The sequence below is a fragment of the Heptranchias perlo genome, chromosome 9 (genome assembly GCF_035084215.1).
Source record: "Heptranchias perlo isolate sHepPer1 chromosome 9, sHepPer1.hap1, whole genome shotgun sequence".
Classification (NCBI taxonomy): Eukaryota; Metazoa; Chordata; class Chondrichthyes; order Hexanchiformes; family Hexanchidae; genus Heptranchias; species Heptranchias perlo.
Window position 1 is genome coordinate 57765054 of NC_090333.1, and position 144179 is coordinate 57909232.

General features: G+C 43.9%; 1 protein-coding gene across 3 annotated transcripts; it reads right to left on the minus strand.

Annotated features, from left to right (window-relative positions):
* Positions 1–4194: 4194 nt before the first annotated feature.
* On the minus strand, positions 4195–86564 carry lrp8 (low density lipoprotein receptor-related protein 8, apolipoprotein e receptor). 3 transcript variants are annotated; one of them, XM_067990539.1, is made up of 19 exons: positions 86459–86564; positions 85839–85958; positions 43675–43797; positions 34981–35103; positions 33321–33698; positions 21703–21825; positions 21480–21602; positions 20128–20247; positions 19851–19976; positions 17922–18093; positions 15162–15389; positions 14955–15073; positions 13877–14016; positions 12518–12659; positions 12251–12403; positions 11818–12039; positions 11065–11133; positions 8927–9096; positions 4195–5779 (listed from the first exon to the last, which is right to left on the minus strand). In XM_067990539.1, exons 1-19 carry the CDS (start codon positions 86508–86510, stop codon positions 5741–5743), a joined length of 2742 nt encoding a protein of 913 aa, XP_067846640.1. In that variant the 5' UTR covers positions 86511–86564; the 3' UTR covers positions 4195–5740. The 3 variants fall into 3 exon arrangements, with proteins under 3 accessions (XP_067846640.1, XP_067846639.1, XP_067846641.1); XM_067990538.1 differs by having other exon boundaries at positions 11065–11136; XM_067990540.1 differs by lacking the exon at positions 34981–35103 and having other exon boundaries at positions 11065–11136.
* Positions 86565–144179: the final 57615 nt, after the last annotated feature.

A 144179-nucleotide genomic window follows, 5' to 3' on the forward strand; every position in this document is an offset into this window, starting at 1 on the left:
AGGGGAAGAAGGATCAGGAGGGGCGTTGGTATCTAAGAGTTGTTGAAGCTTCCGGTCCTTGACACCTGAAAGGAAGAAAAAATGTTTTATGTTAATGCGCCGGATGAGGCGAAGGATGAAATGGACCTGCGGAGCAGGGCAACTCTGAAATAGAGTGAGTCGGTGCTGCTGAAGAGAGGAGGTCGAGAGTGTGCGTGCAGCGGCGCGTGGACCTCTGGAAGCGGCGAGAGCAGTGCTTCGAGAAGCGCAGAATATCATGGAGATATCTGTAATCACAGATGGATCCGAAACACGAAGGGTGGAATTTAAGTTGGAATCCACGTGGAATAAGTCGGAGCCGGAGACAGTTGCTGAGGAAAGAGTTGTGGCTGTGAAAGCGAGTTTTAGTGGATACCTGATCAAACACGAGAAGGGAAACAGAAAGCAATGAAGGTGAACAAGGTCGGAGAAAAGAGCAGAACTTCTTCAAGGGAGAGAAGTGGCTGTGAATTAAACACTAAATCAAAAGCAAAATACTGCGGTTGCTGGAAATCTGAAATAAAAACAGAAAATGCTGGAAATACTCAGCAAGTGAGGCAGCATCTGTGGTGAAAGAAACAGAGTTAACGTTTCAGGTCAAAGACCTTTCGTCAGAACTGGAAAATGTTAAAGAGTTAACAGTTTTTAAGCAAGTACAGAGCCAGGCAACGGGGGGAAGGGAGCCAATCTAAACATAGTCAACTAATCACTACTTGGTTCATCTTATGTTCTCCCCTGTTTACAATTATTATAATGTCCTTTACTATGGATTTTGGACCCAAGTTTCTCAGAAAAATAGAAATTTTGCACGTCCGAGCCGACAGGTACATGGCGAGGGGGCTCCAAAAATCGGGGATTCCCGGGGCGGGTCCGGAGCCCGGCTCCAACCCGCCCACTTCCAGGTTCCCCAGTGATGCGCTTAGATGCGCGTGCAGCCCCCGCATGCAGGACTCCCGCCAGCAATTAAAGCCAGCAGGATCCCACTTAAACCAATGAATGTGATAGTTCAGGTCGTTTGGAGACCTGATTGACATGATATTTTAGGAGGGGTGGGATTTTCAACTAAACTGAGCCTGTTTCCCGTACTGGGGGAAACGCTCCCAGTTGAAATGGACGTGTTGCAGCCACCAGCCTGTGGCAGCTGCAAAGATCCATTTGACTGGTGGGGTGGGAGGAGACCCTCACTCATTGCAGGAGGCCAATCTATCAATTTGGACAAAGTTTGGCCTCCACCACCCTCCTCCTAACAATAAAATTCACAACCTTGCAACCTCAACCCCGGTGTGCAGACACACTTACCTACTTTGCTGACCCCCTCAGCTGTACATCTTCCTGATGGGGGCCGCCATAGCTGCAGTCATGACCTCCTCGGAGGACGAACAGCATCACCAGCCTCGCCGGCCACCTCTGACACGTGGAGCTCCACAACACAGTGCTGTGACACATCCACCTACACAGCAGGAGGGAGGGCAACCGCAGAGAGAGATGCATTGCAGAAGGCACTACCCTCATGACAAGGTCCACAGACCGAGGCTCAGCTTCCTGGACCTCTCTGAGCAGCAGTGCACACGGAGACTCAGAGTCACTCGACATGCAGTCGTGGATATCAGCAGCCTCCTTCATGCCAAGCTGCTCCCGGCTGGCCCGAGCACCATCTTCTTACCTGTCGCTATCAAAGTCACCACTGCCCTCAACGACTTCTCCGCATCCTTTCAGGGTGCCACCGGGGACATGGCCGACGTCTCTCAGTCGTCTGCACTAAAGAGCCCTGCAAATACACCTACACCCACTCTGCAGTGACACAATCGGTGGCATCAGGTATGGGTCTTAATGGTGATCCTCAGGAAAGGGCATTATTGCACAAACCAGACAAGATTTTCAAAGACATGGCAGTAGTGGTGATAACAATTTTTGTGATTTTTTGCCAAAGGAAAATAAATGAAAAACATGACATTTCATCTTTCACCCCTGTGCATCCCCTTTATGCTCACAAATCCTTCACCTTACGTTTACGGGAACCCCTACATGATGCTACCCCTGTGGCTTCAGCAGAGGTAGTGGCAGGTTGCTCTTGTCCATGCTCTGACCGATGAGATGCTTTGCACGGACGTCCTCTGGGTTTCGGTGCCCGTGAGGGCCCCTCCAAAGACTGTTCCACCTGCACCTGTGCAGGGGCAGACTCAGCCACCTGGAGAGGGGGGCAGCATTGTGGGTACTGGTTGAGAGGGGGGCAACGGGTGAGACGTGGGGGCACTTTGAGTGGCGTCCCCACTTCCATGCCCCCTTTCACCATCATCCCTCTCCTGGCCCAGGCCCACATCACTCCTTCCACCCTGCTGGACGACAGTTTGGAGGACTTGTGTAAAGCCTTGGAAGGCCACTTATAATGTATCTGTCAGCTTGTTTAAGGCGGCAGAATGTTGCTCAACCTGAATCCGAACGGCCGTTGTCAGGGCCTGAATGGACTCAATGTTGAGCCTTGCTTGATGCTGGAGGGAGGCTAGCCTTTCCTCCATCACAGACATTCCCGCACCTACCCACAACACTATCTCAGAGATGCCTTCACGTCCCTGTGACAGTATTCCACGCATGCAGGAGTTGGACTCCTCCATCACCTGCACGATTGTGGAGAGTGCGCGTGGCACCTGTTCCAGTACCTCGGCAATGTGCTGCAGCCCCTCGATGACTCTCCTTTTCACGGCTGGCCCCCAGGGTTCAGCATCTGGGTCCAGCTGAGCAGAGCCTGGAGAAGAGTGCTCCCACCGACGCGGACTCTCCACGGCTGCCCCTGCCACCAGGGTCTGCTCGTGCTCACGTGCGTGGTGACTCACCATGTGCAAGCCCAACTAAGTGAGGACAGGGACTCACCGAGGTGTGTGTATCTGCGCTGGTGGATGGATGGCTCAGATGGTGGACCCTCAGAGACCGGCAGGTCCTCTGAGGAATCGCCCTCCACGGTCACGGCGCTCGCAGACAGTCCTGCAAGAGAACAGAAAGCAATGTTAGGCATGTAGACAGATGTTGAGGTGCTGCAGATGCCAAGTGATGTTAAGATCATTCGCTATCATAAGTGCTGAGTGTTAGATTTCTGTCACCAGCCACTTGTGCATTCCCAGTCTCGGCATCCGCCACGGACAGGCACTCCGGCGTCCGGCTGATCTCGAGTGCCTGCTGCTCTGCGTCTATTAGTGCCACCTGGTGTGGCGGGCCCCCTCCAGTCCGTGCCCTCTCCCGGGCATTCTGGCATCTCTTCTCCTATCAAGACAAAACACAGAGGCGTGATTGAGTGATTGTTGCATGGTGAGCTGCTGCATGCATTGGTGTGGGTGGAGTTGAGCGTGAGGGAGATGCATGGGAGGGTGCGTGTGAGACATAGCCATGAGATTGTATGAGGATTGGGTTGCGTGGTAGTGTTCGAATGGGAATTGGGGCGGTGAGTAAGTGCAGGCAAGGTGAGGATGATAGTTGAGTGGATGTGAGGAGTGATGCAAGAGCGTTGTGGTGGCAGTGCAGAAGGGGTTGTGTGGTGGTGCAGATGATGTGGCAGACGGAGTGTGCGAGAATGCGTAAGTATACTCACTTTGGCTGACCTGGTTAGGTCATTAAATCTCTTCCTGCACTGCACCCAGGTTCTGGACACTGCCGCTGCTGGTGACCTCCTCGGCCATCTCCAGCCAAGCCTTCTTGGTGGTGGAGGGAGGACTCTTCTTCCCATCCGATGGGAAAAAAATTTCCCTCCTACTCTTCACCCCATCGAGCAGCACCTGGAGTGAGGAGTCAGAAAACCTTGGAGCAGCCTTGCCTCTGGCCTGCTCCATGCTCCTAAATTGGTTTGCTGCAGGAGGAGCTTTGGAGGAATGCCCCTTTAAATAGGACTCCTCCTGCTGACAACCTATGATGCAGCTGTGCAGTCCGCCCGCTGCGCAGGTCTAGAACAGGAAATCCGGAAGCCAAGGTAAGTGCCTTCAATTAGGCTGCGATCACGTGCGGAGCACCCCGGATTCACTGGGCGCGTTACCCACGCGCCCAGTCGACCCCCCGCTGCCAACCCACCTCCCTCCTAATATCGAGGCCAATGAATCACCAATTTCAGTCAGTGGTAAGGAGAGAAGTAACAGACAAATTCTTGTACTATTTTTTTTAATGAACTATTGCCACAAAAAGTTAAACAGCCTTTTTCCAGGTTACTGCTTTAATTTTTTGAAACGTACAGTTTACCAATTGCAAATTTTATACAAATACGAACCGTAGAAATCTGGTTTACAATATACCCCGAGCAAAATTTTAAAAAACAAACACAACCAAATCCCCCAATAACTGACACACATCAAATAAGTTACAAATATGCAAATATGCAGGGTAACTAGGTAACAAGTTTGATAAATTCCTAGCTCATTTCACAGAAAAATATTTAATCAGGTTCAAAATTGAAAAAAGAAGTAAACACATTTTAATGCATCTTATTGTTATAAAACCTTTGGCTATTTTTAAGGAAATCAGTCTTTTAGTTTCTCAAAAGGCAGAGATTTTTTCATTTGACCTGTACTGTAGATCCAATATGTACATTTTACACTGCACTAAATCTCAGCAGTTTCCTTTTTACATTCCCCCATTTCCCTTCCACCCCCAACAATGTCTCCTGAAGATATTGAGGTATGGTACCTCTGGCACCAAGAACCTTCTAGCATCCCACCATTCTTCACATGTGAGCCTAACCGTGTAGGCCATTACAGCCGGCACCGTTTCTACCCTCACATGACGTCCTCACATGTAGTTTCCAACAGCCGTGACTGGAGAGCAATCAGCACACGGGCACTGAGGCCAATTATAGCATGCCCAGATCAAGTGTGGGACCTTCCTATCTCTGTGGGCTCAATACTATATCAGGTTGTTCCTTTCCTCAATCAGCCATCAGGAGCGTTACATTTTTAAAAAATTGTAAAATGCAATATTTAGACCCAAGCAACATACCTACAAGAAAAAAAAACAATGTAGAACTTTGAAAAGGACCAAGTTACATAGAGGTCAGACACTGTACAGCAAACACAGGAGGGAGGGAGAATCCACTTAAAAGGAACAGGCTCTGCTGAAGTCAGACACTGTATGGCAAACACAGGAGGGAGCAAGCATCCACTTGAACATGTTCCCCAATTTTATAAATACATTCTCGTCTCATATATGCAAATAAGGCTTCACTGTACAGAAAAGGCAAAATGCATCAGCATGAAAATATTTCCTACCTCCATCTCATATGTACATAACCCAAGTTTATCCAGGAAATAAATCCGTAAATAAATACCTATTTTTTATCCCCCTGTAGCTTTGGAGAGCTTTTGACAAATCGAGCTCTCTGTAAAATGTTAAACTGTGATGCGCAAATCAGTTTATTTACAAAACTTTATAAATATAGCTTTGAAGGGGCTATGCTTACAAGTGCGGCATCGCAATTATATACAAATGTAAAGAATTTAAATTTAACTCTTACGGTCAATGTCTTTTTTTCTAAGAACGAGTACAGAGTATCATCAGTGCAAAAGAAAAGTCCAATTTTTTTTGTTTTCTATAAAGTATAAAACATTTTGCCAATATAAAAATACACATCTTTCGGATGTTAGAAATTCATCATCTGGTGACTGCTCGTCCAGTCCTGATCGTCACAGCTGCTGCACCATTAGCAGTGGGGCGCCTGCAGGTCAAGTAGATGTGAACAGCACAGCATGTCTCAGGGTAATCCATCGTCCTCCATACTGAGTGCAACACGCTGTCAATGAAAGAAAAGAGTAATTTCTTTTAAAATGCAATTAAGGAGGAAATTCAAATCATACTTAAAAAGGAGGGGGTGACTTTTTGTCCACCTGTTCAGAGAATGGAGTAACATTGGTGGACACACCTGATTTTGTTCCAGCGCAAAAGAAACTCTGGAGCAAAGTTATATTTTATTTTTATATTTGTTAAGCCCATGACTCACCCCCATGATTTGATAATCCTCGGTTATAAGTATGACCAAAAGAAAGCTTTGATTCTAATTGACTGTCATGTTTAAATTCCAAAAAAAAACACAAATCAAATCAGTGAAACAAATGAATGTTTCTCACTTTACTAGTAGGTTAAATTAAATTGCCTCCGACCTAAAGCATCTAGCATGTCTGATATATGATGAACAATGCTAAAAATGGAATTGAATTTATTTTAAAAACTTTGCTCAAATTCCCACAAAAGAGGAAAATCTGCCTCTTATTGTTTTATCCTTTACCGGTGAATCGCCACTGCAAGTATTAAAAAAACTAATTAAAAACAAACTGAAAATTCCTCCCAGATTTGTAAAACAGACAGTTACTTCTGTGGAAGTGAGGGGAGTCAGGAAACCAGAAAAAAAAACAGGCGGACTCTGCACGACACTTAGTTGGTAGCACTGTCGTCTCAGTCACAGGGTCATGGGTTCAAGTCCCACTTCAGGATTTGAGCACATAATCTAGGCTGACGATTCAGTGCTGCATTTCTGGAGGTAAAATAAAAATGAAAATTTCTGATAAATGGAAGTGTCTAATATGGACACTGTACAAAAAGGTACTGTAAATATTGCAGAAAAGCACATGAAGATAATTTAAGAACTACTTCACGCATGGAGCTTCTTGTGCTCCCAATCCAAATGGATGGACAAGGATAAAAGCGCAAACCCGACCCAAATAGAATTGTGCTAGGTGATTTTTTAAAACATTTTTGCATCAGATCTGGGGCCTTGAGGCTAGCACACAAAGTGAGTGCAAGCACTTTGCTCACTGAAACCAGAATAATGCTGAACTGCAGGCCCAAAGGATATTGGGGCAGGGCCTGCTCACCTCATTTAAAGCTCCCTCTGCACCAACTGTGCACCTGCTCTCTACTGAATCGGCTCTCTTGTTCTGAATAATGTGGAAGACATGGTGCAGCCTTCCATTATGGGCGAGTATCATAAGCACGAGACCAACTTGGCAATTTGCTTTAGAGGATAAGTATTGGATACACTTACAAATGTCAGCAATCGTAAACAGAGGACTGTATGCTGCACAGTAATTATAGCTTTTGGCAGATGTTGGCGCAGATATACTGACCCAATCATGGAAGCCCACAGTTTGTCTTAATGTAGACATGGGTCACGACCATGGCCCAGCTAGGACACGCTCTGTGCAGAGTGCAGACTCCAATCTGTGGTTTTGCTCTGTATATGTTAAAGTTCTTCTTGTTTTTGCCTACCTGCTTTATTTGCTAAATGGCTGTCTAGGCAGCACAGCATTGGTCTCTGGTGTTACCATACGACTGAAAGAGCATAGCTTCCTTTTGTGTGTTTGTCCTGAAAAGAACGTTTTTTTTGTGGACGTTAGCAACTAGCTTAATGGCCAGATGGAAAATCTGCCTAGCAGCTCAAATTTAAAGGAATCTGCCCACTTAAAAGTGGCTGTATAAGGGGGGCAAATACCATTTTAGCCTTTATAAAAGTTCAAAATGGATCTTAAATATTTGTTGGCCTTTGCTAAGGTTGTTACAAGCTGAGGGAAAGGAAGGAAACTCCAGGCAAAAATGATTCAAAAGGAAACCCAATGTGGAGACATGAAAGAGTCTGTGGGGCAGAACCCAACCTCTTGTTTGATGGCTAGAAAAGGGGACTTGTTGTTCCATGAGGTGGGTGTGAGGCCGTCTCCCTTATTTGGCACTCCAGTGAACCCTCCCAACAGACGGCAGTGCACTAAGTTCAATGTTCTGCACTGTACAATGATCTGTATTCTTGTGAATCCTGCCACAAGGGAAAGGTTAGGTCAAGTTGATGCCTCCTTTCCACAGGGAAAACAGTGAACATGCTGCTCGCTGCAAATAAGGCTGTTGTTTGCTTGATATATCTGTAGGCAGCCTGTGGTGCCTTTGAGGATCCTGTGGCATAAAAGTTTAATGCAGTCGTAACCTTCACGTCCACAGGAAGGGCAGTCCTTGTGGGACAAGCTGCTTGCAGCTCCCTTTGTGAAGTGAAAGTATCAATGATGGATCCCCTCTGATAGGTCTAGGAAAGAAAGTCTGGGCCAGTAAGTGCAAATCCAGGGGTAAAGATGGGCTAATACGCAACACCTGAGGTACAGTCACACCTGCCTTCTCCCCTCAAGAACTGTTCTTCCTCCTCCAAATCGAGAAGCCACACTGGAATCCCCAAAGGAATTCCCACCCTGCTCACAATGGTTGTTGCGAGCAAAATAGCAACTGGGAGCAAGATGGTTGTAAGAAACTGCAATGGAAATAAAAGTCTTGCAATGCAAAAATGACTCAGAGAAGGCAAATCCAGATCGTTACTTCAAAAATAAGAAAAGAACATGAATGAAAATTAGTGAAAAGTAACGAGGCCAGGAAAGAAGGAAAACTTCTTCGCTGGAATGTTAAATATTTGGAAAAATCAAACAAGGTTGGAAGCACAAAAACAGTGAAGTTATTCAAAGTAACGACGACGAGGGTGTCAGTTCTAATGATTGATTTGAGTAGCTCTTTGTTTGATTGTTCTGTCCCAGTGATGAATGCATCCAAATTCAAACACGAGTATTTCAAGCCGGACATACATCGTAACTGTCGGTGAATACAACGTCAGCTGGTTACAGTGAATTCAGTCACACACTCTCCGGTCAGCGGCACTTCAACCACATTTCGATTTGATATCAGAATTCCAGAAGTTTAAGGTGCCCGTGAGCACATGCTCTACTCAGTTTAGTGTGTGTTTTTAAAAAAAACACATTTGTAACTTGCATTGGCAGCCCTCTCATTGGGACAAAAAGATTAACAGCAAAATACTGCTGGTTTGCAGAAGGGCCCACTGTCTAATGGCAGGGCACAGTGAAGTGACAAAACTGTTTAGTGCAGTGCTTGACAGTCCAACAAGAAAGGAAACACTTACTGCAGGGTACACGTGGCCAATTTGCCCATTTCTCCCGATGTGAGTCTCCTCCCCTTCCACTTCTGTAGTTTTCCTATAGACAGGATTATCAAAGTTCATACTCTTTGTGTTCTTCTTTCTCCAGTTCCTCCAGATCAGGAAGCCTCCCAGGCAGACCAAACCAATGATCACTGGAAAAAGTAACAAAAAAGACCAGATCTTAGTGAATTAAGATAAACAAACACAGTAACAATCATTTATCAACCAAAAGACAGCAAAAAGAGACTGACACTTCCTTCTATACATTGCGCACACTTGTCTTGATAATTTCAGTTGTTTTAATTTGCATTTAATATGGGATCGACCAGCCAATGATAATGTATCATGTGAAGAAAAGAAACTTCAAAGCTAGGGTGCATCACTGTGATCAATTCAAATGACTGGTTCAGTCTTACAACTTTGACTAATTGAAAGTAAAATTAAGTTTACACAAGATAGTTATACTGTCTGGGGTAGACGCTATCCTTTCACCTCCGTGACCTTGGTTTGATCAGTGATTGGGGGAGGGGGGGCTGTCCAGCCGCGATCGGAAGGAGGGGGGTGCCACGGACAAGGGAGGCCCAAGGCTTCCTTGTGAGGCCTGGGGGGAGCACTCCTGCTCCTCCTGGCCCACCAGGAGTTCTCACCAAAGTAATTTTAAAACAATTACCTTGGCCTCTTCTGGCCAGTCGGTGCCTCCCATAGTGGTTTGACTATCGGGTCCCACACATTGCGGGACACCCCTTGACTCCACGTTACGGTCACATTGCAGCACCAATGACTTCTGAATTTAAAGTAGGCCCTGCCTGCTTGTAGCAGGAGCCTCGGCCAACTTGAAAGACGGCGAAGATGAAATGCAGCTAGGTGGGGACTATTTTCCCCATGTATGGATACCTGATATCACACTATCCATTTTAAATTTTGGTATTTCTAATTTTCTGATCAACTACACATGGTAAAAAGATGTTACTACTTAACAAATGCCATGACAAACACAGGACTCTCTACTGCCATGGCATCATAAGAATATGTATATCCAAAAATATATTATCACTGCACATCCTCCACCTCGAGAGTGACAACACTCTAGCAGAGTGCTCCCAACTTTGTCAAGGGCCACTCTCAGGTAACCTGCTACAGTGCACTACGGAGTTATGGGACACGGGTCTGTGCCCACGATTCCCCACATAACCTTACTTCCCATTAACAGTCCCTTGCACGTTTTTGTTAATCAGAAAAAAAACAGAAGAAAGGCTTTCTTGATTAACATCCTACAGCCAGTCATGCCGTAAAGGGAGGCCAAAGGGATATGGAGCAGCAAATCTGCCCTGGTGAGGGAAGGCAGGCTGGTGATGATCCTTGGGCAATATTATGAGTATTACTAAGGTGGTAGATGACACAAGCAGAATAATCTTTGTTCCACTGTCCCCAGCCTCCTCAAGGCACTTGTATCCAGACAAGTTATATATCTACACTAACAATCGCTGTTTGGGCACCATGAATGGAAGGCGAAGATGTACAGATAGCTCACCATTTCTAGCACTCATTTGGTCTCGAGAATTCACTCAAATCCCTGCGCTCAGGTGACATCAAATGGCGAGTATGGCCGTACCTCTGATGACGTTTGGTTCAAATGCCATGTGATAGCATTCCACTAGAGGTGGAGGAAGTACCAAAAAAAAGTGGCTGCCTTATCCTGCCCCATAAAGACTGCTGCCCATCAACTATCATGAATTTGCACTTCGTGCTGCAGAATAACCTGGGTTTAGACCATCCTCTCTTCTCAGGAAAAGGGTATTCCCCCTCCCCCTCCCTCTCCCCCCAAGGGGGCTGGGTGATGCAGCGAGTTAGTCACTAGCCTTTTGCCTCTGGGACCTGGGTTCAAAGGCAGCCCAGGCTTATGGGATGATAAAGTCTCTTCTTAGTATTGGCTGTAAGAAACCAATCTTTAATGTGGAGCAGTGTAAAGGGCTTCGCTCCGGGATCTACTTGTATAATATCTGACCAGCAGCAGTTGATGTGGACAAAATTGAAAGTGTCCCATTCTTCAGCACTAACACAAAAAACATGCACAGGATACATGTTTAAAATGGGATGCAAATATCACCACAGTCACCTACCTATTGGGATGACAATTCCCACAATGGCATTAGTCGAACTCGACTTCTTGCTGTTTTCCTGGTTGTCTGCTGCTGGAAGAAGAAAGCCGTGTTTATATTACTAGCTGGTGCTTGAAGGTTAGAACATTCTGTTATGAACAAACAGTACAGCATAAGGAGCAACAGAGCCCAGGTCCAAGGTGCAGGGGAGCCTCAGGCTTCATTTCCCCAGTACTGCTGAATGCCTCATTTCAGCTTTATTTTTGAAAAACTTAGGCCCATTCTGTAGATCATCACCAAGGTTGAAGAGTAGGAAAGGAGATAAATGAGGAAATAGTGGCTAGGCAAGTAAACAGTTCTTGAGTTTTGAGGTATGGCGGGGGGGTAAGGAAATAGAAGAAGAGCTGAGGAATCAAAAGTCAAGTAGTGAGGGAAGGAGAGATGGGTAGATAAGATAAATTTCAAGACAATAATTAATAGAATGGGACAGTGGAGTAGAGAGGGGAAAGGGAGAACGCAAAAATGAGGTCTAACTACCATCCCATGACACTGGAGCATCCTTGAGAAGCAGTGATAATACTACTCCAAGTGATGTTGGAATATGATTAGGCCATCAAAGAGGGAATGGGCAGCAGTCACTCCCAGCCTACCCTCGGCCACCTCGCCTGCTCAGAGTCGCATGGTGGAGGCTGCGATAAAATCATCTGCCTCTCTTGGCAGTGGAGCTCATGCTGCAAAAAAACTTTTGAAAGTGCTTTGTATTGTAAGACTTACATAGCTGTGAGGAACTGTTACTGTGGATCGAATTGTTTGCATCAGTGGTGCCGGCATCAATGGGGGATAGTCGTCGTGGGCCTCCAGTGGTGGTACCAATCAGAACTGTTGCACCAGCTGTGGTGGTTTTATCGGCAGGGACCCACGTACTGGAAGAAGCTGTGCCAGGCATTGGAGTCGGGTTGGCGCTGGTCACCGAGGGCGCAGTCGGAGGCCCTCCAGCTGTTTTGAAAAGAAAACAAACAGAACTAGAGCTGGAACTGCAGCTTGAACATTCAAGAGTTTAAACTGCACAAGGCAGCATTTCCCCGGGGACCAGATACAAGGGTTGGATATGCAAGAGACGTGAAGAAATTCTGTCCTTGCAGAACTGGAAAAAAGAACTTTAAAAGCTGAATCCATTACAATTCATAAGCAGAAAGGACACACATACCTCTGTAACACTTTCTCATGTCTTGAGCAAGTTCCATGTTGTCAGGGCAAGCGCATGTGTATCTTGGCGAGCGGGCGCTGATTTGGGGAGCAGGTAAGCACAGGTACTGGCATCCTCCGTTTGGTGTAAGACCATGTGCACAAAAGTTTACAACTATTTAAAGAAAGAAAATACTTTCAGGTTTAAAATCTGGACAAACGCAAAAAAGACTCACAATTAAGTACACGTTTCAGAATTAGATTGTAAGCAGATCCTGACAGGAGTTACCTTTGGGCTGTTTTAGTTCATGGAGAATGACAATATCATGTAGATTGTTCAGATTATTTGCGAGTGACATTACGTCTCCGCCAGTCAATCTATTTGCATAGTAAATAGTGTCGTGCTCAATGTCAGTCCAGTAAATCTTGTCCTGTAACAGCAACATAAAATAATTATATACACTGTAAGCAACTAAAACAAATGGCTGTGAAGGGGGAACATCAAATGTGTTTGAATAGTGGGGTTTTGTTAGGCTGAACGACTGCCTGTTCATGTATTGCTGTACTTGCAATCAGTGACTCTGTGTTGGCTCCCCCTCACTTGTAAAACTGAACACACTGGCATTATGGTGCTGGATTGTTTTGGTTGTTACTTTTCTTTAATATTAAAAGCCTGCACCTCGTGGATCTGACAGGTACAGGCCAAGTTCTAATTTTAAACCTTGTACTGTACTTGTGATGCTGCTGCTGTGAATCACACCATGTCCAGCTCACACTCACTATGTTTCGAGTGCAGCTCAAGTACTGCGCTTACCCACAGTATCGGATGTTTAAATTATAACCTGGTCTGTGCCCATCATATTTATGAAGTGCTGGTCTTTCATATTCAGGCAAAAGCAACAGAAAAAATCCATCGCTGTTATGTCAAAAACCTGCAGTGTGACACCAAATTTTATTTAAATTTCACAAATAAACAGTGCGAGTGAGGTGATCACAGAACCACACCACTACAAGCTGGCGATTTGAAATCAATACACCCAATTCTACTCTATAATGGCGTTCTGAGAGGCTACAGTGTACAAAGGAAAAAGGAATACATTGGGGCACGAGAAAATGTCCTTGGGTTGGGGATAGGGAGTGAGGAAGGAAATAGGGAAAGCCAGGGTTCCTGCTTCTCATTGCTGTTCAAGTGGCACTTACTGGAAAGTGCATCCATGTAGATGTTGGGTGAGGACAGGATTGGGCTAGACTGTGATGCTCTCCACAGTCAAATATCCTGCAGGTACCCATTGTCCAGGCTCACACACTAATATTGATCACTGAGAGTGGTCAACAATTACCTCAGCATGAGTCAGTGCTTCAGGGGAGAGGTAAGGGACAGAGAAAAACAAAGTCTGACCCCAGGTAAGCTCCATGCCTTATCTCCAGTGGGATAAAGACTTGCCTACCCCAGTTGCATAAGAACTGCTTAGACTGTGAATAAACTTTATCCCACTGTGTCCTCACAGAACATGGCAACATACAAAGAAGCTCCCCCCACCGACCACACGCATTTTTGATACTGATTGAAAGTAAATACATTGTGGGTTTTGCAATCACTTTGGCACCAACTACGACACTCCCGTAACATTGCAGATTCTTGCCTCACCTCAAACACCGTGAGTGCAAAAGGGTGTCCCAGGTACTCCTCTGAGAACAGTAAAGTTTTCCTGTTGCCACCATTCAGGTCAATGCTGGACAGTTCGTGCAGTTTGGAGTCAACCCAGTACAGGCGCTGGTTCAGTAAATCTACAATCAGATACAACCATTGGGTCACCGCAGGCTCCTCAACTCCTTCCATCAGAGACAACATGCACTCAGTCCTGTCAAAACCAGTCTAAATCCAAAACTAACACACATTGGGGAGAATTTTAACTTCTGGTGATAGTGTAAAACAGCCACCCGTTATCGAATCAGCCACCCGTTATACACCTCTCCTGATTTTCCTTTCCATTGAGTTTATCAATAGGTGCCAAGGGTAGTCAGACCAACTCCAGTTTAACCTAACTCAGTTTGCTTTCTACAAGTCTAGGAATCATTGCAAAGCATTCAAATATCAGGGAACCAAGTTAAAAATTAGGAAGTTAGGAGTAAGAAGGGGAAGTTAGCTGGATTTTTTTTCTAAACGATTGTTTACTTGTGAAACAGAGCCTCAACACTGCCATGCTGTGCTCCGTGGCTCATTAAAGTGAACGGTGGCAAAACCACAGGCTGGAGTGCAGGTGGAAAACCCCAACCTAGGTTTCTTGGGAAGGCCTTTGAAGTGGACAGTACATCTGGGCTCAAGAAACAATTTTATACATTCCTGCAAATAGAAGGGATTAAGGGATATGGTTAGAGGACAGATTGTTGGGGCTGTCCTGTGAAAAAGTGATTGGTTTGTTCAACCAAATGACCTTTTCCAGCTCTTTAAAATACTTATATTCTTACGAACAGCCCCTTATCCTGTATCGTATATACATAGGTCACCTTAACTAATGGGGGTCTGTACCTGTGCATTAGTTCTTTGTGAAGGATGTATTACTTTTATCTTCTTGTTTTGGATATCTACACTACAATTTTTGTGTTCACATTAAGAACATTCTTTCAATAAAAGGTAGGAACATATGCCCTGTTCTGCTTTACTTCCCCACCCTAATCTATATCAATTTCACTAAAGTTTAATACAATGCTGTAACATCACCTACCTAAAGTGATTCCATTTGGCCATTCAATGTTGTCCATGACTAAAGACTGACGATCAACCCCATTCAGCCCAGCTTTCTCGATCTTTGCAGGGTTACCCCAGTCAGACCAATACATGAACCTAATTAAACAGGGCCAAAAGTATGTGAGAGGTCGGTAGCAAGACGCAGCCCAAATCAACAGCACTACATTGACCGGTTGTTACTTACCCTCGTATTGGGTCAACCGAAATGGCTCTGGGCTCCTCGAGCTCAGTATTGATGAGGGTTTTCCTTCTGGCTCCATCTGCAGTCGCCATGGAGATAGACCTGGTGCCAGAGTCCGTCCAGTATATGTTTTTGTGAACCCAATCTATTGCCAGGCACTCGGGAGTGTGGAGGTCATGCTCGATCAGATGGATATGCACGGTTGGATCACTGGCTTTATCCAATGGGGCACTGCAACACAGATCATGGAACAAGTATTTAGTTCAATGTTCCAATGCTGTCCAAGTTAACCCAAAAGCAGTATTTGTGGCCTATTTGTAAACCATTTCCAAATATATAACCAACCAGGGAGAGCAATTAAGATAATTTCAGATGTTGGAAATCTAAGTTATGAGAAAAGGTTAAAATGGGCTCATTTTCCGTGTGAAAGGAGAGATTGAAGTTCCTGCTCCTGATTGTTATCTAGTGACTCTTATGGGAAATTCAGCCGTGTGGACATTGGGTGAGGAAAGGATTAGCCTCAGCTGTGTGTTACAATTTGGATTTTTTTTCCCCAACACCTTTACTTGTGCACATAGCTACAGAGCAGTTTCCGTAAGCAGACGCGTGCCTTGCAAATGGAACCCTGCATCTTTATTCTGTACCATGTATGGGTTAGTGTGGCCAAGTTTAACAATTAACCTCAAATCACAGTGAATCACATAGTGGAGAATACATGCGAAGATCACTATATTCTCCTGCTGCCTCAGAAAGAGGAAATTGGTATGATTTCAGATCAATAAATAAAGGCTAAAATTTATTTGCAGAATAATATACAGAAGCAAAACGATACAGCATGATACGCAAAAGTCCAATGCCCAACATACAACATTGCTTTTGTAAAAAAAAAAGTTTGTCTGAAATTCTTGCAGATCTTTTAGTAAGCTCTTGAGAAATGGTTGCTCTCGGTCTTTCTATTTGCACTTCACATGACAGGTAAGCAACAAAAGGCACTTTTATGTCGTCACTGTTCTATTAGGCCATCCGGCAGCCTCACTTCATGCCTTGCCCACCTATATCCTTGAGCTGGCTCCTAGTGTTTATACTACTAAATCCATCTCTTTTAACCCTACAACAGTTTCATTGACCTATTGTTTTTTTTGAGGGTCTACCATTCTGCCGCTGGGGTAAGGAAGCCAGATTTAGTAATGTAAAGATGAGGAATTGATTCATAAATGCTGGTCTCCATTTTGTGAAGTCACTGTACAGTTTGGTTACACGGTATGTATAGAATACTGAGGTTGTTGGTATGGTTAACAATAAGCTGGGAATCATGTGCTTTGGGATCAGGATAATTTGGTGATCATTTAGGTGGACAAGACATGAACTGAGTCTTCCGGATGGCCTAATAGTTTGTTCTTGACATGTGGTAGCCTTTGAAAATCACAACCATGTGGCTGAAATGGATTCATCATGTGAAGTACCCGTCATCTTCAAAAGAAGCTGCAATTTGATCAACTTGTCAACTTACAGGGGTTTTGAACCAGAAACACCAATCACAACAGTTATTATTCTGTGGGGATCCAGGTAGTGGGAGGTGCTTGTAAATTCCTTAGCCCAATTTGAAATTACTAAGTTGTATGTAAATTTCGGGTTCCAGGATGAAATGCCTAGCTTTCTTTTTAAAAACAAAACATACATTTTGCAATTGTAACAAAGTATGACTGACACACACACTTGCACAGGCACACACATACACATATTACATGGGGTAAATTTTACGAGGTCTTGCTTCACTGGAGGAGAGAGGCACACACACAGCCAGCACACAACCAGCCCTATTCTCATGCCAACCTGATGTTTATCTGTGGATTTTACACCTCCACTCTTCAGAAAAGTGTCTGACACCTGTGGAAATGCATCATCGTGCTAGAGTCTCCCAACCAAGCTATTGAGAAATCCAAACAGGTTCTGTTTGTTCATATGGAGTACATACTTAAGGATACAACATACCTATCCAGGTCAATAAACTGTTCTCCTTTCCCAAATACCACTTGATTACATACGGCACAAGCTGAAGTGCCTTCCCCAGGTGCACTACATCTCAGAAGGAACAAGAGTTCAAAGCAGCAATAACAATCAAAGTATCAACGGAAGAAGAGGCTGGCAGCTTCAGGCTGGTTGAGAGGGATTGTCTATCCAATGACAAGCTTTTCTTGTATCCTATCCAGAAGTGCAAGGGGCGTCAGAAGTGCAAGGGGCGTCAGAAGTGCAAGGGGCGTCAGAAGTGCAAGGGGCGTCAGAAGTGCAAGGGGCGTCAGAAGTGCAAGGGGCGTCAGAAGTGCAAGGGGCGTCAGAAGTGCAAGGGGCGTCAGAAGTGCAAGGGGCGTCAGAAGTGCAAGGGGCGTCAGAAGTGCAAGGGGCGTCAGAAGTGCAAGGGGCGTCAGAAGTGCAAGGGGCGTCAGAAGTGCAAGGGGCGTCAGAAGTGCAAGGGGCGTCAGAAGTGCAAGGGGCGTCAGAAGTGCAAGGGGCGTCAGAAGTGCAAGGGGCGTCAGAAGTGCAAGGGGCGTCAGAAGTGCAAGGGGCGTCAGAAGTGCAAGGGGCGTCAGAAGTGCAAGGGGCGTCAGATATTGAACCAGTATTCAGGTCTTTGACAGGCAGGCCTTAAAGCAAGGTAAAATTTGACTTTTGACTGTGTTGCTGCCTTAAAATACTTCAGAATATGTGTTATTCTGCATAATATATCTCAATGCTTTGATGAGCATTGTATAGAGGGTCACTTACTTATAGATCTTTTTGTAGTACAGGTCAATCCAATATATCCTATTGGCTTCAACGTCTACGTCCAGGGCCACCACGTTCTTCAATGTAGACACAATACGTGTGTACTCTTTCTTCATCAAATTAATCATTCTGATATCATGGCTATTGGTAAAGAGCACAGAAGGACTTTTGCCTGTCAAGAAAACGAGAAGTTTGCCAGGAAAAATGCAACATGGAACTGACTAAAAGAAAACACAAGAGATGGCACCCATCCACGGTCTGTGTAGCTCCATTTCCTGCTGTTGTGTAGGAGCATTGGTGTGGTGAATACCTGCAAGAAAACCCACCGGTTCTGCTCACTTACCCCCATGCAGAGGACACCTGCATGATGTAGAGGTATTTGCATACCAAGGTTACATTCTAGCGGAAATGGGGCCCACAATTCCTAATTCCATCCAATCAAAGAGTGATCCATTGCCATTGGGACAGCGGCAACAATAAAATAGGACGAATCTTCAAAAAATAAACAGAAAATCTTTGGTCGCAACAGCCGATCACTACCCCCACCTCCCCCCCCCCCCAAAAAACAGCAAAGTGCGACTCTGAAATTTCCTGTCCAGCCACAAGAGGTGGGCTTTCAGGAAAAGCTGGAAATGGCATGGATGCTTGTCCTTTTACACAAATAACCCCAGACCCAGGACTTCGGACGGGTTTAGGACCAGGACAGATTGACACGCAGAAAGCAGACGGCTGATGGCATAAACATTTCCTCTGCTGGCTGAAAGTAGCTACATGAGGGAAGTTTAGGCAAGCTCAATCCAGTTGCTAGTCAGTGTCGACGGGTGACACTAAACTGCCCTTTTTTGGTGCAAATTGGCAATCTCACTTTTGGAGGCCATAAGGATGACTGGCCTCCCAAGTTCCACTCTGCATAAACTCCAACTCGCCTTAAACTCCACCACCCACATCTTAACCTGTACTAAGTCTATCATGCTTGGACTTGCCAACCTCTACTGGCTCTCCATTCCCAATGCACTGAACTCAAAATCCTTGTCTTCATGTACAAGGCCTTCCACAGCCTTGCCCCCATTGGCAACCTTCTTCAGCCCTAAATGCCATGCTCTTCCCTCTCTGGCCTCCTCTCCATCCTCCCTTCTCCATGCTAGATCTTGGGTCGCAAAGACTTTAGCCAACTTGGTCTGAAACTCTGGAATTTTCCCTCCACCTTGATGACTCTCCTCTCCTTCAAAAGGCTCAGCAAAGCTACCTCTGATCATACCCCTGACTCAGCTCCCTTCACGAAATGCTACAGGGCATTTTATTAAGTTAAAAGCACCATTAAGAATGCAAATTGTTGTGGGAAATTGAAAAGTCACACTGGGGTGGTAGGGAACACTCAAGACAGGGATTAGGGTTAAGGAACATTTTTAGCACAACATGGAGGGAGCCCTGCTTCTGGTGCAAAAAAATTAATTGTCTTTGATCATCTGATGTTCTGAACCTTCATTCCCGGTGGACATTCCAAATATAAAATCAGTGAAAAGGGAAAGGAAGCCTGTCATTTCACGGCACTCAATTCTGGAAATTCAAGTGGATATGATACAGGACATTGGGTGATCATCAGAGCACTTCGAATTCCAACTCTCAATTCCCATTGTGGTGTCTGATTCTTGGAAAGTAAATGCCACCATCTGGTGTGGAACTGAACTGCACAGACCAGAAAAGTCCCTGCTTCCACCCCTGGTCTGTGCTGAGTTAGTTAATCTCATCCAGGGCAGGAGGTGGGGAGCTGCTATTGGCCTTAATGGCTCCCGGGCCAGGGAGGTAAAAAAAAATAAAATCACCAAAAGGCTCCTGCTCCAGAAGTACATTGCTGCCAATGCTAGTAGAATTGTACCCAACTGCAGTCACCTCCTTTCAAACAGGGCAGAAAAAAGCAAACTGCCTTACCCACTGCTTTGCAAGTCTCAGTCATGGGATCCATCTCATAGCCCTGGAAGCACTTGCACTTGTAGCCTCCTTTAATGTTGGTGCAGATCTGGCTGCAGCGGTCTAGATCCTCACATTCATTTATATCTGTAAGAAGCATTTGGAACTAGTCAATAAATTCAATGAAATCTCTGTCACTTGTGCGACAGTGCTGATTACTGAAACCAGTGTTACAAGACAGTCAGCCCTTTGTTTAAAAGAATGACTGAAGCAAAGAGCTGCCTTGCATTTTAATTACCTCCGCAAGACTTCGTGTCCAACAGTTTGTACCCGACTGGGCATTCGCATTCGTATCCAACCTTCAAGTCTCTGCACGTGTGGGAGCAGCCACCATTGTTGGTCAGGCACTCATTTAAACCTGGAGTAGACACCGTGACAAGAAACAAAAGATTTACATTTCTACTCAGATCAATGACACTTGTGACTCTGGTCAAAGTGCAATGCATCAATGAGAAACGGCTCTAATGTTTTCAGATCTAGCAATGCTTGCAGTCTGAGTAAATCCACGTACACTCCAGTCACACTACAATGTGGCTGATAGGAGATAAACATTGCATTTTAAAAGGGTGTACAGCACAGGTTTTCAAACTACAATCCTCAGACACTAGGATGAACCCAAAGGGGATCACAGGGAGCCCCCAAGGTCATTGGATTTCTGAATTTTTCTGTATTTATTGAATTACTAATATGCTAATTCTGCTGCTGTGTACTAATAAAAAATTATTTCCACAATGCCAGCATTATTTTACTTTGGGTAGCCAACACTGGTAGGGTTCCCTGGAGTGCTTCAATGTTTGCAGCGGGTCCCCAACGTGTACGGCATACGGATGTTGGGCAAGGATAGGATTGGGCTTGGCTGTGATGCCCACCAAATTGACCTCTCTGCCGGTATTCACTGTCCAGGCTCACTCAAAGATAGTGGAGGATTGCTGATCCCTGGAGAGGCGGCACAAGTGAGTGCCTTGAGGGGTGGCGGGGAAGCAGACGGACAGACAGACCGGCCGGCCGACATAGATATATAGATATGTTCTTATGTAGACGGGGACTGTCAGCAGACTGCTTGACTGATGGAAGGAAAGATTCCTCTGGTGGCTGCACGGGTCCCATGTAAAATGCGATTGGTCAGTTTTGGTACAGTTCAGAGTAGCAATAGGCCCACAAGACAACTGTCTCCAATTGGTAAGATCGCTGCGAAGCTACTGAAGGCTGGTGTGGAATGTTGCAGAAGATGCTCTTCCGAGGTTGGGGCTGAGGCAGGCTGTTGGAGCAGTGTAGCAGGAGCTTCATTTTATCTAGCCTGTGCTATACCTGACCAGATATTGCGCATTGCTGACACTGGGTGCCCGATGGATAGCACTGCTTCCAACACTGACATCCCTCACTTTGATGAGCACAAAATTCACAAAAAAGGATAAAGGTGGAGTGAAAATTGCATTACCTATAACTATTAAAGGAAGCCTTATTTCTGCAGGCATTACAGCCTTAATTCAGTCCCCTGGAATCCTGTGTTTTATTTTAAACTAGATTAAGGAGGATATGTAGAAAACACAATGATCATAGAGAGCACTCGCCACCCCTGATCCATCTTACCACATTCTTTGAGCGGCTCATCCGACCAGTCCTTGCAGTCCTTGTGAGAGTCACACACTTTATTCAAATCGATACACTCTCCACTCCTGCACAGGAATTTCAGCAGCCCGTCACACTGGGTCGCTGTTAAGCATCAAGAACAGTAATGTTAGATCGGTCACACTTCTCAATGGGCATTGAAGACTTACTCTCTGACTCACGTCACAAAATGATCAGCACAAACCATTAAAGCAGTCTAGCTCGTCGCTGTGGTCTGGACAGTCAAAGACTTGGTTACACTGTTTGGATCCGTGGATGCAGCTCCCATCACTACACTGGAACTCATCGGGTTGGCAAGTTACCAGCGCTTTAAGAGAAGGAAATAGAAATGTACATTTATTTTTAAATTTCTTAACCTTTATTATTATCCAGGAGAAAAATTAAAAATATCAAAGAGACTTTTGATGTTTAAAAATGACTGCTTGCAGGACATGAGCCGTAATACAAAGGAACAGGCCAGGGCTCCAAGGGTTAGTCTATGAGAAGAGATTACATAAACCGGGCTTGTAAGCCCTGGAACATAGAAGGTAAGATGTGATTTGATTGAGGTTTTTAGGATTTTGAAAGGAATTGATAGGGTAGATAGAGAGAGACTTTTCCCGCTGGTGGGGGAGTCTAGGACAAGGGGACATAAGCATAAAATCAGAGCTAGGCCATTCAGGAGAGAAGTTAGGAAACACTTTTTCATGGAAAGGGTGGTAGAAGTGTGGAACTCTCTCACAAAAAGCAGTAGATGCTAGCTCAATCAATAATTTTAATTCTGAGATCAATAGATTTTTGCTAGCCAAGGCGGGTAAATAGAATTAGGGTACAGATCAGCCATGTTGGAACAGGCTCGAAGGGCTGAATGGTCTGCTCCTGTAGTTATGTTCCTAGATCCAAACTAGAGGAAGGCCCAGCAATTACAAATTCTTGACTCCCCGAGAGAATTCCACTCTGGACACCTTGCCTTTAAGAGTATCAAAGTTGGGGACAATGAAGTCAGAGGCCGTTTCCAAGCTCAGGGAGAGTACCATCCTGCTCTTCTGTCTCATTTCCCTTTTCAACCACTAATGCAATTACAAAACATTGCATGTATCATGAAATGCCAGCCTGTTTCAAAAAGTCACAGAGCCAGAATTCAAACATATGTTCCTCTTCTGTCATTGTAGGCCTGAAAGAATATCCCACCACTACCAATGCCCAGAACAAGACAATACCCCACACCACTGTGCATACCTCTCACCAGTGTTTGCAAGCACCAATGTAACTACATTCCCCTCTTCCCCGAAGGACACAGTCAATGAGCTTGAGGAGGAAGCACCAGGTGGGTCACAGGGTATAGGTGGGGAGAAGCAATTGGTGGTGCCAGAGGAGGAGCAGGAACCTAGTGCCTGGGTGGCGATGTGGCTGCTACCAATGACGCCCTGTACTTTGGGAAATGAAGCAGCGGGCTGTCTATGAGCAGCTATGCCATGCTCCTGTTGCAAGGGTAAGGGGATGAAATGTTGGCCATGTGCAACAATGCATCGGTGGGCAGCAATTTGGTTGATACTGCAGATGATCCCTATGCTGGGCTGAAAAGAGGAGATTTTGACTGCCTCTGACAGAGCTGTCCCCATGTTGAGATTGGCTGTAGGTCTCCTTGCAGCAGGTAGTCCTTACTGTCCCAGAGCCTGCAAAGGAAGTTACCCTTGCTCATTACCAGGCCGTGCGCCAGGGCCTGCAGATGTGGCTGGAGGCATAATAGTAAGTATGGTTTGGGTGCCAGCTGATCATCCTGGCATGACTCCTTTCAACTTGCATCATTTCAAACATTAAATACTGCAATTGCAGCATTTTGAAAAGTAGGCCTCGCCATTAATTTAATGACTTGCCATGCAGTACAGGATTTATTGAAGTCAATTTCAGAACTTGCCATTTGAACTGGGATGCTGGTCCAGTTCCATAATCCCAACACTATCACATCCCTTCACCAGTCCCCCTCTTCTTTTTTTAAAAAGGATCTTCCTGTTCTGTTGAAGTCTTCTAGTTGTTTTGAGAGACAATAATTCAGCTGTTTTTCTATTAAAACCATTTTATATGTGTTCAGATTGAAAAGAAACAAACCAAAACACTCCGACAACAAAAAAAGCCAAGTAAAAAAGAAAATAGAACACAATCCTGTGTGCCTTTAAGAACTCCTCTCCGCATACAGTTAAACCTCCAACGCCCATTGAGAATGGGTAGAACTAATGCTGGGAGGGATTCTGCCTGAAGCTCAGGAAACAAAGGCCCTTATTCGTATGCAGGACGCATACTTAATTAAACTCTTAGACGTTCCGCACGTCAGCATTACACACGGGTGTTGGGCCCGATTGGAAAAACATGTCTGGTAGATTTCCAGCAGGAACCAGGCAGTCACAATGGACATCACATTCTCCAGTCCATACATGCCCAATTCCTGCAAGTGGAAACATTCCTGCTGGGCGGAAGTTCTGGCCAATTGTGTTGTTCTTTAAAATTTTTCTTATCATTTTCTTCCTCTCCTGAAGTGGAGATGCCGGTGATGGACTGGGGTTGACAATTGTAAACAATTTTACAACACCAAGTTATAGTCCAGCAATTTTATTTTAAATTCACAAGCTTTCGGAGATTTTCTCCTTCCTCAGGCAAATGTTTCAAGATCTCCTTGAAGCCTACGCATTTATACATATTGAACAATAATACATGGTGTTTACAGACTGCCCCTGCAACTGCCCGTTGCCAAGGCAATCACCGTGTTCAGACAGAGAGGTGTTACCTGCAGAACCTCCGAATACACATTCAACAAAAAAACAAACAGGGAAAAAAAACAGAGAAAAAAAAAACACAGAGAGAGGCAGAAACATCCGGAAGGCAGAGAGAGCCAGCAAATGACCCATTATATTAAAAACAGATAACATTTGTTCGCTGGTGGGGTAACGTGTAGCGTGACATGAACCCAAGATCCCGGTTGAGGCCGTCCTCATGGGTGCGGAACTTGGCTATCAATTTCTGCTCGACAATTTTGCGTTGTCGTGTGTCTCGAAGGCCGCCTTGGAGTACGCTTACCCGAAGGTCGGTGGATGAATGTCCATGACTGCTGAAGTGTTCCCCGACTGGGAGGGAACCCTCCTGTTTGGCGATTGTTGCGCGGTGTCCGTTCATCCGTTGTCGCAGCGTCTGCATGGTCTCGCCAATGTACCATGCTCTGGGGCATCCTTTCCTGCAACGTATGAGGTAGACAACGTTGGCTGAGTCACAGGAGTATGAACCATGCACCTGGTGGGTGGTGTCATCTCGTGTGATGGTGGTATCTGTGTCGATGATCTGGCATGTCTTGCAGAGGTTACCGTGGCAGGGTTGTGTGGCGTCGTGGACGCTGTTCTCTTGAAAGCTAGGTAGTTTGCTGCGAACGATGGTCTGTTTGAGGTTGGGTGGCTGTTTAAAGGCGAGTAGTGGAGGTGTGGGGATGGCCATAGCGAGGTGTTTGTCCTCATTGATGACATGTTGAAGGCTGCGGAGAACATGGCGTAGTTTCTCCGCTCCGGGGAAGTACTGGACGACAAAGGGTACTCTGTTGGTTGCGTCCCGTGTTAGTCTCCTGAGGAGGTCTATGCGATTTTTTGCTGTGGCCCGTCGGAACTGTCGATCGATGAGTCGAGCGTCATATCCCGTTCTTACTAGGGCGTCTTTCAGCGTCTGTAGGTGTCCATCGCGTTCCTCCTCGTCTGAGCAGACCCTGTGTATTCGCAGGGCCTGTCCATAGGGGATGGCCTCTTTGACGTGGTTAGGGTGGAAGCTGGAAAAGTGGAGCATCGTGAGGTTGTCCGTGGGCTTGCGGTAGAGTGAGGTGCTGAGGTGCCCGTCTTTGATGGAGATTCGTGTGTCCAAGAAAGAAACTGATTCTGAGGAGTAGTCCATGGTGAGCTTGATGGTGGGATGGAACTTGTTGATGTTATCGTGTAGTCTCTTTAGTGATTCCTTGCCGTGGGTCCATAGAAAGAAAATGTCGTCGATGTATCTGGTGTATAGTGTTGGTTGGAGGTCTTGTGCAGTGAAGAAGTCCTGCTCGAACTTGTGCATGAAAATGTTGGCGTATTGGGGTGCGAATTTGGTCCCCATGGCTGTTCCGTGTGTTTGGGTAAAGAACTGGTTATCGAAGGTGAAGACATTGTGATCCAGGATGAAGCGGATGAGTTGTAGGATGGCTTCCGGAGATTGGCTGTTGTTGGTGTTGAGTATTGATGCTGTCGCAGCGATGCCGTCATCGTGGGGGATACTGGTGTATAGTGCCGAGACGTCCATCGTGGTGAGAAGTGTTCCTGGTTCAACTGGTCCGTGGGTACTGAGTTTTTGTAGGAAGTCTGTAGTGTCACGACAGAAGCTGGGGGTTCCCTGTACGATGGGTTTCAGGATGCCCTCGATGTATCCAGAGAGGTTCTCACACAGGGTTCCGTTGCCTGATACGATGGGACGTCCGGGTGTGTTGGCTTTGTGTATCTTTGGGAGGCAGTAGAAGTCTCCCACGCGGGGATTACGTGGGATGAGAATGCGTAGGATGCTTTGAAGGTCTGGATCGAAGGTCTTGATCAGTTTGTTGAGCTGGTGGGTGTGTTCTTTGGTCGGATCTGCGGGTAACCGTCTGTAGTGTTCCTGGTTGTCCAGTTGTCGGTATGCTTCTTTGCAATAGTCTGTTCTGTTCTGTATGACTATGGCTCCTCCTTTGTCCGCTGGTTTGATGACGATGTTGCGGTTGGTCTTGAGAGCGTTGATGGCGTTGCGTTGTGCTCGGGTGACATTCTGGACTGTCTTCTGAGTGCGGCTGATGAATCTGGCATTGACGCATTTCCTGACAGCTTGAGCATACATGTCCAGCTGAGGGCAGCGACCCTCCGGAGGAGTCCAGTTTGACTCTTTCCTCTTCGGTTGCTGTACCGCGGATCCCTCTGTCTGCTGTTCCGGATCGTCGATTGTCTCATTGGGTTCGCTGCTGAAATCTTGGGGTTTGTGGTAGAATTCCCGGAGCCTCATTCTCCTGATGAATTCCTCTGTGTCCGCCGCGAGACTAGTGGGGTCCATTTTGGTAGTGGGGCAGAAATTGAGCCCTCGGCTGAGAACTTCGATTTCGTCTGGTTGAAGGGTGTGGTCGGATAAATTGACAATAGACTTCCCTGTGGTTGCAACCGTGGTACCAGGGGAAGCTTGGTCGTTGCTGGTGGTGATGCCGAGTTTCTCAAGCTTCCTGCTCTTGGTTTTCATGTAGGCAGCGTAGTTCCGTTGCCTCGTCTGTTTGGCGGTATAACGTAGCTGGTCTGCTGTGTCCTGAGTACAGGTTGAGAGTATGGACTCTATCTTGGTTTCGAGGTTGTGGCGTCTGCTGTAGAGTTGGTGTATGAGATGGTTGCGGAGTGTGCGAGAGGTACGGCGGCAGAGTCTCTCAGCGTAATCCGAGTTGTATGTGGACTTGAGTGGGTTCGTGATCTGGAGTCCTTTCGGGATCTTGTCTGCTTTCTTGCAGCTCTGTAAAAACTTGATGTCTGTGTCTAAATGCGCGATCTTCTTGGATATCCTTTCCACTGTGAGCCGGCAGTTTGTGGTGTCGATGGTAGTCATGATGTGGAGATGCCGGTGATGGACTGGGGTTGACAATTGTAAACAATTTTACAACACCAAGTTATAGTCCAGCAATTTTATTTTAAATTCACAAGCTTTCGGAGATTTTCTCCTTCCTCAGGCAAATGTTTCAAGATCTCCTTGAAGCCTACGCATTTATACATATTGAACAATAATACATGGTGTTTACAGACTGCCCCTGCAACTGCCCGTTGCCAAGGCAATCACCGTGTTCAGACAGAGAGGTGTTACCTGCAGAACCTCCGAATACACATTCAACAAAAAAACAAACAGGGAAAAAAAACAGAGAAAAAAAAAACACAGAGAGAGGCAGAAACATCCGGAAGGCAGAGAGAGCCAGCAAATGACCCATTATATTAAAAACAGATAACATTTGTTCGCTGGTGGGGTAACGTGTAGCGTGACATGAACCCAAGATCCCGGTTGAGGCCGTCCTCATGGGTGCGGAACTTGGCTATCAATTTCTGCTCGACAATTTTGCGTTGTCGTGTGTCTCGAAGGCCGCCTTGGAGTACGCTTACCCGAAGGTCGGTGGATGAATGTCCATGACTGCTGAAGTGTTCCCCGACTGGGAGGGAACCCTCCTGTTTGGCGATTGTTGCGCGGTGTCCGTTCATCCGTTGTCGCAGCGTCTGCATGGTCTCGCCAATGTACCATGCTCTGGGGCATCCTTTCCTGCAACGTATGAGGTAGACAACGTTGGCTGAGTCACAGGAGTATGAACCATGCACCTGGTGGGTGGTGTCATCTCGTGTGATGGTGGTATCTGTGTCGATGATCTGGCATGTCTTGCAGAGGTTACCGTGGCAGGGTTGTGTGGCGTCGTGGACGCTGTTCTCTTGAAAGCTAGGTAGTTTGCTGCGAACGATGGTCTGTTTGAGGTTGGGTGGCTGTTTAAAGGCGAGTAGTGGAGGTGTGGGGATGGCCATAGCGAGGTGTTTGTCCTCATTGATGACATGTTGAAGGCTGCGGAGAACATGGCGTAGTTTCTCCGCTCCGGGGAAGTACTGGACGACAAAGGGTACTCTGTTGGTTGCGTCCCGTGTTAGTCTCCTGAGGAGGTCTATGCGATTTTTTGCTGTGGCCCGTCGGAACTGTCGATCGATGAGTCGAGCGTCATATCCCGTTCTTACTAGGGCGTCTTTCAGCGTCTGTAGGTGTCCATCGCGTTCCTCCTCGTCTGAGCAGACCCTGTGTATTCGCAGGGCCTGTCCATAGGGGATGGCCTCTTTGACGTGGTTAGGGTGGAAGCTGGAAAAGTGGAGCATCGTGAGGTTGTCCGTGGGCTTGCGGTAGAGTGAGGTGCTGAGGTGCCCGTCTTTGATGGAGATTCGTGTGTCCAAGAAAGAAACTGATTCTGAGGAGTAGTCCATGGTGAGCTTGATGGTGGGATGGAACTTGTTGATGTTATCGTGTAGTCTCTTTAGTGATTCCTTGCCGTGGGTCCATAGAAAGAAAATGTCGTCGATGTATCTGGTGTATAGTGTTGGTTGGAGGTCTTGTGCAGTGAAGAAGTCCTGCTCGAACTTGTGCATGAAAATGTTGGCGTATTGGGGTGCGAATTTGGTCCCCATGGCTGTTCCGTGTGTTTGGGTAAAGAACTGGTTATCGAAGGTGAAGACATTGTGATCCAGGATGAAGCGGATGAGTTGTAGGATGGCTTCCGGAGATTGGCTGTTGTTGGTGTTGAGTATTGATGCTGTCGCAGCGATGCCGTCATCGTGGGGGATACTGGTGTATAGTGCCGAGACGTCCATCGTGGTGAGAAGTGTTCCTGGTTCAACTGGTCCGTGGGTACTGAGTTTTTGTAGGAAGTCTGTAGTGTCACGACAGAAGCTGGGGGTTCCCTGTACGATGGGTTTCAGGATGCCCTCGATGTATCCAGAGAGGTTCTCACACAGGGTTCCGTTGCCTGATACGATGGGACGTCCGGGTGTGTTGGCTTTGTGTATCTTTGGGAGGCAGTAGAAGTCTCCCACGCGGGGATTACGTGGGATGAGAATGCGTAGGATGCTTTGAAGGTCTGGATCGAAGGTCTTGATCAGTTTGTTGAGCTGGTGGGTGTGTTCTTTGGTCGGATCTGCGGGTAACCGTCTGTAGTGTTCCTGGTTGTCCAGTTGTCGGTATGCTTCTTTGCAATAGTCTGTTCTGTTCTGTATGACTATGGCTCCTCCTTTGTCCGCTGGTTTGATGACGATGTTGCGGTTGGTCTTGAGAGCGTTGATGGCGTTGCGTTGTGCTCGGGTGACATTCTGGACTGTCTTCTGAGTGCGGCTGATGAATCTGGCATTGACGCATTTCCTGACAGCTTGAGCATACATGTCCAGCTGAGGGCAGCGACCCTCCGGAGGAGTCCAGTTTGACTCTTTCCTCTTCGGTTGCTGTACCGCGGATCCCTCTGTCTGCTGTTCCGGATCGTCGATTGTCTCATTGGGTTCGCTGCTGAAATCTTGGGGTTTGTGGTAGAATTCCCGGAGCCTCATTCTCCTGATGAATTCCTCTGTGTCCGCCGCGAGACTAGTGGGGTCCATTTTGGTAGTGGGGCAGAAATTGAGCCCTCGGCTGAGAACTTCGATTTCGTCTGGTTGAAGGGTGTGGTCGGATAAATTGACAATAGACTTCCCTGTGGTTGCAACCGTGGTACCAGGGGAAGCTTGGTCGTTGCTGGTGGTGATGCCGAGTTTCTCAAGCTTCCTGCTCTTGGTTTTCATGTAGGCAGCGTAGTTCCGTTGCCTCGTCTGTTTGGCGGTATAACGTAGCTGGTCTGCTGTGTCCTGAGTACAGGTTGAGAGTATGGACTCTATCTTGGTTTCGAGGTTGTGGCGTCTGCTGTAGAGTTGGTGTATGAGATGGTTGCGGAGTGTGCGAGAGGTACGGCGGCAGAGTCTCTCAGCGTAATCCGAGTTGTATGTGGACTTGAGTGGGTTCGTGATCTGGAGTCCTTTCGGGATCTTGTCTGCTTTCTTGCAGCTCTGTAAAAACTTGATGTCTGTGTCTAAATGCGCGATCTTCTTGGATATCCTTTCCACTGTGAGCCGGCAGTTTGTGGTGTCGATGGTAGTCATGATGTGGAGATGCCGGTGATGGACTGGGGTTGACAATTGTAAACAATTTTACAACACCAAGTTATAGTCCAGCAATTTTATTTTAAATTCACAAGCTTTCGGAGATTTTCTCCTTCCTCAGGCAAATGTTTCAAGATCTCCTTGAAGCCTACGCATTTATACATATTGAACAATAATACATGGTGTTTACAGACTGCCCCTGCAACTGCCCGTTGCCAAGGCAATCACCGTGTTCAGACAGAGAGGTGTTACCTGCAGAACCTCCGAATACACATTCAACAAAAAAACTGTCAGGCTGTCAGGAAATGCGTCAATGCCAGATTCATCAGCCGCACTCAGAAGACAGTCCAGAATGTCACCCGAGCACAACGCAACGCCATCAACGCTCTCAAGACCAACCGCAACATCGTCATCAAACCAGCGGACAAAGGAGGAGCCATAGTCATACAGAACAGAACAGACTATTGCAAAGAAGCATACCGACAACTGGACAACCAGGAACACTACAGACGGTTACCCGCAGATCCGACCAAAGAACACACCCACCAGCTCAACAAACTGATCAAGACCTTCGATCCAGACCTTCAAAGCATCCTACGCATTCTCATCCCACGTAATCCCCGCGTGGGAGACTTCTACTGCCTCCCAAAGATACACAAAGCCAACACACCCGGACGTCCCATCGTATCAGGCAACGGAACCCTGTGTGAGAACCTCTCTGGATACATCGAGGGCATCCTGAAACCCATCGTACAGGGAACCCCCAGCTTCTGTCGTGACACTACAGACTTCCTACAAAAACTCAGTACCCACGGACCAGTTGAACCAGGAACACTTCTCACCACGATGGACGTCTCGGCACTATACACCAGTATCCCCCACGATGACGGCATCGCTGCGACAGCATCAATACTCAACACCAACAACAGCCAATCTCCGGAAGCCATCCTACAACTCATCCGCTTCATCCTGGATCACAATGTCTTCACCTTCGATAACCAGTTCTTTACCCAAACACACGGAACAGCCATGGGGACCAAATTCGCACCCCAATACGCCAACATTTTCATGCACAAGTTCGAGCAGGACTTCTTCACTGCACAAGACCTCCAACCAACACTATACACCAGATACATCGACGACATTTTCTTTCTATGGACCCACGGCAAGGAATCACTAAAGAGACTACACGATAACATCAACAAGTTCCATCCCACCATCAAGCTCACCATGGACTACTCCTCAGAATCAGTTTCTTTCTTGGACACACGAATCTCCATCAAAGACGGGCACCTCAGCACCTCACTCTACCGCAAGCCCACGGACAACCTCACGATGCTCCACTTTTCCAGCTTCCACCCTAACCACGTCAAAGAGGCCATCCCCTATGGACAGGCCCTGCGAATACACAGGGTCTGCTCAGACGAGGAGGAACGCGATGGACACCTACAGACGCTGAAAGACGCCCTAGTAAGAACGGGATATGACGCTCGACTCATCGATCGACAGTTCCGACGGGCCACAGCAAAAAATCGCATAGACCTCCTCAGGAGACTAACACGGGACGCAACCAACAGAGTACCCTTTGTCGTCCAGTACTTCCCCGGAGCGGAGAAACTACGCCATGTTCTCCGCAGCCTTCAACATGTCATCAATGAGGACAAACACCTCGCTATGGCCATCCCCACACCTCCACTACTCGCCTTTAAACAGCCACCCAACCTCAAACAGACCATCGTTCGCAGCAAACTACCTAGCTTTCAAGAGAACAGCGTCCACGACGCCACACAACCCTGCCACGGTAACCTCTGCAAGACATGCCAGATCATCGACACAGATACCACCATCACACGAGATGACACCACCCACCAGGTGCATGGTTCATACTCCTGTGACTCAGCCAACGTTGTCTACCTCATACGTTGCAGGAAAGGATGCCCCAGAGCATGGTACATTGGCGAGACCATGCAGACGCTGCGACAACGGATGAACGGACACCGCGCAACAATCGCCAAACAGGAGGGTTCCCTCCCAGTCGGGGAACACTTCAGCAGTCATGGACATTCATCCACCGACCTTCGGGTAAGCGTACTCCAAGGCGGCCTTCGAGACACACGACAACGCAAAATTGTCGAGCAGAAATTGATAGCCAAGTTCCGCACCCATGAGGACGGCCTCAACCGGGATCTTGGGTTCATGTCACGCTACACGTTACCCCACCAGCGAACAAATGTTATCTGTTTTTAATATAATGGGTCATTTGCTGGCTCTCTCTGCCTTCCGGATGTTTCTGCCTCTCTCTGTGTTTTTTTTTTCTCTGTTTTTTTTCCCTGTTTGTTTTTTTGTTGAATGTGTATTCGGAGGTTCTGCAGGTAACACCTCTCTGTCTGAACACGGTGATTGCCTTGGCAACGGGCAGTTGCAGGGGCAGTCTGTAAACACCATGTATTATTGTTCAATATGTATAAATGCGTAGGCTTCAAGGAGATCTTGAAACATTTGCCTGAGGAAGGAGAAAATCTCCGAAAGCTTGTGAATTTAAAATAAAATTGCTGGACTATAACTTGGTGTTGTAAAATTGTTTACAATTCCTCTCCTGAAGGCATGGAGTCCTTGCTGAGATTAAGTCTACAGGTGTCAGACACCTTCCACTGCCTCATACAAACAGCTGCTAATCATGTGAGTGAGTGTCAGCAGGCTTTACAATCACAGGGGACAATGCAGTCCAGCCTAATCCAGACCCACACACATGTACTTCCACTAGTTGCCAACGGACAGTGATCAGGTGCACCAATCCTGGGAGATTTTCCCCTCCCTAAGACAGAGCTACCAAGCCCAATCTTAGTTCCCCATGTCAACCCCAGTCCATCACCGGCATCTCCACATCACTTTAATGGAGAGCAGCTAACTCAGTACAGACCAGGAGATTAAACTTGGGACTTTCATGGTCTGTATGGCTCTGTTGCACATTGAACCATTGGGAGGGCTCCCATTCAACAAAATAAAATAATTCACAGCCCACCCATCTCATCAGATGCAAGCTACATAAAGAGCTTTAGGATGCTTTGAGCTGATGCAGGCACATTTTGATAAGCTCTGCACCCTAAGAAAAACAACTTACGACAGCCAGTTTCGTCCGATTTGTCTTTGCAGTCTGGGTCTCCATCACATTTCCAGTTCAGGTGGATGCACTCGCCGTTGTTGCACTGAAACTCATTTGCTGAGCAGGAGTCTGATGGTGAGAGTACTGCCACGTGGCCGCATCTCTCCACACTCTCATCCGAGCCGTCGGTGCAGTCTGGGTCATTGTCACAGGCCCACAGGTCGGGGATGCACATCGAGTTGTTGCACTGGAACTCATGGGGTCCACAGGTGGGCGGAGTGCAGTGCTGCTCCTCAGTGCCATCTCCACAGTCGTCATCACCATCGCACACAAACAGCATGGCAATGCATTTATCATTGCCACATTGGTATTCATTGGTTAGGCAGGTCTTCTGATCTGGGGGGGGGGAGGGGAGGGGAGAAAAGAGAGCGATTATAAGCAAGCACGTTGGTGAAGTCTTGCATGCAACACAAAGGAAATCTTTCCAGAATTAATCCCCTCCCATCCCCTTCCAAATTTCTCCTCTCCTCTTCTGAATGCGCTGACTGATGCTGGAGAATGAGCCCAGCGGTCCCAGGCTCTGTCAGGTATCTCCCTCAGGTCAGCATTCATGTAAAAGCCTGGACAGTGAGTGTTGGCAGGCTATTCGACTGTTGGGTCATCACAGCTGAGCCTAATCCTCTCCTCACTTGGGGTCCGCATGTGCACTTTCCAGCGGGGGACCCGGATGGTGATCAGTGGAGATCTATGGCTGATTTCTTCACCTCCCTAACCCAGGATGGTTGAGTCCAATGGCAGTGCCCAACTGCCATCAGCCGTACATGAGCAGTCACATCTCAATTCTGACAGTTTACAGGTTTCTGATCGACTCAGGACATGCCTGTGAGGAAGGAAGTTTGGAAAAATATAAGAGAGCGCGAGATTATGTGGAACATATAAAATGGCACAACAATCCCATGGGAAAGTCAATTAGCCATAAATAATTAATTTTACAAATTGCTTCCTTTCAGTGAATCATTCAAATGGGAATTCTAATATCCTCCTGCTGCTTGGGGTGTGGAGAGCGTGGGGGATTTGGGGGAAAATTAGCTTTTCCCTGTGATTACTGCCATCCTGCTTTTACTCAAGAAACACCATCTCCGAGGTAAAACAGCGACAGTAAAAAAGCCAAGTCGGTAAATGCTTAGCTGTAAAAATGCACAGTTACCAGAGACTCAATGGGTTATTTTTTTTTTAAATTATTTTTTTCCCCTCCTGTTCTCCAGAAAAGTACCGACTCTTGCTGGGACAATACTTACACAGGTGCCAGCTGCCCTCCTGTATCTTGTTCGTCAAGTGCATCCCAGTCAAAACTGATCATGTCCTCACCAGACATCGACACATGCTCACTGTCCAACTGGAGTCATTGGTTAATGATCGGGAGCAGGAACCCAGGGTTATTAACCCACTCCCTAGCACAAGAGTTAGCTGAACTGCAGGTCTCCTCTGTTTAGATGGATTAACTCAGCACTGACTGGGACGGAACATAGAATCTTCTGGTCTGTATGGCTCAGTGCCACACATGGTTGTTTATTTCTCTGCTGAACACTGGGGGAAACCGGAGGGTTTTCTTTAATTAAGCAAGGGTTAGGGTTAGAGCCATAACCAAAATTCACAAGAACAAAGTTCACACACTCACCAGCTGCACAATTCAACTCGTCGGTTCCATTTTCACAGTCCTTCTCACCATCGCACTGCCACGACATTGGGATGCATCTGTTACTGGGACAGCCAAACATGTCAGGTGGGCACGTAAATTTATCTGTACCACACGGGAAAGAAAAGAATCTGAGTGCATTTGCTCCAAAAGTGAGCAATTCTGCAGTTTAGCTTTTTCAGTCTGGCTTCTTTTGGGTCTAAAGGACTTACAAACCCTCTAAGGTAAGGTTTTGTATCAGCCTAAATCGCCTTGTTCAGTCACTACACTGCATATTATGCTGCAATGTATATTTTTTTTAAATGAGAGATTTTAAATGAAGGGTTAAGGCCTATGGTGCAGGACACAACCAAGGCTGAAGAGTAGAACAGAAAACAAGATAAATCAGGAAGCCAGTGATTAGGGGGTGCCAAGCTTAGGATTTAAAAACTAAGATTGTAGGGGGAAAGAGAAGAGTGAGGGAGGTAAGAAGCTCCTCAGTTTTGAAGTCTCAAAAAAAGAGTGAGTTTAAGTAGGAGCAATGAGCCTTGATTTCCACACTTTGAAGAGCAGAGTGTGTAAGACAGTACGAGGGAGCAGTGTTTCTTCCCTGTTTTCACTGCAGATAGTTAGAGAGTCACAGGTGGGTGGTAACCTCTAGTGGAGATTATTCCACAGGTTTGGAGGAACCTGTTGTGCAGTCTTCCATAAATTTTGCCATTGAACTGTTTATTAAAAATGTTTCCGGATGGTCACTGACACTCAGCTGGACCACAGATAATGCCACTGAAGTAACAACTTACATTTATCAAGAATGTGTGATGCAATACAAAGTTTTCAAGCCGATTTGCCAATTTGTATCTAAAGGTGGTTTAAACAACAGATAAATGGTGACAAGCACTTCATGCTGCGGGCCACCTTCTTTGGTAGATTCCCATAGTTTACTTTGGCTTAGTTTGTATGGCTCCAGGTAAATCCTCTGAGGCTGCCTCTCGCCCACGGTTTTAAACTATAAAATGCATGAAAGAGGTATAAGGGACACCAGTCAGTAGCCAGATCGCTCCCTGGGGAGGGATGCAGTACAGTGTACAGATACGTTGAGCGAGAAGGACCAAGAGAAAGCAGTCAATGTTCTGACAGCTCCCTTTGAGAGGAACTGAGAGGCATCAGTCAGTGTAAAGAAAGCTCCCTGAGGGAGGAAAGTGAGACACAACATAGCTCCTCCAAGGAAAGGAGAGAGACAGAAGTTAAGGATAGCTCTCCAAAGGAGGAGAGCAAGAGACACCAGTGCACAGGACAGCAGTGCACTTGGTAGCAATTTACAGTGCATATCTTTATAGCGTAATTTCAAGTCATTTAATTTTTACTATTGTATAATCTTTTTGGATGTGATGCTTCCCTGCACTCCTCTAAGGATGATCCCACTTAGTGATTTTATTTTGCAGACAGCAGACAAGGGGGGGAAAAAAATCAATCAGGAAGCTCAGCATTGGAATCACCTTGCTCTCACCACTGAGCTTTATCAGATTATTTTATTCATGAACCTTTTCAATGGAAAAAGTAAACAAACTACCTGATTTCTGGCAAGCTGGCATTGTGATAAGTGAGTCTAGCTCATTTATTATTGCTTCGCATTATCAAAGAAAAGTAAATTGCTATCAAGTCTACAAATCAGTTTAATACTTCTTTGCCTAGCTCTTAGACACACAGGTTGAATGTAAGGAGTCTTACAACACCAGGTTATAGTCCAACAGCTTTATTTAAAATCACAAGCTTTCGGAGGCTTCCTCCTTCGTCAGGTGAGAGGGAGAAAGCCTCCGAAAGCTTGTGATTTTTAATAAAACTGTTGGACTATAACCTGGTGTTGTAAGATTCCTTACATTTGTCCACCCCAGTCCATCACCGGCATCTCCACATCACAGCTCTTAGACACACAGGTCGAAGGAAGCTCAGCAGTAAAGCACTGCAACCCCCCCCCCCCCCCCCCCCAACACCGACCTTCAACTTTCCTGGGGGGGGCCAGCGGGGGTGGGAAGAGAAGAGAGCAGGATCACAAGATTGAGTGGAGATCATGATTGTTATTTGAGTCGACTGCACTCACTGGGTGGGTTTACTAGCACACAGCAGGGGCTGTGGATGAACAATTTAGGTGTAGAGACATTCAGAAAAAGGCAACTCCCCATAGTGCTCCAAAATCAACCGAAGGACCATCTGTTTCCAGAGCGGATTCCAAGTTGCTGGTCGGCACGCATGCAACAGTGACTTCCTTCTCATCCTGCTTCGTGCTAATGCAGTGCATTGCCATTGGACAGGCCAGCTCAGATTGAAAACTCACCCACATAAAGAACTGCAACGGTGAAGACTGACCATTTATTTAATCGCTTTGCAAGCAGAAGAAGAAAAAAAAAATCAAACATAGCTTAAGCACGCAGGTGTCTAAACAGTGAGTCTGCGATCTCACATCATAACTGAGGCCAATCTGTCAGGTTACATTATGTTCACATGATTTTGATCAAAATCTTACATATGTGCATTAAATATACGAGTTGAAAGGCTGGATATCCTTGGGCAGCATTGTGAAAGGGGCTGGAGTAAGTTGTTGGCTACGGGGTGGGGGGCCTGGGCAGGGCTTGCCCCCACTCCCCTGCCCTGCCACCTCAAATTGCAGGAGTTTGTGTAATGAATGCTCCAGTGAGGGAGCTCAAACTATTCCTGGAAGTAATTGTGCGACCAAGTGATTTAAATTGAAGGCCTCAAAAAGTTTGTTAAAAATAAAAAATTGCCTCTTAAACAGCTCATCGGATAATCTGGGCTACAAGTCAATTACTTGCAACAAAACAGTGCCTTTCCATTGGCTAACCAAAACGGGCTGGCGATGGGAATGGGGAAGAAGAATCTGGTACCGCTCCGACCTTGACTGGCAACAGAAGTCAGAGCATTTCATCTCCAAGTAAAGCAGATTCAAATGTTAAAAGTACATTCACATCGGAACAGCCTCAGCACTTTACATCTTAGACTTGTTTAGTTAAAGCTCCTACCACTGCTTTCACCTAATAGCACAGTTGCTAAATGCATTATTCAGTACAGTACGGAGCAGTAGAGACCAGGAATATCTCAGGTTTGATCCCCAGTTTGTGCTGAGTTAGCTGATCTCAAGCAGGACAGCAGTAGGCACTATAGTTAATCTGAGCGTCCCTGTCCTTGGTAATTGTAAACAATTTTACAACACCAAGTTATAGTCCAGCAATTTTATTTTAAATTCACAAGCTTTCGGAGATTTCCTCCTTCCTCAGGCAAATGTTTCAAGAGCTCCTTGAAGCCTACGCATTTATACATATAGAACAATACATGGTGTTTACAGACTGCCCCTGCAACTGCCCGTTGCCAAGGCAATCACCGTGTTCAGACAGAGAGGTGTCACCTGCAGAACCCCCGAATACACATTCAACAAAAAAACAAACAGGGAAAAAAAACAGAGAAAAAAAAAGAGAGAGGCAGAAACATCCGGAAGGCAGAGAGAGCCAGCAAATGACCCATTATATTAAAAACAGATAACATTTGTTCGCTGGTGGGGTAACGTGTAGCGTGACATGAACCCAAGATCCCGGTTGAGGCCGTCCTCATGGGTGCGGAACTTGGCTATCAATTTCTGCTCGACGATTTTGCGTTGTCGTGTGTCTCGAAGGCCGCCTTGGAGTACGCTTACCCGAAGGTCGGTGGATGAATGTCCATGACTGCTGAAGTGTTCCCCGACTGGGAGGGAACCCTCCTGTTTGGCGATTGTTGCGCAGTGTCCGTTCATCCGTTGTCGCAGCGTCTGCATGGTCTCGCCAATGTACCATGCTCTGGGGCATCCTTTCCTGCAACGTATGAGGTAGACAACGTTGGCCGAGTCACAGGAGTATGAACCATGCACCTGGTGGGTGGTGTCCTCTCGTGTGATGGTGGTATCTGTGTCGATGATCTGGCATGTCTTGCAGAGGTTACCGTGGCAGGGTTGTGTGGCGTCGTGGACGCTGTTCTCTTGAAAGCTAGGTAGTTTGCTGCGAACGATGGTCTGTTTGAGGTTGGGTGGCTGTTTAAAGGCGAGTAGTGGAGGTGTGGGGATGGCCATAGCGAGGTGTTTGTCCTCATTGATGACATGTTGAAGGCTGCGGAGAACATGGCGTAGTTTCTCCGCTCCGGGGAAGTACTGGACGACAAAGGGTACTCTGTTGGTTGCGTCCCGTGTTAGTCTCCTGAGGAGGTCTATGCGATTTTTTGCTGTGGCCCGTCGGAACTGTCGATCGATGAGTCGAGCGTCATATCCCGTTCTTACTAGGGCGTCTTTCAGCGTCTGTAGGTGTCCATCGCGTTCCTCCTCGTCTGAGCAGACCCTGTGTATTCGCAGGGCCTGTCCATAGGGGATGGCCTCTTTGACGTGGTTAGGGTGGAAGCTGGAAAAGTGGAGCATCGTGAGGTTGTCCGTGGGCTTGCGGTAGAGTGAGGTGCTGAGGTGCCCGTCTTTGATGGAGATTCGTGTGTCCAAGAAAGAAACTGATTCTGAGGAGTAGTCCATGGTGAGCTTGATGGTGGGATGGAACTTGTTGATGTTATCGTGTAGTCTCTTTAGTGATTCCTTGCCGTGGGTCCATAGAAAGAAAATGTCGTCGATGTATCTGGTGTATAGTGTTGGTTGGAGGTCTTGTGCAGTGAAGAAGTCCTGCTCGAACTTGTGCATGAAAATGTTGGCGTATTGGGGTGCGAATTTGGTCCCCATGGCTGTTCCGTGTGTTTGGGTAAAGAACTGGTTATCGAAGGTGAAGACATTGTGATCCAGGATGAAGCGGATGAGTTGTAGGATGGCTTCCGGAGATTGGCTGTTGTTGGTGTTGAGTATTGATGCTGTCGCAGCGATGCCGTCATCGTGGGGGATACTCCTCAGAATCAGTTTCTTTCTTGGACACACGAATCTCCATCAAAGACGGGCACCTCAGCACCTCACTCTACCGCAAGCCCACGGACAACCTCACGATGCTCCACTTTTCCAGCTTCCACCCTAACCACGTCAAAGAGGCCATCCCCTATGGACAGGCCCTGCGAATACACAGGGTCTGCTCAGACGAGGAGGAACGCGATGGACACCTACAGACGCTGAAAGACGCCCTAGTAAGAACGGGATATGACGCTCGACTCATCGATCGACAGTTCCGACGGGCCACAGCAAAAAATCGCATAGACCTCCTCAGGAGACTAACACGGGACGCAACCAACAGAGTACCCTTTGTCGTCCAGTACTTCCCCGGAGCGGAGAAACTACGCCATGTTCTCCGCAGCCTTCAACATGTCATCAATGAGGACAAACACCTCGCTATGGCCATCCCCACACCTCCACTACTCGCCTTTAAACAGCCACCCAACCTCAAACAGACCATCGTTCGCAGCAAACTACCTAGCTTTCAAGAGAACAGCGTCCACGACGCCACACAACCCTGCCACGGTAACCTCTGCAAGACATGCCAGATCATCGACACAGATACCACCATCACACGAGAGGACACCACCCACCAGGTGCATGGTTCATACTCCTGTGACTCGGCCAACGTTGTCTACCTCATACGTTGCAGGAAAGGATGCCCCAGAGCATGGTACATTGGCGAGACCATGCAGACGCTGCGACAACGGATGAACGGACACCGCGCAACAATTGCCAAACAGGAGGGTTCCCTCCCAGTCGGGGAACACTTCAGCAGTCATGGACATTCATCCACCGACCTTCGGGTAAGCGTACTCCAAGGCGGCCTTCGAGACACACGACAACGCAAAATCGTCGAGCAGAAATTGATAGCCAAGTTCCGCACCCATGAGGACGGCCTCAACCGGGATCTTGGGTTCATGTCACGCTACACGTTACCCCACCAGCGAACAAATGTTATCTGTTTTTAATATAATGGGTCATTTGCTGGCTCTCTCTGCCTTCCGGATGTTTCTGCCTCTCTCTGTTTTTTTTTCTCTGTTTTTTTTCCCCTGTTTGTTTTTTTGTTGAATGTGTATTCGGGGGTTCTGCAGGTGACACCTCTCTGTCTGAACACGGTGATTGCCTTGGCAACGGGCAGTTGCAGGGGCAGTCTGTAAACACCATGTATTGTTCTATATGTATAAATGCGTAGGCTTCAAGGAGCTCTTGAAACATTTGCCTGAGGAAGGAGGAAATCTCCGAAAGCTTGTGAATTTAAAATAAAATTGCTGGACTATAACTTGGTGTTGTAAAATTGTTTACAATTGTCAACCCCAGTCCATCACCGGCATCTCCACATCATGTCCTTGGTAGAGAGGGTAGGGAGAAGGAAGATAATCAGCCAGGTTACACCCCCCACCAAGATTCAATTGCCCCTCCTGGAAAGTGTATAGATAGTCAAGAACGGGATTAGACTCAGCTTTTATACTGAATAGCTGTCTAGGCTCAAACATGAAAAATGGCCACTTGGGTGAGGATACAGGAGAGCAGCTGGTGTCCATGGAAATGTGAGTCAGTGTCTTCAGGAGAGGAGAAAACTGGAAAAAGACTTTAAAAGCTCCAATAACCGAACTGAAGTTACAGAACATTTAACTGCAATGTACCCAGACAATGTTGAAAAAAAGCACATCAATCAATTCTTTTGCAAGCCTTCTGTGGGAAGTAATGTGCACACAAATCAAAAGTACATTTGCTTTATTATTTAAATCACAGAGGGTACAATACCATATCACAGTAGTTTTAATTACTTAGCAAAGAAAGGCTTACCATCCACCCAAGTATTCAATATATAAGCTTCTACAAATTTGTCACGTTTTTTTCTCCTGCAAATATTTCAGCATATCGTCTGCGAAAGATTGCACGCCATCAGTTCAAACGTTTGCTGGGGTAAATTGCTGAATGTTTTATTTTGCAGAAACAGCAGGCGATTGCTGAGATTGTCACAGGGTGCCAACATTCCACACTGTGATGGAGGCTCTGCCCTTCCCCGGCCCCGTCATGCGTTACAAATACTGCTGATTTGTTCACAGACAGGACTGCATCCACAGCTTGCAAATTGTGACAAAAAGCACATGTTACAGGAAAGCACATTACAGAGCATGAGCCTACGAGTTTAAAATTAACAAGCCTCAAGCAAGACTGGAGATCCAAACAAATTTGTTCCCCCTCCCCACGCACAGTAATGGCGACGTGGGGCAAATTCGTAGCCAAAGTAGTTATGGCTGAGGTAATTTACTGGACAAATAACTGGCTGGAAATGGGATTGAGATCAAATATTCCAAATCTTCCTGTACTGGGGGAGGGAGGTGAAATGACTGTGGAGGACAGCAGGTCAGGTTGAGAATGGATGAGTATTCTAGGGTTTTATTAGATAACCTTTTGGGACCGTGGAGTGTTTATGGAGAACTATCCGCCATGGAATTAAATAAAGGGACAGAGTATCTTGGTGGGATCAATGGCTTTTCCTCACTCAATGCTTTGGGTCCAGCTGATACCATGCTGTGAAAAGCATGGTCATTACACTGCAGTATTAGAGACATACTTGTATAAAGCTCTCTCCTCTTTAGTGGGAATAGGAAAGGAAGTCACCAAATTCCAGAACTGTGTAAGAGATTTTTGGCCCAAACTGTATTTTCTATTATTCCTGTTATGGGTCACTGAAAGGAAAATTGGTTATTTAAAATTAACAAGCTTGGGCTCCCCTTGATAGTTCAGTTAGGAAATGCACAGCCAGGCGTAGAATTGAATCATACGGACCAGGAAGGTCCCAGTTTCGATCCCTGGTCTGTACGGAGTTAGCTGATCCCATCCAAGGCAGCACTGTATAGCCAAACGTGGAGCCAGAGAGTAAAAGAAAAAAATGCAGCCAGAGTTTCCGCTCCTGATCACTGTCCACAAACCCCTGCTAGGAAATGCATGAGTGTGGACACTGGGTAAGGGCAGGAAAGGATTCAACTGTGATGCCCTCTGCAGTCAACATTCGCTGTCCCAGCTCACGTGAAGAATAGCCACTTGGATGCGGTATGTTGAACAGTGATGGTAGCATCCTAACATGAATCAGTACCTTCAGGAGATAAGCGGGAAATTGGGAATGGTGGAGGGAAGGAATTTTCAAATGGACCAGTAATTGTTTTGGGTATTTGGTTAATCTGTATAAACTCCTGATCTAATTGTTAAAAGGCAATATTTATATCAATGTAAATGGCTGTCCCTCTATAGACACTATTGCTGTAAATTATTCTTTGTTATTCTCCTGAATTTTACTCACTTTTATGCACGATGGATCAGAACTCTGAAATAAACACAAGGTCTGCCTTATTCAGGATTCCCCTCCAGTGACAACACCAATCGGGAGCACTACTCATGGGCCACTGCCCCCATTCGTAATATCATTGTATGGAATTTCAGGATGTCATGAGAGGGCGTTCTACACAAAATATCTCCTCACAGGCTACCTCTAATCAGCAGTTCTAAGGTGTAAAAGCAGGGGGTTACTGAGATTAATTGCTAAGTGAACAGATAACTAAAACATTTAGAATTATGCAGCAATTCAATAAAGTAAATGCCCCTTTAAACAGGTGCTCAGCCTCCACTAAACAGTGGTTCTAAGCTGGTCGTTTACTCCAGTGCTTTGATACAGGACCTTCCCAGTTTACCTCAGTGGCCATTCAGGATACTCTCTTTCAAACTAGGCGACTTACTGCACATTGCAGCTGATTCATCCGATCCATCCATACACTCCTCTTCTCCGTCACAGCGCCAGTTCTCCAAGATGCAGTAACCGTTGTCACAGGTAAATTCTGTTGCTGCACAGGTTTTCTTGGCTGTTTAATAAACAGAATTCACAACACTTAGCTCAAGGAAAAAAAATAAGAATTAGGCAGAAATCAAACTAAAGTTCAGACAGAGCAGCCTACCAGAGTTTAGCATGCACCTCAATCAGGTGGGGAGTTCAGTTAAATATTCACTTGAGGGAAAGGACACCATTTCCCACTGTTTGAGTATGCAGGTCATAGCTTCTAAAGGACTCCCGCATGAAATGGATGCTCTGGAAATCAGCTGCGGCACTAACTGATTTAAAGGGCACAAGCAGGAACATTGAATTTGTAATTATTGACCGTGTCTGCTATCTTTCTCATACTAGCACTTAGGCTCTGGACTTTGTGCCAATCATTCAGTTTTTTTTGCCCCAAGTACTATTACTACAGCAATGTTTCCCCGTTGGTATCCCCCTATCTGAGATGTTTGAAGAGGAGAACCTACAGAAGACCGCCAGGCAGGTCAGGCTGCACAAGAGGTGCTCTTTGCCCAGACCAACACACCTGTAAATGCAAACAGAATTGGCTAGACTTCACCTTGGTAGACAATTAGTGAATGTGGAGGTTTCTCTTTCCAAAATAGAAACAGCAGAACTGATGGCACCAATAAGATATGTGAATGTCTGACTAACCATAGTGTAGGTGCTTCCTACCTCAAACACAGTAAGTCATGCTTCCTGTGGCACTACATGGAAGGTGTGCCAGGGTGACCAACAGGCACTGTACACTGACTAGCTGCACCCACACTCACCAAGATGCCACCATATCTACAAGCCTTGACATACCTGCCTGGCAACAACCACTGGGGAACAGTGGTCACTGGGCTTGGATCATCAGAGAGCCAGATGCAGAGCTGTATCAAGGATCCCTACAGCTACCATGCAGTACAGGGCTGGCACATTCAGTGACAGTAATGGTCAGCTACAGCGTTGATGCTTGGCGCTACCTCCTGCAGGCGTGCTGCAATGCTGATGTATGGGGGTGGTGTCAGGAGTGGCGCAAGGGACCAACCTCTTCACAAATTTCTTATGGAGAAACCAGCACACTGCCATTTGAGTCTGCTTAAAACCCACCACTTGCCATATGAATCTAAACTGCCCCTATACTGGAAAAATCTAGGCTAGTGTGTTACAATAACCCAGAAATAATGATTTATATAAATTAACTGACATCATTATCTAGAATGGTAGAAGCAGGGAAGTGGAGTAGAGACTATAGGGATAACAATAGACAAAAATCACCAAATACTCCACAGAACATTGCTCTTATGTTGTTGGCCATTGTTTAGCACCAGTGTTAAAAACATTTGATCCACAATCATTCTCGTACCTCTAGCTGCCAACTACTACCGGTTACAATGGAAAGCAATATTAGCACAAAAATGAGTCAGTGGGAAGAAATCATCAGATTCCAACTGGTGTAAGTAAACAAGGTTTATAGCTACAGTTTTACAAACCAAATAGAGAGGTCTTAAAGATAAAAGCCGTAAAACTTCTATATGCATTTTAGTGCCATAAAATAATACCTACTGCACTAATCGTGACGTTATTACTGAGTTTTATAGTATTGACTTTGTGAGAGAGCATGTTCCACTGGATGCTTTTTCTACAAAGCATTTACTGTCAATAAGTAATGCATTGTTAATGTTCTCCCCTATACTTGGCTGGTTTATTTTGTGCTTCTATTCAATAGTTTTTTTTTAATTAATGTCTCTGTGCTGATTTGGATGATCTTAGCCAGGTCAGCAGTAAGGACAATTCACATCATCATCCTGGGCTAGGGAAGCAAATACATATCAAAGATATCAGCCATAGTTCCCAGTCCTCACTGGCATCCATTGTTGGGAAAGGTAGTTGTGAACGTCAAGTGAGGATTGGCTTCCCTGTAACCCCACCAAGAGTCAAAGTAGGTTGCAGACACGCAATTCATTAAGAATGGCCACTTGGTTCAATTATCAGAGTTTAGACAACGTCTATGGGACCTTAGCCAAGCATGAGTCAGCACCTGCAGTAGAATAGGGGTAAAATTGGGGCCAGTGGGAATATTATGAGAAAGGAGATAAGGAGCATTCTGTGGAAAGGCGCTTTATCCAGACAATTCAACATTCGTATCATCACAAGTGCACCATATCGTAAAGATACATATGTAGCCTTTGGGAAACCTGGTGAGGTCCTGGATTTAGGAGTATATGGTTAAGTACAGAAAGATATAATTGAATACTGTGATGGTCCCTGAACTGCTTAGTCATAGAATTCTCATGCAAAGGATGACAACTGGTCTAAGATATATAATGCAGCAACAGCAACAACATGCATCCTTATAGTACTTTTAACATATTAGAACAGCCAAAATGAGTCACAGGGACGACAAACGGACTTCAAGCTCCAACAACTTGCATTTATATACAGCCTTTAATGTAGAGATAAAAAAAATCCTAGGCACTTCAGAGGTGTAAGGAAAAAATGGACTCGAAGCCAAGAAGTAGATATTAAGGACGGGTGATATGGTTTTAAGAAGAGCCTTAAAAGGAAAAGAGAGAGGTGAGAGGTTTAGGCAGGGAAACAGTGAAGGAAGATGGGTCTGGGGAGGTGACCAAAGAGGTAGGTTTTGAGGAGGCTTCAGAAGGAAGGGAGAGAATATCAAGGCAGAGGAGTTTATTGAGAAAGTTCCAGAATGTGGGGCTGAGGCTGCTGATGGCTCTGCATCCAAAGCTGCAGCGGAACGAGCGGAGGATGAAAAGGAGGCCCGAGTCAAAAGAGTGGAGGATGCATACTGTGAGGTGGAGCTGGAGGAAGTTGCAGAGGCGAGGAGGGGCAAGGCCTTGGAGAGATTTGTACATAAAGACAAACATTTTTGATTTGCTGCATTGGGGGATGGTGAGCCTATAGAGATTGGTAAAGGGGGATAGAAAAGCAGGACGTAGTGTGGGACAGGATGCAGGCTGTAGGGTTAGACAGAGATTCCGATGTTACTTTCAATTTACTTTTAGGAAGGGAAGAGAAATTCTCTGCAGTCCTTTGTTCAGGAGATTAAATGGGTCGGGTAGTATCCATGGTACAGTATCCAACCCTATCTCTGTTGTTACTGACTACATTGATAACTCAGGCCTTAGGTGCACAAGTTTCTATTCCGATCAGTAATTATCTGCCTCTTTGTGTAAGACTGATAGAAGTGGGATCTCCTACTGCTATTATCTGCCTGATAGCTCTCTTTCAACAAGTAGGTCAGTAATTTATTTTTACCACGACGTACTGGGAATTATTCAGTTTCACTAGATTTAAACAGTGGGGTTAAGTAGCTACATGCATTGTGATTTTATTTTGGGGCTGATAAGTGGCAAGTAACATTCGTGCCAGACAAGTGCCAGGCAATGACCATCTCCAACATGACAGAGTCTAACCACCTCCCCTTGCATTCAACGGCATTACCATCGCCGAATCCCCCACCATCAACATCCTGGGGGTCACCGTTGACCAGAAACTTAACTGGACCAGTCATATAAATACTGGGGCTACAAGAGCAGGTCAGAGGCTGGGTATTCTGCAGCAAGTGACTCACCTCCTGACTCCCCAAAGCCTTTCCACCATCTACAAGGCACATATCAGGAGTGTGATGGAATACTCTCCACTTGCTTGGATGAGTGCAGCTCCAACAGCACTCAAGAAGCTCGACACCATCCAGGACAAAGCAGCCCGCTTGATTGGCACCCCATCCACCATCCTAAATAGTCACTCCCTTCACCACTAGCGCACTGTGGCTGCAATGTGTACCATCCACAGGATGCACTGCAACAACTCGCCAAGGCTTCTTCGACAGCACCTCCCAAACCCACGACCTCTACCACCTAGAAGGACAAGAGCAGCGGGCACATGGGAACACCACCACCTGCACATTCCCCTCCAAGCCACACACCATCCCAACTTGGAAATATATTGCTGTTCCTTCATCGTCACTGGGTCAAAATCCTGGAACTCCTTTCCTAACAGCACTGTGGGAGAACCGTCACCACACGGACTGCAGCGGTTCAAGAAGACAGCTCACTACCACCTTCTCAAGGGCAATTAGAGATGGGCAATAAATGCTGGCCTTGCCAGCGACGCCCACATCCCATGAATGAATAAAAAAAAACCTTCCCCACAATGCTGCGGTCAAGTAGAACTGCAGTTTCCTGTTGTCAATACAGGACAGAGTTGGAAACAGCACACTGACCTGTCCCCTGTAAGATCCATGTTGAAATCCAACCCAGACTGATGGGAGGGAAGTCCCCTCTGCCTGCAAGAAATCTATATCATATGAGTTTGGGGCAGTCTCAATTCAGTCCCTACTGGGCACAGGGCTATGCATTAAGCTACGTGCGATTTAACCCAAATTGGCAACCTCTGTCACAAAGGACAAAAGGTCAGCTTCTATCGAAAGTGTCATACTGGTGCAGCAGGAAGTTGAGGCTCAGATACACACTAGAGGGAGCTCTATTCTCCCAGGTTAAGTAAAGCTCTGGCTAGCGGCAGAGTGTAGAAACAGCTTTTCTCTGCAACTAATCCATGTGGTACCTATCCTGGGAGAATATTCTTCTGAAACTAGGTGCAAAAATTGAGAAATCTCCCATTCTCCAGTCTTGGTTTACACATTAGTGAAAATGTAGTACATTTTGTTCACACAGTATTTGTAGGCGTGTTCATCGATACACTGAGTCGAATTAATTAAGTTGCAAATTCTGTATTATAAAATAAGCATTCGCTCAAAAGTAAGGAACCTGATCTTTCCTATAGGCAGGTTGTTCAAGTGCCATTTGTGCTAGTAGGTTCTTGGCCTGCATTTTGTGCCAATTATCAGAAGCACTCAGCCACAAAACTATTCCTCCTCATTTCTTTCTCTTCTAATTTTCTTGTCTCCTCTCCTGATGGTATCAACTCAACCTGGGGTACAGTTCCATGGAGACCTCACCCTAGTGGCTGTTCTTCATGAGTGAGTGTCGGCAGGCTATTTGAATGTGGAAGGCATCACAGCTGAGCCTGATTTTGTGGTCAACTAACTTTCACACACAAGACACTTCCAGTAGGTGTCAATGAATAGGGATCGAGAGCAGGGGCCATAGCTGATTTTCATCCACCTCCTTCAAAGCTCATGGACACTGAAGCCAACTGTAGCACCCTCGCTAGGATCAGTGAGCTCAAGCAAAAGCCATGAATCGAGCTTGGGAACTTTCCTGCTCTGTACCACACCTCCCTGTGTATTTATTATGCACTGAGCCACCAGGGGGAATTCTACCTCCTCAGTTTCATTCACAGTCCAATAGTGCAGTCAGTCCCAATAACACACTCACCTCTGTCCTGTAAAAGAGTCAGGCAGATGCATTTTTTACATTTCAACGCTTAGGTTTTTTTCTGAGTAAATCCTTTCAAAATAAGGCATTAATGGCACGAGGAACAAACCACAATCCTTGGGCCATATCCTGCATTCGTCCTGTGCCTGTGTGGCTAACTGAGTGATGAAGTGATCCCAGTGTGTCACTCCTTTCATTCCATCATTTTTTCCTGCCCTAGAAAACAGTATCAGAATCTGTGCCCAAACTTATCCTTGCAAAGCAAGAAGGAAAATAAATGAAATATAAATCTGGGACAAATAGACTTTTTCTAGAGTTTGCAGCAATTGTCAGCAACAAAAAGTGTCCCTTGTCCAATTGCAGCTTGTTCTTTTGGTACACCAATTCTCACATCACAGCATCCAACTGTATTTTGAAAGTTTTTGGGGTAGATTTCCCTGAACCTGTCCCATCCCTGCCATAACCCCAGCCCAGTATCCTGGATCAGGGGTGATTACGTGCTCATGATGGGTTCCTGGAGGGATCACTGCCAGGAGGCGGGGGCTCACCTGGGACCCCAAGGAAGTTCCAGGTAGTGCATCAAAAGAGGCCCAAACACACCCAAAAGGGGTCACAGGGCCCCAAAGACTTGGCTGAGTCATCCACTAAAGGCCTTCGGCAGGTGAGGCATCGTGGAGAACGGGAGGGAGGTGAAGCCACCATGAGGCCCTCCCTCGCAATTTGGAGCATTTGACACCATTTCCAGCATTACCCCGAGCCTGCCGCCATGGTTCACCTGCGAGTCCTAGGGAGCGGTGGGAAGAAGGGCAGATGGGAGGGGAATGGACCAGGGCCTGAGCTCCACCCCCTTTGCTCTACCAGCATTTGAATGCAGCAGGCAGGGAAGGAGCAGACAGTGGTGGTTCCGGCAGGAATTGGGGGGGGGGGGTGGTGGGGAAGAGGGCAATTCAGGTTGGGACGGTGAGGCGGCAGTCGACCAATTTCACCCACATCCTTCGGGCAGGATAGTGAAGGAAAATTCACACCTTAGCCTCCACTACATTACACTACACTACACTAGCAGAGTATTCCAAACATTTACCACTGAGAAATAAACTCCTTCCTGATATCAGTTTTAAGTTTACCTTTCACTAATTTCCATTTAAGGTTCTCCGATTGGATCTGACTGTCCACACGCCAGAGGGCACTCAGACCTATAGGTATGTCAGAATCTATTTTTAACAAAAAAGGTGGCCAATATAACAACAGTTCACTGTTCTCCGACTGAAACACAAGCAGTTTGCACTTCAGCTGTTTTTAAATGAAGTGCTCCCATATTTGAATAAATTCAACACATTTGACTAATGGGCCTAGTGTTAATGTTACATAAAATATTAGAGACAACAAATGAATATAACATTGAAACTCTGATGTGTCATGCATCCTCTAAGGATTAAGACGTGCTGCTGAGTATAAGCAATAACATTAACTGCTAAATGTGCTACCATTTTGGGGGCTAAACACAGGAATTCTGTTTCCCCTTCCCCAGTTTTCTCCCCTTCTCTACTGAATGCCCCCAGTTCACACTTGGGTACAGTTCACAGATATCTGCTGTACCTCACCAAGGTGGACATTCTTCATGTTTGAGTCAAGAGAGTAGGAGCGTTGACAGGCTATTTCACCGTGTGGTGCAGAACAGCTGACATTCAGACATTTGCATTTTCTAACAGAGGAGTCACTGGTCAGGAGCGATAAACCTTGACTGCTCTCCACTGCTCCACAGTACAGAGATGTTAAATGTAGCCCTATCAACTGACTCAGCACAAACCAAGGACTGAACCTGTGACCCCCTCCTCGATCTGTTTGGCTCAGTATCACACCATGAGGCACATTTACCCACTGAACCATCAAGGAAATTCTTTAAGAGCAGAAATTGAGAATGATGCTAATACACAGTAATATGCTCAACACCAATTAATCTTACGAATTTAAAGCTACACCTGTTTCCATGCACTGTAACCAACAGGAGAAATACACGGATCTTGGAGCTAAACCACCAAAACAGTATCTTGAATACCACTGCAAAAGAAATTGTTCTCAGGAAGATGAATGGTCTTTACTAGTTATTATGGTGCAAAAAAGAATTATAACCTCATCCAAGAAAGTCACAAATTTGATCCCCGTTCTGTGCTCAGTTCGCTGATAGTGAGCTGGGACAGTGCAAACAGTGCTGTAGTTGGCCCTTGGGTGGGGGAGGAGAGGGGAAAGAGAGAGAAAGTGTCCACTAGGATTCCTGCTATACAAATTAAACTATGCATGATAAAAATGGCCATTTGGGCAAGGTACCTGAAGAGTCACCATATCAAATAGGAGTCAGTGCCTTCAGAAAATAAACAGGATTTTTATAAAGCTCGTCATGAATTCAGCACTACCTGCCAAAGAGAAACAGCAGCCATTTCCCTTGAAGTAAAACACAAGCTAGTCTTTGACATGCTTTCCCTCATTTTAAACTTTCAACAACTGTGGACTAATTGTGTCAAATAACAGTTAAGTCGAAGGCTGGCAAGCTTGGATTACAGCTGCACAAATCCCACTCTGGAAGCCAGGCAAGGTCGTGTCAGACCACGCTGAAATGATCTGTTGTAAGGTCAGATTCAAAAGATGTTTCTTAGATACCTGCTATTGTATAACTCTGTTTGGAGAGCTAGTACAGAACCCAGCTACATAGAGGCTTTCCAATCACTTCCATGTTACCAGGGCAACTGGGACATCATCAGAATCCACACCAACTAATGCCAAACCTAATACAGCAAGTATGGGGCAGAATAAAAATCATCTGGATCCCAGGCTGGAAATCAGTTAGAAATTAACACACTTTTTTTTAGGAAAAGGGGTAACGGCAATAATCCTATTTGAGTGATCACAATTCCACTTACCCACCATATCCCTCAATCCATTCTCAGAAATACATCCAATTGTCTCTCAAGCCCATTTATATTGTCTGTTTCAACAACCTTCTCTGGTAACTGATTCCACAATTCTAATATCCTTTGTGTAAAAATATTCTGTCTGACTTTCCTTCTTACTACTAACTACTTCATTTTTAAAAATTGCATTCCCTGCTATATGCTCCATCAATAATTTCCCTGGATCAGTTTTATCAATTCCCTTCATAATCCTGAAAACTTCACATCACCTTGAAGTCTCTTTTCCAAAATAAAATGAAACAAAGCTTCCTTAAGTTTTCTCCATAATATAAAATTCCTGATACTTGGAATCACTTTCATTGCTTTGTATCCTCTCAAGGGTAAAAATATCGTTCAAATCAATTGCTTCTTTTGGAATTCAACAAAATAGCCATTTTCAAACTACGAGAAAAATTATTTCAGACATTTCTCACCCCGAAGCCATCCATTATAGTTTAATGCATTTAAGACTCCCTCCAATAATCACATCCCATCAGATCAGCCATTCTAAAAGTTCCTTATCTCTTATTTTAATGCAATGCTCTTAAACCAATTAATAGATATACCAAGCAATTATCCCTCAGATTAATATTCTACTGATTTAAAAGATTAAATCTTTTGATAACTCATAGGCCAGTTACACAGCACAGTGCATTTATAGGGAGAGAGGATTAGGTTGGAGAAGGTTGCAGAGGTAGGACGGTAAGAAGTAATGGAGGGGATGAGGATTGTAGATTTAATGCATTGGGGGAACAGGGTGTAGGTGTGAGAGGACAGGAGTGATATACAAGTGGGACAGGATACATGCAGCTGCATTTTGGACAAACTGAAATTTATGAAGGGTGGATGACAGAAGGCCAGTACCAAGAGCAGTGGAATAATCAAGTCTAGAGATGACAAAAGCATGGCTAAGGGTTTCAGTAGCAGAGGGGCTGAGGAAGGAAATGTTAGAGGTGGAGAAATGTAGCCTTGGTGATGGAGAGAAAATGCAGTTTGAAACACAGCTCATAATCATAATCAATCAGGACAAGTTGCAGTAACTTTTGTTGAATCTGAATAAGAGGCTGCAGAGGGGGATAGAGGGAGCAGAGTTTGTGGCGAGTACCAAAAACCATGGCTTTATTCTTCCCATTGTTAAGCTGAAGGAAGTTGTATCCCTTCCAAGATTTGATGAACAGGCAGACTGATACGTTTTTACTATGTTAAAGGGGCTATATAAATTCAAGTTGTTGATAATAGAACCAAAGTCAACTGGTGGAGAGGCAAAGCTGGGTATCATCAGTACACGTGTGAAAGCTGCCCTAGTGTCCGCAGATGATGCCATTAAGGGGCAGCATGTAGATGAGGGGAAGAAGGGTGCCGAGGATAGATCCTTGGGATTGGGGGGAGCGGGGCAAGTGATAGTGCAGGGGAGGGAAGCAAAGCTAGCGATGAACTGGCTGCTTTTGGGTGGAACCACAAAAGAACAGTCCCATGAAGCTGTGCAATGAGGAGCGGCGGTGGAGGAGGACAGTATAATGAACTTTGTCAGGTGCTGTGGAAAGATCGAGGATAAGGAGAGATTGCGCACCACGGTCATGGTCAAGAGGATGCCATTCATGATTTTGTTCAGGGTGCTCTGATCTGCGAGAAGGATGAAAGGCTGATGGGAGAGATTTGAACAGGGAATTTCTAGAGAGATGGGCATGGAGTTGGAAGGTGACAGCATGCTCTTTGACCTCAGAAAGGAAAGGGAGATTAAAGATGGGGGACAATTAGAGAGGACAGATGGGTTGAGAATGGAGTAATGACAGCAATTTTGATGGGGACAGGGATGCTTCCTATAGAAAGACACCACTAACAATGTCATGATAATGGGAGCCAGGAGTGGAGGTTGAGTGGTCAGGAGTTGGGTGGGGAAAGGATCTAGGGAGCAGGAGATGGAACTCATAGAAAATCTTAGTTTGGAGAGGGTGAGGGGAGAAAGGGGAGAAACGTTTGAGACGGGGGTGGACCATCAGGATGGAGGGGAAGATAAAGCGAGGTAGCAACAAAGGTGGTTGCATGAATAGTTTCGATCTTAAACATTTTGTATTGGAGGCAAGGCTGGAAAGGGCAAGAGAAGGGGATTTGTGGAAGCAGTTAGCTGTGGAGAAGAGGAGCCTATGGTTGTCCTTGTCCTCCAGAATAGAAGCTTTGGCAGAGGAAAGTGAGACATGCCAAAATTTGACATGTCAAGCTAGCTTTGGTGATTGATGATTAACCCGGTAGTGCACCAGCTACATTCAAGTTTGTGCCCTTCTGATTTAATAAAACATAACTGGGATGTGTTTTGGGGAAAGCAACAGGAGTGGGAGAGTGATTGCATTTCTGAGAGCAAGGTCAAAGACGCAGACTAGAAAACCGTTTAGTAGGCGCACACCAGCAGAAGTTACGTAGAATTACGTGGAATCTACAGCATATTATCAGGCCAATCAGCCTAAGTGGTCTATGCCGGTGTTTGTACATCCCGCAAGCCTCCTCCCACTCTAATTACCTCTGCCCATCTAGCCCCCATATCCCACTATTCCCTTCTCCCTCATGTATGCATCAAGCCTCCCCTTAAATGCATCAATGCTATCTGCTTCACCCACTCCAAATGGCAGCGAGTTCCACCTTCTGTGTTCTGCCAGGTGAAGAGCCAAAGGAGAGGGAGTTGGAAAAGTTGTGAGGGAGGTAGTGGGAAGTTTCTTCCATGGGTGAATGGTGGGATAATGGGATGGGGGAGTGGAGGGAAATATTAGTGGTAAGGGAGATGAGGAAGTGATCCGAGATGACCTTATCGTTATCAGAATGTCACAGGTCTCAAGAGACGGCAAGTCAAAAGGGTGGGTCATGGATAGGACAATTTATGTGAAGGGTGAGATTAAGTGAAGATGAGAGCAGAGAAGTTAAAGAAGGGGGCTAAGGGAGCTTAGATGCAGGTTGAAGCCACCGAGGATAAAGAATTGTTCAATACAAAAACTAAGGGAGCATATTTCAATGAAAAAGTCAGCATGGACTTTGGAGTGTGGTAAACAAGAAGGATTATGAATGAGAGGTGGGAGGGACAGAACGGGAGGTGCCAGTGGAGCAGGGGATAAAAGGCCAAGGTGTGACTTGGTGATTAGGGTTACGTGGCCATATTGGTGACTTGGGTGGGGTAAATTATGTAAATTTTAATTGGGGTGGGGGGGGGGGGGGGGGGGGGGAGTGGAGGGGTGGAGGGGAAGAGGGGAAGAATCAACATTATGAGCCATGTCTCAGATAATGCCGGGTATCCATAGATACATCCACCATGAGGTCATGGATAGCAGCAGCCTTATTCTCAAGAGAACGAACATTCTGAAGGGGATGCGGAGAGGGGCAATGATAAAAGTAGCTAAGGTAGTGTCACGGGAGGAGATACATGAAGGGGTGATTGAGATGGGAAAGATGTTAGAGAAATTAACCCTGGGGAGCAGGAATGGTGAGGTGGTCATCAGGAGTGAAGGAAAAGGCAGTTCAGGTGCTAGGATGGGCATGGCAGAAGATGCCAAGGAAGGCCGTAGGCTCGTTTAGCAGGGACTTCAGTTTAGAAAGGCTAGCAAGAGAATGTAGGCTAAAGAATAGTGACAACTGAGTGGAGCAGTCAAGGAAGCATGGTGTTGTGGGTAAGGGAGGATAAAGAGGGCAAATGGAAAGTAGAGAAGGAACAAGACTAGGGAGATAGGGGATTCTGCTGCAAAGTAGCAGCCAAAATGCACATGCAAGAGGACATGGAAGAAATCTACACAAACACTGAAGACAGGTTTACTAGTTGATTTAGAAGACTTTTTTTTCCCCTTTGTACTTTTCTCCTCTCCTGCAGATGCTGACTCATGAGGAAGTACAGTTGCTGCTAAAAATCTGCTCCCCTCTGGTACCTCACCTGATGAATTAAGACAGGGAGTGCTCTGTAGGTTTGACTGGGAGGAGTCCCAACATGGGCGAGTTCAATCCTGTACATAATCCATAACAATCGCTAATAACCACACATTCACATATTACAGCAGGGATGACTGTATAGTGGTCAAGTGTAGTAACCATGGCGGCTTTACAGGTTCCCTACCAACCCACTCATACTCCTGATCTATAGCCACCACCCAATCCAGCCACCTGATTACTGTTCCGCTCCTGACTCACTGCAATTTCAGTTCCCATTCTTTCATTTTTTACCCTTCCTCTGCTGCACTTTTTGTCCTCGATGACATATTGGCCAGCACCACGGCTGTCACTATGTCAAAGATGGCATTGGTTCTGTCGCAAATGGCAATGGTTCCAATTGAGAAGCGAGTAAGGCCTCTTAACAAAACAACTTTAATTTTCATGATCAGTCAGAGTTGCAGTTTTCGATCTTAAAGATGTTTGCACAATTTTATTTTTCATGCTGGGATCTGCTTTACAATTGGAGTGACGGAAAACGGTCACCTCCACAGGAACAGATTAAATATAACTATACTTTTCTTAGCCAAATGCTTTATTACAATTCCACCTGAAAAGCCAAGTTTCAATAGTGCGTCTTATTGCCACTTCTATTATATAATAACACATTGCAGTCTACATTATTATGCTCCTGTTGAGATTAAATAGCAGATATCCAACTCGCTCATTACTTTAGATGAGATCTGCTAGTTTGACTTTAAAAATATACTGCCATTTACCACATAATTATCTTTTTTCAGGAGGAAAACTACCAAAAGTCAACACATAATTGAATTTGAACATAGTCTATAGAGGGAAAGAGAAGGCATTCTGCTGTAAGCAAAAAGTTGGCACAGACACGAGGTCAGTGATCAATTTGTGACCCTAACAAAAAATGTAAATAATTTATCTAAAGGAGATAATAATAAATTGAGCTCTTTATCAATGTTACATGGGGTGGACAGAGCAGATGCACCAATGACGTATTGTACTCAAGTACATTCTGTCCAGTTGCTGAAATGCATTTGAGTGATTCCAGGGTCAGCTAGTGCCAGCAACACTCTAGCTCCCCTCTTCTGCCTTAACTTTAAATATGTTCAAACAGGAATTGTTCAAAAGGAGGCGTGGTTTAAAAATCACACCACTTTCTTGTGGGATGGGTGCTTACCAATCTTAGTTCCAGCCAACCAACACAAAACAGAAGTGGAAGAATAAAAAAAGGAAGATTTTCAATTCATAAAGCTTCTCTGAGCACCAGCCGGAACACTGAGAAAGAAATCTACAACATTCAAACATATTTTGCCACTGGGCAGTACTTTGCAACCTGGGATTTCTGGTTACTATAGAAACATAAGAGGCCAGAAATCGCTCCAGAAATAACAGAGGAGCTCAACTGCGCTCTCAGTTTTTAGTGGTGAATTGATGGAGCAAGTTCACGCATTTGCACACGAGCAGCAAAACGCGGAAATCGTAAACTTGCTCCTAGTGGTTCACCGGTGATATGACAGCTTCGAATTAAAGGGACATCGCACACTGGAATCAGAAATCATTGCAAAAGCGGCAACTTGCTTATCTGTCCAGCTGGAAAGTAACTAATTATGCCACCAAACAGGTATGCTTAAAAATACAGGTCTAAACTAAGTTTTAAAAGCGCGGTTAGTCTTAATGACTGCCAAACAACTAAAAATTAACTTTTAAAAATTTGGAGTCTCATATTATTCCTTATTTTAATAGTTTTTGATCATTAAAAAAATGTTAAATTACAATTTTTTTTTCCTTTTCCCTTCTGGCTCTAATTTAATTCAATTATTTCTTTGGCTTTTTACATTAAAAAATTATTTTTTTTAAATTTACATTGACATTCAGAATACTAACTTTAAATGAATGAAGTCTGCTTGCCTATTTGAGCAATGCAGCTTGAATCTGTGGGCGTGACTTCTCTTCCTGACAGATTTTGTGGGTGTGTCTTCTCCTCACAGACGTTTCCAGCTGCACGGCAAATCGCTGCTCAGAGGCTGGTCGTGCACATTTTGTTTAAAGTTCAAATTCAAGTAATTGGACGCCACAGAGCCCACAATAAGTATTTTCATTAATTAAATTTGCAGGATCTGCGGTGAGCGTTGCCGCTCTGCGTGATTTCTGGCCCCATAGTCTGATGTGCATCTGACTGTCTTGTAATCTCCTGTAAACTGCATTTTACAAGTGTATCCATATTGCCAGCAATGTATCATACCAACAGTTAAACAAATTCACTGCATAAACAACCCCTCAAGGCTGACATAGGTTTACTTCTTTCATAGAACATACTGCACACTTGTCCTTCACAGTAAAACCTTTGTAATTCACCAACCAGCATCATGTCACACAAGGTCTCACCTTGAGATAAAGCACAACTTTCAACTTGTTGTAGTGGTGCGGGAGAGGAATATAATCTAGGATCTGTCGATTTCCTACTGAGAAATGCTTATTTTGTGGTTTTCCCCCCCACCCTCCCGAACAAATGTCTCCTTCTTCTCTTGAAGAGATTGACTCTCTGCAATACCTTGCTATAGTGACCATCATTTGTGTGATGTGGAGATGCCAGTGATGGACTGGGGTGGACAAATGTAAAGAATCTTCGACTGTTGGATACACAGCCGACCTGATTCTGTCCTTACCCAACATACACCATACACATACCCGCACGCACTTCCAGCACACGCAAACTTCCAACACACACACACACACACACACACAGCCCAGTCTGCTGAATAGCAACCAGGAACTGCAATTCTGCTGATTTTGCCTCCCTAACCCAGGGCAACAATGCCAATTGTAGCACCGTTCCACAACATTCACCTGAGGAAGGAGGAAGCCTCCGAAAGCTTGTGAATTTCAAATAAAATTGCTGGACTATAACTTGGTGTTGTAAAATTGTTTACAATTGTAGCACCCACACCACCGTCAGCTTTAAACAGCTGAGCTAACAGGGGAATAATTCTTCGTCTTTATTAACAGACAACACATTAGACATTGATGTTCAACCAAGGAAGCACTTCAGATTTTAGTCCTACCTGGGTATAATAAACTGAATCAAGATAACTTTATATATGATATTTAAAGTATTTAAAATAGACAGAAATTCAGACAGCTTTCATTAATTATCCATAATGCAACCTTTCTCAGCCCATTCACTTTTAACCTCTAGACTGCCAGTAGGTTCAGGGAAATTTCTGTCCCCTGGACCAGTCAGTTTTCAGGCCATGCAATGGAAAAAATATACTAATACTCCAGTCATAAAAAAAAACTCAAAATATCGTGAGTAGCTTCATTAATGAACACATCAAAAACCAGAGGTTTATGCAAAATAAACTGCCAAAGGTCATTACATAGCTCACAAGTGGCAGTTACTGGTGATGGCACAAGTAAACAAAGATATCCCAAGTAAACTCAAGGACTTCAATATAAATGAGATGGAAGTTCTGGAAAGGCTACAAAGGGCTCAAAACAAATATATCCTCAGGAATAGATACTATTTATCCCAGATTGCTGAAAGAGACTGGGAGGAGACTTATGTAGCACCGATGCTCATTATGAGGGAGTCAATGAACACTGGAGAGGTACGAGTAGATTGAAAACAGGCTAATGTGGTACTGATATTCAAAAAGGGGGACAAAATAGACAAAGACCCATTAGTCTTACTTCAAATTGGTGTAAAATAACGGAATCAATTACCCTGAGTAAACGTAAGGATCGTCTGTACAATAACAATCCAGAAAATAACAGTCAAAATGGTTTGAGGGGAAGATCCTGCCTGAACAATCTCCTCGACTTCCTTGAAGAGGTGACAACCCAAGTGCTCAGGAGGAAACCCTATGATACGTGTATCTCGACTTTCAAAAGGCTTTCAATAAAATTCCACATGAAAGGCTGTTAATTAAACTCAAAGTAGTAGGGATTCAGGGCAAATCTTGGGGTTGGACAAGAAACTGATTGAAAGATAGAAAACAACGAGCACTCTTTAGGGGAGTTATGAGAGGGTGGGGGGAGGGAGAGAATAAATGAGGTGCCTCAGGGCTCAGTGCTGGGACCATTATTATTTATAATTTATATTAATGAACTGGATTAACAAACCTAACGCAAAATGGTCAAATTTTCAGATAACATCAAACTGGACGTGGTAGTGGAATTGGAGAAGACAGCTCAGAAATTACAACATGAGTTGGACAAGATGTGTAAGTAGGCAGAACAATGGCAGATGAAATGCAATGCAGACAAATGTAAAGTGCTACATATAGAAAAGAAAAATAGATGAGATATACTCCATGAAATGTGTTTAAGCATGTCCAGCCAATGCAGCAATCAACAAAACCAAAAGAATGTTGAACTACAGAGATAAAATATTAGAATACTAGTTAGAAAAGGAAGCAATAAAACTTTATAGTGCTATAGTCAGACTGCACCTTAAATACTGCATCCAGTTCTTGTCACAAGAAACAGAGGAGGCATTCATGTACTGGAAGTAGTGCAGAGAAAAGCCATGAGACAGATCTCTTTAGGCCCCTGATGTTTACTGGGGGGGGTCGGGAGTGCACAGGGAGGCTGCGAGGGGAGGCCGAAAACAGCTGAAGAACCCACAGAGGTCCTGCTGAACTTAACGGCAGGACCTCATTATAATTTTTTGGACCAAATTGTTAGCCTGTGGCCGTGTGCGCGGCGAGTTAGGGTCGCGATTCACCCGCGCCCTCGCCTGTCATGCTGGGGGGAGGGTTTAATATCGAGGCCCTAGTGTCAGCGGAAAAACTGCAAGGAAAACTAGAGAAACTTGGATTTTTCAGCATAGAAAAGAGGCATCTGCGAGGTGATTTTTTGGAGATATATCAGATTGATAAGGAGATAGGAAAAGTTAACCTGGAATATTAATTTAAAGTAAATAGCAGGTGTAAATAAACGGGTTAAGCCAGTAAAAAGGTAACTTTAGGATCAAAATGTGGAATAAACTCCAAGTTAGAGTAGTTGAGGCGAAAACCCTTGAATCATTTAATAAACAACTGAATGCTGTAATGGACTGCTGTTTGGAAGAGGAAGATGAAGAGAAACGGGGGTAGAAATTCATCCGGGCCCATTTTTGCCCCAACTGAGAGGCCCGAGGCCCAATTAACATTTTCTGCATGAGCTGCTGGTGTTTGTTGCGGCTCCACAAGCTGCATGAATATCAAGCCACTTGCCTCGCCAGCAGCAGCCCGAAGATAAGTCCCGATTCTGATGATGGTGGAATTGGGGGAACACACCTGCTCCTCCTGGCTCCGCAGGAATTTTTAAAAAAATTGTTGAAACCCTAACCTTTAGTTAGGTTTAACTTAAGCTTAACAGAGCTGTGCGGGGCAGGCAACGCTATTGAATATGTGAGGCAACATAAAACAGGATTTAGGCCCCTTATTTACAGGTGTCAGCTGTGGCTCAGTGGTTAGCACTCTTGCCTCTGAGTCAGAAGGTTGTGGGTTCAAGTTCCAGTCCAGGTACTTGAGCACAAAATCCAGGCTGATACTTCAGTGCAGTATTGAGGGATTAAAACTGAGGCCCCGTCTGCCCTCTCAAATGGACGTAAAAGATCCCATGGCACTATTTTGAAGAAGAGCTGGGGAATTCTTCTGGCCAACATTTATCCCTCAATCAACACCGCTAAAACAAATTATCTGGTCATTATCACATTGTTGTTTGTGGAACCTTTGTTTGTGCAAATTGGCTGCCACATTTCTTACATTACAACAGTGACTACACTGCAAAAAAGTACTTAATTGGCTGTAAAGTGCTTTGGGACATCCTGAGGTTGTGAAAGGTGCTAGTCTTTCTTTTACATATTTAAAGATACACAAAGCCAACACACCCAGACGTCCTATCGTATCAGGCAACGGAACCCTGTGTGAGAACCTCTCTGGATACATCGAGGGCATCCTGAAACCCATCGTACAGGGAACCCCCAGCTTCTGTCGCGACACTACAGACTTCCTACAAAAACTCAGTACCCACGGACCAGTTGAACCAGGAACACTTCTCACCACGATGGACGTCTCGGCACTCTACACCAGTATCCCCCACGATGACGGCATCGCTGCGACAGTATCAATACTCAACACCAACAACAGCCAATCTCCAGACGCCATCCTACAACTCATCCGCTTCATCCTGGATCACAATGTCTTCACCTTCGATAACCAGTTCTTTACCCAAACACACGGAACAGCCATGGGGGACCAAATTCGCACCCCAATACGCCAACATTTTCATGCACAAGTTCGAGCACGACTTCTTCACTGCACAGGACCTCCAACCAACGCTATACACCAGATACATCGACGACATTTTCTTTCTATGGACCCACGGCGAAGAATCACTAAAGAGACTACACGATAACATCAACAAGTTCCATCCCACCATCAAGCTCACCATGGACTACTCCTCAGAATCAGTTTCTTTCTTGGACACACGAATCTCCATCAAAGACGGGCACCTCAGCACCTCACTCTACCGCAAGCCCACGGACAACCTCACGATGCTCCACTTTTCCAGCTTCCACCCTAACCACGTCAAAGAGGCCATCCCCTATGGACAGGCCCTGCGAATACACAGGGTCTGCTCAGACGAGGAGGAACGCGATGGACACCTACAGACGCTGAAAGATGCCCTAGTAAGAACGGGATATGACGCTCGACTCATCGATCGACAGTTCCGACGGGCCACAGCGAAAAATCGCATAGACCTCCTCAGAAGACCAACACGGGAAGCAACCAACAGAGTACCTTTCGTCGTCCAGTACTTCCCCGGAGCGGAGAAACTACGCCATGTTCTCCGCAGCCTTCAACATGTCATCAATGACGACGAACACCTCGCTATGGCCATCCCCACACCTCCACTACTCGCCTTCAAACAGCCACCTAACCTCAAACAGACCATCGTTCGCAGCAAATTACCCAGCTTTCAGGAGAACAGTGTCCACGACACCACACAACCCTGCCACGGTAACCTCTGCAAGACATGCCAGATCATCGACACAGATACCACCATCACACGAGAGGACACCACCCACCAGGTGCATGGTTCATACTCCTGTGACTTGGCCAACGTTGTCTACCTCATACGTTGCAGGAAAGGATGCCCCAGAGCATGGTACATTGGCGAGACCATGCAGACACTGTGACAACGGATGAACGGACACCGCGCAACAATCGCCAGACAGGAGGGTTCCCTCCCAGTCGGGGAACACTTCAGCAGTCAGGGACATTCAGCCACCGATCTTCGGGTAAGCATACTCCAAGGCGGCCTTCGAGACACACGACAACGCAAAATCGTCGAGCAGAAATTGATAGCCAAGTTCCGCACCCATGAGGACGGCCTCAACCGGGATCTTGGGTTCATGTCACGCTACACGTAACCCCACCAGCGAACAAAAGCTATCTGTTTTTAATATAACAGGTCATTTGCTGGCTTTCTCTGCCTTCCGGATGTTTCTGCCTCTCTCTTTTTTTTTCTGTTTGTTTTTTTTTGTTGACTGTATATTCGGGGGCTCTGTAGGTAACACCTCTCTCTCTGAACACTGTGATTGCCTTGGCAACAGGCAGTTGCAAAGACTGTCTGTAATCACCATGTATTGTTCTGTGATATATAAATGTGTAGGCTTCAAGGAGTTCCTGACATTTACCTGAGGAAGGAGGAAGCCTCCGAAAGCTTGTAAATTTCAAATAAAATCGTTGGACTATAACTTGGTGTTGTAAAATTGTTTACAATATTTATGGAACTTAACGCCTCATTTCAGGCAGCCTCTAGGCTACCGAGGGAAAATCCTAGCTTGCAGCCAGGGATTAAAATAAGCACACTTCACAGCCCCGTGCCATCGGTTCTGTTCATTCAGTGGCCAGAACTAAAAAAAAACTAAGTGGGCAGTGAATTCCCTAACAGGACGACAATGTCACTGACCATCAATGTTACCTCCACACCTACTGCATGTGACCAACTGTCTTCTAGCACGGATTGTAATGTAAATAAAAGCTAATAAAGGATGGGGAAATCAGTGTAGATTGCAGTCCGATGTAAGCAACGACACACTTTGCCCAACTGGCTGCTGCAAGACATGGGACCGCACGCCAAATGCTCTTTATTATTCCTACATCCTCATGGTGTTGAAATCAAATTCACTCATCATCTCCTACTCAAGCTCATTCTTTCCCAGAACCCCAAAACTGCGGAACTTCTTACTGGAGTCAATTTTCTCAGTAAAATAACAGGGACAAGGATGAAAAGTTAAATCATTACTAGATGACAGTATTAAATGATTTCTCCTCCCCCATTCCTTGAAGAAAATTCATGGCTGTGTTCAAATTCCTGCTATTTGCCTGTCACTGCGAGCCATATGGCCCATTCCAGCAGCATTTCACAAAATAAGCACTTCAACAGAAGTGTAGATTTTTTTTAGATGTGGAGTACAAGTAGGCCACTGGTAAGTGAATTGGCCCATTTTCAAAATTACCTTCAGGTAACAAGTGTAGATAAATTGGGACCTTCTAAATCGAAAAACTGAACAGCTCAGCACATCCCAACTTCCTGTTCTCAGACATATCAAAAGCACATCATTCCCGTGGAACTGTTTCTTGGAAGCAACGACAAAAGGGTTTTAAAAAAAAAGTTCTTTCCTGCCTTTTCTGTACAGCACTATCCAGTTTGTTTCGCCTCTCCCAATGAGAGCAAAATTGCACCATTTACCCCAGCAGCTGTGTTATGGAACCAACAAACCCACAATCCTATAATGTCAACACACTATAAGCTGTTCGGCATCTTGGTCAACACATCAGTGCTTTTATGCAATCATGTTTCTCTCACACAGTGAATACACACAACATTCTGTTCTCCATTCTGTGGATGTTTACATAATACACTTTGCTGCACACTTCTAGTTAGGAAAAAATTAAAATCAGTTTAAGAAAAATGATCTCTCCCATTCTTGGGTCTATATTTCACCACGAAACATGAACTCCTTTTCTAACATTAATTTTAGTAAAAATTTGTCCCAACAGGCCCTTCCCTTTTTGTCTAATCCCAATCACATCTACTTGCCTTCTCAGCATATCCATTCTGTCCCAAGCAATGTATCCAATCGTCTCTTGAACCTATTCATATTGTCCATAGCAATGGCCTTCCCTGATTCCACAATTCTATTATCCTTTGTGTAAAAATGTTCTGCCTGACTTTCTTTCTTACTGCTAATGACCTCATTTTTAAATCTTGCATCCCCTGCTATTTGCCCTTTCATCAGTCAATAATTTATTTGTCTGGATCAATGTTATCAATTCCCTTTATAATCCTGAAAACTTCAATATCGTCACCTTGAAGTCTCCTCTTTTCCAAAGAAAATGAGCCTAACTTCTCTAACTTTTTTGGATAATATAAAATTCCTGATGCTCAGAATTACTTTCATTGCTCTGTATCCTCTCAAGGATAAAAATATCCTTCAAATCAGTGGCTTCTTTTGGAGTTCAACAAAATAGCCATTTACAAACGACGAAAAGAATTCTCACCCCAAGCCACACATTACAGTTTAATGCCGTTAAGACTCCATCCAATAAAATCATGTCCCAGGAGATCATCCATTTAAAAAGGTCCTTATCTCTTATTTTAATGCATTGTTCTCAAACTAATTAAGAGATATACCAAGCAATTATTCCTCAGATTAATATTCTTTTGATTTAGAAGATTAAATCTATGATACCTCAAAGGCCAGTTATGCTGCCCAATTTACATTTATAGGGAGCAGTTTCCACATTCAACACAATGGGGGAATTTTAATCCCCCAGGACGGGCGGGGTTAAAATTTCAAAAATCGGAAACCCGACCTCAACCTGCTTCCCACGTCCAGTTTTAACAGAGGCGGGTTTGGGGGGCGGCCGACTAACCTGCTCTCCAGAGGCAGGTCCATAATTTAAATATTTTTAATGAGGCTGAGTACCTCAAGTTTTAAATTTAGTGGCTGTGGGCCGGGTTTCCCAGTGCTCAGGAAACCTGGCAGCTGAAGGGCGGCGAGAACGGCCGGATCCAGCAGGTCAGTGCTTTTCCAGCACTACTTGTGGGCCAGGAGGAGCAGCAGTGCTCCCCCCCGGTCCCTCAAGCAAACCTGCTTCCCCCACAATCGGACCCCACCCCACCCCCGACCCTCCACGATCTCACCCCCACCCACAATCGCTCCCTCCTCTCCTCGGCTACAGCCTACCAGTTCAGGCCTTCCCGCCCGACAGCCAGCCAGTCTCTCAATCTGGCTGGCTGCCGGCCGGGTAATGGAAGAAAATAATATAAATGAGGTCCTGCTGACCTCCACGTTACATTTCCGGGCTTCCCGGCCGCTACCTCCCATTCCCACCACGCTTCCCCGGAAATATCAGGGCCAATGTGTGTGAAGTCACCAGAGTTTAGGCAGGTAGTGAGGCATTGTTGATCACCTTTCTTAATGGTGGCAGGGAGCTGACCATCTTCTCTGGGCTCTTTCTGAAAATTAAGGTTCAATGGAATTTGGATGGTGGTGAGTGGAACTCCATATATGCACACAAAAGCCCTAACTTTCCCTTGTCAGAGAGTGACATGCGACGCAGCTCTGCTCTAGTGGCCCCACATCTCTAAATCGACAGAGGTCTCAAGTCCCTCCTCTCCTGAGGCACAGATTATTGTTAGGGTACTGTAGTATAGTGTTGCTCCCACACCATCTTGCCAGGTTGTAACATGCTGTATAAATGGATGCTTGTAGCCTTGTGCAGTTTTGTGCTGATGCAATGTTAATCAAACGCCAGTTCGCTCATAACATTTTTCGGGCATTCCTGGCAGCTGCCTAAAACAGGCACTTGGTCCCTTTAATATGTAAATGAGGAGACCAACTCCTGTTTTAGAAATAAAAACAGAAAATGTTGGAAACATTTAGCAGGGTAGGCAACATCTGTTAAATATTCAACATATTACTGACATCCAGCCTAGTACCACTTCGATCCTGTGTATGAATATTCATTAGTTCCACGAGATGTGACTTGTAGTCAGGGATTAAAATAAGGACCCTTCATAGCCCTGTGCCATCGGTCTTCTTTATTCAGTCCCAGAACTAACAAAAAATCCAATGAGCAATGAGTACCCCAACAGGATGACAATATCACTGAACATCGATGTTACTTCCTCACTTACTGCACGTGACTCATTGCCTTCTGGCCCAGACTGTAATGCAAATAAAATGCCAAGTTAACATAAGTTAAATGGGCTGTTCCATGCACTGACACACAGTGCCCAGCTGTCTGCAGCAAAGACATGGGACCTGAAAGAGAAAACCACACTGAATACTCTTCATTCTTCCTACAACTTCACATGTTGAAATTAAGATTCGTTCTTCATACTATCTCCCATTCTCAAACTCATCCTTTCTCGGGACCTCAAAAGTGTGGAGCTCTTACCCGCCTCAGTTTTCTCAATTAAATAATAGAACAAAAGACAAAGTTGAAAAGTAAAATCATTATTGGAGAACAGTATCAAACAGGATTTGAACACCTCCAGTCCTACTCAGTTTGTTTCTAACAGTTCCAGTACTGCTTTGGTGATTACATACAACACTCCTTCATCCTTCTGGAAATGTTTACATTATATCATTCGCAGCACATCTGTAGTGTGGAAAAAACAGAAAATATTTTTCTAAAAAAACATATTTTGTGTTTTGCATTTTCACCATGAAACCCGTTCCTTCTGAACTCCTTTTAAAATATTCTGCTTACAAAGAGGAAAAGACCAATTGGACCAACAAGTCTGTTCTTTTTTAGCTGAACTCAGCTCCACCTACCTGCTTTTTCAATCCCTTTTTTCCTTCAGAAATGCATTTAATTGTGTGTTCTAACTAAACACGAGCAATTTATTAGTGAACAAAGTGGCTACATTGAAACACTCTTGGAACCATTTCATAGTCCCAACAAACTCACATTTCTGAGATATATTTTCCCCCTCCTCCCCTGAAGTTGTTGACTCTTTGCCCTGAAACAGTCAATGGGTGAAGGATGTCTTCCAATACCTTCCTCAGGTGTCCCCCATTCTTTGTTTTATGTAGCCTAGACAATGAATGTTGGCACGGTATTTGACTTCTGGGCGGGCATCAAAGCTGACTCAATTCCAGTCCTCTCCTGACAGACACACATACATACACTTACAGTAGGGGTCGCTGGAAAGCAATCAGGAAGGAGGAATTCTGGCTGGCTTCCCTCTGCTCCCTAGATGCATTTACCCACTGGCTAAGAATTAACAAATCTCACGGGACATATCAGCTTTGAGCTGAGTGGCGATCAGTACTTGGAAATTTTCTGATATATACTGTTCCACATCACCAAATCATTCATTATCTCTGTGCTTTTCAGTTCACTGAATGTTTCCCTATTCGTGCACCCCAAGGTGGAACCATCACCTCCTACAGCACGGCAACCCTGGGCTGGGGCAACATCGAACTCACTAGATAATGCCCAAATAACCAAAAGCAACCAATCCCATAATGTGCCTTTGCCAGACTGGCCACCTTGCCCATTAGTACATCAAGCAGCATTAGTCAGAAACTATTGGAGGAATAACCTCAGGATGGCCAAACACTAGCCACGTACCCTGGCAGCATGCAAGAAAGCTAGTCGGCAGATGGATGATCCATCTCCCACTTTTGTTCTTCACTCTCTTTCTCTGTTACAACTTCTTTTATATCTATTTTGTGGATACTACTATAGTCCGTACTCCTTCCATCGCTTCCTCCAAAGCCCCAAATACACTAAAGATTAAAACCCAAGTTCTGTAATCACTACTTCCTGATTTACCTCATTTCTATTGTTCCTGGTGGTGTGCTGAGCCATGGGCCTTGGCTCTTCACCAAAACAAAAATGCATCAAAAATGCTTCACCTAGAAAATATTTACATACTCATGTGATCATTTTCTCTATCAAGAAACCGCAGTTTGGAAGTCTGACAATAAAATGAGTTAAAGTAGGAAACAGTGCAATCAGTTTTGATTTCACCACAGTGAGGGGAACAAGAAGGGACAGTCAAACAGTGATGAGCATTGCAGGATTGAGAAAATGCAGGAAGACAAGGAAGGCTCCAAATAGAAGAAGGGGCGAGAACGAGAGCGCGAAAGAGAGCGACAGAGACACAGGCAAAGAGAGAGAGCAAAAGAGAAGTAATTGAGATATGGCATTAAGTCAGGAGTAAAGGGCCACTTATAGATTCTTCATGACATTCATAATCACATCTCAAAATGTTCAATGGCATACAGGAAGAACAATAACCACACAGCTAATCTTAACCTTAAACCGCAATGCAGTTACAGAGACTAAGTGATTTTACCTCCTTCCCCCATGCCAGAACATATACAAAGTGTTGTCAAACATCGAGACGGTCACATCTTAGAAACATAAGTGAAAATAATGAGTTATCCTTCAAATTTAATGGGAGGGGAGGAACATAACTCCTTCAGAGCCCAATTGCTGGTTGACTGTACAAGTAAACACTGGAAGAATTCTGCCTTTTGTGCTCGGCTTCCTGAGTTTGTGACAAGCAAATAATAACGGGGGAAAAAAGATGTTCACTGTTCCTAGTGAACAGCCACAGCTGCAGTACACCAACTGAGGGATCGTGACATCATTTCTTACCAATCACAAGTGATCTTTATACAAAAGTCTCTTGTCAAAATGTTTGTATAATTTATGAATCACTTCCATCACAGAGAGACTCCATCAAATTAAATGCATTGGGGACCCTAACACACAAATCTCACTGACCACTTTTTCACACTTCCAATTTTCCTCCCTGTTCTCCCGAAGGTGCTGACTCTTATTGTTCTACACTACTTTCCCCACTGGTTGTTCTTCAAGTGTAAGCTAATACAGTGAGTGCCAGCGGTCTATTCAACTGTGGGGAGGGCATCCTATCCAAGCCTGTTCATGTCCTCACTTCACATCCACACAAGTGTACTTTCCAGCAGAGTTTCCTGAACACTGATCAGTTGCAGGAATCCTGGCTGATTTCCCCCATCTCCTAGCCCAGCAGTTCACCGACTGAGATTATCCCAGCATGGACCGGGGTTTGAAGTTGGGAGAGAGAGATCATTGGGCTTGGGAAAAATCGGAGGAGGGGTGGGGGGAGGTCCGGGGACGTGGACGACATCGGGTTAGCTGGTGACGACATCGGGGGGGTCAGTCATCATCAGGGGTCGGGGGGGGGGGGGGGGGGGTGGCGGGCGGTCGATCGCGGAGGTCCAGGTGAGCTTGTTGGGCCTGGCTGAAGCACTTCCGTGGTTTCAGCAACACAATAACTATCATCATCTTCACCTATACTTCGAACCTTCAGCCCAGTTCCTAATCAGATATTTATCCAGCTACAGTTGTTAACACAGCATTAAATGCTTTGGCTGGGACTCACAATGTAGATGACCATTGCTATGTCAGGGGGAAAAAAAAAGTGTTCTAATTTCTAGTCTTGAAGCTGTTTAACTTTGCACTCCTGTTCGCTAACTCTGTGCTCACAGCTCAAATTAAACAACCTCTTTACATCTACGACTCCCAACATTTTAAAGATCTGGATCATATTCATTCTCAATCTTCTCTTACTCCAGTAAAAACAAGCTGCACACTTTAAAAGAGGACCCTTTTCATTAGGAGGTGACCCATTATTGCTTGGATATCAGCCTTTTCACAACTTTCGGCACTGCTTGTGCAAAATTGCTATGCTTAGGCACCAAACTGTACCACAAACGGTAAATGTAGAACTCTGCAGGATTTCACATGACATGTCATGCCAGGCCAGGCCCGATAACTTGACTTCTTCATTATATGACTAACTGAAGCACTCACAAGCCTCCATTGCAGCCCACTGCAAGGCACAATCCAGTCTCTGTTGTCTCATTGCATTTCTGTTCTCAGCACTTGTGGGAAGACTTGTAATTTTTGGGCATTATTTTTGTTGAGGCTAAAATGAAGTAAAAATCTTCAGAGAAAAGAAAATCTACTCATACACAAGCAGAAACAGCTAAATGAGTAATCCACTGCTGGATGCCTGCTAGTAGGCGGTTAGCTTGACTGCTGTGAATTAAAAGCTACTACATCCTTCGGTATTTTATGCACTGCTACAGCCATGTGCAAGATTCCACACATACCTGTGCTTCATAGTGTACCAATTATACACGGCTTTGTGCTCTCGCTGGGAATTGAATTGATTGCCCCAAATTTATTTCTTGTAGAGTCCGCACAGCCAGCAGAGGGCAATTTTCCTTCCAGCAATCTGACCAGATTCAAACTAACTGAAAGGCCAGTGCACTGATCCAATTCACTGCCTATCCCCTCCCTCCCCATTTTTTCCCCTCTTGTCAGTCATTTCAGCATCACCATTATTTTTAATAGCACAGGCCACACTTTAGGCATTTGGCTACAAAATGTACTGAACTAATTCTACAAACACTCATGTACATGAAGTAGGGAGGGAGGAGGCTTGTGTGTAGCATAAACACCGGCACGGACCTGTTGGGCCGAATGGCCTGTTTCTGTGCTGTACATTCAATGTCATTCTATGCAATTCTATGTACAGTTATAGCTATTTCCACCATCAACAACAGCTTGTATTTATACAGCGCCATTAATGTAGAAAAACATCTCACAGCATAATCATACAATGGGCGCCGAGCCAGAGGAGAATCAAATACATTTACAATAGATAACATTGTTACCATCTCTCAGCCACACCACGGTCAGATAGTCTTTAGTTAAACTCCAACACAGGACAGTTATTCTTTTTGACACCACTCTAAACTGAATCAGAAAACAATGTAAGAAATACTGGAAAGTCCGCAGAATTTGAACGCGCACTCAGACAGGTTGAAGTGGAGAGCTAGGATGTGTGTTAAAATGAAACAATACAAGTGTACATTACTGAATTCTGAAGTTTTGCTACTAATTTCTCTTGTACTAAACCTTCAAATGATTCCTTTTCCATGATGTTATTAAAACTTAGGACTACTAAATTAAGGGGAAAGTGTCCTCTACTGAATTAAAGGGAAAGTGTACTCCACGGAATGAAGCTTCAAACCAACTGGTGGGCAAGTGTACTACCTGGGGTTATAGTGAGCCATACAAACCAGCTTCAGTCCACATGGTGTGTGAAGTAGTTGCTCTCAGCTAAAGCACGAGCTAGGGCACTACAATGGACCTCAGTATCTCTCGGTTTCAAATAGGAAAAATCTGCCAGGGTTTCTGTTCCAGTGCCACTTCTTAGAAAGCACGACATGTGAAAACCAGACACATATCTGGTTAGACAGTAATGCTCTGCTGGGTCGAACAGCCTGCCAACTATCAGTGTCGAATCCCGTACTTTAAGAAAGGCCATTTGTGCAAGGTACCAAGCAACTGCGAGCATCCAGGGACCCGCACCCCACCATGGAGCTAAATTCCACCATGAGTGAATGCCTTCAGGAGAGAAGGGAATCATATCCCACCATGAGTCATTGCAATGAGCAGGTGAAAACCATACCCCATTATAAGTCAGTGCCTTCAGGAGAGGTGGATGGAACCCTTTACGACAACTCACACATCTTGCAAAAGAGTAATCTATTTTTTTTCTTTCAGATGCTGACTGACTGGCTGTACATTTGCAGCATTTTCTGTTTTCAATTAAGATTTCCAATACTAATTTAACAGGTATAATATATATGCTTCTTGCACATTTCTACTGGCGTATTTTTTAATGTAAAATACCAGGTGCCTATTAAGGTCACTTAACATCTTAATTCTTGCTTCCTCCTCGCTAAGGCTTGAGGCACACATTTGTCAAATCCTCCCAGTTAACTAGCAGCCAGAAGTCTACAGCACATTGATGCTACCTTACCCAGCAGGTTTAACCTGCACTCTAAGATAAGAAAATATTTAAGGAACTTAGAGACTTGGAAGTATACATGCACAAATATTTGAAGGTGGCAGGGCAGGTTGAGAAAATGGTTAAAAAAGCATATGGGATCCTAGGCTTTATAAATAGAGGAATAGAGTACAAAAACAAGGAAGTTATGATGAACCTTTATAAAACACTGGTTCGGCCGCAACTGGAATATTGTGTCCAGTTCTGGGCACCGCACTTTAGGAAGGATGTGAAGGCCTTAGAGAGGGTACAGAAAAGATTTACTAGAATGGTTCCAGGGATGAGGGTCTTTAGTTACGTGGATAGACTGGAGAAGCTTGGGTTGTTCTCCTTAGAGCAAAGAAGGTTGAGAGGAGATTTGATAGGGGTATTCAAAATCATGAAGGGTCTAGACAGAGTAGATAAAGAGAAGTTGTTCCCATTGGCAGAAGGGTTGAGAACTAGAAGACATAGATTTAAGGTAATTGGCGACATGAGGAAAAACTTTTTTTTAATGCAGCGAGTGGTTATGATCTGAAATGCACTGCCTGAAAGGGCGGTGGAGGCAGATTCAATTGTGGCTTTCAAAAGTACTTGAAGGAAAAAAATTTGCAGGGCCATGAGGAAAGGGCAGGGGAGTGGGACTAGCTGCATTGCTCTTGCAGAGAGTCGGCCTCCTTCTATGCTGTAACCATTCTATGATTCTATTTAGATATTGTCTTTAATGTAGAAAATGTCCCACAGCATTTTACGAAGGGAAAATAAATAAAAGGAAAGCATGCTATGCCATGGTGGAAGAGTTAGGAGAGCTGACTGAAAGCTTGAGTATTAGGAAGGTTTTTAAAGATTGAGAGAGAAGTAAAGAGTCCTGATGGGTTTAGGGAAGGAATTCTAGGGAGTGGGATCGATGTGACTGAAAACTCTGACACCAACAGTGTGATGCACAGAGAGGGGAAGCACAGAAACCAGGAGTCAGAGGACCAAAGGGTATAGGAGGGGACATACGGCTGGAAGAAGTTGCAGAGGTGAATGGAGGTGGGGGGAGCGATTTGAAGATTATGATAAGAATTTTGCGTTGGTAGACAGGGAATCATGGTAGGACAGGGTGATGGGCAAGCCGTACTTAAGTGCAGAACAGAATATGGGCAGATATGGCAGAGTTTTGGACAAGTTGGATTTTATGGAGGGTTTAAGAATGGGATGCTGGCAAGGAGGATGTTGAAGAAATCAAGTCTGGAGCAGACATTGATAAGGGTTTCAGCTGTAGTGGGGGTGAGGTAGAGACAAAGGCAGGTGATGTTGCAGAGGTGGAAATTTGAGTGGTATTACTGATGGATAGGATTGGGGTTTGAGATATAGCTTTGGGCCGAATAGGATGTCAAGATTTTGCATGGCCTGACTCAGCCTGACAGTATGCCCAGGGAGAAGGATAGAGGATACGGGAGCTTATTGGTGGAAGAGGTGGGTGGGGGTGGGGGATAGGCAAAAACAACGACTTGAATCTTTCCAAAATGCAGCTGGACAAACTTTTGGCTCATTCTTGTCTTAATATCAGACATGCAGTCCCCGACAGAATTTTTTTTAATTAAAAGGGTTGATAGACTTGATACTAACTACAATTACATCCACAAATGGAAGACTGAACTAGTTATTATATACAGTACTATTCTGGGCTTTGAAAATCTAAAAGCAGTCGGCTGCTATAATTGTCTGATTTCAGGGTCACTGGTTTCTTGTTAATGTACAAATGCAGGAATTAAATTACTCTGCTCCAGATGAAAGCTAAATTTTTTCCTCATACTTTAGTAAGATTAATTTTCCTTGCCCATATTATTTAGCTTTACATCAATAGATTTGAGCCAATATATGGAGCAATAACAGGTTGCTTGTTTCGTCATTAGTGTAGCTCATCACATTAGACTAGATGTTCAAAACACAAGAAAGGAAGAACTTGCACTTATAGCAGCTGACATGGTCAATTGTTGCCATTTACAATTCTAGAAACAACTCTACTGTCTGGCAGTACGAGGAAGAATAGTAAATGATCTCAGGGCCAAATCACTTAGAGCATTGACACCAAAATCAGGACTGCTGTCCGTGACACAATGCAGCATTAGGGGCTGAATTTGACCACCATGTGGCATTCTATTGGATAACCAAAAGAGCTCAGAATAGGAGAATCAGAGCATCAGCCTGGGTTCCCTGGTACAGCTGGCTAGAACTTCTGCTCCTTGAACTATGACTTTTGAGCACTTTGCACCATTAAAAGAAGAAAATATTAACTATAGCGATGACTATCAAAATCTGATACAGGTAGTTGCCAAAGACTGAAAATAACAAAAAGAATTTGTATTTTCTATTTTTGAAAGTTTCAAGTGTGTCATGCAATGTGGCATTAAGCTATACAGACCAGAATTGTCTTTGGCAATTTAGTGATTTCAACCAGGTTAGCAGTAAAAAGCACTACAACTGGCTCTCAGGACCCCTTTGGTTAATAAAATCGAAAAAACAAAGGCCCTGAATTTCCTGACTTTCTGCAGCTGCACTGAAATTATGGGGCACAACTGCAGCAAGTCTGAAGAAATTCAGGGCCAATATCAAACAAGCAGCCAGCATTCTGGCTCTTGATCAATGAGCAACAACGCCTACTAAAAAACTGTTTGTCTGTGAATGTGATCAGGCCTCGCTGTGATGTTTCAGTTATGGTTTTGGTTTTATTCAAATATGTCTCTCTTGTACAGTGCCAAAGACCATTACTATAAGTTAGCCCTTGCTCCTTGGTAGGTAACGTAGCATTGCCCAGAGATCAAACAGAAACCCCATTATTGTAATTGGCTCACTGAATTGACACTAGCCCCGTCATGTTCTCCTAGTCTTCAGACAGTGGCAGGATAAACACTATCAGACAGTGTCATTTGGGCTATAAACTACAAATCAGATTGAAAAGTAAAAAGGACTCAAGCAAAAAATGAGATTTTGCTCAATTACAAATCATCTAACTACTACCACCTTAGAAGTGTACAAGGAATGCTTCACTAAATCTCTTAGTAACAATAAACCTGGGCCAGCGTCCATTATTAAACCTATACACGATGGGCTCATAAGAAATAAAGAACTAGCAGCTTGCTGCCTGGGGTATACCTCTCAAACCCTTTGAAGTTCGGAGCTAGGATACAGGAAATCAAAAGGTATTTTCCATTGATGAACAAAGCTCATCAAATTAAAGGGATGGTCTCCACCCAAAAGCTAGACTGAAGCCCCCATACCTTCCCTGAACTGTTCTCCAGACAAAGGAGGCAGTCCATGGTAAGTGGCTTCTACTTGCTTTGCAATCAACTTGTATTGGTATAGGAATAATGCCTTAGAAACAACATTTTGTACACCACACAGTGATGCGTATCCACTCAAACATGTGAAAAAGAAGTTAAGAGATAAATACAAGCAACTGTGATTCTCCCCACTGTGTTATTCAAATCTCAAATGACCCAGCCACATCTCATAAATAGAACATAAAAATATCTAGAATCTTATAACTTGAATTTTGACTGAACCCCTATTCGTCACAGTCACACAGTGACTAGGCTCAAACATGATTGATGGTTGCTCATACAAAGTACTGGAGGATCGCATGCACCTGTGTAAATATACCCCAGCACGGGGTCGTCGTCTTCAGAAGAGAGGAAAAAATTGTGGGAGGGGGTGGGGAAGAAAGATATTCTTAACAGAAAAAGAATGAAACCAGCACAAGAACAATTCAAAATCTATTACATTCAAGGTCATGTGATTAAGATGGTGAAATGTTGAGTGTATTCCAGTTAGTGCTGATATCCTGAAGTTATCAATGATCTTAAAAGCGTTAAGGAACTGCGCCACAAAGAACAGTAATATCAAGATAATCATTCATTATGGCAGTACATGCAAACTCAATCACACTGCTGCTTAGAATTTAAAATGGTTGATTTCATAGTCTAAAACAGAATTGGCTCTTGCTGTGCTGCAGATATCTTTCCTTTAAAACATCCATCAAATACAAATAGAAACAGCAAATTGTGCTGAAACTGAAAATCTGGCTTAGGTTTATCATTTGAAGAAGTGAATGTTCCATAGTATCAAATTCCTGTGTCCAATCTCCCTGCAAAACAAAAATAAAATCACAGTAGGGATACCAAATACACCCCCAACTCTAAGCTTGACAATAATTTACGCTTATAGCACATTTAATGTAATAAACATCCCACATGGCTTTACAGGGGATTAGAGAACATCAAGCAGGGAGTTGGCGATAACTTACAAGTGGTGACCTAAATCTCAGAGGCATGTTTTAAGGAGGTTTTTTAAGGTAGGGATGCGGATAGCAAAGCAGAGGGGCTGAAAAAGAGATTTCAGAGTGTTGGGGAATGGTGACTGAAGGTTTACCCACCCATGCAGGAATGGGGATGTGGGTGGAGAATAGGGAATCCACATGGTAGACCAGAGTCAGAAGAGCAGAGGTTGTGAACTAAGATGCAAGCCTGGAGATTGCAGAGGTAGAGTGGAATAAGGCAATGGAGGGATTTGAAAATAAGAATAAAGATTTAAATGCTGATGGAATGGGGATGGAAAGTCAATTGAGGTTTGAGAGGACATGGGTTATAGGCGACCAGGACTTTGTACAGGATAGCGTCCAAGCAGCAGGTGCCTGGGTGAGTTGGAGTTTCGATAGGGTGTAACTCAGGAGACTAACGGGGAAAGCACTGGCAAAAATGAAAGCTTGGAGATAGCAAAGGCATGGATGAAAATTTCAACGATGGTGGAGCTAGAACATAGGTGGTCTTGGTGAAGGGCCAGATTTAGGTTTAAAGCTTAGCTCATGGTTGAGTCAGACAGCTCTGGTGCAAGCTGTCAGCTTTTTTGGGACACCCCTTCATTTGGGTGCCCCATCAACAGACATAGTGGAAAGTGAGGCAGGAGGGCCGGGAATATTACCTACCACCTCATTTATGTAGAAATGCTGGGTTTGTGTCTATTGTTGGCACAGGCCTAGTTATGCCCATTTGAAAAATCTCTGATCATACTGGGGCAGTGTAGTTGGAGCTGAGATCTGACATAACAGGTCTCCAGTCCTTTTCCTTTTTGCTGCACGTGAGCTTTCTCTAGGTGCAGTAATGAGGAAAACTGGCCTTGTTTTTAAAAAGGAATCAAGTCCAACTGCCTCATACCAAGAATCATAGGGTTAAAAGTTGATACTGTCAAGACTCGTCTCACAGTAACAAGGAGTGATGTACATTCCCATTATTTGTACAAAATAAATCAGTCACTCAACTGTCAGAATGCATCAGAACACATGCACACCGTGTAGCAGTTAATCAGTGAATGATAGCAATGCCCAATGTATTATTTGCTGCCAGCAATGAGTGTTAGTCATCAGCAACTCCTCCTTCATTTAATAAAACAATCTGTTCCAATAGTGGCTCAGTGCAGGATTATTAGAAAGTTGTATGTGAGCATTCAGGCTGAAACTGCACTGCTGGCCCAAGTGAAAATGAATGAGAGGTGCACAGGGTTAGCATGCTGCCTGCCTCCTTTAGGGCCTGGGTTTAAATCCAGCCCAGACTAATGCTAGCTGTTAAGATTCTAGGAGAAATAAATTTGTAAAAAGCCCAGTCCTAGTTCCTACTGGATGTGGGTCCAAACCATAAAACTGCACCAAATTACCATAAATTGGCAATCTCATTCAAGAGAGGCCAGAAGGTCGGCTGGTTTAGGAACTGGATAAACGCACACCCAGTGCCATGGATTGGGGGGGGGGGGGGGGGGTGTGGTTGTGAATGAGGTTACTGGTGAGGCTCATTGTAAATCTCCCTGGTTGCCACAACATTGCACCTGGCTGTATTATACCTGACGTAGAAATACCTAAAAATACCTGAGTGATCAAAATAGAAAATAAAAGTGTGCTCACTATCAATATTCTTTCACCCTGAGCAACACAATAAAAATCAACAACATACTTTTTTTTACACCTGGAGAAATTTTCATAGGCTCCTGAACTTTTAAAGCTTCTGCTCACAAAACATACCTTCTGATAAAATGCAGGGCGTGTTTGCTCGCGACAGGTTTTAAGATTACTCCGGATTGAGAAATGTTCTTATTAGCTGTGGATCATAGGACTCAATTTATCAGAGGGTTTAATACACATTAACAACATTTCAGGGCCAAGACATTTAAAAGTTTGGAATTGCAGGACTCTGAATCCCATGCTTGAACAGAATTATCCTGCTCTCCCTCTCTCCACCCCCAAACCCATTAAAACAACAGCTTTCATAGTTCCAAATTGGCAAACTTTGAGAAGCTTTACACCCTGCTTCCCTCCAATAATGTTCAGCCAACCCCACGAAATGATTCATTTGCTGCAGTCCATTCTTTCTGCTCATGGCATAGTTTAGTCAAATAACCGCCTACAGAACACACCATAGCCGCATGTTTTAGGTAAAAACCTGTTCTCCCAGTAATCAAATCTGCACTTTTTATTCTGTGAAAAGCAAGAGCAGTGGAACTGAAAAAAAAATTGATGAGCTTACACTAAAAGTCAAACCTTCATGTTCAATTTATGGCTACTCTTAGAGCAGAACTTAATATTTAGGAAAAGAAGATTACAATATTCAATAACAGGAAACTGCTATTAGGCTGAACATCACTTTTCTTTGAATGGATCAATCCTACACATCTCATCATCATATCCCTCAATTAATTCTTCAGTGCTGAACTCTAGTACCAACAAAATACCGACACACAGCAGGATAGCTGTTTCCTGTAATAGTTTACATAAGGAAGTTCTGATGCTTGTAACATAAATACACCCTAACCGATTGAGATACTATTGGGTAGTGGCCAAACACTCACTTTTATTCATTCCCACCTTTAATTTATCTCTTCCTTTCCTGAAGGTGACAATACACAACTGGGTGATATGCTGGAGAACTGCCAGTGCATAGGCTCCACCTGCCCTCCAGCACCTCACTGGTGGCCATTCCTTATATATGAGCCTAGACAGTGAGTGTGAGGAGGCTATTTTACATTGTGGGATATCACAACCAAGTGAAATCTTCTCTTCACCCAATGCTATGGCAATGGTCACGGCGAGTTAGAGGATATGCAGTTTTATAACAGGGGCGCTATCAACAAAGCAAGATGGGGGAGCAAAGCGTGACTGAGAAAGTGTTGCAGGAAGTTAAGTGTGACACTTACAGGGATGCATGCTACATGCAAGACTTTTAATACATTATAGATCGATATTCCATTTAAAATCCCTCGGCCGCCTTTCACAATTTTAAATATTTTTCAAAAGGTATGCAACAGGAAACAAAGCTAATGTAAGACAGCAACTAAATTAGATGCATCCATAAAAATGTTTAAAAAAACCTTATCTGAGCCACCTGGTCCAATGTTTACTGCTGCCATCTTTTGTTGGTGAGTTCGATGCCGTGTGCGCCTCCCAAAGCTTGGAATTAAAATCAGATTGTGGCGCCGATGACGTCATAAGGCCAAGACTTTCTCATTTCGATTAGGCCCTCACCTGCCTGGGGCCGGCGGCCTCAACACTGCTGGAATCCCAGTAGGAAAAAATGGTGTGGGGCGAGAAACGCATAAAGAACACAGCACAAATCCCCTCCGCCATTTTAACTACCCACCCCATTCACGCCAGGCAGGCTGAGTTAAAATCGGGCTAGTGTCTCAGGGTATGTGCTAGTGTCTCAGGGTATGTGCTAGTGTCTCAGGGTATGTGCTAGTTGTTTGCTCAGAAGTGGAGGAGCCAACACCCACACCAAACAGTTCCGGCTTAAATGTAATGCCAATGCTTCAAACAATTAAAATCAAACAGTATACACATTTAATTGCACTCATTCAAAAAACCTGAACAAACTACGTAATTTATTAAAATGGCAAACAGTACCTTCAGATACAGTACATAGGACATTTATATCTGATAAGCATTGAGGCAGTAGTAGCTCGTCAGTGTTGTCTCTAGCTCATTAATATGCTACAGAACAAAATCACACTTGTCGATATATTTTATTGTGGTGCAATACACTTCTTGTGTGATGCTGTTAACTCATTCTCAACTGCTCCCACCATCATCAAAACCCCCTTGTCACCACCATTATTTCACCCAAGCACTGAATACAGCTCAAAATGCTCCCTCTCCTCCAGACACAACCCACATTTTTAGGGACAAAATCTAGAATTGTGCTGCATGCTACCTTCACTTGAACTGTGGAAAGTAACGTGAAAATTTCACACACCCACTATAACACGTCACTGAAATCCTAATGCTGCTACTGAATTTCCTCATTGATCAATATTTGTAGAGTAGGAAGGTCACAGTACCGATTCTTGGTCTTTATGGTTTAGCTAATTTCAGCCAGGTTGAATTTTTGTAAACTCCCCCTCCAAAGAAATAAAGCTCCACTTCCTCTCAGTACATTGGTACATCAGCATTGTACTTATTAAATTTGTGGATAAGACAGGTTTTTTTCTATTAATGCCCTAGTCTCTCTATGCCTGTCTTTCCTATACAGAGCAATTTCCTTTTTCATATCAACATCTATTTGGATATTATGGGGGGCAGGGGTTGGAGAAAGAATTACTCCACCCCCCCGCTGTGTAGCAACGTCTTAAACGGAATGAAGAATGATACAATTTCACACCACCACGCAGAGACCAGAGCAACTCTTCCTGCATTGTTTTAAATATTGCCCCTCATTCACAAAAAACAGTAACCAATACAACCCAGATCAATCGGCATACACTTTTATCATGGCAGTAATCCATTACTGTACCAAATTCACCCCACCTCAATTTTCTTTTGTTGGTGAATTTACATCTGAACACACCCAGTTAGACAGAATTCTGCAATATGGGAATGCAAATACAATTGCTTATATTTAGGGTATTGGAAAACAGAATCGCTCAGTCCTGATTAAGTTTGATGTGGAGATGCCAGTGATGGACTGGGGTGGACAAATGTAAGGAATCTTACAACACCAGGTTATAGTCCAACAGTTTTATTTGAAAATCACAAGCTTTCGGAGGCTTTCTCCTTTGTCAGAAGTGACCAGAGTAATTCTTTCTCCACCCCCCCCGCCCCCCATAATATCCAAATAATTTCACCTGACGAAGGGGAAAGCCTCTGAAAGCTTGTGATTTTCAAATAAAACTGCTGGACTATAACCTGGTGTTGTAAGATTCCTTACATCTGATTAAGTTTGACAGGATATTCATTTATCTGACATTTCCACAGATACCGTTGATATTACTCTATGGATGGCCTACTAAGAACAGTGCTTGTCCAGAATGGGAAGCGAATCTCAGATTTCCACTCAGTCTCAGGCAACCCTGCCTAGATTGATAAAATTTACCATCAAAGTATACCTACGTGCATATGGGGACCAAGAAAAGCCTTGAAATTCGGTGCTCCCTTTTGAGAATGAAGCACACAACCCCCACCCAATCAAAATGTTTACTGTATGCAATCAAACAGTTCCAGAGTAATTATAAACAGATACCTCAAGGAGAAATGAGAGAAGGATTTATGGGCCAACTCACTTTCTCACAAGAGACCAAGTCACATGGGACATGGTCAGGCCAAGCACGGTACAGGTCCTACCCAGCAGGTCTTCACGCTATGCACTTTGTACCATATGTTAAAAGTTTACCCAGCAATAAATTAGGCAAAAGTAAGAGAAATGGCTTTAATGGAGCACTTTATTCCTTTGTGGTTTAGGACTAGCACAAATAGATATTGCTTTTCTTCACAGAGGTGAACAAAGATTATTCCAGGTATCAAAATTTTAAGTGGTCAGGAAAGTTAAAGATTTTGGGCCTGTTTTGCTTGAAAAACAGAAGACCTGGAGGTGACCCAATTTAAGTTCTCAAGATTACAAATGGGACTGTCAAAAGCCTACCCAAATAAATTGTGCACTATGGTGAGGAGTTCAAATAACAAGGATGCTCAAATTAAGAACTTGTGAGTTAGGAGTAAAGAAAAAAAAGTCAAGGTGACCCTTTTCTACCCAGAGAGTAAGTTACCAGGGAAGGCCACTGAAACAGACAAGAGACATTTACAAAAGGCATTTAGATGCATTTCTGGACACAAAGAATTGAGGGATATGGCAAGAAAGTAGGTAGATGGGGTTGATCAATCAAAAAGCAATGGTCTTTTTAGACCAAATGCTTTTTCCTGATCCAAAAAATTCTTATATTTTTAAGCGCTGGTTTTGTCGGTTTACAATGCTTGGAACATCTTCAAAATGGGAAAAATGATTCTTGTAATTAGTATGAGATTTGGTCTCATTTCCATGGGATATAAGTAGTATTTAATGAAAATATAATCATGGTGTGCTAAATAGTAGACATAAGATGAGAAGCCATGGGTACAACTTGTCCCCTCATATCCGAGCTCAACAAGCGAGTTGCAGAATATATTGAAAGCCGTTCATACCATACGGAAAGTAATTACATTAGAAGAAAGCATTTGTTTCAAAGTTACAGAGGCCATATCACAAGTGATTTAAATATTATAAATTCAGGTCACCTTCAATTCAGCCACAAGAGGCTTGACACCATCCAAGACAGAGCAGTCTATTTAATCAACACCCCTGCAACTAAACTCAACATCCTCTCCACTGCACCACCAGCAAACAGTGGCTGCAATATGCACTATCTACAGGATGCACTGCATCATCTCACCAAACTTACTTCAACAACATCTCCCAGCCCCGTGACCTCTATTACCAAAAAGGACAGGCAGCAATATCATGGGAACACCATCACCTCCAAGTTCTCCTCTAAGTCACACACCATCCTGATTTGCACATATACAGCCATTCTTTCATCATTGCTGGTTCAAAATCCTAGACTTTCCTACCTAACGTCACTATGGAGAGCACCATCACAACAAGGACTGTAGTGGGTCAAGAAGACCCACCAACGCCTTCTCAGGGCAACAGGAGATGGGGAATAAACCAACAACTTTGCCAGCGACACTCACATCTAAGACTACAACAAATATAAGGACACACTCCAGTGCAGTGATGAACCATCCCTCTCATTCTCCTGAAATATTCTCAGAGTGGACACTGAATAAGACAATCGCATCAATTTTTTCTGCACATCACAAACTGGTAACAGTACTTCTTTCAGATGTTACTCTACATTAATTTTATTCTTTGAACAAAGGTAATTTGCAAACATTATACAGATACAAAGAAATCTCTGCATAATTGTTGCTTTAATTTTTTCTCTCTCCTCCTGTCCTAAAAGCATTGACCATGCTAAAATCCAGTTCCAGAGAAGCCCTTTTGGCATCTCGCTCCAGCGATCATTCTTCATGCATCAGCCTAGATAGTTAATGCTAGTAGACTATTCAATAGAGGGCACTGTAGCCAAGCCCAATTCTATCCTCAAACATTTGCACGTGTACACTTTCCTGGATAATGATCAGGAGTGAGACATCCCCCAATCATTGGGGGCCAATTGTGACACCTCAACTAACTGGGGATTACTGCCATACCATTTACTGGATTGACCCAGTAGGGGAAACTCCACTGTGCAGTTGAACCTGTTCAGTCTGACAGATACCAGTACCTATCAGTCAACCTGGTAAACAACACTTTCCATTGATGCAGCTTTTTATTTCTTTATTCTATGAATCTATTAACATGGTGGGTGTCTGAGCAAGAATTAAATTTGATCTTATCGAGAAAGTCAGAAATATGGCTCTTTTTACTCAGCTCTCGCAAATTGGCCAAGCAAGCAACTCGGTTATATCAAACTGCTCCAAAGTACGGACTGCAGTGATTCATCAGGCAGAACAATTAGATGGAAAATGTGTTCATTGTTATTTCACTCATACCAATCGTGATACTGATCACAGCATGCGGTTTCCCTCCAATCATGCTTAGGGTCCTGACAACTTCTAAGCAGTCAGTCAGAAATTAATTCCTGCCACGACTGAACATATGCCAGTGGTTTTAGTATCTGATCATGCAGCACTATCATTTCATTTTGTTTCAATTTCCTCCTTAATTTTAATTTTACTTCTCCCTCCACCCCATCTTATCTTTAGTTACGTAAAACCACTCTGCTCCTAAAGGTATGTGGACCCATTCTGGACAGCCCTTGTTTTATTTATATTTCAGTTTACATTACTCTGGAGCTTCCCTCATGGCTAAGCAAATTTAACCTGTGAGTAATTGAGTCAACCAGAGCAGTATCCAACATTTCAATTGCCTGCCAACACTCACCATCAATGCTCACACATGAATAACAGGCACTTGGTACCCCAACAAGGTGCCAGTGTCTTCAGGAGAGGAGCAGAAGGAAATGCTGGAGAAAAATTGACAAAAAGAAAAAAATGGTATTGCGCCAGATTATGTAACACTGTTGTAATTTTTGCAAAATACGAAGTTGTTCTCGGGTTGCTTATTTTATATAAAAAAATACTGCACACACATGTAGATAATTTGCAATCCACTTCCTGCTCCTCCCTGGTTACTTGGTTGACCCAGCCCTCAATGAATGAAATACACCTTATGGGCGTGACTTAAAGGTAGGGAGGTGTGTCTAAACTGAAGTCGTTCATTGGTGATTTACGGGCACGTGGCAAATCTGCTGTTTTGCAGCGAGCCAACGAGTGCGTCGCCTCATTTCTAAATCGAAGACCGAAACGTTCCCATTCATTAAAGAGTCCAGCCCGGACAAAGCTGTCAATCATTCGGAAGCGGAGCACGAGTCGAGCCGTCAGTCAAGGGGGAAAGGGAAGTCCAGTGCTGCACATTCTCCTGACACAGAACGGCCTGATGGGTCCCAGCACAACCTGTAGCAACCCACAAACGCTCTCAGCTGCAGATCACAAGTTAATTTGTTGCACTTCTTTTGGCATTTAATAATTCGCTGCTACTCACGGCAGTTTTCCTCATCGCTGTTGTCGGCACAATCGTCGTCTCCATCGCAGCGCCAGAGTAATGAGACACATCGATCGTTTCTGCACTGAAACTGACCCACGTCACAGTGTAGCCGAATACCTTAATGGGAGGGAAAGTCTCATTGGCTTTTTACAAGACACAGCATTGCAAAAAAACAAAAGAAAAATGCAACCGCAGTAATGCAGGATATACGGCATATCCCCAGCACCTTCTGAAAGCATCCACCGCCAGAAGTGGCTCCTCGACCACAGATTCCCATATTAAAGCCCATTTTAACCATTATAATATATTTAAATTAGAAATATTTCTGTAATAGGAAATAGCGGGCTCTGTTAAGCAGTTACAATTCGGAAATTGCAACGGATGTTTCGAAAGCATTGAAATCCTTGCAGTATTAAATCCGACACGCATTCATTGATAGCGCGTTGGCAGGAGCGAGTACTGAATATTCCGAAGAAAATCAATAACCTTCCGCCTGCTGTTTCAGTTCAGCCCTCCAAACACAATCACATCAATGAACTGCAATGAAAAAAATTGGACCTCCGTCGTTAATTACAAAAGAACTATAAAGATTGTTTTTAAATAATGCGTGTACTGACCTTCAGTAATGTGCAAATTCAATAATAACAACGGGATTGAATATGCCCACATTGTCTCTCTCTCTCATCCCCTGATGCTGCAACCTCTCCCCCTAACAATTACTGTTCTCTGTAGGAGCCGAGCTGGTTTGAATATTTCAAACAGCGGCTACTGACGTAAGTGAATTGGAAGGAGGAACGTAGACTTATGGCGCAGTCACATCACACCCCGTATTATTCATCAAGGGCATGCTTGGGTAAGAAGCAAAATCTAGATATTGCACGGAATACGTATCCTCCACAGCATTAAGATTGAGCGAGGAACTCCGCTGACGGCTCCATGGGGTGCTACCCCCAGGAGTGGCACTGATCCTTTCGGAGCCCAGGAAAATCTCTGGTTCAACCTGTGATCTGTCCTCAGTGAGGGTAGTGGTCGGAGTGCTACAATTGTCCGCTGAACTCCTGAGCAAGGGAGAGGGAAAAATAAGTCTGGGTCCTCACTCGCTGAGCACTCCTGCTGGAAAGTGTATGTGAGGATGTTGAGTGAGCACTGAATTAAGCTGTGTTATGATGCCTGCCATCCTCCTTAACATGTGTGCCTCTGAGCTTACCTCTGCTCATTACCCTTCAATCTTTTGGACTCCCAGCCCACCTTTCCTTCTCCTTGGAAATTTGCTTGTGTTCATCCTGTTTCTAAGAAAGGATGATCCCTCTTACCTTTCTATGTCCCCTATTGCCCTTATGTTGGTGCTTTCTAAAGTTCTGGATATTAACTGTAAATTATCCCTTACCTGGTAAGTTCTGGCCTAATCTATGATCCCAAGCATAGTTTTTGGTTTATGTTGCCTCTGTTACACACCTCTGGAACCTTGTTCTTGAATACTTTGGTGAGTCATTGTTATTGCCATGGACATCTCCAAAGCCTGACTGTGCATTTCTAAATATTGTTTACAAATGTCAAATTATTTTCGTATTGAGTAGTAGTATTTAAAAGGACTTGCCTTTTTGACCTCCCACCAAAGCTGTGTTTGTGATTATATAGTTTCTTCTCCATTTGCTCCATCTATGCTCTAATCATAGAAATTTACAACACAGAAAGAGGCTATTCGGCCCATCGTGTCTGTGCCAGCTGAAAAAGAGCCATCTAGCCTAATCCCACTTTCCAGTTCTTGGTCCGTAGCTTTCTAGGTTGCGGTACTTTAAGTGCATATCTGAGTACTTTTTTAATGTGATGAGGGTTTCTGATTTACCACCCTTTCAGGCAGTGAGCTCCAGACTCCCACCACCCTCTGAGCGAAAAAAATTCTCCTCTAATCATTCTACCAATTACTTTAAATCTATGCCCCCTGGTTTTTGACCTTTCTGCTAAGGGAAACAGGTCCTTCCTCTCCACTCTATCTAGGCCCCTCATAATTTTATACACCTCAATTTAATCTCCCCTCAGCCTCCTCTGTTCCAAAGTAAACAACCCCAGCCAATCCAATCTTTCCTCATAGCTAAAATTCTCCAGTGCTGGCAACATCCTCGTAAATCTCCTCTGTACCCTCTCTAGTGCAATCACATCTTTCCTGTAATGTGGTGACCAGAACTGTACGCAGTAGTCTAGCTGTGGCCTAACTAGTGTTTTATACAGTTCTAGCATAACCTTCCTGCTCTTATATTCTATGCATCGGCTAATAAAGGAAAGTATCCCATATGCCTTCTTAACCACCTTATCTACCTGTCCTGCTACCTTCAGGGACCTGTGGACATGCACTCCAATGTCCCTCTGTTCCTCTACACTTCTCAGTATCCTCCCATTTATTGTATATTCCCTTGCCTTATTTGCCCTCCCCAAATGCATCACCTCGTGCTTCTCCAGATTGAATTCCATTTGCCACTTTTCTGCCCACTTGACCAGTCCATTGATATCCTTCTGCAGTCTACAGCTTTCCTCCTCACTATCAACCACACGGCCAACTTTTGTATCATCTGCAAACTTCTTAATCATGCCCCCTACATTTAAGTCTAAATCTTTGATATATACTACAAAAAGCAAGGGACCGAGTACTGAGCCCTGCGGAACCCCGCTGGAAACAGTCTTCCAGTCACAAAAACACCCGTCGACCATTACCCTTTGCTTCCTACCATTGAGCCAATTCTGAATCCAACTTGTCACTTTCCCTTCGGTCCCAAGGGCTTTTATTTTTCTAACCAGTCTGCCATGTGGGACCTTGTCAAAAGCCTTGCTAAAATCCATGTAGACTACACCAAAGGCGCTACCCTCATCGACCCTCCTTGTTACCTCTTCAAAAAATTCAATCAGGTTAGTCAGAAATCACCTTCCCTTAACAAATCCATGCTGACTGTCCTTGATTAATCCGTGTCTTTCTAAATGACGATTGATACTGTCCCTCAGAATTTTTTCCAATAATTTGCCCACCACCAAGGATAGGCTGACTGGCCTGTAATTACTCGGGCTATCCTTTTCTCCCATTTTATACAGCGGTACAACGTTAGCAGTCCTCCAGTTTTCCGGCTCCATGCCTGTAGCCAGGGAGGATTGGAAAATGATGGTCAGAGCCTCCACTATTTCCTCCCTTCTCTTAACACCTGGGATACATTTTATCCAGGCTTGGTGATTTATCTACTTTCAAAGATACTAAGCCCATCAATACTTCCTCTCTCACTATGTTTATCCCATCCAATATTTCACAGTGTTCAGTTCCATTTGCAACCCCTCAAATAATGAAGCAGTCCGAGCCCGGATGCAGCAAGACCTGGACAACATCCAGGCTTGGGCTCATAAGTGGCAAGTAACATTCATGCCAGACAAGCACCAGGCAATGACCATCTCCAACAAGAGAGTGTCTAACCATCTCCCCTTGACATTCAATGGCATTACCATTGCCGAATCCCCCACCATCAACATCCTGGGGGTCACCATTGACCAGAAACTTAACTGGACCAGCCACATAAATACTGTGGCTACAAGAGCAGGTCAGAGGCTGGGTATTCTGCGGCGAGTGACTCACCTCCTGACTCCCCAAAGCCTTTCCACCATCTACAAGGCACAAGTCAGGAGTGTGATGGAATACTCTCCACTTGCCTGGATGACTGCAGCTCCAACAACACTCCAGAAGCTCGATACCATCCAGGACAAAGCAGCCCGCTTGATTGGCACCCCATCCACCACCCTAAACATTCACTCCCTTCACCACCGGCACACAGTGGCTGCAGTGTCTACCATCCACAGGATGCACTGCAGCAACTCGCCAAGGCTTCTTCAACAGCACCTCCCAAACCCGCGACCTCTACCACCTAGAAGGACAAGGGCAGCTGGCACATGGGAACAACACCACCTGCACATTCCCCTCCAAGTCACACACTATCCCGACTTGGAAATATATCACCGTTCCTTCATCGTCGCTGGGTCAAAATCCTGGAACTCCCTTCCTAACAGCACTGTGGGAGAACCTTCACCACACGGACTGCAGCGGTTCAAGAAGGCGGCTCACCACCACGAAGGGCAATTAAGGATGGGCAATAAATGCCGGCCTCGCCAGCGACGCCCACACCCCATGAACGAATGAAAAAAAAACTCCTGCTCCTCAACTATAATATCTGCATCAACCCCCTCTTTTGTGATCCCCTTCTCTAGTTGATTGCTCATCCTCTTATTCTTTCCCCATTAACTCAGGAGTTTCACAGACAATTCTCTCTCCAACTCCTTCTTCACAGCGTTGATCTCCTTCACTCCTCATCCAGCCCTATCCATATTATTGTTGATGATTCCACTATACTTATCACCAAATCACACTTTGGTCTGTCCCCCTACATCCTCTGACATCTTCTCTTCCTTTGAGCATCTCACCTTGTTCCACCCCTCTCACCTCTCCGTTAGAATCCTCATTCTCTATTGCCTACCCAAGTACCACGCCAAGTTTCTCACTGAGATATCTTCACTGCTTTCCTCCCTCAGCCTCTGCACCGAGCGAGCGATTTCTCATCCTCGGTGATTTCAACCTCCATCTCAACTCATCATGCTCTCTCTCCTCTGAGTTCACTGCCCTCCTATCCTCCCTTAATCTCTCCCTCCAAATAAACTCTCCTACCCATATTTACAGCCACCCCCTCGACCATGCCATCTCACATGTCCTCTCTACTCCCAACTTGTCAATCACGGATAAGGCCATCTCTGATCACTTCCTTGTTTCCCTCTCCACCCACATCCCCCTTCCCCCTCCCAACCCCACTTCCTTCTGTCTCTGCCCCTGGAAAAAACTCTATCCCAAGTCACTTACAATGGCACTTTCAAATTCCCAACTGTCTAGCCTTTGGCCCTCCATTCACCACAACATTTCTGCAGCAACCGATCTGCTCAATCACACCCTCACCTCAACCTTTGATGCCCTTCTTCCCATTAAAAGCATTACTCTCCTGGTCGTTCCCCCTGGTATGGCCCTCATCTCTGCTCCCTTAAGTCCAAGGGAGGCAGACTTGAATGTTTATGGTGGACAACTGGTTTAGCTATTCATCGCCAGATCTGGCTGGACCACATAAAATACTATCAGGTCATGGTCTCCTCTGCCAAAGCTGCTCACTATTCCAGGATCATCCTGGAATGCAAAGATAATCCCCAGCTTCTCTTCCCTACTACTTCTTAATCCCCTCTCCCCGCCCCCTCCACACTTACCTCCAACAAAAAGTGCGAGGAGCTCATGGACTTCTTTGTCACTAAGATTGAGACCATCTGTTCAGCTGCTTCTGCCACTTCCCTCCCTTCCCCAAGCCCACCAAACCAAATTTCCCCTATGGTTCCCCCCCTCCCTAGCCCTGAACTTGCATCTTTCTCTTGTTTCTCTCCTATCTCCCCTCATGCCCTCTCCGAGCTCACCTTGACCACAAGACCCACCTCCTGCTCCTGCGACCCTATTCCCACTAAACTGCTCACCACCCAACTTCCCTTCCTGGCCCCCATGTTAGCTGGTATTGTTAGCAGTTCCCTCTCCTCAGGTACTGTCCCCCTCCCCTTCAAATCTGCAGTCATCACACCCCTCCTCAAAAAACCCACCCTTAACCCCTCTGTCCTTGCAAACTATCGCCTCATCTCCAACCTCCCTTTCCTCTCCAAAGTCCTTGAACATGTTGTTGCCTCCCAAATCTGTACCCATCTTTCCTGAATCCCTCCAATCAGGCCTCTGCCTCTGCCACAGTACTAAAATGGCCCTTATCAAAGTCACAAATGTGATCTTATGTGACTGTGACGATATTAACCTATCCCTCCTCGTCCTTCTCGCCCTGTCTGCAGCATTTGACACGGTGGATCACACCATCCTCCTCCAACGCCAATCCTCCGTCGTCCAGCTGGGTGGGTCTGCACTCTTAACTATCCAGTTGTAGCCAGAAAATTACCTGGAATGGCTTCTCTTCCCGCTCCCCTACCATTAACTCTGGAGTCCCCCAAAGATCTATCTTTGATCTACTCCTACTTCTCATCTACATGCTGCCCCTCGGCAACATCATCCGAAAATACGACGTCAGATTCCACATGTACGCTGACAACATCCAGCTCTACCTCACAACCACCTCCCTTGACCCCTCCACTGTCTCTCATTTGTCACATTGCTTGTCTGAATCCAAATTTCCTCCAATTAAATATTGGGAAGACTGAAGCCATTGTCTTTGGTCCCCGCTGCATCCCCCTCCCTGGCCACTGTCTGAGGCTGAACCAGACCGATAACAACCTTGGCGTCCTATTTAACCCTGAGATGAGCTTCTGATCACATATCTGCTCTATTACCAAGACCGCCTACTTCCATCTCCATAACATTGCCCGACTCTGTCCCTGCCTCAGCTCAACTGCTGCTGAAACCCTCATCTATGCCTTTGTTACCTCCAGGCTGGACTAGTCCAGTGATCTCCTGGCTTGCCTCCCATCTTCCACTGTCCATAAACTTGAGCTCATCCAAAACTCTGCTGCCGTATCCTAACTCGCACCAAGTTCTGTTCTCCCGTCATCCCTGTGCTCGCTGACCTATATTGGCGTCCAGTCCAGGAACGCGTCGATTTAAAAATTCTCATCCTTGTTTTCAAATCCCGCCATGGCCTCGCGCCTCCCTATCTCTATAACCTCCTCCAGCCTTGCAACCCTCCAAGATCTCTGCGTTCCTCGAATTCTTGCCTCTTGCGCATCCCCGATTTAAATCGCTCCACCATTGGCGGCTGTACCTTCAGCTGCCCAGGCCCTAAGCTCTGGAATTCCCTCCCTAATCCTATCCGCCTCTCTACCTCTCTCTCCTCCTTTAAGACACTCCTTAAAACCTACCTCTTTGACCAAACTTTTGGTCATCTGTCCTAATACTTCCTTATGTGGCTCGTTGTCAAATTTAGTTTGATAATCGCTCCTGTGAAGCGTCTTGGGACGTTTTACTAAGTTAAAGGCGCTGTGTAAATGCAAGTTGTTGTGGTTATTGTTGTTGTACTTTCATCAAATACCTCATTCTTCCTTGAGATTTCAAAACTATGGAACTCCTTACTCCCCTCAGTCTTTCTGTCCTCCTACAAACATCAGGTTTTTAAAATCCAAACTTTGTGTCATCTGGTCACCAGTTCATGATTTCCTAATCACTTTTACTTTTTTCAACCTGAGTGCTGTTCTACACAGTGGTTGTTACTCTTCATCTAGGTTTTAAATTTTTTTTAAAATTTGACACTCACTATCCAGGTTCACACACGGGCACTTGGGTGAGATACAGAGAGCTGTCAGCACTTGTATTTGTATCCTAGTTTAAGCCAACTACTTTAGGAAAGGAGATCAGAAAACAGGTACATCTGCCTGTGTGTGAGATATTTTAAACAGTACACATTATATCATCCACTGCACTACAGCCCTTGTCAGCTAAGGGATTGATTTTTTTTGGCATAGTCAGTTTCTGAAATATTTTATATTTTTACACTGCATTGAAGTGAAATTAATTACATCAATTGTGTTAATTTCATACTAATGTGATATGAACTAAGTGAAAACACACATAGACTGTATAGTTAATGATTCTGCCACGTTGATTATATTTAATAGTTGGATTATTTATAACCTTTTAACCAATTTAACCAATTGCTTAATCTATGTTCATGCAAATTACAAATTAATATATTTTCAAAATGAATAATGTAGCTTGAGTTCTGTACTTTTATATAATACATCTGCATGTTATAAAAAAATTGATTGTAAATCACATTTCTTTGGAATAAAATCATAATTTAATTATTAACAAAATTTGAACAAATATAAACAACATATAGTAGAAGTTTCTAATCAATATAACATTTGTGATAGTGATTTGATATCTTCAATTAGGAACCAATTTATTGCCTTTAAGTAAAGGGTATAATGAGATTGTGAAGACACATAAAAATGTGTCGGCTTCATTTACAGTGTCAGTTGGACTAAATTATTTAAATATTCATAAAAATTACAACAGTTATATTTGTCGCTGATTCTCAAGATTGAAAAAATGTGGGTTCCCTCCCACTAGTCATGCTCACTTTAGGATTAAGATGACAGCCTAGTGGATGAAAACAATATTACTAAATGCATAATCATTACACATGCTAATCCACAATTAAATTGCTTAATCTATGTTCATGCAAATTACAAATTCAGGCCACTTTGAGCTCCACCTCTCTTGGAATAATAATAATGTGGTTTTTTTTGTCGTTTGCACTTGAATTTTGGAGGGGAAGTAATCATATTACTCATCTTAGTTACAATTATAAAGTTACGTCAATCATATCTCACTAATATTGGGCAACAAATAAAAAGTACTGGATTTTGAGTGCTCTGAAAATTTAAAGAGACATTGGGGGGAATTTTAAACCCCCAGGACAGGTAGGAGAGGGGCGAAGGGGTTTGGGGGGTTAAATTCTGAAAAATCTGAAACCTGACCCTAACCCACCTTGAACACGCCCACTTTAACTGAGGCAGGTTGGGGGTTGGGCAAGTAACCTGCTCTCGAGAGGCGGGTCAGTGATTTAAATATGTTAATGAGGCTGCTGCTTCAGATTTTAACAGACTTTTACATTTAACGACTGTGGGCCAGGTTTTCTTGGGCACAGGAAACCTGGCAGCTGAAGGGAGGCAAGAACGGCCAGATCCAGCAGGTAAATGCCTTTCCAGCACTGCTGGTGGGCCAGGAGGAGCAGGAGTGCTTCCCCTGGCCCCCCAAGCTAATCTGCCATGATCAGCCTCTCTTCCCGCGATCCGCTGACCCCCCAGCGATCCAAAGCCCTCCCGATCTCCAGGCCAACCCGCAATCCAATGCCCCCCACCCCCCCCCCCGCAATCTCTTTCTCCCGCGGTCTCTTTCTCCCACGATCTCTTCCCCCACCCCCGTGATATCTTCCCCCTGCAATCTCTTCCCCCCACCCTCCCAGCCACTGCAATCTCTCCCTCCCTCCTCTCCGCTCCCCGCCTGCAGCCTTATGCCCGTAGGCCTTCCCGCCCGCCAACCACCCAACCTCTCAGTCTGGCTGGCTGCCAGCTGGGAAACGGAGAAAAAAAAATGAAAATGTGGTCCTGCCATTAAATTCAGCAGGACCTCCACGTTCCCCGCATTTCCCGGCCGCTACAACCCCCCCTCCTCCACTCCCTCCCTGCCTCCCCATAAATATCAGGGCCATTGTCTTCGTAAAAAAGTGTTTGCAAACTATTTTTCTGTTTGATGAGAGAGAAGATTCAGAAAAGTCATACCTCATTTTTGTGATGATATCATGCAGGATGGTACTCCTCCTTTGTCACACCATTGGCGGCCATGCCTTCAGCTGTCTGCGCCCTAAGCACTGCAATTCCCTCCCTAAACCACTCCGCTCTCTCCTCCTTTAAGACACTCCTTAAAACCTCAATTTTTGTGTGATTACCCTCCTGTGAAGCACCTGGGAACTTTTTACTACGTTAAAGGCGCCATATAAATGCAAGTTGTTGTTGTTGTTGATACAATGGGCCTGATTTTACCAGGGGTGCGGGTTCCTGGCGGATGGGCAAGCGGGCGCGTTGGTAACGCGCCCGGTGAAATTAGTGGGTCTCCCGTGCGATCGTAGCAGGCAACCCACTAATTTGATTCACTTACCTGCTCCTCCGGGTTCCCCGCTGCTGATCTGCGCGTCGGGCGGGCTGCCCATGCGCAGTAAGATCTGTCAGCTGGAGGCGCTCTATTTAAAGGGGCAGTCCTCCACTGACAGATGCTGCAACCAATAGCAAAGATGACTGCATGGAGCAGCCCAGGGGGAAGGCTGCTCCCAGTTTAATGATGCCTCACCCCAGGTATCAATACATGGGGTGAGGAGGAGGGGGAGGACAGAGATCTTCCCCCCGGCGGGCGGGAGGAAGCGGCCCGCCTCCACCACCAGGAAGGCCTGGTTCGAGGTGGCAGAGGGGGTCAACTGTGCCACCAACATATCGCCCACCTGCACACAGTGCAGGAGGCGCTCCAATGACCTCAGTAGGTCAGCCAAAGTGAGTACACGTAGTCTTTCCCCTAGTCTGCCACATCACTGCCCCCACCCCACATCTCCTTCAGCACTGCCAACACTACTCTGTCACATCACCCCTCATAACCACTCAAACCCCATCCTCATCTTACCTGCACCTACTCACCTCGCCAGTACTCATCCCACCACTAACACGCAACCCAAACCTCATACAATCTCATGGCTCTATCCCATACTCACCCTCTCGTGCATCTCTCTCACGGCCAGCCTCACTCAACCTGCCACCACCTGTGCTGCAGCCACAGGGCATGCATCACATATGTGCAGTAGGCAGCGTAAGGCAAACGTGCCGTGAGCATGAAGGGAATGCACAAGGGTGTTTGAGGGTTTGTCATGGTTGTTACTTATATTGAATTTCAGAACAACTCACATCACACATTATATTGGCACCACTACTGCCATGTCTTCGCCGATCCTGTCTGGTTTGTGCAATAATGCCCGCTCCTGGGTATCACTATGAGGACCCACCACTGATGCCACCCATTGTGTCACTGCAGAGTGGGTGTAGGTGTATTTGCAGGGCTCTTCTGCGCAGACGACTGAGAGACACGGCGATGTCCCCGGTTGCAGCCTGGAAGACTGTGGAGGAGAAGTTCGGGAGGGCAGTGGTGACTTTGACAGCGACAGGTAGGAAGATGGTGCACGGGCCAACCAGGAGCAGTTTGGCATGAAAGAGGCTGCAGATGTCCACGGCTACATGTCGAGTGACTCTGAGCCTCCGTGTGCACTGCTGCTCAGAGAGGTCCAGGAGGCTGAGCCTCGGTCTGTGGACCCTGTGGCGAGGGTAGTGCCCTCTGCGACGCATCTCTCTCTGCGGTAGCCCTCCCTCCTGCTGTACAGGTGGATGTGTCACAGCACTCTGTTGTGGAGCTCCACGTGTCAGAGGTGGACGGCGTGGATGGCGAGGCTGGTGAGGCTGGTGATGCTGTTCACCCTCCGAGGAGGTCATGACTGCAGCTACGGCGGCCCCCATCCGCAAGATGTACATCTGAGGGGGTCCGCAAGGTAGGTACATGTCTCCGGACCCCGGGGTAAGTGTGCAGGTTGGTGACTTTGACCGTCAGGAGGAGGGTGGTGGAGGCCAAACTTTGTCCCAAGTGACAGAGTGGCCTCCTGCAATGGGTGAGGGTCTCCCCCACCCCCACCTGTCAAATGGACCTTTGCAGCTGCCACAGGCTGACAGCTGCAACACGTCCATTCGATCTGGGAGTGTTTCCCCCTGTGTGGGAAACAGTCCCATGTTGATCCAAAATCACACACAGTCCCTTAATCAGGTCAGTTAATGACCTGAAATAGCTAAGTAAATACTCTCAAGTGGCATCCCGCTGGCTTTAATTGCCTGCGGGATTCCCACCAGCGGGGGCTGCGCGTGCACGCCGGCGCGTCAGCGGGGAACCCGGAAGTGGGCGGGATTGAGGCGGGATCCGGTCGGGATCCTGGATTTCGCAATTTTCGAGGCCCCCCCGCCGAGAACGCACCCGATAGCGGGTGCTAAAATCGGGCCCAATGTGATAGTATTGCTTGTGATTTACACCATCTCGTCCTTGTGTTCATAAATAAATTTTAAAAATTGCAAAGCATTTTTTCATGACAGCTAGTGCCCCTTTATACCTGAGAAGGGAGAACAGTGGTACTCCTGTGTTAATTTTGTTATGCACAAACAGTATTATGAAGATTTTGAAATACACCAATCATTTGCAGGCAATTTACATAATCGTACCAGCGCATTTTCAAAAACAGCTCCATGTGACAGGTTAGTGGGTAAATGCAGCATGTGGTGTGGTACTGAGCCATTGTGACCACAAACTCCCAGATTCAAATGTCATGATTCATATTCCTAACCATGGTCTGTGCTGACTTAGCTGACCTCAGGGAGGACAGCAATTGGAGTGATAAAATTGGCTTCAGTTCCCCAGAATTAGGCAGTGAAGAAAATCAGCCAGGATTCCTGCTGCCAATTGCTATCCTGCTGCAAAATGCCCTGGGGTGGTCCAATAGTCTGTTGATACTCACTGTATTAGATCTTTCATGTCCACCTGAACAAGCAGAAGGAGCATTGGTCTCACGTCTCACCCAAAAGATGGCGTGTCAGACAGTTATAAGAACAACGGGATCAATACTCATAAGAATATTCATCAAGGGCACCAGATGAAACGTTAACCCCTTCACCTCAATTCCTCATCAAGGAACCCTCTGGAGTTTAGCACCCAGTATATAACTAGAAGTTAATGATGCCTAAATTTGGCTCACCAAACTATCTTACATCGGTTTGGATTGTATTAGCATTTACATTACCAACCTCCCATCAGGATCCACACAAAGTACTGAATTAATGAATTAACCCTTTCTTGCCAATTATCATAGAAGAAATCAGACAACAGTCATGAACTAACAATTGTTTATTAACTTTAAAATCGTAGTTAGCAGCTCCTAAACTTAATTATTGAGTATGCAAATGACTAATAGAGAGGATTAATGAACAAAATAAATAACAGATTAACAGCATTAGATAGCCAGTCTATTGAATCGATTAAAATCTATATGCTTGTAGTTAGCAATGTTTCCAGAAATTATACAATCTCATCCTTATGGCTGGTGTGAATGAATTGGTTGCCTTGTCTTCCACTAGGTGGATGGTGTTAGTATAAGACGTCAGAGTGATGAACCTCCGTCTGTAGGGTTCTATCCCTTCCATACGGATCCTCTGTTCCTGAGTAAATTTACCATCCGTGCTGGTAGTTGGCTTGAATCTCGCCTCCTTTGGTCTCAGGAAAACTTGTATGTCTAAGTGACACACTTATATCTGTCCGTAACTGGCTGGTATAGTCATACAATCTTTAATTTTTGTACCCTTTTTCTCTCTCTGTTGGAGATGTACCTTTTAATTTTACAGAGACATCCTTCTATATATTCTAGACAAAGAACTACTACACCATTCAATACAAAGACTGCTACAAGAACTAAAGCTAAATTAAGAACTGAGGACTTTACTGTTGAAAACACCACCTTATAAATCCTTAATTTCCAAAGAAACCTTCTCAATTCTGTTGACCAATCTGAGTGACAAGTGTGTTAGAGTTCAGACCTTCTGGAGACAATCACCTGTTGGTACCCCAGATAGCCTCTAAATCAATGAAGCACTGGCACCTAGACATAAAAGGTCGCTCATTTATTCCCTAGCTTTTCAGGTCTTTGCTAATAAAGGGCCTCAGACATGCAATCTACTTGAAATCGTGTTTGACACAAGAAATGTAAAGAGCAACGATATGGAGGACGTGGTTGGAGAAACTGCAGGAAAAGAAAACATGCTACAATCCAGGTAACTACCAAGGGTGTTTTTCAAAGTTAGTCATTTTTGGTGGGGTTTTTTTGTACTCATCAAGATGGTAAAGAATTGAAAATATTTCCATTTTGGGCACCCAGCATAGCAATAAGCACTCCCAAGTTAGCACAATCAGTGAAGCTCTCACTACAATACCCCAACAATATTCCTTAACCCTAATTTGAGGAGAACACCTCCCTACTGCACCAGTGTGATATTTCCAACACCAATCATTCAGAGGCAAGCCAGATTCTGCCCTTAGCTGACATCCAAACACAATTCCTGGGGGGGGGGGGAGGGGGGGGGTCACTGGATAGTGATCAGGAGAGGAAACTCTAGGCAATTTCCCCTGCTCCATCTAGCCCAGGCAGAGTCTTATTGCATTCAGTGGAGATCAGCTAGCTCAACACAACCAGGGAGCAGCCTGTGATTTTATTATTGTTATGTTGTGTAACTAGGATGATAAAAGGCAATCAAGCCCTTACAAAGTCAGCCCATTTTTTGCTGTATCTCATCCCTAAATACCAGTTCTCCCTCCCTCCATCTCCTGGAAGAGGTAAAAGAAAAAACAAAGATCTTTAACTAAATCAGGAGTCCTCTATCAAAAATGTCTCGCTGACCCCTTTCAGGCAAAAAGGCAAAGTGTTTGAGGTCCCTAGCCCGTTAGTTATTTCCCAGAATAATTTCTCTTACTTTCCTTCTGCCGTGATCACCTTGTTTTTCAAAAATGCATCTAACACCTTCCTGAAGGACTGCAAAGAATGAGTGTTCAAAGGCACGCCCCAGAATCTTGTTCACAGGCCAATCGCTCTCTGAGGAAAGTAAAACTTCTAAACATCCAGCCTCACTCCTTACTCTCTCAGTTTATATAGGTGGCCCTTAGTTCTACCTGAACCCATCATCTCAGACACAATTTTGCTGTGAAAATAACGGCAAGGCTAACGGTGTCACTGTTATTTATGTGCATCTGGTACAGCAACTTCCGGTGATCACACATGCGCAGTCAAACGTGGAAATCCGGAAGTTGCTCTACCAAACGCAATTAATGGCGTGGTAAGTCTTAATTACTGCCAAACAACCTCTCTGGCACTGAAAATTAACTTTTACAAGTATGGAGTCTCATTCCTTCAGATTTTAATTGTTGTTGGACATTTCAAAAAAAAAGGTAACTTTTTTTTAACTTTTTCTTTCTGTCTCTTTTATCTCTGTCTCTGAATTCAATATTTCGTACCCTCTCTTTATTTCCCTTTCTGTACCTGATTAATAGATGTTGAATTCACTATTCTAACTCACACTTCCTAGTCCTGACACTGCGCTGCTCATTAATGATGCTTCAATCTGATTGGTTAAGGAGATACACAGTAGCTTGCCCTGTTCACACAGGTCCCAGATGCCCGGGAGAGGGCGCCACGCTGGAATGAGCACCTGATCAGAGGAACTTGCCATTAAAAAGCCCTTGAAAAGTCTGGGCAAGTGCAAGTCTAACGAACGATGGGCGCTGTTCATTCGCCACTCAGAGCAAGATCCGGCCCATTATCTACTTGCACATTGTCAATGCCTTCAATATTTTAAATACCTGGATTAGATTCTCTCTAAGTCTATGGGGCTTCTCTCGCTCCACCACTGTAACTTTGATAGAAACCTTGGGGTTTCCGCAAAATTTCTGCTGATATTACAGCGGCAGTGTGGGAGAAGCCCCGAGGAAATTCCTGGCACATGTTTCTCCAGTGAAGTTTGGTACTCTAGATCTTCAATCAGTAGCATAGTACACAATGTACTTATCACTGAGCCATTGGCTGAGCCCTGAATTGTTTGTCTTAAACACATCAGTGTGAAGACAAATCTCTGCTGTAATCTTCACATAGTGAAATTGTGTTAAATGTAGCACATCCTACTATAGTATGTGGAGACTGTTACAGGCCTCAACAGCCCAGCAGCCACTGAGGACAGGAGGACTGAATTCCCTCACATATACCAATACGACTCAGATTGCTAAATAAGATAACATGATTGTGAACTAATAAGTGAAAAACGAACTCCAGCCACAGCCTATATTAATCTATGATGTGGAGATGCTGGTGATGGACTGGGGTGGACAAATGTACAGAGTCGTACAACACCAGGTTATAGTCCAACAGCTTTATTTGAAATCACAAGCTTTCGGAGCTTAGCTCCTTCGTCAGGTGAGTGAAGAAGGGTTTCCATAAAAGCATTGCATATATAGTCAGAGAACAATGTCTGGTGATTACAGATAATCTTTCCAACTGCCCGTTATCACCCCTCGGCAGAGAGATAATCACAGCGATCAAAGGAGTGGATGGTGTTCAGACAGGTTTAGTCTGGGTTTAATACAATGAGTCATTCTCTCTCTCTCCCTGCCTTTCGGGTTCCTCTCTCTCTCTCTCTCTGTCTCTCTGTCGTTGTAATCTGACCCCTTGTGTATTCAGTATTCTAGTATGTAATGTGTCTCAGACTAAACCTGTCTGAACACCATCCACTCCTTTTGATTGCTGTAATTATCTCTCTGCCGAGGGGTGATAACGGGCAGTTGGAAAGATTATCTGTAATCACCAGACATTGTTCTCTGACTATATATGCGATGCTTTAATGGAAACCCTTCTTCACTCACCTGACGAAGGAGCTAAGCTCCGAAAGCTTGTGATTTCAAATAAAGCTGTTGGACTATAACCTGGTGTTGTACGACTCTGTACATTAATCTAGTAGACCTGTGATTTAATAAAGATTATTGACTTCCCATATTAAAATAAATGAGAGCAACAGATTAATTGGTTCATTAACTGATTAGCATACACAGCTACTGACTAATAAATTATGTGAAAGATTCACAGGTAAATCAGCCATGATCTAATAGAATGGTGGAACAAGCTCGAGGGGCTGAATGGCTTAATCATGTTACTATGTTGACATTTTATATGGTGACTTATGGTCACAATAACTTGAAGAATTAAATCAGTTCAGAGATCTGTCAGCCTGTGATTCCATGTCCTTGCATGGATTCCACTCGTCAGTTCCCAAAACCCAAATAAAATTACTTCAGTGTCAACCATGATTCTGCTGCGGGTAGCATACCTTCCAAGGACAGTATTCTAATGCATCATCAGATTTCGCCAGAAAGTTAGGCCATATAGAGAGAGCATGGGTGTGATTTGTTCAATGATGTTGCATTTTAGATGGAATTCCGACACCTTCTCAATTACTAAAACTGCCTCCAAGAAGATGAATGGTATCAATAAACTAGACACAATTAGGGAAAGATTCTTTTCTCTGGCATTGTTTGTTGGAATTGCCTTGAGGTACTGGATTCCACACAATGTGATGTAAGGGGCTGCATAAGGGAAGAGGGTGCCATGTTCTCCCCCTAAAACAGGCAATACAACAGTTGTGGTGGTGTCTGGGGAACTGTTGGTAGTGGGAAAGAATATGACATTACTTATGTTCTGCACAGTTTCACTTAATAAGATGCAGTTGAAATACACAATATATTTCTTTGCTATTAAATACTTTCTTTCGGCTTGTGATTAGGTAAATTCTATGGGTGAATTTCATGGATCTATTTCTTCAGAATAGTGGAAAACATACATCATCTTCCCATCCTTTTTTAAAATAAAGAAATCTATTTGAAGGGCCAAGGCCAATAGAATATCACCAAAGTCAGAAAGAGGAGGAGAGAAGAGGTGAATCAGGAAGTGGTGGTTAGGTGACATCAAGCTTGGGTTTTAAAAGCCTGTAAATTGTAGGAGGAAGGGAACGCTGAGGGATGTATCACAGCCTATGAACTGTTTGTTTAATTTTCTCAAATGTCAGACTGTGGCTTGGACCAACAGATAAAATGGGTTTGTTTCCTTGATATAATTAGCAGCAGTGATCCTTTAATATGCAAATTATTAATATCTCCCCAGATATGCTACATTGTATGTTAGGACATCAGTTTGTATATAGTGTATATATTTGCAGATCTCACTGTGAGTTAGAGAATACATTGGGGTAATTATCACTTTTTGGCATGGGCAGAAAAATGGCGGTTGTGGATCAGCCGCCCATTGTAGATCCCAGCCGATTTTCCTTTCCTTTGACTTTGTTTGTTTTCTAATAACAGGGTGTGATCCACAATGTGATGGGGAAAGTGTTACAGTAAGTAGGGGTGACACATACAAGAAGTGTGCACGATGTGAAATGTTTTATAGTGTCAGCCTTGGCTCAGTGGTAGCACTTTTGCCCCAGAGTCAGAAGGTTGTGGGTTCAAGCTTCACCCTAGGACACGAGCACATAATCTACACTGACACTTCAGTTTCGTTGGAGGTGCTGTCTTTCAGATGAGATATTAAAGCAAGGCTTCATGTGCCTGCTCAGGTGGAAGTAAATTACACCATGGTTGAATTCAAAGAAGGAGAGGGCAGTTTTCTTGGTGTCCCTGATTAACATTTATCCATCAACCAATATCAGCAACAATAGAAATACTGTTTGTGGGATCTTGTGTGCAAGTTGGCTGCTATGTTTGCCAACAAAACAACAGTGACAACACTCCAAAACTAATTAATTGGTTTTGAAGTGCTTTGGGATGTGACATAAAAGGCATTATATAAATGAGTTATTTCTTTTAGTATATTATGGATATATGCGATGTGGTGGAATAAGACGAGAAAACTATACTTAAAAGGAATTTAACAGAAGCATAGGGTTTTGCACCTTGAAGGTTAAAAACTGTAGTTTGTGAGCACGATTGAACATTAATCAGATGAATGGGTCCGTTTTGCTCCTTACTTGAGTGATACATTACAACAAGATACAATACGTTATTTCAGAAAGTTTTACAGAAAGATGAAATCTACTTCATTTGCCATAATGGAAATCAGGATTTTGTTAAACAATTTACAGAGACTTTTATATGCTAGTCAAATAAGTTCTTACAAAGGATAATTGACTCATTGCAGACTTTCTCACTGTGTGTCTGTTTAATTTTATAGTATTTTCAGTATCAGCCAAATTTTCGTGCTTCATACTATTAATATATTTAATTGTAAATAAATATTTTAGCTGCTTTAGTCTGTAACCTCTGGTCTATATGTAATTTTGAAGTGAGTTTGATAGTACAGTGCAAAACTGCATTAAATCCAGTAAGCAAATGACTGCAAGTCGAATAATTACTAACCTTTTGTGTATGCACCATTGCAAAGGCAGAATAGTTAAATGTATTGTTTCCAATTATAAGGAACAAGGTGTAGTTATGGGAACTACCTGTTAGACAATTGAGAGAGCAGACAGTTCTATAAAAATCTGAAATTGTAACAGTAACAGGATCCAGCAGTTTGAGTTCTGGGAAAGAATGAGTTAGATTAGGAAACAGTGGGGTAGATTTTCTCTTTTGTGCTTGGGTGTAAATAATCATCTGGGCAGAGCAGATAAAGGAAAATCAGACAGGGACCATTTTACACCAATAATGTGTCCACTAATTTAAATGGACAGAAAATTGAGTGAGCTCCATTCTGAGTGCAATCCTCTCCACCTGGTTTTTCTCTGCGCTCCACACTGGTGATTATTTACACTTAAGTGCAAAAGAGAGGATTGAGTCCAGTGAGATGGTGAGAGTGCAAGGAGAAGGAAGAGTGTGTAGGATGACACATTTTCAGCTTAGGAGGAACAAGTCAGGAAAGTTCAGAAGAGTAATGGCTACATTGACCACGGTCATGCATCAATGAAAAACGATACTACGGATGCAGTTATACAGGGCCTTGGTGAGACCACATCTGGAGTATTGTGTGCAGTTTTGGTCTCCTTATCTGAGGAAGGCTGTCCTTGCCATGGAGGGAGTGCAATGAAGGTTTACCAGACTGATTCCTGGGATGGCAGAACTGACGTATGAGGAGAGATTGGGTCGATTAGGCCTATATTCACCAGAGTTTAGAAGAATGAGAGGTGATCTCATCGAAATTCTAACAGGACTAGACAGACTAGATGCAGGGAGGATGTTCCCGATGGCTGGGGAGTCCAGAACCAGGGGTCACAGTCTCAGGATACGTGGTATGCCATTTAGAACCAAGATGAGGAGAAATTTCTTCACTCAGAGGGTGGTGAACCTGTGGAATTCTCTACCACAGAAGGCAGTGGAGGCCAAGTCATTAGATGTATTCAAGAAGGAGATAGATATATTTCTTAATGCTAAAGGGATCAAGGGATATGGGGAAAAAGCAGGAACAGGGTACTGAGTTAGATGATCAGCCATGATCATTTTGAATGGTGGAGCAGGCCCGAAGGGCCGAATGGCCTACTCTTGCTCCTATTTTCTATGTTTCTATTTTTCTATGTGTTGGGAAAAGTCTGTGGGGGAAAAATTTGATAGGGCCTATTATTGGGTGTAGGTAGCGTGATCCGCTATTAATCCGCACCCAATGGCCCCTACACAGGCAGGACAAGAACCTCGTTCTGCCTCAGTACTCACCTGTAAGCTGCATTCAAATCCAGGCCTTGCACGTCGATACAATGCAATTTGCACTTTCCACCAGCAAGCCCTATCTCTTAAAGGGATGATGGCTGTTAAAATCTGCTGTCTGCATGGAGTCTGAACGGAGATCAGACATCACACATGTAAAACACAGATGCAGGTCTCGTCCCTATGATTACACACTGATAAGTTATGTTAAAACATTGAATAAAGTTTGCGCACTACTAAATCCCACATCCTTCAATCTGCATGCCAGACCTCACCAATCAGCTGATCTGAGTTTGTACCAGGTCTGCGGGAGTATGTAAACCAAGGTTCTCTGATGATGCACCAGAGGCCTTGGTGCAAGAGGTGGACAGAAAGAGGGACATCCTACATCCTCCAGGTGGGGGAGGGGGGATGGGTGGAGGCAAGAGGCCCTCCAGACATATGCTCAAAAGGCAGTGGGAGGCAGTAGAGGTCGAAGTCAATGCCAGGTGCACAGCACCATGAACATGGATGCAGTGCAGGAAGAAGCTCAATGCTTTGACACGAGCGGTCAAGGTGAGTGAGTTCAACTGTCAAGTGGTGTCTCCTACCAACTGCACCACTAGCCGCACCCACTGCTCCATGCACTATACCCCCCATCACCCACATACAACCAAGCTCTTTCCATCAGTACTCAACTCTTCCAACCAGATGCTTCCTCCCACCCTTACACATTACCACTGTTGCAAACCACCCATCCACAACTCATAGGCCAGACAGACTGGCAGCTATTCAACCATGACTGGCACATCACCCAGACACACATCCCACTTTCTTGCAGGAGAAGGTGGTGCATATCAAGAGGCAGCACGTGGCAATGGCAATTAGCCCCTCGAGCCTGTTCCGCCATTCAATGAGATCATGGCGGACCTGTGACCTAACTCCACATACCCTCCTTAGCATCATATCCCTCAATACCCTTGGTTCACAGAAATCTATCAATCTCAGATTTAGAATTCACAATTGAACTAGCATCAACTGCCATTTGGAGAAGAGCATTCCAAACTTCCCCCACCCTTTTCCTAAGCATTTCCTAACTTCACTCCTGCACATCCTGGCTCTAAATGTTAGGCTATGTCCCTGCGTCCTAGTATTCAAGCATAGGAGACCTCCAAAAACAGTTACAAATGTCTTGGCAGCCAAAAGCAATAATCCAGCCACCAACCTGTAAATCCTGCATGGTCCCTTTAAATAGCACTGGTGGGGGTCCGCCAAGCACTCTGAGACACATTCAGATGGTCGGGGTTAAGATTGTGCGTTGAATTGAGCGTTAAGTGCCAAAATGGTGTCTACCACTTTAAATCAGTGTTGCACACTGATTGTATTCATTTTCTCCTTACTTTACATGCAGCCGGCATTCGGTATTTGTGCATGGGCTAACTCCTATACCAAGAAGGCATCTAGCGCACGTCACGCTGGAAACGTGTGTGTGCAGCCAAGACGCCATCTTGGCACCTCGAGAGGCCGCGTAGCGCCGAAACAACAGGCGCTACACAGCCCAATTTAGCGCCCTGTATTTGTCGGAGTGAATGTTCTTTTTATTTAAAAAATATGCTAATGAATACATTGCAGTTGGAGGAAAGCAGTTCAGTCCATGAAGAGGGTCTGGCAAATAAGATTATCTTTACAAAGATAATAAGAATGAGAGGTGTTGTCTTTACTTTCCTATATAGGTGCATATTGCTGTGAGAGGGGTGATGGTGGGAAGACATCACTGTCCTGATAATGATTACGTGGTAACTTCGGTTGCCAAGGGACAAATGCCAGTTTTGTTCATTTTTTTTCCCTGGAAATTGTAACAGATGGGAGTTACTAATTTAGTAGTTTCTGAAATGCTAATCAGAATCTGTAGTATGGAAAATAGGTTTCTTTTCACTTTAATTTACACATAGTTACTGTGGTTTTCTCAGGATGCTAAGCAAGGGCTGACATTTTTTTTATACAAAGGAAAAGGCTACAAGTGTAGACAGAAGAAAAAAATTCAAAAATAATGGCGCGCCCTTCCACCACATCTCATTCCCATCCTTTCTAATTTATTCAGCCAAGACCACTGTGCCAAGACTGACAGCAGTTAAAAGCCACTCAGAGCTAGCCTTTAATCAGGTGATCATTACCAGATTTTAACCCTTTGGCTGCCACAAGCTCAAGAAAACTCCAATCTCCCTGGGCCAACTGGTTTTTGCTTTCTTCTTTCAGTTTACCCACTATTATGCTGAAAAACTAATGTAACGTGATAAAACTTTACAGCATCAGGAATATCTTTATTACTATATTAACCTGTAGAACTAAAATAAATACCCAAAACATAATTTTACATGTATAAAATTTTTAAAAATTGAACCCTTTACCTTTGCTCACCCTGTTTTCACTTTTTCCTCTTACTCCTTCTTCCTTATTCTCCTTTTGTCCTTTTTATTCTAATTGTACTTTTTATAATTAATATACTCTATCCTGCCTATACTAGCCATTTTCCTTTTTAAAATTAAAATATTTAGCCTACTTTTATTCTTTGGACTGCCTGGTCTCCCTGTCCATTTTCACTGGCTGAATACCTGACAGATCCTCACGTACGTGGTTAAAAAAAATCTAACTTCAAAGGTTCCTGCCAATTGAAAACCCAGATTCAGAAGATCCACATGATTGTATCATAGATAGAACCAGGCTAACCTCTGACATTTTGTTATGCCTCAGCACGTGACGCGTGAATCACAGGGGCATGCGAAAATTGAAAATAGATCCCGCAAGAAGCGGAGAGCCCTAATTTAAATGAAATATTCTGCCCTTTAAATAATCCCGACATGCGATCCTGACACCAGCGCATCCACCTTATCTAATATGGTGGGTGGCACATTCCCGGCTGGAAATGTGCGCGTCCTTCCTGTCCATCATATGGGATGTTAATAGGCCAGTTAGCACCTGAAAAATGGGTGCTGCATGGCCAAATTTCTAGGCCAAATATACCTAGGCCACTATGGGTTGGAGAGCAAAACCAGCTGACATGTTCTTCGGCTACTGCCAATGCTGCTCTGGGCTTGCCATCAGCATGCTAATGAAAGTTCTTCATTGGGGTTTGTTCCCACTAAGCGACTCTCTATAACAAGTAGAATGGGCGATTGGACACGTAATCATCTAACCTGTGACACCACACATTAGTGCTCTACCATACCATTACACTGACCATCTATTTTATCAATGCTACTAAGATCATTTACCTCTGAACTTTTCTGTCTTGTTCCTCCTAAGCTCCAAGTATACTTCCAACATACTCTTCTCCTTCCCTGCATCTTCACTGAATTGCATACAGGACCTCAAAGCTGCAAATTTCCTGACCTCCCTCACATGTCCATTGCTTTTTAAAGGGTTTTAAAGGGTTTTTGAAACCTGCTTCCTGTTTTACCTCACCACACCTCACCTCTCTACTCTTTTTAGCCCTGCACTATGGGCCTTGGCCTTTACCTAGGCTTCTCAATAAAGAAAAATTTAGTATATGCTCTTCCATTATTGAGTTCCCAGTACAGATTCAATTAATTTTTTACTTTTTCATCAACACAGTAAAAGCAAATTTCAAACAGGATGATTTCCTTTGACCAAGAGCACCTAATGATCAGAAGAGTCCTGTCTGATTAAAAATAAACTATTCACTTTAAGATTACCTATCGATTATAGTGGAATATAAAACTAGTTGAATTTGAAACATGAAAATAGTCTATCTTTTTGTTGAGACTTCAAATTTCCTGCTACAAATTTCTCACTTTGAGATTTGCAGGTGAACATTCATTGATTGCCAGATCACCAATGAAGACCTTCTCATATCCCACCCAAGTCTTGATCCCTCACCCTCCATACTGCCATTTCCCATTTCCCTCCTGGTGTGTATGTCTCTAGCTTGTCAGCTTCCCCCCTTCGATGATCTCTCAGTCTCCATCTCTTTCCCAATCATTGTCCCTCCTGACCTGTCTCACAATCTGTGCCTTTCCCCAACAGCTCTTTTGCTGATCATGCAAGTGGATAACGTGCAATGGTGCATGTTACCTTAGAGACTATGGTAGAAATAGGATTTAAAAAGGGCAACAAAATCTATTGTAGGAAGCAGGGTGGAGGATTAACGGCAATAATTTGATTAGAAACAGTTAGTATGATTTTAGAAAGGGGAGATCCTGCCTGACAAATCTCCTTGACTTCTTTGTGAATGTTACAGATAAAGTGGACAGTGGTATTCCCTGTGATGTAGTTTATTCGGGTTTTCAGAAAGCTTTTGAAAAAGTTCTATATGCAAGTTTTTTAATTGAAGCTCAAACCAAAGTAATCGGTTACAGAAGGGTCAGTAACCAAAGGACAGATTTAAAGTAATTGGCAAAAGAATCAGAGATGAGATGAGGAGAAATTTGTTATGATCTGGAATGCACTGTCTAAAAGGGCAGTGAAAGCAGATTCAATTAAAACTTTCAAAAGGGAAATGGATAAATAGGAACATAGGAACAGGAGTAGGCCATACAGCCCCTCATGCCTGCTCCGCCATTTGATAAGATCATGGCTGATCTGTGATCTAACTCCATATACCTGCCTTTGGCCCATATCCCTTAATACCTTTGGTTGCCAAAAAGCTATCCATCCCAGATTTAAATTTAACAATTGAGCTTGTATCAATTGCCGTTTGCGGAAGAGAGTTCCAAACTTTGACAACCCTTTGTGTGTAGAAATATTTTCTAATCTCACTTCTGAAAGGTCTGGCTCTAATTTTTAGACTGTGCCCCCTACTCCTAAAATCCCCAACCAGCGGAAATAGTTTCTGTCTATCCACCCTATCCGTTGCCCTTAATACCTTATAAACTTTGATCAGATCACCCCTTAACCTTCGAAACTCTAGAGGACACAACCCTAATTTGTGTAATCTCTCCTTGTAACCTAATCCTTGAAGTCTGGAAATGAATACGTGAAGGGGAAAAATTTTCAGGGTTATGGGGAAAGTGCAGGGGAATGGGACTAATTGGATAGTTCTTCAAAGAGCCGACACAGGCATGATGGGCCAAATGGTCTCCTTCTGTGCTGTATGATTCTATGATACTATGATTATAATCTAGGATAGTATACGGGGATGAATAAAAAACTGGTTAAAAATAGGAGACAATACACGAGAAGTTCGATGGGGGAAATATTGCATGGAGTCTCACAGCTCTCTTTGTTCTCCTGTTAATTGTAATCTACATAAATGAATGTTGATACCAAAACCAACTGTAAACTGGTCAGATTTTCTGATGACGCAAAAATAAAGAAGCTGCAGAGACGGAGGCCTAGAAATTGAGCCACGTTTTCGGGCACTATCTGATTTCTAGGCCAGAGGATGCTGTAAAAGATTTACAAAAGTATTTAGATTTTCATTTGCTTTGCGGATTACTGGAACAAAATCAGATCTTTGTGATAACATGAACAGATGTCCCTACAATTGCTGTACTAATGGCTGTGAAAACTGTGTGATGTGAGGCACCAAGGACAGTGTTGCCTGATCAGAAATGAAGCCTAATGTTAGAACTGATGAAGAAACAGGTCTGCTGTTGGTTCATTGAATGGTGCATGCTGCACCATGTGATTCTTCAAACAGATGGCTTGGCCAGAAGACTTCTTAAACAATGGGAGGGAACAGAATGCCAGCAATACCAGGAGAGTTGAGCTATTTCACTGCTATACCATTGAAATAGATTACTTTAAGCATTTGAGGTCTTCATCACAAAATGCAAGTGATGGAAAGACCATGAATTGTTTTAAATTATTTCAGAAGCAAGAGTTTGCCCAATGGCTGAGTCAGTGTGGTCCTTGTTATCAGGGGAGGGGTGAGCTATTATTTCTGAAAAAAATCAAAACAAATTGACCTTCAAATTACATCGTGCAATATAATTGCACAAAATTGCTTTGCCCGCTGTTTTAATAAAGGTGTTAACCCTTCTATTTTAAATCGATTAAAATTCTCATTAAAATACTGAACAAAGGAATTTCATACAAATGCATTTTGAGTTCATACACTAATAATACATAGTGCACTTTCAAGGCCATCATGACCTTTCCAGGACTTTTATCTTGTCTCAAATACTTAAAATAATCTACTTGAAAGATAAGGCAAAATCCTGCTCCTGGTTGCTATCCCATGACTCCTGCTGGAAAGTGAGTGCTCTTGAAGAAAGTTAGATGAAGACAGGATTGGGCTTATCTGTCTGCGAATAGTCTGCCGATGCTCACTGTCACACATGAATACTACTTTGGTGAAGCACCAGTGGGCGGCTGAGCCCCATGGAACCCCACCGCAGCATGAGACAGTGTCTTAAAGAGAGGAGAGATAATCGGAAAAGCCACAAACAAAATGTTAAAATGTAAAGAAATAAGTGTGGATGATCAAATTTACTTTGCATACTGTAATGTGTGTTAAGAGGTGTTGGAGCACCAATATGCAGGGGAAACAGTGGCCCTAGTAACACCCGTCTTTAGGGAGAAAAATTTGAGTGGGGGCACCAATTTTGGGTGGGGATCTCTCGTGCCCAATCTCCCCTAGAACTGCGGTGGCTACCAAGTGTTCAGGGCACCAACCTGAAACAGGTGTTAGATACCCTAAATATATCAATCAGGATCCTAATGCTGGTTTTAGGACCCTGCTCCAAATTCGTCATCTAATGAGCAGAGTGTGCGCCGTGCAGGCTCTATTTCAGTCTACAGTGGCCTAACCAGGGGTCTTTAAAGGGACCACTGAAAAAGGTAAGTAAAAATATTTTCAGTTTCAGGAGTGCTCCTGGCTCCACAATAACACCGCAGGCAAATGTCGGCCCGGGCTCACCCCCCATGGGTTCACCTCCTCCCCTTCCCAGGATTTACCTGGACATCTCGGCGTCAGAGCGGGCTGATTTTATCAAGGCCCTAACTGGTGAGCTGCATCAATTGGCATTGCAGCTCACCGCTTTTACGGAGATGAGGCCCAAGGCCCAATTTCCAGTGAGCCACGGGCCTTTGGGCGTGTTTTCCAGACGCGACGCCCATTCCGCTCCGGTTTCTGGCACTACACGAATTTGTCGGCCCCAGTATCAGAAATTGGTGCAATGCAGGTTCGGTCCCACTCCCCCAACCTTTGCAGAGTTCCCAGTCTTAAAATTGCTGCTGTCACCAAATGCAGATCAGTCACAGCCTTTCCCCACAGAGATGAAAGGGAACTTGAAGGGTGAGTTGCCATTGGGCCTGCAACTGCTCCTCAGTCACCAACTTAAGAGTGGAGCTGAAAGAGGCCTAGGAGCAAGTCACGCACCCTCCGTCACTGTGAGGCCCAGAGAGAATCAAGAGAACCCAATGAGGGATTCACGCACTTGCAAAAGAAAATATTAAAGTGCAAATTAGAAGAGTGAAAGGACAACAAGGTCCTAATCTTACTTTATAAGTCTTAAAAAGTTTATAAACTGACTTTGAAACTTTCAACACTAAAAGACATTTGAAGCTTCATCTCAGCTCTCAAGAATTTCAACAATAGAATCACAGAAATGTCAGCACCGAAGGAGGCCATTTGGCTCATTCTGCCTGAATCAGCTCCATAGAAGTTATCTACTCTAATGTCATTTCACTCTAATCCCATTTTCCTGCTCTTTCCCAGTACAGTACCCGTTAATTTTTTTTCTTCCTAATTCCCTTTTAAATGCTGTGATTGATTCAACTTCAATAGCAATCTGTGGTAATGAAATTTAAATTTGAATAACTATTTGCGTGAAAAAAAATCCTTCTAACCTCCTGCTTCCTGCTTCCAGTACTAATCCTAAACTTATGCTCCCTTGTTGCTGATTCACTGACTAGTGGAAACAATTTTTCACTATTTACCAATTCCAGGTTTTGAATACTATTATTAGATCCCCCTTTTAACCTTCTCCACTCCAGTGAACAATGCCCTAGTTTTCCTAAGTTCTCAGGACTCTCATTATAACTATATCCTCTCGTCCTGGTGTTATCCCAGTGAATTGATTTTGCAGCTTTCCTATAGCTTCAATAACCTTTCTATAATGAGAGGCCCAAAACTGCACAAAATACTCCACCTGCAGCCGAACCAATGTTTGGTACAGTTTTATCTTCATCCCTAAAGCAGAATTAGAGAGCTGTTCTGAGGTAAATCACAGAATCACTTGTTGGCCTGCTTATTGGATCGCGCCTGAAATGGGCACTGATCCCAGTGCACTGCATGCTGCACGCACCTAATGAAGCCGGTGGCAAGACCACGATAAATTGGTATGCTGGCCTCATTAAGATTGCACCGGCGAGCTGCGGCCACCATTTGCGACCAACCCCAGAGGCAGTTCACCAGTTTTGGGGGGGGTGGGGTGGTGGTGGCAGCATGATCGGCCGGCTTGGGCCCCAGCCGAAGGCCTCAGAAGGGACCGGGGAGGGAGACGATTGGGAGGGGAGGGGGGCGAGTGGTGACCAGCAACAGTCAGGAGCTGGGAGGACTCCTGCTTCTCATGGCTGCATAATAAGGTAAATAAAAAGTATTAAACTTTGGGTGGCAGAGTCCAGCAGTCTCGTTAAGGACTGTTGGTTTGGCTGCCAAGCTCCTGAGAATACTGACTGCAGCTTGCACGGTCAGTCGCAAACCGATTTCTCAAAGGGGCCTGAAACTGGTGTGAGGCCCCCGATTTGACCAAGAAGCCTGATTCAATACGGCGGGTAGCACACTTCCAATGATTGCACCCATGCCACCTATTTATTGGACTCAGTAAAACGGGTGCAGTGCAATCCAATTTCTATGCCGTTATGTTTTGATTTGATGCAGAAATGCTCACTCAGCCCACATTGGGAATAAAAACTAGGATCCTTCTAACCAGAATAGCTCAGCTGAGATGCATTTGACCACTGGGCTGGGCTGAACTCAATAATAAATAGAGCATTATGATTCTCTGACACTTTACAAAATTCAAATTGGACTTCAATGTTAACATCTAAGTGACGTTGATACAACATCTGATCCTAGGTATTATAAAAGAAGGTGAGGCAGAAAGACTTAAAATACATTAGATACGTGTAGAATGTTTCATTCTGAATGAACAAATTGAAAACAAAATTGTTGCCTGTTAGCTCAGTGGGTAAATGCACTGATCGGGTGAGGTATTGAGCCAAAAGAGAGCAGTAAGATCCCAAGTTTGAATTCCAGATCTGTGCTGGTTAGCTGATCTCATCCAGGGCAGTGATAGCCTGAACACTATACTTGGTCTCAGGGCTGGGCTTCGAAGGGAAAAATCAGCCTGTATTCCTGTTCCTGATCACTATCCAGTGACTCCTGCTGGAAGTTATGGATATCTGTCAAAGACAGGTTGTGATGATGTCCTCCACTGCCTGCCCTGATTGTTGAAAAGTCTGCTGACACTCACTACCTATTGGTGACCGGGAGAGGTACTGGAGGGTACTGTGGAACTTTACTACAGCACCAGTTTGTACCTTCAGGAGAGAAGGCGAGAATGGGAAAAGATTTGGGAGAAGGGGAGGGCAGTGCAAAACAAATTCTGCAATGATGCAAAATGCATGCAGCCAAAGTGATTACTGCTATTTTTTAGGCACCAGGATTTGATAGAACACATTTTCCGTTAGTGTTGTAATTACATTATTCATCCCTGAGACCTTCATGTAACTCAAACTCCAGAAACAGAAAGAATCTTTTGTTTGCTCATATCGCCCCCTGTTGTTCATTCACCATCTAAGCTGCCTGTCACAGGCCAACGTTCCAAAAGCATGACGTGGTTGACAATTGTAAACAATTTTACAACACCAAGTTATAGTCCAGCAATTTTATTTTAAATTCACAAGCTTTCAGAGGCTTCTTCCTTCGTCAGGTGAACGTTGTTGTTTTCCAACAACATTCACCTGAGGAAGGAGGAAGCCTCCGAAAGCTTGTGAATTTAAAATAAAATTGCTGGACTATAACTTGGTGTTGTAAAATTGTTTACAATTTCCAAAAGCATAGTAGGGTAAATTCAGCATTCCCACTCTCCCAGTGGGGAGTCTTGCTTAAAGGGAGCATGAATTGATGCACCAATTCACTGACCTCTGCTCCCTTCAATTGAGTGTGCTCCCTTCAACTGCTGGGAGTGTGCGATCACTGAATTTAGCCTAGTATCTACAAACCAACCATATGTAATTAATTCTCTTGCAGGTTGTCTTACACCTGGATCCAAAACCTGAACTCATGCCAGTATGACAGTAATTATGCTGCATACTTTGTGTCGTTGAAATGTCTACAGTGCTCCACAGCAATGCAAAATGTACAGTACAACTTCCAGCTTAGGAATGTCTAACAGTGTCTAACTAGTTGTATGGCATCTCATTAATTACAGTCTCAATGTTGGCCCCATGTACAAGGCGTTTCCAAAAGAGGACTCAGAGTATTTGGATATGTTAGAACAGCTCATGATTAAAGATTCCATAAAATTAAGCCCCACAAATTTCTTTTCAAGTCATTTTCATCTGAAGATACTTATAGAGAAATCAAAGATGAAACATTTCGTATTTTTCTCCTTCCTCCCCCAATGAAAATAATTTAATGGAAAAGAAAGGATTATTCCACTGAATTTCCCATAATTTCGAAATGTTTCAATAGTAACGTTCAAAAGGGAATTGGATATATATGTTTTTTTTATTCGTTCATGGGATGTGGGCATCGCTGGCGAGGCCAGCATTTATTGCCCATCCCTAATTGCCCTTGAGAAGGTGGTGGTGAGCTGCCTTGAAAAGGAAAAATTTGCAGGGCCATGGGAAAGGAGCAGGGGAGTGGGACTAATTGGTCAGCTCTTTCAAAGAGCTGGCACAGGCATGATGGGTTGAATGGCCTGCTTCTGTGCTGTATCATTCAATGTAACCAAGGGTAGATCCCACCTTTGATTCCCAGCTTGTGCTGAGTTAGCTGATTTCAGCCTTGGAAGAGGTAGAGGCACTATGTTGGCTACAGAGCCCTGGACAAAGTGGTGGTGGGGGGGGGGGAGCAGCCAGGATTCACACCCCTGATCACTATCCAGTGACTCCTACTGGAAAGTAAATGTTAGGTGAGAACAGGATTGCGTTGTGATGTGATACCTCCCCTACCCCAGCTGAATATTGTCCCATATTCACTGTCTAGGCATACACATGAAGAACGGCCACTTCGGTGAGTTACCAGTGTGCCCTGCCGATTGTCCTGTCAACTGATTCAAGAGCAATGTAAGCAAATAGTGCAACAGTTCTTATTGCTCTGGAAAAGGTATGAAGCCAGAGGATGCAGTATAACTGCTCTATACCCAACAACAACTTATATTTCGATAGAATTCCTTTCCTATAGAATGTCTCAGAAAGCTGGACACTGAGCATCAGACATAAAGAGGCTGGTGGGGGGGGCATAAAAATAGTCAAAGAGAAGGGTTTTAAGGAGATGAGGTGTTGGGAGTTCCAGAAGATAGGGGCGGGTGCCTGAAAGCCATGGCCCCTCAAAGCTAGAGTGAGGGAGCAGGAAATGAAGAATAATCCAATTTTAGAAGTGCAGCAGGTGTGTGCAGGGATGTACAGATGGATGGGATTGCATTTAGGATGAGGGATTTGGTTGTGAAACTGAGGGTCTTATAATCCTATTGTGCAAGAAGTCAGTGGAGCTGGACAAAAATAGGGGTGATGGGGCTGTGGAAAGGATGAGGGCAGCAGCGTTCTGGATAAGTTGTAGTTCATGGAGGTTACAGGCTGTGAAACCTCAAGGGGAAGAAAGCTTGGATTAGTAATTAGCAGTGCTGGGGTATAGAATAGGATATGGTTTACTCAGGTGTGAATTATAACCTGAAATGTTATTAACTTTCATTGTATTATTTTATAAACTTAAATTGAAATGTATGTTATATTCTTCAGTTTAATTTATGCCTGCTATGTTCTCACCTGATGGTGGATTCATCAGGGTCAGTGCTGCCCCCTGGTAATCACTCAACTGTATTACATTCAAAATAATATAAGTTTGACTATTATGCTGTGTTGTGGATTCATTCATGTATTAGTGGCATATTCATTTATCTGCTTTTTAAAATGTAATAATGCAAAGTGACATCTTTGTGTGCAATTAAACAAATTTGAAAATGTTACTAACAGTGAAAATTATTTGGGTTGAAGTGTGTGAATGAGACTACTAGTGACTGATCAAATATTCAGGGCTGTGCACCCCTGATGACTTAATTGACAGGTAAATGAACCTCCAGGTGGGGTTTTCAATTGCACAAATCAAGAAGGTCCCAGGATCAATCCCTGGGCTGTGCTGAGTTAGCTGATCTCAGCCAGAACAGCAGTTTGACATAAAATAAACTGACAACACAAAATATACACTTCAACTTAAGTTTATAAACTGAAATGTGATTCATGATCAAGGAAATTTCAGGTTATAAATCACACTTGAGTATATATCCTACAGCTGTACACCAGCACTGCCAATACCATAATCTATACTTTCATCAGCTTGAGGCTTGACTTCTCCAACACTCTCCTTGAATCAGTTATGTCCTGGCTCAGTGCTAGCACTCTCGCCTCTGTCTCCATCCAATGTCGCTCATAGCATGTTTATGTACACTTAATGCTTTTGCGGCAAAATTTATAACCACTCGTAAGCTTTCTGTCTGGAGGATAACGTTTACTTGGATTTTTGTATCATTGTGGCCATAACAGGCACCAATATCTTAGCCCCAATTTAGTAATTCTGGTTGGTGTAAAGCAAGATGTTAACCACCAAACTGAACATATGGTGTTGCTTTATGTGTAGTGCTTCTTGTTAGCTGTAATGCAATACCTTCCTCTCTCTGAATAAACAACGTTGGTCCTTTACAAATTCAATAGTACAATTAGGGGATTCTTCTGGTGAATCCAAAAGCTGGCAGTGCACTTTGTAAAATGTCACATCTGCACAATCAGGATCCACTTTTCCTGGAACAGCATGAAGTGTTTGGTGTAATCCAGAACCCTTCTTTTCACCTTTACTAATATCTTTGCTCTTTGGATGATTTATAAATTCCTTATTTATATCATCCTCCAACAAGCCCATTGATTTCACTTTAAATATTTCCATTGGTTTTACATCAGCAGATAGCAACGGTATTGCCACTACCACAGGAATCAGTCGCGAAACAATGTCACTTTGCTTGCAAGGCTTCCTGGCTAATACACCAATCCAAGTCTTCGCACCTTACACCAAACCATATTCCCATCTGATTTCCAGATTTTAATTTGTTTGTCCAATATAAAATTTGGGAGCCAATTATTTTCTACAGCATCTAACCCCCTTTTGAATTTGAACATTGTAAAAACCCTCCATACATAATTGCCTTTAAGATCAGTTATTCTGAATGCTTGCCAATATCCCTAATGTGTCTCTCTGTCAGTCCTTTTATTAAAACCAGGGTCTCTCCTTGTTCTGATATAACATCGCCCATCTGCCTATTCATTCCTTTATCCCTCTATTTGCTTGTGCATTGTTTTATCTGTTCCCATTGTCTCTATGTGAGTTCACTTAAATATCTTCCCGATTGCACTTAGTAAAACTGTGTATCATTTCTCTTAGCGTGATAAAAATCTACATACATTCAATTACATAAATCAGAAGACAAAAGATACGGAAGGAAAAATTTAACAGCAGGAATAATCTTTAACTGCAAATTATAACAGGCTTCCTGTGTTTGCGTCACCACAAGTTCGTTCACACATCCTTTCCTGCACCTCCCATTTTAAAGTTTAAGTCTCAATTTTAGATCACGTCTACACCGTCTGCAAGCAGGGAAACATCGACATTGGTCTAGGTGTTGGTTCCCCTACTTGACACAACAATCCCAATTGGGCACCTTCGATGATGCAGTTTTCCTATCATACACCGTTAACTTAGGCAAGTTTATCTTTTGCTTATACACTTCACCCTCTAAATTTTTTTTTATTCGTTCATGGGATGTGGGCGTCGCTGACAAGGCCAGCATTTATTGCCCCTCCCTAATTGCCCTTGAGAAGGTGGTGGTGAGCCGCCTTCTTGAACCGTTGCAGTCCGTTTGGTGAAGGTTCTCCCCCAGTGCTGTTAGATAGGGAGTTCCAGGATTTTGACCCAACGATGATGAAGGAACGGCGATATATTTCCAAGTCGGGATGGTGTGTGACTTGGAGGGGAACGTGCAGGTGGTGTTGTTCCCATGTGCCTGCTGCCCTTGTCCTTCTAGGTGGTAGAGGTCACAGTTTGGGAGGTGATGTCAAAGAAGCCTTGGCGAGTTGCTGCAGTGCATCCTGTGGATGGTACTCACTGCAGCCACGGTGCGCCAGTAGTGAAGGGAGTGAATGTTTAGGGTGGTGGATGGGGTGCCAATCAAGCGGGCTGCTTTGTCCTGGATGGTGTCGAGCTTCTTGAGTGTTGTTGGAGCTGCACTCATCCCACAGAATGTGGTTCTGCCAATTCGGTAAATACTTGGGTCGTAAGGTAAGGATAGGGTACAAATTGAGGTTCATTCTTATCCCTAACTTGGCCCATTGGATGAATAGGAGTGTACCCCAAGTTGCAGATTGTTGATACAGGTGGAACTTCAACCCTCACATTTGTTTCACCATTTCCTGGTCGTAGTCCCTTAACATATTCAAGACTTTACCTCGCATCAAAAACTTCAGCGTTTGATCAATAAACGAAAGCACATATGCTCCATATGCCATACAGATGGTTGCCCATCCTATTCCCTATGCTTGCTTGTTTCCCTTGTATATCATCTCATTTATTTTATCCTGCGTCTGAGTGAAAAACTTGGCAATGTTGTGCATGTTATGGACCTTATACTGCTTTTCATATGCTAGCTCATTGATTGCATTTAGGATTGGTGCATCGACCAGTTTGGCCCATGCATGTTCATAGTGATGCGTATGCTTCTTTATAGTCTCAACATCTACCCCATTCCTAATTGATATTCCTGTTCTAAATACCCCGTTATCGCACCTACCCATCCCACAGCATCCAAGACTGATTGTCTTGTCCTGAAGATGCCCTCCTCTGGTCTAGTTTCTATCCCTGTTATGTTATCTATCACTCTCTACTTATCATTTCCATTTTATCCGCATTTCTCTTGTGGGCATTTCCCACAGTACCATAAATTGGACGTTATTCACTTATGACACATTTTACAGTTTCTCCCCAATAATAAATGTAATTGATATCACATTGTCCATTTTGCTTCATGTGTGGAGAAAGCACAAAGAATTATTTCTTTCGCCTCCAGTTTCTTTGGAGACTTGGAGTAGAGCACTCTACACAATCTTGACCTGATATCTCAACTGTCTGTCGTCTTGGATGCTCTGTACTTTGCTACCGACTAACTTCTCCCATTGCAGACCCACAGGGTCAAAGTCAGCCTAAATATGGAACTAACTCTGTGTAAAGTAAAATGATGTTAAAACTTCTTTGCAGTACTGACTGAAAAGAAGGTGGAGCCAGCTTCATCACAGCAGCTCCATACTCAGACAAATTTCAACTAAATTTAAAGAAACTTTGTCTAATTGAAAAGGAAACAATCTATTTGGATTTCAAATCTCACAGACATAAAATAGGACATAGTCCCGTAACTGTATAATAATTCTTCAAACTCTTCTGAGTTATTCTTGTACATTTAACAGTGGTACTATGCTTAGAAAATATAACAATTGGAATGCTTATATTAAATGACCGGGACTACAAAGGGTGAACGTTGCTTCAGTTTTGTGAAAGAGGAAATGGAGCCAGCTGCAGCCTGCATGCTGAAGAGTGCAACACACTTAAAGAGACAGTACACTAAAACTAAAGAAAAATCTAGTAGCTTGTAACAGTATGAGAGACCGAATCTTTCCTTTTCACCTTTTCCCTCCATTTTAAATCATCTGTTCCTTTATCTCTCATCTGAATTTTCAATCTCCGATGTTTCCTACTTAACTCAATTTTGTTACGATTTAAAATCTCATGTGGGAAAGATCATTTATCAGGCTTGTATTGGCTCTCTTGTTTAAAAGTTTTCTCCTTCTCCTTCATTGCTGGAAGGATGGGGTATAGTGAATGAAAAGGGGGTACTGGGGAACCAGCCAGGAATTCTAGTTTCTTTTTCAATTCACTTTCTAGAACCTCTACGAATGCTTCTCTCCCTTCTGGTCTTTTACTCTGTAACACGCTTTGGGTTTGCTTGAATGATTCTTTGACTTCTGTGACTTCCATTTCGCAGTCTCATCTAAGCCTTCACAATTTACTTTATTCTCATCATTGGTTCTTTTTGTCATTGTGCTGTCTGGGGACCGATAGTTTGCAGCCTCCTCTGCCATCCCTGCCCCATCTACCTTGTCTCCTTCACCATCCACTTGGGTCATTGTACATATAGGTGTATTAATCTATCTAATTTTTGTTCCAACCCTCCCGGTTTTTGGGGACTCATGGTCCGATTTCCCTCATCTATGGCGTAATGACCCATTTTTTGACATTGGAAACACCTATCGTTATGACCTTCTTTTTCTCCCATGACTCCTTGCATTACAACATTCACCACTGCCACTTGTCGGCCCAATTTGCCCCGTAACTCCTGAATCATTAACTTACACCGAACGTGGTCTACCAAATTCATGGTTCGACACATAATCTCCCTAAAGCCCCTTGACGGTCGACAAGTTCCGACTCTGTAAGTCTGTCTCTCTCTTGTAATATTTTCTGTCTCTGTAGTCCCTGTGCTGTTGCAGCTTTTGCCACCAACTGCGAACTCTCCAGCATAGTCAAGACATCAGTCAGACGTTCTTTCAACCTCATGTTTTCATCTGACTGTCTCTTAGTTTCCTCTAACTGATTCTTATTTTCCTCTTTTAACTGTTAATATGTTCCTCACTCTTAAGTGCACACAAGATTGCTGCCCACATAAGGGTCCTTTTACCAACTCTCTCCTTCATCATTTTACTTCAAACTTGATCCTTAACCCATTCTATGACCAACTCATAAGCCTCATCCTTCTCCACTATTTTGGAGATCAATTCTACAGGTTCCTTGGACCCCTATAGTTCCATTTTCAGTTTCCTCTCTAACATTTTGCGGACACTTGCCATGATCACTTATACTAAACAAAACCTCACTTCCGGTATTTGAACAATTCGCCTCTTTTGTGATCAAATTATGTCTGTCAATATTTAAACATATTTTCCTTTAAATCTTTGATTTTATGTCAACACGAAAGATTGATTAATTACCTCCTGCCTGACTTGCCAATTTGTAACAGATTCGGACGCAATCCCAAATGGTAATCAATGTCTCATTTATTAATAGTCAAATCAAACATGTAAAGGTATCAAATATTAGACGACAAAAATCAAAACAATATTACCCCTTTTGATCTCTGGGCAGAGGTCATTATTAAGTTGGCGACATTATCGTTTCAAGTTTTCCAACAGTGAGGTAGTCTTCTGATAGGTATTCTTCAGACAGCCATGTCGTCTTCAGACAGCTAAATATTCTTCCAACAGTTGGGTGGTCTTCGCTGATTCCTCTGCCCTGAGCTCAAAAGACGTTGGGTTTTTATGTCCCACTGGCAGGAACTTCACACCATATATGGAACAATATTCATAAGACCCTTATAGATTAACAAAGTTGTTTTCCAAAGAATTCAAGGTGGTCAGCTTGTTTTAACATTACTCATCTAACCACAAGACCCTTTGCAAGGTTGTTTCTCAAGGTGGCCGTTTGTTTGACCGCACTCATCTAGCTTTTTCGTCATTGTCCTGGTCTTACCACTTCCTTTGGATTATTGTTCCTCTTTTACCAGATAGCTGCCTTGCCTCACAATAAGGGTGACAAGGGTCAGTCACTAGTCAATGGTTAACATTTTACAATTCAGCAAAATAAACCGCACACTCAGCAAAATATGCAGTACAGCCGGCAGAGCATGATGGTTGGTAGCATTAAGAAAAATATGTCAATTTTTCCCTATTTCCAATATTCTTACAGGCTTTGTACAGCTGTAGCAAAACTTTCACCCCTTTATATTCTAGCCCTCTAGTTATAAAGGCTAATACTCCATTAGCCTTTTTGATTATTTTTGTACCTGACCATTACATTTTAGTGATCTGTGTACATAGACCCCTAAATCTTTTTGGACCTCTTCTGTTCCTAACTTTTCACCATTTAAAAAATAGTCGGATCTATTCTTTTTGGTCCAAAATGGATGACCTCACATTTACCTGCATTGAAATCCATCTGCCACCGTTTTGCCCACTCACTTAATCTATCAATGTCTCTTTGTAATTTTATACTCCCATCTACACTACTTACTATGCCACCAATCTTTGTGTTGTTGGCAAACTTGGATATATGGCTCCCTATTGTGCAATCTAAGTCATTAATAAATATGGTAAATAGTTGAGGCCGTAGCACAGATCCTTGTGGGACACCATTAGTCACTTCCTTCCAATTTGAGTACATACCCATTATCCCTACTCTCTGTCTTCTACAGCCTAACCAATCTCAAGTCATTCAAGTGCCTTCAATCCTCAAGTCATGACCTAAATTCTCCAGACACTCCACAAGAGCTCCAGACACAGCCTTTGTCACTTCATACAGCTAAGTAGTGGAGTATTAGAGTAAGATAATGATTCTGTGGGTGGGGATACAGCCTGTGCAGTTCTTTCTAAATCTACACACCAGCCTGCGCCTAATCTCAGCCTTCTAGACCTTTGATGGGCTCTCTGTTGTTGGCTGATCCAAACTGTCGGCTGCAACTAAATCCAACAAGGCAGGCAGATTGCTGACTATCTCTTTTGACCACACAGCACATTGTTATGTGTTTCAGAAGCCCATTTTTCCATCGCTGAGGAGATTTTCTCAATGACAGCAGAGAGGAATGTTTAATGTGTACTAGACCATAAAGTTATAGAACAATCAACAAGTCCTTGCATATTATGAAAGCACCCTAACTCTGAAGTTAAGGATCCAGCCAGCTCCAAGACAGCCTCACTCCATTTTGATCTGGGATCAGGTCGGGCTCTGACTTTGGACTTGGGCTGCATTTACATTATTATATGTTGTAGGCTGTACATTCGTCCTTTGATGTCGAAGAAGACAGCCAGAATGTCATCTCATTTTTTGCAGTGAGTTCTTTGGTGACCTACTTTTGCTCGGAATGAGTGTCCGCAGATTGAACAGTGGATCCCGGATACACCAGGTTGGAAATCTTGGTTATTGTGGCAAGACTTCCCCAGCTGGCGTTTACATTCAGCTTCAGCAATGCGACAGACCTCATAGTAGGAGGTGCTTTCATGGATGGTTTTCGCCAGGCTTTCTTATCTTGAGCAAGTTGTTCCCACTTATAAATGTCTATTTTGCACTATTTCAGAGTTGCTTTTAAGCAGTCTTTATATCTCTTTTGCTGACCACCGTGAAATTGCTTCCCAGTTGTCAATGCGCCATAAAAGATCTCCTTCGGGATTCATTCATCAGTTCATTCGCACCACATGACCTGACTGTTGCAGCCATGTCTTCATAAGAACATAAGAAATAGGAGCAGGAGTAGGCGATAAGGCCCCTCGAGTCTGCTCCGCCATTTAATAAGATCATGGCTGATCAGCGTATCTATATCAGCTTTTTTATGGTGTGAATATGTTGTCCAAGTTTCACAGGCATCAAGCAAGGTCGTCAGAACAGTAGCCCTGTATACGTTGAGCTTGATGCACAGGCTGATGCCTCTCTTGTCCCAGGGGCACTCAAGGAGTTTGCCAGAAGTTAAGCTGGCTTTGGCGATTCTGCAGGATGCTTCTGTATCGAGATGGGCTTCTCTAAACAGGGTGCTACCCGTGTAGGTGAATCTGTCCACAGTTTGAAGTGTGCAACTGCTGATATTGAGGGTTGGTGGAGTGTAATCCTTGCCTGGGGCTGATTGGAAGAGTACCACCGTCTTTTTAAAGCTGATAGTCCTGCCAAATTGCAGGCAAGCCATTGCAAGGTGGTTCATGTTAGACTGTAAATGCAACTGAAAACAAGTTTAAATGGGGTTGCTCTATTTGTCATTCCTAATTCTCCCATTTAAACAGCTCCCTAAAATACTCTAACTATGGAATCCCAATCTTTTACAATATATTGAATTAGCTGGGGCTAGAGGGATCTCATGTGAGTTAAGGGTTGTACTTTGGTTCTTGTGAGTTGAGGGTTTGGGTGGAATATATCAATTTTGGAACGATCTGGGGAAAGCTATAAATAACATTAAATGTATGCAATTTGTAACTTTTTTTCTGCCGGCAGGTGCAGCTCTGGGTTTCTGTGTCTTTACCAGCTTGGCGCCCGTCTCAAGCTCAAACCCCTCTGTGAAAGGAGAAGGATGCCTGGGGGCTCGAAAGCGGAGAGAGGTGCCGGGACGGCGGTCAAGTCTCCCCGAACCCCTAAGTGCTCCCGCTGCAGGAACCATGGCTTCGATGTCCGGCTGAAGGGGCACGGGGCTTGCAGCTGGCGGCGCTGCCAGTGCCCCAAGTGCTACCTGATCGCCGAGCGCCAGCGTATCATGGCAGCGCAAAAAGCGCTCCGCAAACAGCAGCAGCGGGAAGAGGAGCTGGGGCTGGTCGGCCCCTCACCGGGGGCAGGCGGCAGCAGTACCAGCGCCAGCCCGCCTCCTACCCCGGAGCAACCTCCAGCCCCGGCCGCCACCGCGGCCACCAACCCCCAGCCGGAGGGAGACGCCTCTCTCTCGGACAGGCGCGGCCCCTCAATGGGCGTGGAGACCAGACAGGGCGGCGGGGAGAGGAAGGAGAGTCCCTCTGCCTACATGCTCCATACCTCCGCCCCCTTCGGTAAGACAAACTAAAACAAATTATAATCAGTTTAGATATGTTCTGAACATTTAATTAGACTGACTGCAACTAATAACACCAGTGTTGGAACGAAAGTTATTTTACTTGCTTATACCCACAGGGAACTATTTTAACTTTTAAGTTAACCCTATTATAGAAAACATTAAAATCTAATTAGACTGACCAGTTGTAACAAAGTACGTGTAGAAATGGATCATATAGTGATATAAAAAGGCCCTTGGGGTTTTCATGTTTGAAGTTTAATAATCTGATTTGACTTTGCGTGAACACGATTTTAAATGTCTTTCTTTAAAGAGGTCTGTTATTGTACTTCAATTATTCATCCTTAGTTACTGGAGAGGCTTCGAACCTCTTACACGTGAAGGACTCATTTTGAGGTCTTGCCTTTGAAACACCAGCTGGTATAAAGTAAAAGCGTTTCATTCTCCGCATTTCCCGGAGTGTGTTACAGAGCTGCATTTGCTGTTTTCATCTTCGTACAGTAAGAATTATTTGTAATTGTTGCTAATTGCAGTCAGTTCTCTTTCGTTATTTCGTCTCTCAGTGAGTGATCCTGCAGTAAATATCCTCGGTGCTGAATCTGATTAATTAAATCCTGGCTGGGAGTTTCAGATTGTTAGTTTCAACTCTGGGTCGGTTGCCTCTGCACAGTTTGTTCCAGACCGGGTGGTGTTCCCGCTATCTTGTAACAAAGTTTTCATCCATTCTAATCTGCAAAAAAAAGGACAGTCGCACTCAGGCAGGGGGAAAGCTGGAAAAGAAGGTTCTGAACAAACAAGAAATTGCAATATTTGTGTCCTTTCTCCAAACTGAGATAACGGTCAAAAAGATGATCAACACTTAATACGGATTGGTGTCCGGCACCACGACATTCTCGAAGTCGCAAATATTAAGGCGCATTGCATATTGAAGGTTTTGCCTAACACAGGAAAACAATGACACAACCTTTGTTCCTGGGCCTCCTTGAAGGTGTTGACTCCTTGCTGGGGAATGGTCCCCATGGGTGCTCTCAGGTGTTTCACCCAAGTCGGCATTTAAGTGTGAGTCTGCATCTATCCCCTGGGACTGCACCTTGACGTGGTGGGAAGGCTATGACCCTGAGAGCTATACTGGTGTGAGTGCAACCCCTGGTAGGGCCATCCAAGGCAGACAGGCTAACAACCTGCCCAGGTAAAATGCCTTTTATTACGGAATCAATCCACAGACAAAACAAGTCTTTTACAGACTTACAAATGTAATCATCAACTGTGGAGAACTTCTGGGTCAGCAGCATGTAAGGCAAGATGATACTCTGATGAGCCAAATATCTTGCTCTGGACAGATAGCAGTGGAAGAAATTGTTTACCTCATGTGCCACAAAGAGACTCTAACTAACTAACTACATCTATCCCTACAACCCCTAATGAAGCTGCACAGCAACACCGTTTGTGTTGAAAGGTGTAATTTCACCCCGAAAATATTGTCCCTCCACAGCAACCATGACAATCACATCCCAGAACCTCAGTTGTTCTGATGCATGTTATGTTAGCCTAACTAGAAAGGGAGAAAACAACTTGCATCTCTATAGTGCCTCTACTGTAGAAAAACATCCCAAGGTGCTTCACAGAGGTGTAATCAAAAAATGGATGGCAAGCCAAAGAAAGAGATATTGAGGGAAGTGACCAAAAGTTTGGCCAAAGAGGTGGCTTTTAAGGAGGACAGGGAGGTGAAGAGGCAGAAGGGTTTATGGAGGGAATTCCAGAATATTGGGTCTAGGCGGCTGAAGGCATGGCCGCCAATGGTGTGGAGAAGGGAGGAGGACTATATGAGAAACCAGAATCATATTATCAGTTTTGGGGCAAGGAGGGGAGAGTTGAGGTTAAGAGATAAGGAGGGGCGATGCTATGAGGGGATTTAAGATGCGACTTGGAGAAGGAAGGTGGAGCCTTTTATTACAGGAAGCATTAGCACAGTAATGTGCTTGGGATTTCTTGAATCATCTCTTTCTTTGCCCCCTCCTCTAAAGCCTTCACGTACTTGGGCATGGCTACCTTCCAGTACAATGAAATGGCCATTCTTCATGTGTGAGCCTAGACAGGGAGCTTCAGTAGGCTGTTGAACCATTGCAGGCAAGCTTCCTCTTGTTTCCTCCAATGTCCATTCCTATAGCTTTCAGCAAGAATCACTGAATGGGGACCAGGAGCCGGAATCCTGGCTGATTTTGCCTCCTATTTAGCCAGGGTCATTGCGCCTGAGATGGCTGTATACTGAGCCATCAGAGCTTCCTGCCTTTTAAATTTATAGTTTAGTTTATTTGCCTTGTAATAATTTGGTTTAGTGTTGGATTGGTTTGTTGAGGGAACTTTTTTCCACATTTAGATCATCCTGCTTTATACCAGGAGGTTGCCACCAGCAATAAAGAGCAAGCAGAGAGGAATTCTGTGAGCGGTGGCTTTTACCGGAACATCTTGCCACCGAAGCTGTATACAGGATATTGCAGCAGTGTGTACAGTTATCACCCCTTCTCCATGGGCTTTCCAATGAATCAGCCAGGCTACAAGGGACCTCCTATGCCAGCTGGGATGTGCGGCTCAAGAGGCAGCTTCAGGCCAGTCCAAGGAAGCCTTGGAGCATTCCATCCAAACCCCATGCTGGTAAGACATTAAAGGAATAAAAATGGTTCATTTCTGATGCTACTTTCAGTCACATGGTAGAATATGATTTAAATTTCTAAATTTGGGTGTAAAATTTGAATTTTAGGATTTAATATTGTGCATTTCTTTTTAATATTTTCCTGAGGGCATGAAATCCAGCTGAACTTTTCTTCTCCACGTACTGGTCCTCCTACACCAGTATTTTTTTTTACTAACCTACTGGGGTTAGAGTTTTTATAATTATTTTGGTGAGAAGACATCAACACAGGTTCGTTGAGACACATTACCTGGTACTGATTTTATTATCTTAAGACCAATACTCTTACAATTTAGTAACCATGATTGTTCCCCACAAAATAGAGTAAATTTACTTATTTTATCAGCACTAAGACTAGTATAGTACACACGGCGGGGGACTTTCTGTGCACACACTGGAGACGGTGGGGTAGATGTTCACTTTGTGTGATAGGGTAAGACGGGTGATAGTGAGTCGGCAGCCTGTTTTACATCTCTCCTGAGATGCTACAGTGCCACGACTGGCCGGAGAATGGAATTACAACATGACAAGTTGATGGAGGCAGTTTCCATTGTAAATGTGGATGTAGGATTTTATAATGGAAATGTAAAAACAAGGATGGAATGAATGACATTAAAATGGAGACTGAATTACATCTGCACTCCCTGGTCCAATGATCCTTTCCCTTCTAACCTCACTTCACCTAGAGACTCCCCATGTGCAAGTCCACAGAAGATTGACTGGTGTATCCACACACTTCCTTCCAAGTTAATGCTGTCACAATTATTAATCACACTTTCCTGTCAACATTTAACATTGAAACTCCCCATGTAAACATTTAGAATGGAAATCTTAAAAAGCATAATTGCCTGTAACAATGCTGTGGCCAGTAGCTTTCACTGCGGAGCAACTTTCTGAACCCTCCCAATTCTGTTGCAATCTTGTGTAAATAAAAAACTTATATTCATCAACTGATCGTAGGCAACAGCATGGGCAATTTTCTAGTATCTGCAAACTTTCAGTGAATCTCTTACATTTAATTCTTTGTCACTGAGGATATCTCAAGAAGAGGACAAACATGTCTCCACAAAAGGGACAAAAATACTTTAGGACCAATAGTTGTATTTCAATATGGCTCGTTCATCTGCTCTATAGAAGCTGGAATAACCAACCCTCCTTGTTGCATTCCCTTAGTTTCTTTGATTTTGTCATTGTGGAAAAAAATAGAAGTAACAGCTCTGAGTCCCTGCTCAAGTCAACATCCCACATGTGATCAGACTATGACTGGAAACTGGCAGGCAAAAGGTGCATCAAGTCTGTCAAGGGCCTCAGGTGAATGGGAAGTGGGCTGCAAACGCTCTGTTGGCAATATTATGAGTATCAATGCATTCAAAACCATACTATACTTTTAATGGAGCCTTTTCACACTGAACAGTGTTGAATCCCATCCCAACTCCACATCATGCCATTTGTTGCAGCATTCCTGAGATTGACCCTCGAGCAAAACTTTGAGTGGGATTGCAGCCGCCAACAAAATGTTGGTGAATAACTTTTGCATTTTATGAATATTTTATTGTGAAAAAAATTCTCATAGTTTAGAATTTCATCAGCAACGTTGAATCACTGCATTTATTTGCCGGCATCAATTGCCCAGTATTTAACCAGTTGACCATTATATGGTGTTGGGATTCATGCTCTCTTCAGATACCTTTTCTTGTGAACAGTGCACTTCCACAGGCAAATCTGTGCTTTAAATGAACAAAAATACAACCTTAAGCACAAGCTAATCTCAGAGGAAGCATGCTCACGGTGAACGGAAGATAATCTAAGATGGCATTCCATTGCAGTGCTGAGTTGACGGAGGTGCCGTCTTTCAGATGAGACATTAAACTGAGGCCTGTTTAAGTGGACATAAAAAAAACACATGGCGCTATTCGGACTGGTGCATGGAATTTTCCCAGTGTCCTGGCCAACATTACTTCCTCAACCAACACTACCAAGAACAGATTAATTGGTCATCTCATTTCCTATTTATGGTACCTTGCAGTGCATAAATTAGCTGCCATGTTTGCCTACATAATAAAGACTGCTTCAAAAAAAAGTAATTCACGGAGATGTCCTAAGGATGTAATAAAGTGCTATGTAAATATAAGTTAATTCCTTATATTGTTGGTAAACTCACATCACATAGCATTCTGATTCTCTTCGATAAGAATACAAATAACACTCTGGCAAACCATACATCTCAGGTTATTACCTATGAATCAGGTTTATTAATTACAAAATTAGCACAAACAGCAGTTAAATAACAGCGCAAAGATAAATCATAGCGATGTAGTTATCTTAGAAAATCTGTTTCAAAAATAATAAACTGAGTCAAGTCTTCAGTAATTGCTCCTAATTTAGAATGCATGAAGGTAAAGCTTATATGTACACTTGGAGATGCACAGAGTGGTTCACCATCCGCAGTTCATTAAACAGCTTGGCAAGGGGAAGTGGACTGCAGAGCTTTGTAACTCCTTAACTTCGACAAAATAAGACAAAGGAATATTAGAAAAAGGTTCATAGAGTGTATAAGGAACTGTTTCTTAGACCAATACGTCAGGAACCAACCAGGGAACAGGCCATTTAGGATCTGGTAATGGGTAACGAAACAGGATTAATTAATGATCTCAAAGTAAAGGACCCCTTGTGTAGCAGTGATCATAACATGATAGAATTTCACATGCAGTTTGAGAGCGAGGATCTTGGGTCCGAAACTACTGTATTAAACTTAAATAAGGGCAATTATAAAGGAATGAGGGCGGAATTGGCTAAAGTGGACTGGGTAAACAGATTAGATGGTATGATGGTGGATAAGCAGTAGAAAACATTTAAAAAGATATTTTATGACTCTCAACAAAAAAGGAAAAGGTGGCCGGGTACTCTGTTAATAAAGGGTGAAATTGATATAATAGTGAGAAATTATCTTGGCTCAGAAGATCAAGATGTCGAATCAATTGGGTGGAGGTAAGAAATAGCAAAGGAAAGAAATCACTGGTGGGAGTAGTATATAGGCCCCCTAACAGTAGCTACACTGTAGGGCAAAATATAAATCAGGAAATAAGGGGGGCTTGTAAAAAAGGTAATGCAATAATCATGGGTGATTTTAACTTTCACATAGATTGGACAAATCAAATTGGCAATAATAGCCCTGAGGAGGAGTTCATAGAATGTATTAGGGACTGTTTCTTAGACCAATACGTCGGGGAACCAACCAGGGAACAGGCCATTTTGGATTTGGTAATGGGTAATGAAACAGGATTAATTAATGATCTCAAAGTAAAGGATCCCTTGGGAAGCAGTGATCATAACATGATAGAATTTCACATCCAGTTTGAGTGTGAGGATCTTGGGTCTGAAACTGTATTAAACTTAAATAAGGGCAATTATAAAGGAATGAGGGCGTAATTGGCTAAAGTGTACTGGGTAAACAGATTAGATGGTATGATGGTGGATAAGGAGTGGCAAACATTTAAAAAGATATTTTATGACTCGCAACAAAAATATATCCCTGTGAGGAGGAAAGACTCCACAAAAAGGGTGAACCAACCATGGCTAACTAAGGAAGTCAAGGATGGTATCAGGTTAAAAGAAAAAGCATACAACATGGCAAAGATTACTGGTAAGCCCGAAGATTGGGAAAACTTTAAAAACCAGCAAAGGATGACTAAAAGAATAATAAAGAGGGAGAAAATAAATTATGAGAGTAAACTAGCAAGAAATATAAAAACTGACAGTAAAAGCTTTTACAAGTATATAAAAAGGAAGAGGGTAGCTAAAGTAAACATTGGTCCCTTAGAGGATGAGACTGGGGAAATAATAATGGAAAACAAGGAAATGGCAGAGGAATTGAACAGATATTTTGTATCTGTCTTCACAGTAGAAGACACTAATAACATACCAATAATAGTAGATAATCAAGGGGCAAAGGGGAGGGAGGAACTAAAAACAATCACTATCACTAGAGAAAAAGTACGAGGTAAACTAATGGGTCTAAAGGCTGACAAGTCCTCTGGACCTGATGGCTTGCATCCGAGGGTCTTAAAGGAAGTGACTACAGAGATAGTGGATGCATTGGTTGTAATCTTTCCAGAATTCACTAGATTCTGGAAAGGTCCAAGCAGATTGGAAAACCGCAAACGTAACACCCCTATCAAGAAGGGATCTGAGAGAGAAAGCAGGTAACTATAGACCAGTTAGCCTAACATCTGTCACTGGGAAAATGCTAGAATCCATTATTAAGGAAGTAGTAGCAGGACATTTGGAGACTCATAATACAATCAAAGAGAATCAACATGGTTTTATGAAGGGGAAATCGTGTCTGATAAGTTTATTGGAGTTCTTTGAGGCAGTGACGGGCAGGGTGGATAAAGGGGAACCAATGGATGCAGTATATTTGGATTGCCAAAGGCATTCGATAAGGTGCCATATAAAAGATTACTGCACAAGATAAGAGCTCATGGTTTTGGGGGTAATATACTGGCATGGATAGAGGATTGGCTAACTGACAGAAAACAAAGAGTCGGGATAAAAGGATCATTTTCAAAATGGCAATCTGTAACTAGTGGGGTGCTGCAGGGATCAGTGCTTGGGCCTCAACTATTTACAATATATATCAATGACTTGGTTGAAGGGACAGAGTGTCCTGTGGCCAAATTTGCTGATGATACAAAGATAGGTAGAAAAGCAAGTTGTGATGAAGACACAGTGTCTGCAAAGGGATATTGACAGGTTAAGCGAATGGGCAAAAATTTGGCAGATGGAATATGATGTGGGAAAATGTGAAGTCATCCACTTTGGGAGGAAAAATAAAAAAGCAAAATATTATTTGAATGGAGAAATACTACAAAATGCTGCGGTACAGAGGGATCTGGGTGTCCTCGTACATGAAACACAAAAAGTCAACATACAGGTGCAGCAGGTAATCTGGAAGGCAAATGGAATATTGGCCTTTATTTCTAGGGGGATGGAGTATAAAAGCAGGGAAGTCATGCTACAACTGTACAGGGTGCTGGTGAGACCACACCTGGAGTACAGCGTACAGTTCTGGTGCCCTTATTTAAGGAAGGACATACCTGCATTGCAGGCAGTTCAGAGAAGGTTCACTAGGTTGATTCCGGGTATGGAAGGGTTGTCTTGCGAGGAAAGATTGAACAGGTTGGGTCTATAATCATTAGAGTTTGGAAGAATGAAAGGAGATCTTATTGAAACATACAAGATTCTGAGGGGACTCGATAGGGTAGATGCTGAGAGGATGTTACCCCTCATGGGGGAGTCTAAAACTAGGGGGCATAGTCTCAGAATAAGGGGTCGTCCGTTTAAGACGGAAATGAGGAGGAATTTCTTCTCCCAGAGGGTCGTGCAGTTTTGGAATTCTTTACCCCAAAAAGCTTTGGAGGCTGAGTCATTGAATACATTCAAGGCTGAGTTAGACAAATTTTTGCTCAGCAAGGGAGTCAACGGATATGGGGAAAAGGCGGGAAAGTGGAGTTGAGGTAAAAATCAGATCAGTCATGATCTCATTAAATGGCGGAGCAGGCTCGAGGGGCTGAATGGCCTACTCCTGCTCCTATCTCTTATGATCTTATCTTATGGTGTCTTTCACCATTGAGTACAGCTGTCACTCACATTCAGGTTCCCAGAAACCATTTTTCAGCTATCCACCTCTTTAAAGACAAGGCTAAGCTTTGAGGGTCTTGTTTACAGGACCCCCCTGATTGGACAAAAAAAATCACAACTGACTCGCTTTATCTGCTGCAGCCAAGTAAACAACATTAATTCTGTCACCTAAGAGGACTTACCAATTAACACTTCTTGAGTAATATAGCTGTGCAGAGGTGATGCTCCCCACCCACCTCTGAAGTGGCATTAACACGTTTGATAAAGCCAGTCTGTTTCCAGCAAGCAGAAAACAAGTTAAAGTGACCATAGCCACAGCTGTCAAGGAAATAATAAAAATAGGTCTTTTGTGAAGTGAGACAAGACAGATCTCTGATCCATCTCGTAAGGCTACTACATGCTAACTGCAATATGTTTCTTTTTCCAACTATTTTAAATATGATTATGGTTACATTTGAAACCTACTGTATAATGTACCTAGTATCTCAGAAAACAATGGAACAAAACTGTGTTACATTTTTTATTTATACTGGTCAAAGGAGGAATGTAATGCTAGGGCATGGAATATATTTCCACTTTGGGGACCCAGTGTCAGCAACAAACACGGTCATGTTAGATACAGCACCAGGTTAGATGCAAAATTAAAGCTCCCTATATGATGCCCCAACAATGCACGATAGTCTTAACATCAGACAAGCACCCCTTACTATGCCAGTGTGATATTTTCTAGTTCCCATGCCAGCAATCTCTGAATAACATTGACAATTGAGTGCCAAATTAGGGGCAGTTTTGTACAATGCTGGATTTGAATTTGTTCCAGATGTGAAAGAATATTTTGCTAATTATTTGCACCCCCAGTCCCTATTTAGGATGGGAGAGGGGAAGGAAGGGGTGTATTTAATTGCAATTATTGCAATAAATTTGCAGTTCTGATGGATACAGAGTTAACCCCATTTCCCATTCATTCCATTGGCTTCCCAGAGGCAGCTGCTTCCATTAACACAGATTTCTTTGCGTTTCTGATAGATGCGGGATAATGGTTGCGGTCTGCATTCATCTTATTACTCACCACCTCCGTTTCTTGGTTCAAGATTGTTCTCAGGGCCCCCTTACATCCCACCACTCATGGCACCAAGGGCCAATGAAACTGCTGGTGAAATGGAGGTAACTGCAGGTAAGAATGTGGAAAATATGAATCTTCAAATTAAGAAATATGTTAACTTTTGTTTCTGCCAGTTTTCTTCCCCTCCCCCCATTTTCTCCTGAAGATATTGAGACATTGGCTCTTTGCTGGGGTACAGTTATATGGATGCCAGTTGCCCAAGTGGCCATGATTCATGTGTGAACCTAGACTGGCAACATCGGTTGGGTATTTGACCACAGGGAAGGGAAATTAACCAAATTTGATCCGGCTCTCACCTGCCTCCTATACCCAGACACTTCCAACTGGACAGTGAACAGGAACCCAGGCCAATTTTCCTGTTGCTGACCCAGAAGTACTGCAACCAATGGTAGAGCTACCTACCACCATTTAAGCTGAACTCATTTCAGCACCGGATTAAACCAGGGACCTTCCATGTCTGTATGTTATGTGTTTTTTAATTTACATATTTAAAGAGTCAAAAAGCAAAGCAATGTCTGTATGAACCACTGAAATAAGTAAAGGTATCTATAAAACAGGAAAAATTGCCTTTATTTTGTCATCCATATAAAAAGTGATTTATTTTTCCTCCAATGTTCTACCTTCCTTTTCTCAAGACAAAAGGTAAATGCAGATTGGGCATCTATGGATGTCAGGTGCTGCATGGTCTCTCACCCAATTGACCATTCTTCACTTTTGAGCCTAGTCAATGAGTGCGAGGGTATCACAACTAACTGCAATGCGGCCTCAGGTGACATTCACATACACTCTTTCCAGCATTGGTCGTTGGAACATGGGAACATAGGAACAGGAGTAGGCCATTCAGCCCCTCGAGCCTGCTCCGCCATTTGATAAGATCATGGCTGATCTATGATCTAACTCCATATACCTGCCTTTGGCCCATATCCCTTAATACCTTTGGTTGCCAAAAAGCTGTCTATCTCAGATTTAAATTTAGCAATTGAGCTAGCATCAATTGCCGTTTGCGGAAGAGAGTTCCAAACTTCTACCACCCTTTGTGTGTAGAAATGTTTTCTAATCTCACTCCTGAAAGGTCTGGCTCTAAATTTTAGACTGTGCCCCCTACTCCTAGAATCCCCAACCAGCGGAAATAGTTTCTCTCTATCCACCCTATCTGTTCCCCTTGATATGTTATAAACTTCGTTCCTATGTTCCTATGTTCAGTGCCCTTTGCTGCAGTCCTGAATCTATCAAGTAGTATGGCATGGGAGGTAGTTCAGGCTAGAGAGAGAGGGGCCGTGTTCCAACCTTAGAAACACAGAGAAGTTTCAAAGTTTTTAATTAGGGGGTCAGTAACATTACAGTAAGACTTAAACATAACTTGTTTTTATTTTTCAAATAAATTCTTGAGCATAAGGTTAGGATAGGGCTGACACTGGGATACTCCTTTACAGGTTCAAATCTGACTCATTCATATACTGTTAAGATTAGTATTAAGACTGGATTATCTTTAAAGAAGAAGGAAAGTGTAGGTGTAGTAGTGACCCCTAATTCTGGGAGGGAAAGAGATGAAATCTGTAGACAGATCAGGGACATGAGTAGGAATAACAGAATTATTGTTCTAGGAGATTTTAATTACCCACTCATTGATTGGGACAGGGAGGGAGTAAGCAGAGAAAGGGGAATGGAATTCCAAAAATGTGTGCAGGACTCCTTCCTCGAGCAGTATGTTTATATGCCTACAAGAGGAGAGGCATTGCTGGATCTACTTACGAGCAATGAAATAGACCACGTGGATGGCCTTGGGAGTAATGACCATTATATGATAAGATTTAAAGTCCAAATAGAAAGGGGAAAGTTAGTACCAAAACAAGGGCACCAGATTGGAATAGGACAGATTTTAGACAGATGAGGAGTGAGATTGCTGAGGTGAGGTAGAGAAACAAAAATTGTCACACAGGATTGGAAATCAATAATGGGATATTTTTGAAAAGGTGATTGTAAAGTTGCGGAATAAGTGTACCAGGAGATTACTTCAAGTTTCAGAATGCTATGAATAAATAGATTATAAACAAACTAAAATTGAATATGGAGTCTGTAGGTATGATAATATGAGAAAATAAGGAAAGAGATTAAGAAAGGATAAGGAAAGCATGGAGGGAGTATGAGGAGAGAAACTCAACATATTAAAAAGAACAATAAAGTATTCTACAAATATATCAGTAAAAAGACGACTGTTAACTGTGATGTAATAGAAGTGTTTAAAATTATGAAGGGATGGAACAGGGTAGACAGAAACAGACTGTTTCCAATGATTGAGTGGTCTAGAACAAGGGGTCAAAGATATAAGATTAAATGTAAGATTTAGGACAGAGATAAGAGAAACTTTTTTTTACACAGAGGTTTGTGAAACTGTAGAATGCACTACTAAAGTTAGTGATTGAAGCTGAGATCATGTCAAGATTTAAGATTAAATTAAATAGGTGGTTGAAGGAAAAGGAAATAAAGAGACATGGGAATAGAGCGGACACATTGGATTAGGACTATTGCTCATGTGGAGGATAAACACCAACATGGATGATTGGGCTGAATGGCCGGTTTCTATGTTGTAATTTCTGTGTAATGATAGAGTACTTGTTAGTCAAATTACTTCCACACCCATTTTAATAAAAGAAAATAGCCATCTCAGCAGAATTATTTTCAACACTTTGGTAATTAAAGCATCAACACTTACTGGCGTGGACACCAGCATATCAGGTCTCACTTCCTGCTGAGAGCCATCTTGAAACCATTGGATTATGGGAAACCACTGTCGCAATCGGCTGCAGTTGTAGGTTTTCTACAGATTGGAGGCTGCAGACTTAAGGCTGCTTGGAATATGCTGGGAAGGTTTGCTTTGTGCACGAGATATAGCGCAATCATAAATGCACTCTTTATAAATGTATTTACAATTTCACTATAGCTAGTGCACAGAGAAAATCAATGCCCCCACATTTCTTTTCCTCTCAACAACTTGTAACATCCTGTAGCATCAGGGTGTTATAGATAGAATATTTTACATGGGTTCTGTAACAACAACTTCCCTTTATATGGTGCTTTTAACTTAGTAAAATGTCCCAAGGCACTTCACAAAAAGGGACGGTGGGGGGAGGGGGAAGAAAGAGAAGGGGGGACATGGACACTGAGCAGGGGATGAAGAGTTAGGAAAGGTGACCAGTGGCATTGTTGAAGTGGTAGGTTTTGCAGAGCCTCAAAGGAGAGATGTAGCAAGGCTGAGGGGGTTGAGTGAGGGAGTTCCAGAGCGTAAGGTCGTGAAGGCTGAAGGTTCTGCCACCGATGGTGGAGCAGAGGGAGGGAGTGCACAATAAGCCAGAGATGGAAGAGTGGTGGATGTGAATGGGTGCATAGGACTGGAAGAGGACTGTAATAGAAAGGCAGGCATATCATATATCAATGAACATACTGTGTCACAGCATTATAGTCAGGAGCTCTATGAAGAAAAGGAAAAGTTTGCATTTTCATTTAATAGTAGATTGTATTTCATTCTATAGGTCTTTTTGAAATGACTGTTTTAAACAAAAATAAAAAAGCTTCTGTACATAAATAATTCTTCATGTGTTTTTTCACCTCCCTAAAGTGAAGACAGATCATATATAAAGGTAAAGTCTGTTTGCTAGTGACCTATAGAAACAATGAATTTCCCTGAGTATGAAAACATAACGAGATTTATGTGAGAAATAAATATGATGTCAGCCTGTATTGATGGTATGTTTCCCTCAAGCATGCCCTGTTTTTGAAAGGTTTGTTAAATCAGGCAGTGTATAAAATCAGGTGTATAAAGTTCAAGGTCAGCCATAGATGGGATTATTAAAAAAACTAAGGAGTTAGAAAAAGATCAACAGTGTGATTGGAGGAAGCTTGTTTTTATTTGTACGTTGCTGAGATCAAGTGCCAGACAGGTTGACTGATCTGTGTTCCTCACAGTTAGACCTCAGTTTGTTGCGTAAAGGCTAAGGTATTTCTGTTTTATAGAACAGATTGTTGTCCCCTTTGTTCTCTTCATCTTCTGAAAGCATCGACTCTTGATGGGGTACAGTTCCACAGACACTGTCTGGGGTTTGATATCATGCTCAAGTGACCCCAGACAGCGAGTCTGGTCAGGATAGTAAGCTGCAGAGGTGAATCACAGCTGACCCTGATCCTCTCCTCAACCAACAGCCACACATGTGTAATTTCCACCAGAATCACTTGATAGTAACCAGGAGTGGGAACCCTGGGTGATATTTGTCTGACCTAACCTGAGGGGCACCAAGGCCAATTGTACCAGCCCCAAATTACATCAGTGAACTCAGCACGGCAGAGCCTTGGGCATGGGTTCCAGGTGCAGCACCCATTTCATGCCTGTTTCCCAAAGCGATTTGTTTAGGTACTCTCAAAGTCTTTGAGGATATGTAGCTGTGTGACTAACAATCTAAAGTTTTATGCAACTTTATTTTCAGACATAGGTAAATAGTTAGACTTTCAGATGCTGAATTTCCTTTGCATCGTGCAGGTCATAAGTTTCCCAGTAAAGTAAAACCATGATGGTGGACTGATGTAGCTGATCTTTACAAGCATATTTACTTAGGACAGAGGTTTAACTCAATTACCTGTTTAGATTGGTGTATTTCTCATTGCTACACCTCTCTCTGTGCTGAGATTGGACTGGTTTTCCACAGCTGGAATTGTAACCCCTCCCCGCCCCCACCTCTATTTTGCAGTGTCCCTTCAGGATCTTACTCTGAAGGAGACAGCAGGGAATCTACAATATGTCCTGGGAAGGAAATCACTAGGGGCAGGGATATAGATAAGGACAGTGACAAAGCAAAAAGATCAGGAGGGATTTTGGAATCAGAGATTGGAGGCAAATAGTGAACACATATGTGTGACTAACAGTCTGAAGAGTTATGCATTTCTCGGGCCGGGGTGAAGAACTAAGCACAAGATAGTTTTCAAAACTGGTTTTGCTGTATACACAAGACCCAGTGGTATACAGTCATCATACTGTAGGAGATTCTTAATGTGCATGCACGGTTGAAAACCAACTAGCCTTCCACCCAGTTAATCAAGTGGAGGATACCACATTGTGGTGCTGAAAAGTGCAAGTACGTATGTGGGCAAGGGCAGGATCAGTCAAACCTGTAATTGCCTTACAGTCAAATAGTCTGTTGACACTCACTGTTTAGGCTGTTGAAGAATGGCCACTTAGATGAGGTACTGGATAGCAGTCACCATTGAGACGGCTTGATGGAGCTTTTCTTATTCTAAGTTTTGTGCTCTTAAATCAAATTCATTAAATCAAATTCATTAAATCATATCTAATTGCAGGTTGGAGCCTGGTGATGAAAGGGTGTAAAACTCCCTCAATGAGATCCTTATGATTGAGTAAATACCAGGGGCTATGTTTTACTCTGTGTAAAATTCTCCTACTAAACTGGGGACATTTAGAAGGAAAAATATTTTCTCTAACTTTCCATACAGAGCAAAATATAACCACAAGGCCACACGACAAAGATTAAGGCTTGCTATTCTTCATCGTTCATAAAGAAGTCAGCACTTATCACAGTGACTACACTTAGGGAAATTTGCTACCCCAGTTATATTACAGTGCTGCCTTGAAGGTGGTTTCATTCCTCACCTCAGGGGGTAAAGCACCACCTGCAAAGACCCTTCAAATTATTGTGGCTGGCATGAGGAGAGGGTCCCAAACCCTCTATAGATAAGAAGGGCAATCAACCATAAACTAGAGAATCTAGGAGCTGTGGGAAGCAGTCAGTTGAGAGGTCAATAAAGTCATTTTGCTCTGACTGCATTTCCATTTTTTATGAACCTTCCACCTCATATCAGTAAATCCCGAGGCTTAGATTGGCAAAGTGGCATTTGTGAATGTTGAGCCGCTCTGTAAGCTGCCAATTTTGCCAGTCTTGGAAAACGCCCTGCAGTGCAAATGGGGCCAATTTGGGTTACCTAGAATTGGATATAAATGGGATTAATCTGCTAATCCAGAAATGGATCACTTGAAGTGTGGCCAGCAATTATATCTGCAAAGCACAAAGCCAAAAGGAGTGTATCCCACCCTCCACCCTTCCCATAAGATAGATAAGGAGCTGGAATCTGTGTCCAAAAACACTGCAATTAAACAAATGAAAGATCTGTGAAACTGTCAGCCCACTGCTTGGCTACAGTAATTCAAATTGGGTACCAGATTGCATTAGCAGAGGGATCAGAAGAAATCAAATACTGCTCCTATATAAGGCATTGGTCAGATCCTATCTAGGGGTTTAATTTGGTCTTACTGCACTGATTGTTCTTTAAATGACAAAGGAACTCACAACTTTATTTTTAATGTATCCCTGGAGCTTGAATTTGTTAAAACTAATGCACAACTGAGAAACCAGACAAAAACCTGGTGCTGAATCACCCATTAACCCCTTAATAGGCACCGAAGTGCTATAAGTAATGCTAAATGTGTCAATCCAGCTATGGAATATGCAAATTGGAGTGATGATGGAGGCAATAAGGCATGAAAAAGCCTCCTTTATTGACGAGGCCTTTCAGGTTATTGTGATGGCATGAGGAGATCCATGCCTTCTATGAGTCAAAAGGGTAACCCACCACTAAATAAAGGATCCAGGAGGCGTGCGAGGCAATCACTTGGGAGGTCAATATAGTCTCCACAATCCACTGTTGGAGGGATTTGTGGAAGAAAGTGTCGGATTTGTGCCAAGGTAAGCAATGAGGATCACTGTCAATTATTTCACACTTCTATATATGGGTATGGCCAGCAATTATTTTATATTATTACATATGGGTAACATCCAATTATCTTACACTGGAAGGAATGCCTCTCCAGGGAGGTTGGACGAGTCAGCCATGTTTCCCTCAATAGTTCCACACATGAGTATTGTTAACCTGAATTTAGCCAGTACCTTGCACAAAAGAGGACATGGGACTATTTCTGAACTATGGGAACAGGTTAGAAAAGACATCTCCTTACTAGCAGCCGAGAAAGATTGTTCTCTAACTATCTTATGCAGAGATACTTTTCTTCAACTAGCAAAGTATTTCACATTTCACTCTACACGACCTGGCAGTGAATAGACCATGTGTAGCTTTTGCTTCTCACCGCAAAACTTACATTTCAAGTAATGCATACTATTCTTTTCTTTGCAGATGATGATGATGATCTTGAAGATGGCCTTCAACAAGTGCCATAATGCTGAAAACAGCAGTGGCATGCAATAGATAAAAGCTACAAGCAGGTCACTATAGGCTGAGAGGTCATTTGGGGCTTGGGGGATGCTGAAATTTGTGACGATGTGCAGTGATAATCACATACATTCACCTGATCAGATTTAAAGCAATGTTTGTGCTCTGTCACACAATAGCATGTACTGTCATTGCAACAACAGTGCCCACGTGTTTATTCTGTATCAGCTTTTTTTCAACCAAACGCCTTCAAGCCTCGAAGGAGCAAGCCACTACTTCAGGATGGCAGCACACATCTCAGCACTCTGCATCACTCATATCGCTTGAAGCAGACACCAGACCAGACACACAGACTTGAGAGTAATAATGAGTTTGACAAAGCAATGCAAGATGAGTCATTGATGGGTGAGGAAGAGGCAGAGATGGTGGGTCAAGAAGGGCTAGTTGGTGTGCTGAGCTACAGCATCACCTAGTGAGTCACTTTGTGATTTCGACTTCACAGGTATAACTGATGAAACAAAGGATCATTTACAAACTAGTAAGCTAGTCACTTGCCTCAAAGCATAAGATAAAATGGATACAATGACGGATTCTACCACCCAGTTTCACAGTGTTATGTAGCAAGAGCCTGCTGCTCATCAGACTGCCACTGAGCATTATACAACATCGGTAGCATCAAAAGTGGTCAGCGGAATTACAATACCTCTCAGGAATTCCCCAAACCTTTCAATAGGTCATCACTTAGGAGTAGTACCTGAGGAAGAATACAGCACACAAGTTCAGGAAGCACAGAGGCAGAACAGCATCAACACATTATGTTACGCATACTACACATTTACATTAATAAAAACAAACATTGAACTCCTTAAAGTTTGCAATACTTTTTAATGTAAAATGAATGTACAAAGCAAATTGTTGGTGCGTAATGTGA

Excerpts from the sequence above, each read along its gene's own strand:
- lrp8 (XM_067990538.1), bottom strand. The coding sequence starts at position 86,510 with ATGTGGGCATATTCAATCCCGTTGTTATTATTGAATTTGCACATTACT. Across the intron at positions 43,798-85,838 it reads CAGCGATGAGGAAAACTGCC|CCAAGAAAACCTGTGCAGCA; the intron begins GTGAGTAGCAGC and ends TTTATTAAACAG. Across the intron at positions 21,826-33,320 it reads ATCGGACGAAACTGGCTGTC|CGCTGGTAACTTGCCAACCC; the intron begins GTAAGTTGTTTT and ends CTTCTCTTAAAG.